The 144179-nt window shown below is 38.7% G+C and overlaps 1 protein-coding gene across 2 annotated transcripts; it reads left to right on the top strand.

Annotated features, from left to right (window-relative positions):
- The first annotated feature begins 37797 nt into the window (after positions 1-37797).
- Positions 37798-116964, top strand: Snx7 (sorting nexin 7). 2 transcript variants are annotated; one of them, XM_041653155.1, is made up of 9 exons: positions 37798-38008; positions 58500-58682; positions 64729-64839; positions 65420-65584; positions 66526-66724; positions 70548-70747; positions 74548-74634; positions 98289-98441; positions 116363-116962. In XM_041653155.1, the coding sequence occupies exons 1-9, from the start codon at positions 37847-37849 to the stop codon at positions 116438-116440; spliced, it is 1338 nt and encodes a 445-aa protein (XP_041509089.1). In that variant the 5' UTR covers positions 37798-37846; the 3' UTR covers positions 116441-116962. The 2 variants fall into 2 exon arrangements, with proteins under 2 accessions (XP_041509089.1, XP_041509098.1); XM_041653164.1 differs by lacking the exon at positions 98289-98441 and having other exon boundaries at positions 116363-116964.
- The last annotated feature ends 27215 nt before the right edge of the window (positions 116965-144179 follow it).

Raw genomic sequence — 144179 nt, forward strand, 5'->3', positions numbered from 1 at the left:
ATCTATCTATCCATCTACCTATCCATCTATCTATCTATCCACGTTTGTGTAAATCTATATTTGTATATGCATTGTGTCATTTTTATTCCTTTAGAGAATTCTGATTAATATGTCATCATATTTCAAAATGTTTTAGTACATCAAAAAGATAAATGGAAAAATTAAATGTCTGCAATGTATAGGTGAATAAACACCAAATAAAAGGCACTCAATTTGAAGAAAAAATTATTTCCAGTTACAAAAGGTTATTAATTGCTCAGTATATTTTCTTCTGATTCCAAGTATGAATTTTTTTCATCAGTAATGCTTCTGCTTAATTTTCTGTCTCTGTCTACTAAACTTCTTGGGAATTGTGTATACTTAATGTATCCTTTTCAGACGTCAAATCTAGTTGATTCTATTTCTCAGACTACTCACTATTCATCCCCTCCCCACTGATGTGACTACTCTCACACTGTTCTTTGAGTTTCTCAGAAATTTCTAGGAGAAACATGTGATTGCTAGCATGAAGTATTCTTATGTGGAAGGTGCAGTTTTTCTCCATCCATATATCTCCCTTCTAGTTTTGGTAATTTCCACATTTCCGAGCTAGCACTCCATCCTTAGGAAATAAGACAATTGGGGTATTAATAAAGCAGTGGAATTCCAAATATCTGCAATTAAATTCTCATTTATGTAGTTTGTGGCCTAGCACATTGACTTGCATTGATTTATTTAATTACAATAATAATCCAATGGGAGATGTACTATTCCAATTCTTCCTTTACAAAAGAGCGACGTACCATTCAAAGAAATTCACAAGCTTACACATAACAGTTGCTGTTAAAGCTGGACAGAATTCCTGCTTTAAAATTCAAAGCAAGATGATAATCAATAAGGTCCTTACGAAAAGTGAAATCAGATTAATGGAGGTAATTTTACACAGGCCATGTTCAGAGGTGATGAATACCTGCTGTCTACAGCAGAAACCGTATTCATTTTCCTTTCAGTTTTGTTCATCTTCCCAGGTTACTCTGGTTGTTCAGTTACTATTCTTTAGATGCCAGTGTTTTGCCCTCTAGTTTATCTTTTCTATATTCCACGTCTGTTAACATTTTCTTCAGCAATCTTTGAAAAGATCAATTGAGCTACAAGTTTTATGATGAAAATTTTGTGCCCATGTTTTCCCTATTTTAGTATGTTTATGTTTAATTTTTATAAGAAATTTAAATTAACACATAAATACAATAGTAAAATATTTGAAACAACTCAAAGGAGGTCAAGGAGTCCCTACTTGGTATCCATGATGATATAAAAGATACAACTGTGAAATAATGAAATAAGAAAAGAACTTGACAGGAGGGTAGACACGGAAGTCTGTGAAACAGCGGGGAGCCTGGACATGAACCTGAATATCCTGTCAGCTGACCCTTGTGAAGCAATGGAAAGACAATTTAGGTGGAGAAAGCAGCCTTTGCAAAAGTTGGTGGAACAAGCAAATGACCTCACATGAAAAAGTGAGTCTGACCAATGGATCAATTGCAATTATTAACTCAAAATAAAATCATAGTGTATGAACAAATATTTAAGTTCCCAAACAACAAAAACAAAAATAAAACTTTGATCTTCAGTTTTAGAAAGCAGTTTTAGAACTGATACTATGAAAATAGTCTTTAAAAGAACAGATATTATCGACGTTAAAATGTTGGGTAGGTTCTGATAAAAGGGCCATATAAAAAGCTAACAGTACTCTTTCATTACCATAAGGAACTGAATTATTTTATTCACACAAAAATGTATATGAGCTTGATTATAGAGACTATTTTCATATTCACTATCATTCAGTTTGGAGACTGCCCAAATTGACTTCCAATGAATAAAATAACAACTATAATATCATCTTTATGTAACTGAACTTAGACACGTGATTGGGTGAGGGTGAGCCTGAAATGTGTGGAACGTTACAAAAGAATGAGGTAACCCCAACCCCACTGAAAATAAATAAGTGGAAAAAAACAATGGAAATAAAACAATGGAGGCTAGTCAAGCAAAAGGAACTCCTTCCTAATGGCCTTGAGCATTTGAGTCACATCATTAATAAAATGCTATTAGATTATTACAGAAAAATAACAAAACTTAATAACATGGTATGGGATTATAACTTGAAATTTAAAATTAACCCAAGAATTTACATTAAAATAGTAAAAAGTATAAGTGACATGTATTTTTAAATGTACAATAAACATTCCCAACACTGCCCCAGACAATATTTGCTATCCATGCTTTGAGAGAAATCACATGTTTTATGAAATTTATCTATGTTTTTTGACACAGGCTCTTAGTATGTAGCCTATGCCAACTCCAAACTCATGATCTTGCCTCAGCCTCCTGAGTGCTGCGATTACACAAACAGCATTACTTACAAGTTATTCCATTCTCGACTAAATAATAATTTTCACTCTTAAGTAAATACACACGTGGTCAGAAACTCATAAATTGTTTGAATTGTGGATTTTCTCTAACCATGGAAATCATGTGGTGTTTAATTCTCCAAGAATGGCAAACAGAAGAAAAGGATGGAGGCAGGGAAGAAAGGAACACACTACAGTTTCTTTAATTGCTTTGAAAAATTTCGTACAGAACTCCTATTTTCCATTCAATATTTGGTAGACTTTGCTAGAAAAGTCAATTGGATCTGAACTTTCCTTTGTGGGATGATAACTAATAAATCATTTTCTTTGAAAGGAGGCTCTTATTCAGTTTATTTGTATTGCTCAGTATCTATTAAGGAATTTTCACTTCATCTAGGGTGTTAATTTGCTTAGCATAGTTTCATAAAGTTTGCTTCTAATTCATGTAGTACCTAGAGAAACTGTAATTCATATTAGGCTACTTCTCACATTTCTATTGCTGACAATTTGTATCCTTTCTGTTCTTTTCTTGTTCAGTCTGAACCCTTATTAACTGCCTTATTCAATTCCTTCATGGTCTGACTTTCATTTTCCTTTCTAATTTTCAAGGCAAGAGTTATTTTTTTTGCTAATATAAATGTGTGATGTCCTTTTCTCCTAAGCACTGCATTTACCTCATCCCCTAACTTTGCATAACATCTCATTTATTACTTTGTAGTCAGATACAAAATTAAACCTAATTTCTCTTACAATTTTGTGGCTGGGTGGTAAGTCATTTAGATGTGTGTCATGTAGTTTGTATGATGGCTACCTTTCTATGTTTGCTTGGGCACTTTCGTCAGGCACTGTCTGGACAAACACTGGTGTACGTGTGACTAGAATGTTGTTTTTCAGATACAACTGACATGAAAGAAAACAAATCTTTCTCAAATAGGAATGGACATTTCCTGCTCCAGTGAAATCTCTTGAAGAACTCTGTCTCCAGATTTCAGAGAATGATTCTGGGGAAACTGCCCCCTTCACTTTCAAAACTGATATCCTCTATCTAGACTCCCTCTATCTCACACTGATTCTTTCCCTCTGTGGAATCTTGACTAAACCATCTTCAGAGGCTGGAAAGATGGGCATGACAATGCACACCTCTAATCCCAGAGATTGGTGGGCAGACATAAATGGATTTCCAGGGCTCACTGCTTAGCCATACAAGCCTTCTCAGAGCTCCAGAATAATGAGATTCAGTCCTAGAAAATAAGATGGACAGTTCTTTAGAAAAGATACCTGGAGTTTGACTTCCACACACAAGTGCATGCATGTGTGCATGCCCCCCTCCATATAGTAACAACCTACATATACAATAATAAATAAATAAAAACTAAAAAGTTATCAATATTTGGAGATATTTAAAGTATCTTGCTATTGTGTGATATAATTAATTTAGTGTGTTCAAGCAACATATTTTATTTAATTTGATTCCTTTTAAATTTACTGAGCATTATTTAATTGCCAAGATTGATTCATTGGAGTAAATGTTAAATGTGCATTTTAAAATAGTGTATTCTACTATTTGGGGATAGAATGTTCCAGAAATGCAATTTAGGTCAGTTGTTTGAAGTGTGTGATTCAAATTTACTTATTTAGTATTCCTTTGGTAAGTGCTGGGATTGCAGCCATGGCTCTGAACATGCCAGGCAGACCCTACACTGAGCTACATGTCAAGCAAAGTGTATAAAATATTAACCTTATTACCTTCTATTTTGAAAGAGGAATTTGGACATGTAATACTACAGTTATGAATTTGCTTGTTTATTTTTACAGGTTTATAAATGTTTGTTTCATTATTTCACTTTGCTATGGAGAAATAAAATGCTGAGGGATGTGATGTCAGGATTTGACTTGCTCTTTTGCAGCTGAAGAACAACCTGCTTTTCCCATGATAATGTTTTTGTTGGTCAAAGATCTACATTTTTCAAATAAAAATAGCCCCTCCTGCGTCCCTCGGATTAATATAGTGTGAGCTTTCTCTTTATTCCCTCTGTTCTCACTATTTCTCTTATTAGCCATTTCTCCATTTTTTATGCTTTATGTATTTTTCATTCCACTCAGTGTATGATAGCATATTATCTAAGACCAGTCAGTGTGTATGTGTGTGCATTCCTGTGCATGTGTATGTGTGTGTGTGCATGTGTGTGATGTCTTGTGTGGATGCATAGGTACTTGTGAGAGTACATCCACAATTGTATACTTCCATGTGGAGGCCACAGGACAACGTTGGGCGGGATTTCTCCAGTTCTATCAACATTATTTATTTATCTATTTATTGAGATACAACCTCAAATTGGCCACTTTACCAGTTAGGCTAGGATAGATAGCCAGTGAGGCAGAGGGACTTCCCCACTTTTACCTTCCCAGTCCTGCGATTCCAAGCACTCAACATTAAGACTCAGGGATCAGATTCACCATCTATCTACTGACTGAGCGAACACCTCAGCCCCTTGGTGTTTGGTGGTTGCTAATTTGAATGGTTCATTGAACACTGATGGAATATATTTGTTTATCACAGTTCTATTTTGGTAATAGTAAACCCATCATAGCTGGAACATGTGTTTCTTACATCAGTTTCCTTTCATTTTCTTCTTTCAGCATTTGTATTGGCCAAAGTTTACCACTGCACTCCCTGTCCTAAGCTCCCACACACAAAGAATTCATGTCCTCAATAGTCTGTGTTTATATTGGAGCAGAGTTTTATGGCAAGATACTGTATTTATGGACAAACTGACTTGGTTTTTGTTTGTTTTGGTTTGGGTTTTTATCACTTTTAGATAGGAAAAGATGACCTTTCCCTACCTATACCTAAATAAACCTCCAATGAGACAAACTGAGGTTTCTAATGCTTTCTGAAAATTACCATCCACTTGAATATAACTGTTAGTTTAACAGCTACTAGGATGTGATATGTTTTGACAAACTCTGGCTGAGAGGTTAGCTGAGAGGTATCCTTTTTATCTTGGAATGATACTAATCTATACTCATATTTACTTATAGTGACCTTGTACTTTATTTGATATTTTTTGTATTACCACTAATAATTAGTAGATGATCATTATGAGCATGCAGTCTTTGTCATTTAATAATAAAAGTCTACATTGGGGAGTATTTAACATGTCACCTCTTTTGCATATTAATACAATCCACTTGATGGCTATGGAAATCATGGGTGCGCCAGAACCTCTTGGTTCAGACACTTGATAAATTCATTCACATCCTCTGAAAAATGGATATAACCATTGGCAAGTAAAAGGCATATTTAAAGTGATGAATCATTGGAATCATTAATTATTATATGAAAAGACAATAAAATACATGAGTAAGTGAATAAATCATTCCAGTAGCTAAATAAATTGAAATGTAACCTAATGGCATATGCTGCATACTGGAGGCAATTCTAGCAACAAAAAAAAGCAGCTCATTGTAGAAGACCATAAAATTTCATTGAAAGATGTACAATATGACCCGAATAAACATTGAAATGCCTCATTGTGGGCTGTTATGAGAGCCGATATCCTTTGAGTATCAGTCTTTTACAAATTTGCATATTTCTTTACACACTGATAAAGATAATGGAATCAAATTACATGGGATATATTTTGTGAGATAATTGTTTAATTGCACAAAACCATATAAACTACACAGGAAAGAATGACATATGACAGTTTTTAAGGAGTTGGATTATACAGAAGGATTAAATAGATCTAGATAATAACTTGGAAAGACAAACAAGATGTATCTGACTGAGTACTTTATATTCACACCTATATATTCATATACCAATAATAGCATATTCCTCATTGAAAATGGATATGCATTTGGCTGCATCTGTTTATACTAGAAAAAACTTGGAAAGGTTATAGATCAAATTGTCTTCAGCAATGATGATCTATATGGCAAGACTTAGTGAGATATTTAAATCACTACTTTATTAAATCCTTGGAAACATTTGCTGGCGTTGCAGTGAGTGGCTGTCCCTATGGTCTAGGTTCAACTTGTGCCATAAAGGATGAAATAGCAAGCAAAGATATATTCAGATAACTGTTTTCCTTATTTGCTGTTCTTGAAAACTGTGAAGGGAAAATGTAGCCCAAACTCACACTCCTTGTAATTCCATATGCGCCATTTCCTCACACACAGACTGTTCCTTCAGTCCCCCTTCTTTGAACCTCCGCCAAACCGAAGTCCAAATGCACAAATCTTGGCCTTTTACTCATCCTGACTTCTCACACTATCCTATATCACTGAACCAACACCCCAAAAGTGGATTAACCAAATATAGTACATGTGAGCCCATTTTCCCACTCAACAGTTTCATAGTATGGAAATAATGTCTCTCCCTGATTAAAATTATGCTTCTCAAGAGACACGTTATGACCAGTGAAAATGTCCCTTCAAACACATCCCATGATTCAAAGGCATTGCAAAAGAGAGGCAGTTTTAAAATGTAATAAGCCGCTAACGACTAGGTTATAAAACTGCTTTGGAGATTGAAGTGATGGCCACTTGCCCAGGAATGACACCACTCACCATAGGTGAGACCTTCCCACCTCAATCATTAATAGAGAATATGCCCCACAGATGTGCCCACAGACCTGTGTAATGGAGGCAATTCCTCAAATGGGAACTCTTCTTCCCAGGTGACTCTAGTTACTGTCAAGATAGCAAAAAATTAACTAGTACAGGACATTTCTCAGTAAATGAAAAATATCAGTTGTTTAAATATTTTTAAGTTGCTTTCTTACTTACAAAGAAATACAAAACAAAAATAGTGCTGCCACTGCGCCTATTACTTCAGGGAATGAAAATAATAAGGTGTTTTAAAAACCACATTGCTTAAAAATAGTTGTACTCCACCATTGCTAGGGGGACTGTCAATTGACATAATATTTTGAGAACAATTTCATTATAAAATTCTCTATTTTTAATGTTTGTGTATTTTTGTCAGTCACAATTAGGCATGATAGGGACAGAGACGTAGACATAGGGCCAAACCCCATGCTGCTTCCAGCAGCAGTCTGAAGCATTCTCCACGGGGGCATCTACAACAGTGACGTCAGGATTTGAATTTCAGGATGACCCAGTGTAAGTGGATTTGTACTTTTTAACAAAAGACTTTCATACAAGTTTAAGTATGACAGTTGGGAGAAAGAGAAGCAATGAGGTGTGGACTTCTCTAGAGAGAGACACAGTCAGATACCATAACAATAGACAAGCATGATTTTTGTGGTTTCTCAAGTTATATACCAAAGGGTCACTAAGAAATAGGATCGAAGGGGAAGGGAGAGGCAGGGACGGAAAGAAAATTGTAGAGCTCAATAAAAAAAGTAAAAAAAAAATAAAAAAGAAAAAAGAAAGAAATAAGGTTTTTAAAACCACCACCCCTTTTTAGAAAAAAAAAGAAATGAGTGATTCATGAGATGCCCCAGATAGAATTACAATCTGAGAAGTTAAAGCTTTCAGTCATAAAAATTACACAAGGGAATTAAAATATGGCTTTTGCTATAAATAGTTAAGACATGACTTCACTCTTACTATGAGATTCCTAGAGATTGCAAGTTTCTAGCCCAGAAAGCACAAGGGCCATGCACCTACTCCTTGAGACTTAAAAGTCTAAATTTTAGATATTCTTTACCTTTTTCTTACTACATTTTCAGCTTTTCTTCTAAATCTGTGTCTTTCTGCTCCGTGTTTCAAAGTGTCACCTTCTCTTTACTATTCCAGTGGTCTGTCAGTTTTAAATGTTCACTCAGGATCAACTGTGGGTTTGTTTAGACTGCTCACTTTTTCATATTGTTTTCAATTAGCAAGAATTTTAATATTATAGGGATTTTATTCTGGAATTATTTTAGTATCATAGAATGTTTAAACATATTGAAGGTAATAAGAGGTCAAGGATGACATCAACTTCTCCCAGAGATTTACACTTGTTCATCTGCCAGTCCACTTGGGAGGAAGTTCTCTTTCCTCTCCTTTGGAAACATGTTTTCAGTTTGGGGGAGCAACCACCAGCTTTCTATTTATTCTTATTCCTGAATAAGTTGAATATCTGGGTGAAACTTCAAAGTCCTTAATCTTAGTTTCACTCCCACAATAAGGTTGAAGGATGTTCTGCCAGGTTCCTCAGACCCTCAGTTGATGCTTTTCCTGTGACTTCTCCCTAGCTGCTGAGCTTCCTAACAAAAATGTGCAAAGCGATCAGTGAAGCCACATACACAACTAACACTAGGGCATTTTGTGTCTCTCAGAGTCCTTAGACATTCACCTCCTTAATGTTTTGTTAGTCCCTAATGTTTGTTGACAGATTTGTTGTGAGGAGGCCGCTTGTTGGTTCCCCGCTGCTCAGACCCGAAATCATCACACAGAAACTATTTTATTTAAAGTACTGGTTGGCCCATTAGCTCTAGCTTCTTATTGGCTAGCTTTTTAATTTAACCAATTTCTATTAGTCTGTGTAGCATAACATGGCTGTGACTTACTGGTTAAAGTTCGGCATCTATCTCCAGTGGGGTTACATGTCTCCTCTCTCACTCTACCTCCTTTCTCCCAGCATTCAGTTTAGTTTTCCCCACATACCTAAGTTCTGCCCTATGAACAGATCAAGGCAGTTTCTTTATTAACCAATAGTATAAACAGCATACAGAGGAAAATCCCACATCACCTCCACTTTTCTGTTTAAATAAAAAGGAAGGTTTTAATTTTAACATAGTAAAATTACATATACAAAGCAGTTATCAAGCAAGAATTATAGTTACAATATTATATTTGTTTTATCTTTTAGTGTATCTAAGGAAAACTATAACTATAAATTCTTTAACTCCATCAAAGACTCCAGAAGGATATAATATTACCTAAGTAAACAGGAAGTACATTGTAAGCAACTTCCACAACTCTAGAATGGACAGAGACAACTCACTGCCTAGACAGACACCCAAAGTTCTTCTGTACCATTGGGACCTCTATCTTCAGCCTACAGGCACATAGTATCCAGCAGACTTTTCCATGAAGCAGGAAATCTAAAAGACAGTTCCACCAATATTGGCAGTTGTCAGTCACTTTCTGCTGTGTCATGCAGAATGTCTAGCAGACTCTTTCTATTATTTCATGAAGCAGGAACTCCAAAGGGCTGTCTCACCCTTAGGCAAGTTCAGCAGTCATTTCTCTGTGGGTCCTGCATGTCCAGTTCATCAAGCAGTCTAGGCAAGAGCAGTTTCTTGTTCAAATGACTACCAAAATCCATAAGGAGCCTCTTTGGTGCCTATAATCCTCTTAAAGTAGCTTGGTGCTTCTGGGAGCAGATGTGTCTCACTGTCATAAAAGTCTTTTAAGTTCTTAAAACATTTTAAATGCCATAATCTGAAGGTCTCTGAAAGATTTTAAGAATACCTATCTAATTGAAACATATCTAGAAAACATAACTAACATGACTACAAGCTTTACTATTATAGATGATTATCTATTAACCTACATTTCTTAATTATATATTACATTTTTAATGAGATGCATACACAATACCTCAATCAAGATCAGAAAAACATATACACAGAATAGCAAAATTGACCTTAATTTTGTATCAATAAACTAAGATCTATATCCATGCAAATCTCTATAGCATATACCCCTTTAAATACAAACAAACATTTATAAACAATATTTGGGAATATGGGCATAGTTCTCTCCATACCTCTTCTTGCTTTTTATAGAGCGAAGTAAGTTTTGGGGTGTTCATGGTGACCTTTCACAGGTTCTTGGTGCATCAAACCATATTAGCCTGGAAGCAATCCACAGGTTCTCATCCTCTGTGGAAACAAAAGAAGAACCTCTTTACCAAAGCAACATATCCTTAGACCCAAATTCTAAAGTCAAGATATTTTTATAAAATACATGCTGGCTTATCTTATCACTCCATACAATGAAATGTCTCTCTGTACTTAGCACCTTCACAGTAAAAAAATTCAAAGAAAACACAATAATGTATATAATCCAAACTCTGTGAATTTTCCATCTTTACATGGCTTATGACTGCCTGAACTCTGTCTCTTTAAAGACTTTACCTTTTTAAAAAAAATTTACTTCTTTTTATAACTGTCTATATTCTTTTTCTTCTCTCTCTCTAGCCTATGTACATTTATCCAACACAGATATGGATCAATTACAGGTTTATATCTGTCTGAATCACACAGATATAGACAGATATATCTGTCTGAATCTGTCTTTTTTTTCTGACCAGAATAGCTTCTTAAAATGCTAAACACTTCTTAAAAACTTAAGCTGCACCATTGCTTGGGGAAATACAGCACTGCCTTCTTGCTCTGCCTAGTCGAACATGGTGGAAGTCCATTCACTTCTGCGAGCTGTGCATATTGCCCCAGTTCCCTGTATACAGCAGGTCTATGCTGTGCCATTAAGCAGTTTGTAACATGCTGCTTTTGAACCCCATTTAAATTCTTGGCCTCCTGAAAGAGCCAGGTTGTGCTGGCAGGAAGGTCCAGAAAGCTTTCATTTCAAAATTGTGTGGCTTTTTTTTTTTTGCCACTGCTGAGTCAGGAAAACCTCTCTTAATGGAGCTGTGGCATGCCACCAGCATACAGCAAGAAGTTGTGTTAAACTCTGTAATATTGTGTCTAGAATTTCTTTTCAAGCTCTCTCGGGTTTTAAAGTAGTTTTAGTTGGCCAGGTTGATGCCAATCTGTTGCAAGGGGTCCACTTGTTCGTTCCCAGCTGCTTAGCCCAGAAAAAAAATCACACAGAAATTATATTATTTAAAACACTGCTTGGCCCATTGGCCCTAGCTTCTTATTGACTAACTCTTGCATATTAACTTAACCCATTTCTATTAATCTGTGTATTGTGTTGTGGCTGTGGTTTACTGGCTAAAATTCAGGTGTCTGTCTCTTGTGGGACTACATGGCATCTCTCTTACTCTGCCTCCTTTCTCTTAGATTTCAGTTTAGTTTTCTCAGCCTCCCTAAGTTCTGTCCTGTCAACAGGCCAAGGCAGGTTTTAATTAACCAATGGTATTTACAGCATACAGAGGGAATCCCACACTTCAATTTTAATGTTTTCTTCTATGAATCCTTTTCAGTTGTTTATTTTAGAAATAAGTTGCAAACATATTTGGTTCCTTATAGCCCAAATTGAAAAATCTCAAATAACTAAGAAATAACTAAGATCTCAAATTTTTTATTTCTCTTTTCAATATATATATTGTTTTGAGTCATGGTATCATGTGGTCCAGGCTGGTCTCACGATAGAACTAAAGATGACCTCAAATTCCTTATAGACATGTACCACCACGTTTAGTTTCTGTGGTAAGAAGGACTGAATCTGGTGTCTCTTTTACACTAGACAAGTACTGTACCAATTTTGCCACATCTTCAGTCCTCAAAGTACATATTTCCTAGGTACATGTTTTTACACTTATCCTCAGATAATAAAAATAAATTCAGTTTCCTGCTTACATGTGCTATAAAATTCATCTAACAGTTTGATATCAAAGGAATACATTTTCAGAGAAATGACAAGGATTACAAAGAAAATAAAAGCCAAAATATAGAGAAATAAAAATCAGGAGACAAATGTTATTTAAGAATATAGATTGAAAAATACAGATGAGACTGACTGGTTGACAGATTGTGAGATATTATGTAAGGGAAAGAAGCTTACAGTCAATGATGACTATAGTTATGGAAATGATTAATTATTGAGCCATTTATATTGCAAGTGTTACAGCAGTGTGAAATTTGTAAGATACATAAACAGAAAGCCATACTTAGACACATAATCTATACAACTACAAGTTTCATTGTTTTATTATAAACGAGGTAGCATGATTCATCGGAGAAATGAATTAAATAATTTAATTAAAAAATGACCATTATTTAGTTAATTAAATGTCACTGCAACTTCTTTCTCCAGCTTCTGAAAACTCTCTGAAATTTCAGGAACCAGGTGGTCCCTCCAATAGTGATTAGTGGTTCAGTACCACTGAGGAAGATGGTTGATAAAAGCATCGCTAAAAGAATAGCAAATACAAGACTCTGTCCTGGGAAAGAAAAGTGATAGCAATTTTTAGTCTTCATAGACCATAAGAGAATAATGAAAGTGCAAAGGTAGCACTGATAACACAGTATTGATAGCACAAGTTTGCATAATTCTTTTTTTGTTTAAATTTATTTATTTATTAAGGATTTCTGCCTCCTCCCCGCCACTGCCTCCCATTTCCCTCCCCCTCCCCCATATACATCTTCCCAAATGTAGAGCAATTTATTCGAAGTTTTCCAGATCATTTTTTTTATATTTGCGCTAATGCACAGCTCAGTTGTAAGAGGTGAAGCGAATCCATTTTCCAAACACAGGCCAATTTGTTTAATAAATGTTTAATGACTTTACATACATTCAAATTTCAAATAGGTATAAGTATTAGCTAAACACTGAAAAAAGAGGGGTAGGGTGACTCAGGGAACAGAAAGGGAAGAGTGGATGAGAAAGGGTTCACCTGAGGTGTGCATTGCATGAGGGCTAGGTCTTAAGATGAGAACGGCACCCAGAACTCACAAGATATTCCAGCTCAGGCATCCAAGTGCATCCCAATTACGCTTCCATTTAGGAGATGAAACGGTTGTTTTATCTCTAATGAAAACCCTGCGGCCATCTTTGTAAGTGGACAATCCAAACCAAATTGCTTTTCCGCAGGCTGCAGTTATGCTTCCTTTGTTTTGTCTATTGCCCTCTAATAATACTTGCAGGTAAAAATCAAACATTCAAACTCTGAGACCTGAAGTGCTCAGCGGTGTCTCCTCGGGAACAGTTTCAGGAGTTTGTGAATCTATTAAGAGAGGGGAATTTAGAAGTCCTTGTTACTTTTTATGCTGATATTATTTCATTAGGAAAACTTTTAAATTTATCTTCCCAATTTATGTTAGACTTTTAGACTAAATATGCTAATATTAGTGTATATACAGTCCATCAAATGTACATCGAAAATATTGAGTACACTTTATTTATATTTAGCCTTTCTGCTTTTAAAATTGAAGCAGGTGCTCAGTATATGTGGGTTTTTTTCACTTATGTACCTAAATGCTGTAGGAAGTCTTATAGCTAGTGGTAACCCGCCCACTGGGGCGTGGCCTCTTATACTATATATGCGGATGCAGAGCATGCGTCCAGCCTCTTTTCCAGCCTCTCTTTCCATTCCGGTTGCAGTTTTTGGTTTCTGATCTTCTTTCCAGCAGAGGATTCTGATTTGTGAGTTTACCCCTAAATAAGTAAGCATCTATTTCTCAATTCTGAGCTAGTGTGGTATTTCTTTTAAGTGAACATCTTCACCTAAAGACATGTTTCCCCTACTTATTCCGTCTTTATATATCTCACCATTTTCGCACAATGTTAGATTATCCACAGATGCAAATTCATGGGTTATTGTTGGAAGATATCCCCCAAATTTCATGTCTTCAAAACTTAGCCTCAACATCATTTTACTGGCATTGGATGTGAAGGGTCTGGGTGGTAACTAGAGGAGGGTATACATGATAGAGTTAAAAAGTTTTACCTAACATTCTAGCTAATGCTGACATAAGGTGAAGAAAATTAATGTAAAAATATCGTCATACATTCAGGGTTTGGAATTTAATGTTCATTATACCTTAATATTAACAATTTAACATATTATTTTATTTCCCAATCATCTGATTAAATAAATGCTGAGTTTTCTATTATGTGGAACTGAATATGTGCTATTTTTGAGCTATTTTCTCCTAGATAGCAACATGAATAAATCCTAATGCAATATATGTAGGTCTTGAATTTGTTTTTTTACTGAGAGAAATATGAAGGTTCTAATCAATACTCAAACTTCAATTTGAGGAAAATTTAGCAATATAACATCACAATTTAATCAAGAATTAAACTACGTATTAGAATTAAAATTAAAAATCCAAATTCTCTCATGAATGCACATGAAACCATATGAGTGGAAACACAAAACTTCTGGCTATTCTACTCAAGACATAGAATTCAAAACATTGGGTAGATTCTGCTTTTCATTCACTAATGTAAAAACAATATAATAGCAGGGGTTTGGTTTGTTTATGTTTTTGGTGTTTTAGTTCCTGTGTGACTACTTAGCTCCAAGCAAACAATTTATAACATCCTTTCCACAGGCTCAGGAGACATTATGAAAAGAGGTCAGATTGAATCAAAAGCCAGACTACAGAGAAAAGGGCAATTAAAGGATGCCTTCTGGGCATTGCAGAGCCAAAGAAATCAAGAACTCTTGACAACCATAGGTGACTAGACTACATGAGGTCTGCACAAGAATGGTCCTTTCTGCAGTCAAGGATTGATGAAAGGGGGCCTAAGGATGCTACCTCTCACCAGTGTGCTGTTGAATACTTGAAAGACTATGGCAGATTAAGGGCAGTTTCCTTTAGTTGTGTACCTTCTGGTGAAATAACAGGTTCCACGAACACACAGATAGCTCCAACTAAACTCTGTTTGGGGAAAAAAACTTGTAGGACGAACATAGAACTGATGCAGGGGATAAATATAGACTAGGGTTGAAAGTGATAGTAGACAGTATGTACTCTGTATATGTGAGTGAGGGAGTGTGTGTGTGTGTGTGTGTATAAATGTCAATGAAAAATTAATTAATAAAAAGTTGCTTAAATCGTTAGCTGCACTCACTTATCCCATAGACATGTATTTCACACCCCTAATTTACAAGGCTCTGTATTAGGTACAGCAATAATGAGATGTGATGATTTTTCCTGTAGAGCCCTCTCTAGATTCAGGGATGGACCACAGTAAGTTAGTGTATACTATTGCTAAACAAACGCACAACTGTGATAAGAGCTAAGAAGAAAACAAGCAACTCAGATAAGATGTTGAGGGCTGTTTTCACTCAAAGCAGCACCAGGAACTCAAAAACAATGTGGGTAGAGCAGACTGGCAAAGTAGGAGGTCAAGTGAGATAATGTGAAAAGATTGCCAGGTTTTAATGTCTCAGGGATTCACTGAGTAGGCCCAGGGAAATAAGCATGCCCCCAAAGCAGTATCATCAGTCCCTTCCCCCGGTCCTCCTTAGTTCAAACCCTCCCCCTTACTGTTTTGTCCTGGATCTATTCTGCTCACAGCCATCAAAGCAGATTTAAATTTCTATATTTGAAAACCCCAGACTGGTTTAGAATTCATGATCCTCCTGCCTCTGCCTCTTTCAGGAAATTCTACAAGCATGTGCCACCACAAACAAAAGCACAAACATGAGCCAGGAGATAGTGGCCATCCTTTTAATCCCAGCACTCAGGAGACAGAGGTAGGTGGATTTCTGTGAGTTTGAGGCCAGCCTGGTCTACAAGAGCTAGATCCAGAATAGCCAGAGCTGTTATACAGAGAAACCCTGTTTCAAAAACCCAAAAGAAAAAAACAAAAGACAAATATGATCAGAATCTTGCTCAAGTCGTCATCAGAGAAAGTTCTTCCTGAAGTAGATGAGAACAACACCTAGTTCGACCTGGGATGTCTCCACTAAACTTTTCCCCTCTGGGCTCAGGGAATGTGGCTAAGACCTTCCCAGCTCAACACAATTGGCAAATGAAGTCACAAAGACTATGGCAGCATGCACAGGGCCTGCACAGGCCATGCCAGATGAGGTCCCAATATTGACAGGGGAAAAGCAGACACAACCCCGCATCCCTAACCAAGAAGCTGTCTCCAATTGACAACCATTGGCAAAGGAAAAACAACTCCCAGGGTAGACTCCCTGCAATAGCTATCTAACTCAAAATGAATTCTGTTTAGGTGGAAGTTCTACTTCAGCCACAACTCTCTCTTTTAGACCCTGCCCCTGAGAAAGCCCAACAAGCAGTGGCTCCTCCACCGGAGATGCTCAAGACCACACCTACAAGGTATTTAAGAACAGGCCCAGATACTTGCCCTTTGATTTATCTCCTGTTTTCTTCTGGGAATCACTCAGGAGTTGCTTTGCTCAGATTAAACCTGGTCTTACCAATTCATCTGTATTTGACTTACTGCATCAGTGGAGCAACCCACAACTGGGGATTTTTTTTTTCAAAATATTTACTAAATTCAATGGTATTGGTTGACTCATCTTGCTTTGTCGGTCATTTTCTTTAGACATGACTGGTATTTTGCTATATATTATGGTTTTAGATTTTGTGTTCTTAGGGATCATCTTTGTGTGTTTGAATGTGTATATGTTTCTGATTTCTCTTTGTTTTTATTTTTCTCTCTTTTGTTCTATTCTAGTTCATTTTTTTGTTTGCCTGTTTGTTTATTAAAGAGAGACAGAAAGAAGACATGGAGATGAAAGTATGGGCAAGTAGGGGGAAGGATCTGGGAGGGAATGAGGGAGGGGATGTGGTGATATTGCATGTGGGAAAAATCCATTTTAAAAAATAAACGAATAGCATTTTTTTAAAAATTAGAGAGCATAAAACTTGAAATACACATAGTAGATCAGAGGTTTTAAAGCGGATATGACTATTTACTTTTTATTTTGTGTATAAAAATAAAAAAAAATAATGAAGCTTATGGACAGCCAGCCCTAGAGGAGCTCATGCAGCCGTCCTGTCCCTCTGGCACTCCATCCCACTGACTAGCCTCTCCATACCCACAGTAAGTAGGAAGAATTTCAGTCTTTTCACTTCACGCATTTCTCTTACAGATTTTAGTTATTTCTAATGTGTACGAGTCTTTGTCTGTCTTTATTTTTGTGTATGTACCTGGTGTCTGTAGAGGTCAGAAGAGGGAGTTGGAACCCCAAGAAGTGAAATTAGAGATCATTGTGAGTTACCATGTGGGTGCTGGCCAATAGACGGTCTTCTCCAAGAAAAACTGCCTTAACTACTGATCCAGCTCTGGAGCTCTGAGATTTCAGGTATTTTAACTTTTAATGATAAACTGATACTATGGTTGAGATAAATATAAACTATTATAATAAATGATTTCATTTTTTTTCTGTTACATCAGAAAGCCTACCTATTACAGATGGATATGACAGTACCTTACTTAGCATGACACTAAGAAACATGTACCTTCCTTTCCTTGTATCTCCATTCAATTTCAAATATCAATTTTGATACCCACATTTGTGGTTCAATGCATGTGGACAATTGTGACATATTGCCCTGCCTTCTCTTCCTGTGGCAATGATATCTTAGAACAGCTCAAAATACATATTTGTCATAATTTATATTCTGCTATTATTTCACTGAAGGGTTGGAATGAGATAATTATGCTTAAATTTGCATTTGATGTACTAGATTAGGGAAAGAGGGGACTAGCATGCTGCAAGGCCATTTGCTAGAATCTGGAAGCAGGAATGAAATCCTAATTCAGGGTAATTAATCTTGATTGTCAACATGACCAGATTGAGCATCACTCAAGAGACAACGTGAGTATGTTTCTGTAAGGGTATTCTTAGAGAGTTTTAACTGAGGTAAGAATGCTCACCCTGAATATGAGGGGTCCCATTTCAAAGAGGTTCCAGATCAATTGGAAGGTAGAAAGTAAGCTAAGTATTCTTCTCTCTCTTTTTCCAGACTGCAGACACATTTGGCTCCTGTTCTGTGACTTCCAGCCATGCAAATATGAAACCAAACAAACTCTCCATCTTTGAGCTGCCTCTGACAGGTATTCTATCTTAGCACTGAGAAAGAAAAACAGAGACACAGGGAGGTAAACAACCAACTATCAGCTGGATAATTATTCTGATAAGATGCAAAATGTTTGTCTTCTAGGCAGGTTATTAGATGGTAGGAATCAAAGCATGCTTTATAAAAGAAGAAAAAAGCTGACAAATTTTCTGTCATATTTTAGCAAGGAAAAATTCTAGTTTTGTGTCAGTATTTGATGCTAAAGTGTCCTTTAAAACCCCTATAAATGAACATCAAATCCTAGCTTTGACTATAAGAAATAAATTCATTTTCTCTAAGCCTTATACAAGTTTTTCTATTTATTTAGTTTAGTACCATAGTCCCTCTTTCTTCTTCTGGAACACCTATCATTTTACTTTGGACAAAATCAATCTTGTTCTGTAACAGAGAGACAATCCATATACCTTGTATAAATAATTTAGCATGAATCTAAGATTTGAGGTTATCAAAAGACTGGAAACTTTTTCTAAGCTGACACTGTATCCACACAGCATAATAATGGCTGCAGTAAAATTTTGGCAGGATAAGTTCACCTTCAGTTTCTGAGAACACTGAAAATATCCAAGGTTCAAAGGACCACAGGAGATAAATGTGGGCATGAGAAGAGGGAGATCTCATGTTAGCTGGATTGGAGACTATCATTTTCCTAAAAAGGTCACTGAAGTTTTGAATTGTCTTTGATAAAGTTTATGTGTTTAAAAACATTTTTACATTCATTTATTATTTATTTACTTATTTTTATTTCTCTGCATATGACTTCAGGGGAAGGTGCAATGTATATAGCAGACAGAGAGGTCAACTTGCAGGAGCTGGGTTTTCTCCTCCTGCCATGTAGGCTGCATGGATAAAACTTAAGGGATCAGTCATTGAGGCAAATATACTTACCCATAGACCCATTGCACCATCCCAGCTTTGTATCTATTTTTTTAAAAGAAGTTAAGCTGCATTGGTGATGTGTTGGGTCATGTTAAATGAGGCCAATATAGAAGAAAGGGATAGAATGTTACAGAGTAGGGATACCCATGGGATAATATAGTCATGACTGACAGTTAAGGGAGCTCTGATGGTCAAACTTTGAGTCTCAGGGAGCTCATGAAATTCCCATAATTCCTATATAAGAAGAATATAGAAAATATTCATAAAGAAAGAAAAATTATATTGTCATAAATAATAAAATATGCACACTACAATTGCAAAATGTCCCCAGACTAGATTAAAGTATGCATGACTCATCACAATAGATCTTGATTTATCCAATCTGTGAAAGGCCTGTGGGTGTAAGAAACCAATATGAATTCCATGATAAGGAGACCAGGTTCAGGGACAACTAGTAGGCCACCCAAATCACAGTACTGATAATCTCAAAAAAAATCAGGATTTAGTAAAGCAAAGAGTTTATTTCAAACGATCATTGCAATGATATGGTGGGAGATGAAGACTACAGCAATAATGAGAAGAGACAACTGGATAGGAAGAACATCAAAACAGTATATCCTCTGCACACAAATCCTTTTTATTTATTTCCTAAATTTATCAGAGAAATTACTGTGGAATAATCCTTCTGTATACTGTGAATACGTATTACTCTCACTGGTTAATAAAGAATATGATTGACCTATAGTGAGCCATGATATAGTTAGGCATGACAATCAAACTGAGGACACTAGGATAAAGAAGGGTGGAAAGGAGGATTTGCCAGGAGCCACAGAGGGAACAGGATATGCTGGAGGACACATAAGGCCATGAGTCACATGGCAGAATGTAGATTGGCAGACATGAGTTAATTTAACAAGAGCTAGTTAGCAATAAGCCTGAACTATTGGCCGAGAATTTATATGTAACATAAGCCTCTGTGTCAGTTATTTGGCAACAGGTAGTCAGGACGGGAAAACCCCATCCTACAAGAAATACAATCCCTTAAAACACATAGAAAGGATAAAAACATGTACTCATCTAGAAATCAACCACAAAAAAAGTTTAAATTGCACAAATGGCAAAATTTCAACTGATTTATAGTCTAAGTCAAATTTAGTGATTTTAAGATATATATATGACAAATGGTACCAATAACTATTTTGACTGAGGAGCATATTTTTATCATGATTTGGGCTGTGGATATACAGCTACATATAATTGTCAAAACTCATCAGAATGTACATTTAAAAATTATAGAATATATTGAATATGAGTAATAAACCATAAAGGCTGATTTAATCATAAAAAACTATAACAGCATCTATTTTCAGTAGTACTAGATTAGCTATACAAAATTGACTTCACCAGAAAAATGAAGATAAATTAGGTACTCAAAATATATAAGAAAAATACATAAAATGTACATTTGCACTGAAATCACATGGCAACCAAAATACATAATGTTAGCCTATAGAAATAGGCAAAAATAATGAATGTATTAGTTAATATTAGGGGCTACTGTCAGAACACTGGTAATTTACTATAATAAACTGGGCTTCCAAATGGCTATACATCTGTCATACGTGTATTAGAAAATGGTTTACCAGGATAGCTAATTTGAAATACCCATAAATTTAGCATATTTCAGAATGTAGGGAGTTTGGAGTGTAAAAATAGCAAGGAAAAGTAGAAATAACTTAAGATATGGACCGTTTGTTTCTTCTATACAACTATAGCCTTTCTGTTTATGGATGCTTTTAGGCATGTTTGATTAAGTTAAACCACTTAGTACCATCACTCTTGCTCCATATAGTTTCTCTTTTTGTCCACTAACTTCATAATGTCAACTCTTTTCAGAATATCTTCCTACAGACTCAAATTGAATTTAATGGCTTAGATGACATTTCTAGAGTGGGCAACTTTTTGATCTTTATGCCACTTCAGAGAAGGCAGAGACTTACATATAGGAAGATATGAGTCAACCTGTGTGCTTGGAAGTTAGTGCATTACTTTCTTTAGAAAATACTAGATAATATAGTTAATTGATAGCAAAAGAGAACTTAGTCAATCAAAGCTAAGAAGATATTTTCAGTTGGCTATCATGGTAAGTAATAATCAGAGGTGGACAAAGAAATAGAATGGAATGAACATCATCAGTGAGGAAGTGAGGGAACTGAGTCCCTATAAAGTTATACTCACAACCTTTTTTCAGGTATAGTGATTTAATTTGTCCAGGAGCTCAGAGCACCTCAGGATGAATACTGAGAAAATGAATGGTTTCTCGGGTTGGAGGAAATAGAGGGATGTGTAGAAGATAGGGGATAATGATAGAGTATTAAAATTTCCATAATGAAGAAATAAAGCATAAAAGTTGCATGGTGATATATTAGGCAGAAATGAATAGAGCCACATCCTTGTGGCCCAGTGAGTAACAGAATGAGCTCAGAAGGAATATTGGTGAGAATAAAACAGAACAGGACTGGAGATTTAGCTCACTGGTACAGTGCTTTTCTCAAGGATAAGGCCCTTAGTTTAAGACCCAGTATCAAAAAGAAAGAAGTTAGGGGCTAGAGAGATAGCCCAGTAATTAAGAGCTCTAGTTGTTCTTTCAGAGGACCTGTGTTCATTTCCTAGGCCCATATGGCAGCTCACAACTGTCTGCAACTCCAGTTCCTAGGGATCTAACATCTTCACACCAATGCACATAAAATAAATTTAAATAAATTATAAAAAGTAAACACCTCGAAAAAAAAGAAGCAAGAATAATAGAAAACTGTGCTTAGAAAGCAATGATTGAATTAGGTGACAACATAAACTTTTCAAAATTTAAAATTCTAAGCTTTTAATATTGAAAATAGATTCTTCACTTATGCAATACAAACCACCCACCATAGTCCACCACTCCCACTCATCCTAGTTCCCTCCCCACCTTCCCTCTTCCCCAGATTCTCTTCCTATCCATTTCACTTCAGAAACTATCAGGTATCCAGGAGAGAGCAACCAAACTAGACAAAACAAGATGCAATCAGACAAGTCAATAGCGCTCATACTGAGGTTGGACAAGGCAACGCAATAAGGGAAAAGAGTCCCAAGGACAGGCTACAGGCAAAAACATACCAGCTTTCACTGTTAGGAGCCCCATAAAAACACCAGGCTAATAACCATGACTATATAGAGAAGAGCCAGTGCAGACCCTTGCAGGCCCTGTGTTGGCAGCTTCAGTCTCTGTGAGCCCATAAGAACACTTCGTGTGGGATTCCCCTCTGTGTGCTGTAAATACCACTGGTGAATAAGGAAGCTGCTTTGGGCCTATTTCAGCTCAGAATAGGGAAAGGCGAGAATTCCAAACATATAGAGGAGGAGAGAGTAGGTGCAGTCAAAGAGAAGCCATGTAGCCGGGCGGTGGTGGCACACACCTTTAATCCCAGCACTCAGGAGGCAGAGGCAGGCGGATCTCTGTGAGTTTGAAGCCAGCCTAGTCTATAAGAGCTAGTTCCAGGACAGGAATCAAAAAAGCTACAGAGAAACCCTGTCTCGAAAATCCAAAAAAAAAAAAAAATAGAGAGAGAGAGAGAGAGAGAGAGAGAGAGAGAGAGAGAGAGAGAGAAGCCATGTAGCTGCCTCAGGAGACAATGCCGGATGCTGGACTATGGGTAGGACACAATCATGTGGCGATACACAGATTAATAGAAATGGGTTAATTTAAAATATAAGCGCTAACTAGCAATACACTTAAGTGATTTTCCAAATAGGGTTTTAATTAATATAGTTTATGTATCATTATTTCTGGACTGGGCAACCAGTAGCAAACAAGCAGTCTCCTCCGCCAAGCCAACAAGCACTGCTTAGATGATTCAGTGGGCTATGTTCTCCTGATGTCCTCCATCCCCTCTGACTCCTCCAATCTTTTGTCCTCCTTTTCCTTTGGTCCTGGGGGGGGGGGAATAATTTTATAAATCAAAGCATGAATGAGTTCTCCTCTACGTTTTATGAAAAATTCAAAACTATTTGATGTATTTGAGAAAAAGCTAAAGTTGTCTTTGGATATGCACAGCACCTTTCTCTTCTTTTCCTTTGCAAATCACAGGAGTTTGATGTCTATTTCATGTTATGTGTGTATGTGTGTACGTATTTGTATGCAGATGTACTTTTGGTATATATTTGCTGTTTTTCATGGACATTCTTTCACAAACCCAACTTTCACATGTTTTACTAATAATCACATCTGATTCTTGTTGCTGAATCTACCAGCTGTTCACTTCTTTAACCAACTGGATCATTTCATTATAAGACTACGTAGATGATTTTGTCACCGAATTATTCATTTTGTCATTGAAGAAAATGATACATTTATGCATCAGTGGTGATTTGCTTTATCAATCAAGGTTGATTCAGTCTAAGAAATAAATAACTATATGTACTGTAATCATGCAAATAATATAGAATTTGGGCTTAAAGTTACTGATAAGTCTTAAAAGATATCCATTGGGCTCTTCAGGAGTGACTCTTGAAATAATAAAAAATTGACCAGTTAAAACATATAATGTGTAGAAATTAAAACAAAACAGCAACAACACAAAACCTCCCACTTACCACTTAATGTATAGTAATGGGGGATGGATCCAGGGAGACCGCTGCTGTAGAAAACATTCAAGCAGCAAAATTGCACATTTCTACTAGTTTGCTCAAGATGAGAGGAGGGCTGGGGAGATGATTCTATATATTACAGCAGAGGACCCAGATTCAATTCCCAGCCCCTACATGGAGCTTCATAACTATCTACAGCAGTTCACCTGGGAGTCCAATGTCCTCTTCTGACATCTATGAGTACCACAGATGTGAGTGGGGGCACACAAATACATGCAGGCAGAAACATCAGCATATGAAAAAATAAAAGTAAATAATCTTTAAAATAGATAGATAAACATGTTGAAGGAGACTATGCCCCATTTCTGCCTTCAAAATCTAAACGAATGTATCATATTAACACTAATTTGTTTCAGAACTAGCTGCAACAGTCTCCAGCTTTACTTCCTAACTTTCAGAAAAAAGGATAAAATGATATTTCATTGAACCAATCTACCACTGCCTTATCAAAAATCTCTGATGCTCATTTAAGTTATTTACAGTTCTTTCCAGTTGCACAAATGTGATAGGGACATTACTCTATGTATCCATCTGTTCATTTTGTGTTCCAAAAAAGTTTTATTAAATTACTCTATGTTAAAAGGATTTTGAAAGAGCAAGTTCGCTATTTCTTTTTTGGGTTAATGTATTAAAAGTATAAACAAAAATTTAAACTTACTTTTAAAATTCCATCCATATTTTGTATGTTTTTGAGAATTTGTACATATTTAAAAAATCAATCCATACTTTTGTGATTTAAAAAAATAATGTCTGAATTGTAATAAAATACACAATCCAGAGCTAGAGATAATGAATTTAGAGGTCATCACTATGCTTCGATTAATTAAAAATAAAATCTGTCAGATTTGAATCTGGAAGAAAGACACAACTGTGGAGTTGAGGATATAGGTCACTAAGAGGACCCCTGCCATCTGCTATTTTGGAAAAGAAAGAAGGAAGGAAGGAAGGAAGGAAGGAAGGAGGGAAGGAAGGAAGGAGGAAGGGATGGAGGGAGGGATGAAGGGAATGAGGCAGAGACGGAGGAAAGGGGGGAAGAGAGGGAGGGAAGAGAGGGAGGGAGAAGAGAGAAAGGAAAGGAAGGAAAGAATGAAGGATAGGAAAGAAGGAGTGAAGAAGAGATGAAGAGAAGGGGAAGGGAAGGAAAATAGACTGGAAGAAAGTGAAGATCATAAACTTCATCATGCCAATGGTCAATATTAAGAATAATACGGCACCAAGAGAAGGAACCAAGTAGATCACCAAGAACAAGCAATGTGTGCTACCTCTGCATGGCATTGCCACTTTGGGATGTGGATATGTGTGCTTACTTACACAGCTCATAAATATTCTGTGGGATTTTGTGAAAGGCTGTGGTGTATCTTGATTTTATCAGAATGAGATTTTTTTTATATGTTTTGATGAGTAAATTGAGGTTTTCTCAGATTTTCCTACGTGGATTAAAATTATCATGGAGTCTTTGTCATCACAGTGCAGAACTATCAATGACTGAATCAATCATCAGGTTCATCACTGTTATGCAATTTTTGATACAGTTATTCAAAAAAGAGACAAAACTTTATTGTTGTCTGTTACAAAAAAAAACATAAAAGTTCTTGAAAGATCAAATTGTTCCATGAAAGTCTGTATCAATGTTTATTTCAATGATGATAACTGCCATTTTCCCAAAAGAGTAAGTTAAAGTTAAGATTAAAATCTTTGTTGATTATTTATGAATATTCAACATTGTTGTGTCTGCTCTCAAAATATATTATCATTCACCGAACATGCTTTTGCCCCCCACAAGATTCTAAAACATAGGACTTTTCATGACTTTTGTTGTTGTTGTTTTTATTTATTCATCTTTGATGATATTTGTTTTATTGAGTGATGAGAAGAAAGTTTGAAGAAAAAATCTTATCGATGTCTGTAGAATGTATCATTTTATACAGTTGATTAGTGAGCATCAAACGGGATAAAACATTTTCATGTGTTACCCAAAAAGAGAGATCATCCCACAGACATCATTGACAAATTTCCTGGTCACCAATTTTCTAGTCATGTTCCTGCTAAGTCCACGGACAAGTCAGATGAAACAACCTCACATGACACGTGAGAAACTGTATAAATCATACCTGGTGTTTTCCCCTTCCTACACAAGTGAACACCATAGTACTGCTTCTGTTTTATTCTGACCTTTAATAGATCAAATTAGGTATATCTAACTGGCAGAGGAGGAAATCAACAATTTGCTTTACTGAGAGTATCAACCACAAATATTTAAGGACCAGCAAGTTTGTCATAAAATATTAACAAGCACTAGTGTGCAATTACCTGTCTGAGATCTCCAATAATGTTGATAAAATTTAGAGAACTTTGCTCTTGGTTTATCAGACTGAGATTTTTGTTAAATGCTTTTCATCATGAATAAATTGGGATTTTCTCAGATTTTCCAATATGCTTTAAAATGATTATGTGGTCTTTGCCCTCATCATGTAGAACTAGTCAGTGAGTGAGCAGCATGAGAATGATGTAATCCCTTGTATGCCTGGTCAGCTAGATGACCTATCAAATCATCCAGCTATAGAACCTGGGCAAAGATCACAGAATGAACCTTCATGTCTAAAACCTCATAGCTTTGCCAGGCGGTGGTGGCGCACGCCTTTAATCCCAGCACTCGGGAGGCAGAGGCAGGCGGATCTCCGTGAGTTCGAGACCAGCCTGGTCTACAAGAGCTAGTTCCAGGACAGGCTCTAAAACCACAGAGAAACCCTGTCTCGAAAAACCAAAATAAATAAATAAATAAATAAATAATAAAACCTCATAGCTTTAAATATAAGTTGTTTACTTCTATCACAAATAGAATACAGCAGTTTAGAAAAAGTGTTGGATTTTTTTAAAAAGAGCTGTCCTTAGTGATTCAATAGCAAGATGTTGCTTCTTGTGCTCATATCTGCTTTGCTGGAAGAAGTTACAGAGGGAAGAACGTTTCCATTGAGGAACCCAACAATGACTCCATTGAATGAGAATCAAGATTGCTACACGACTGCCTTGAACCAGCAGGAAAAGGGAGAAGTTACTGTGCTGACAGCCGTGACTGGTTCCAATGAACACATCAGTAAACAATTAGAGAATAATAGTTGAGAAGAACAGAGGACTGAAGTGGAGATACCTAGGCCAAATAAACTGTGTGCAAATACGAAGAGGTTACACGCAAAGGAGACTTCTAAAGATAAAAATGAAGAGGAGTGCTTCCAACACATTGAAACAACGATCTTTGGGCACAACCATATTATTACAGCAGTGCTACTAGACAGAGGTTGAACAGAGTTTCCAAGCATGTCTTGGTCAAGTACTTTCTGTAGGTGGCTGTGCTCACCACTAACTTCTGTGCACACTGGTAGCTCTGGCCATCTTTTATGACAGTTGCTGTCGTGTAGCCAGAATCTCCTGGGACTCATTTCTTTTGATATTTAGGTACTTATTTATTTTTTAGATTGACACAAATGATTCAGTTTTGATTTTACTGACTTTCATATTATCAATCAAGAGGAAATTAGACTTGTTCACAATGAGAGTAAGGAGTAGAAAAAAATTACATCTACAAGAGAAAGAACTCCTTGGGGTATATATTGCTAATATACATTAAAGATGATTAAAGTCAATTATTATGAAGCATTAATGGATAATTACAGCTCAGTGCTCATAAGACTGCTAATGATCTAGGCCACTCTGGAGTGAAGACTTGGGTTGCCTACTGAGGAAAAGTGACACAGCCAGCTGAGGTCCTCGCTTAAGGCAAAGAGAAGACAGAATAGAAAGTGACAGAAGTGTCAGAGGGTAATTATAAATATGAGCTGTGACTACAGAATAGTGCCAGAAGTGTGGAATAAAAAATAAAAACAGAAATGTGGATAATTTTCATGAGTATTGATTCTATTGTTATAAATATATTACTGTTTGTGTCAAAAGAAAATATCTAGGTCTTCTTTCCTTTCTTATTCTTTTATTGTGAGACATATTGATCTTTATTATAGTATGTGAGAATTAGTGATTTTTATACCATATGTACCCATGGATTTTTGTGTGGCTTGAGTATGTGTCTCCCCAAGGAAGCATATGTTATAGCCCTAGTCACCAAAATGTCATGATGTTCTGACTTTCCAGAAGCAGAACCAGAGGTTAAAGACTCTAAAACCTTGAAAGAAAATAGACCTTGCCTTTTCATAAGCTGATTAACTCTGGTATTTTATCATGGTGGTGCATCACTGCCTAACACAGTAAGCAAAGAGAAGAGTCATCATCACTTCAGGATTGGTTGGGCCTTCCTTCCGGATGAAGTCATCAGTGCATTTCCAGCTCTCTCTGGGGTAGTTGCAGCACAGGAGGGAGAACCACAACCCTATTGTTTTCTACGTGTGGATGAAGCATGAGCTAAGGAGACACTTAAGACGCCGTGAAGGAGAACCTCTGATTTTCCACACTCGCAGCTCTTTACTTTGACAAAAACAACAACAACAGTATTTTTTACTGCACATCAATTCAGTTCAATTCTCCAGATGCTATCAAGTGGATATTCTACAATTAAATGTGACTGTGTTACCCAGAGTAGAGCAAGATTTCACAGGGTAAGGCTTCAGACCCACAATATTTCCCGTCTCTCAGACGCCATTGCAAGAAGTCAGATAAGTCAAAACATTTGCCCAGTTCAGCTGATAATTAGAAGTTCCCATGATTCTATCCTTGGTTTTGTTCATTTAATAGAATGTCTCATAGAAGTGAGGAAAACAGCCTATATATTATTGATTTTTACAAAAGATACAGCATAGAAACAGCTAGGTGGAAGAAGGGAAAGGCCAAGGTATGTCGGGAACACTGATCATCAGTGTTCCTCCAGGAATGTCATACTCACTGGCCCTCTCCACGTTCATCAATTCAAAGACTCCTGAATCTCATCCTTTGGGGATTTATACAGGATTCACTATAGACGCATAGTCAACTAGATCAGAGTGCACTTGTAATTAAGTGACTCTCTGGATCCTCTTTTCCTCCCTAGAGGCTGGGATGCATGGCTCAAAGCTCTAGCCCTGTAATCCAATCCAAATATGGTGCCGGGCAATGGTGGCGCATGCCTTTAATCCCAGCACTCGGGAGGCAGAGGCAGGCGGATCTCTGTGAGTTCGAGACCAGCCTGGTCTACAAGAGCTAGTTCCAGGACAGGCTCCAAAACCACAGAGAAACCCTGTCCAAAAAAAAAAAAAAAAAACTAATCCAAATACGGCAACCATATTTCATACATGCAAAAATTATCTTATAAACTTAGGTATGGTTGAAAGAAATTTGTTATATATGACAAAAGATCTTCTTTTCATCCGTACCACTCAAAACTTCCCTAGAAGATTAGAAGGAGTTCTAAAATTCTAGGCAGAAATCCTCAAGATTTATTATTAATATATATAATATTATACATATATATATATTTACACACTTTTTTAAAAAATCAGAATATCATAGGTGCCAAGCTGAAAAAATGGACTTTTAAATAGCTAGTTATGTTCATCGATATGACTAGGCCATGAAGTCTCTAGGTATCTGCCCAAACATTAGTCTAAGTATTTCAGTGAATGTCCCTTGATGAACTTGACATTGAAATTGGCCACCTGAGTAAAGCAGACCACCCTCTGAAATGGGGTGGAACTCATACAAGCTGCTGAAGGCCGGAATAGAGCCACAGTCCACTATGGACCATAACATTCCAATCCTGGAACCCTAAAATGCATGCTTTTCTTAATGAGAACTGCATTCTTTCTAAGTTGTTACTTCTGTCTGGTATCGATGTAAGAGTCTAAAGTCTAAAGTCTTGTCTAGCTCAGAGATGAGTGAGAATCAAGGTATGAGCCATTCTGAAACAAAGTCTTATTGAGTGCTGAACCTGTGAAATATAATACCTCCTGTGCTTCTAAACTACAGCACAAGTGCCACCATTTCAAACTGGAGAAATATGAAAGTGGAGAAATTTTCCACACAAGTAAACAACAGGGCCAGCAGGATGAACCCTAAAGTTGGATCAAATCCTTTGGCCTGATTTTCCAGTTCACACTCTCCTGGATCAGTTCTCAGTGCAGCCTTAGAGGTTACAGCCAAATGTTTGCTGTTCTCTCAAACCATAATCACAGGCCATTGCTTGTACTAATCTGAGGTCACGAAGTTGCTCCTTTTTAGATAGCCCCACTGAGTATTGTTCTACTTAGGCCTTCCTTACCAGTTTAGTTTTGGGTATCTTAATACACTGGTGGTTCTCTCCCTGTGTACTATGGTCCTCACTGACAACCTTGGCCATACAGGTATAATAGCCATGCCCTGCAGCTTACTTGGGTACAAGCACTGTCAACCTGCATCTTTTCTGCTAGAGCTGAACTACATTGAACACAAAGGGAAGCCACTCACTGTGCAGAGGGGGAACTTTTGCAACAAGATGGGTGGCAGCAGGGGCAATGACTTTCTCTAGAGTAAATCAGCCCCCAAGATCTTAACCTTGAGACTTATGAGTGGAAAACCGTTTCCTACAGTGGCCTTGGAAAGTCTTCTGCGTCATGTGATTTATCCAGGACAGAAGATCTTGTTTCTGTCCAGACTGTTGACTGATTTCTCTGTATCTGGATGAAAAGCGGCTGGCTTCGGTTGAGGTGTCTGACCCACAGGCATGTGTTCTAATTTGCAAGTGCTCTTTATATTTTATTTCTCTGTTTGATTTTTAACAGAAAAGCTGAACATTTCCTAAAATTTCAAGTTTTTCTTCTCTTTTGGGTTAACTATTCTAAGTCATCTTTCTTCCCACACTCAAGGATAAGCTATATACCCCTTCGATGGTTTCCTTAGAAGCTAGTTTTACGAAACATTGACGTTCATTGCTCATGGAGTTTACAAAGCACTAGAATCTTGACATAAGCCTGCCATGTTCTTTCTACTTTATGATAACCTGTCCTCTACTTTCGAATAACATTTTATCATTTCTAGATGAGGCCTTGTACCACGATGGTATTTATTGTCTTTATATTCCTCCTCTTCGGACTCCTCACAATCTAATCACTTGTAACAGTTTATTTACAGCAACCAACCTTTCTTAACTTGAACTTCAAGACTTTTCCAATGTCTGCCTGTTACTCAATTTTAAAGATATTTCACATTTTTATATATTTTTAATAGCAGCAATTCTCCTTATAAGTAACAATTTTCAGGTTACTATAACACAAATACCATGAACTGTGTGGTTAATAAACAACAGAAATTTACTTTTCACAGTTCTAGAGTTCAAATCAAGGTGTTGGCAGATGGAGTATCTAACAAAGGCCAACTTGTTAATTAATGGACTCCCAGGAGAGGGCCATTTTCAGAAATACAGACAGATGAGTCTGTGTCTCTACACAACACCAAAGTTTACTAAATGGTAATAAAAATGGTAATAAATTCACAAGCCTATCTTTTGTTGCCTTTAATTTATCAATTACTTTTGATTTATTGTGGTAAACATGACCACTGGCAGTCAGAGGCTCTTCTATTCCAATCTTAATTACTAACATTAACTTTCAGATTGCATGCTACAATTCAGGAGATATGTACACATGAGCACACACACATACACACCATGCATATGTGTTATAGAATGGCAGTGAAAGGATTAAAAATGTTTCAGGATTCAAAGAGCTTATACCAGGGCATAGAATCGACACAAATGCATAGAGAGTCAAGGGTATTGAATCTTGGAAACAGGATGGTGAATGACAGAAGTCAGTCACAAAAGACCACAATTTCCTTCATTCTTTTTATGTGAACAGTGCGAAGATCTAGAGATGTGTTCGTTAGTTTAGGAGTTCTAGGGCCTGAGCCTGGGGTACCTGCGAGTGAATGCTAGGGTGGGCAAATCTTTCCTCTGAGGGTGATTAAGATGTTCTACCGTTTACTTTGTTGATGACTGTATGACCAATGATTGTAAGACCCTGACTTAAGCATTTTAAATAGTTACATCACACAATGTACAGATTAAACCTCAAGAAAGATAATTTTTTTAAAAAAGAAGTGTTTTAAGAAATGGTCCTCCATATCTAAGAGAGCCTTCTTTCAAGGCTATCATCAAATGTAAAGCAACACCTTCCTCAGCAAAACATTTTGTAAGAATCATTTTTGCCAAGTTTAAGTAAAGAGAATATCTTCAGGGTCACTGCAGGTAGGTTGGGCTCTGAGTGGAATTCTGAGGTAACAGTGTTCGGACTAACACTTTTGTCTTTGGAAAGACAAGACCATAAGATGAGGAGGCTAGAAAACAATGGAAAACTTGTTTTTAGGTTTTTTTTTTAAAAAAAGACAAACTTTAGAAGAAAATTTGACAATATCAGGCTGTTATAAAACCAGTCCATAAAATTTATAGAAGTAATTGGGTAACATTTGTTGAACAATAACCAACTGTGTCTAGACGTCACCCTCCCTCTGTGTTTTCTGTCATGTCAAATAAGAAATTTGCTTCAAGTTCTGACCGATGATCATTTCTAGTCTCTGTATTTGGTGGCAGGGCTAAGACAGTAGCAGGCTACTTAGGTTATGAAATTACAAGCATAGTCCATACTTGTTGTGTTTTGCTAAGTTAAAGATGTTTAAAATCATACTTGTTTATTATTTCATAGTAATTTTATTTGTTCCAAAAAATGACAAAGCACTTGTAATTTCCAGTGTACTATAATACTAAGGAAAACATTTTTGAAAACATAAACATATATTTTAGTAAAAACTGAATCGCTTAGGACACTAAAAGCAATTATAGGGCAACTGTGGCAGCCTGATACTATTACTTAAGTCAGTAATGCCAGCAGTAAAAGTAATAAAACAATTAAGATTTAGATAGATACTTAGGTCTTGTATATTAGTTGCTTTGATCTTCATAACCTTTGAAGTATCTATTATTAACTACCCCGACTTTGCTGGTGAGAAAATTGAAGTTAATAATTTGAAATGTATGCCTGAGTTCTCAAAGCCAGTAAGAAATTCCATGTAAAGAACTGTGTACTTTCAGATAATTGGGTAATAATCACAGCCTTGAGGTCATAGCCCCTGTATTAGCTTGTCTTTGCCTCATGTTAAGCACCTAGAATTAACTGCTTAAAGGTTACAACTGTCATTTGTGCTATTAAAAACATTTTTGACTCACTGCCTACTGAACATATAGTGAGGCTGTACCTCATGGCCTTCTTTTGACTGAGTAGCATCATGGGGTGCTGGCCAGTGATTTGTGACCATACAACACAAATAATAGCAACAGCAATAGTAATGATATCGGGTTTCTCCTGAGCCAAAATAGAAAAAAACAAAACACATACATTAGTGTGTGATGAGGGATACTGTGAAAATGTCACTCCCACTCTCATTGGTCTGTCATGGGTCTATGTGTTCCATCCACATGAAGTCAGGTCAGCTTCCTGTATCCTTATGTAATGGTACATATTGAGTTTCTTAGAAACCTGCACAGCCCAGGACCACTCTTCACTAAGCCAGACCACATTTTGTTCTGTGTAATGTCCCGGCTATGGAATATATGATGAGCTGATTCCTTCGTTTGTGAGCCCATGATGACTTCTTATGCTGTTAAATGTGCTTCTTGGTCACATGCAAGGGTGTATGCAATGCTTATATTGAGGCTGCTTAAGAAGTTCTCTGTACTATTCATAGTGCTATCAGCAGAAATTTTAATGGCAAGGACAGCACTTTCATACCTGGAATGTGTACATTTTAGTGAGGATGAAACTCGACCCAGTCCTTAAGAACAGAAGTTCAATATGATCAGCCTGATGCCAGATTAAGGTGCTGGCTTATGTCTTATAATTGTGTCCCTGGCTTGGTAGCATGTTGCTACAAGGAGGGTGTTTTTGACAGAGGCTTCTGTCCTGCCCAGTTCCGCAGCCATTCAGTCCCAAAGAAACACACAGAGGCCTACATTAATTAAAAACTGGTTGGCCTATTAACTGAGGCTTTCTTATTAACTCTTACTGTTGTGCTTTCCTGTCCCTTTAAGGGACAAGCCACGCCCACTCCCATTGCCTCTGAACTGCCCACCGCCATCTTGGGCCCTTCCTTTTCTGCTTCCTTGACGTGCCTGCTTTTTATTATAAGGAAGACCTGGGAATGTTATGGTTTTGGTCCCTTTAAGAGACAAGCCACACCCATTCCCCTCCCCATCCGCTGAGGCAGGCCTGAGCTCACTCTCTTTTCCATTTTCCTCTCAGAGAGGCAGCTTTGCTTCTGCCTCTCTCCCCACTTCTCTGCTTTCCCCCCTTCTCTGTCTCTTTCTCCTCTTCTCTCTCTCTCTCTCTCTCTCTCTCTCTCCCTCTCTCTCTGTCCCCCCCTTCACCCTTCCTCCTCCATAATCCCCTGAATAAACATTCAACCTCACCCTGCATGTCGTGTCTATCCATGTTTCTGTCTTCTGCCCGCCTACCATGTGTCTCCCTGCCTGGAACCAGCCATTGCTCAGGGACCAGCAGCCGTCTCTGCCTGGGGCCCACTGCCTGCTGCCACATGGCCCACCACCACTGCTCTGGGACTAGCAGTTGTCTCTGCCTGGGACTGGCTGCTCCCAGGGCCCGCTGTCTGCTGCCACATGGCCCGCCACCACCACAGCTTGGGCCGCCACTCTGGGACCGGCAGCCATTTCTGCCTGGGACTGGCTGCTCCCAGGGCCCGCTGCCTGCCACCACATGGCCCACTACCACCATTTGGGACCTACAGCATTTCTGCTGCCTACTGCCGTGGGGATCTTGGAGCATTTTTTTAAAAAAAGAATAACACTTACATCTTACATTAACCTATAATTCTTGTCTGTGTTAGCCATGTGACTAGGTACCTTTTATTAGTGAGGCATTCTCATCATGTTTCCTTTGTGTTCCAGTGACGACTGCAGACTGAGTCTTTCCTCTTCCCAGAATTCTCCTGCTCTGGTCACCCAGCCTATACTTCCTGCTAGGCTATTGGCCAGTCAGCATTTTATTAAACCAATACAAGTGACAAATCTTTACGAGGCACAAGACCATTGCCCCACAGCGGGGTGTCATTATTGGTCTGTGTTTTTGGCAGATTAGATAGCAACAGTAGATTCAGGCAGGGGAACATTGGTGAAGGAACGCCTATATTAATGACCCGTGCATGAGCTCTGTCATAGGAGAGTTATCCTGGAAGGCATGATTCTGTCTGCCTCATGTGTGAGTCACCTTTGCAATATGCACTCCCGTGGGATGTTTCACATTCCAAAATATCTTAGACCATGGTCATTCTGAAAAGTCTATCTGTATGCTTCCTTCAGGTCTTTCGCCAAAGTGTCTTTCCATGCCTTGGCAATGCAACCCAAACATTTGCAACTAGCCATGAATTGACCTAGATTTGTATCTCTAGGTCTGTCTCTTTCTAGGCAGAGTCTACAACCAAATGTCATACTAGAAGCTTTGCCTCCTAGGAGGATTGGCCTTCATCAATGTCCTCAGATTTACCCCTACCTGGGACATCTATTCTTTTGTCCTCTTTCAAGTGGTATTAACCTATTATGAAGGATATCGATCACGCTAATAGTCCAGAAAACAAAAGGGCAAGACAGAGGCGGTGCCTTCATTACCGTACCATGTACTGAAAATTTTGGACCTTCTTAATTTAAAGGCCAAGTAAGAATCTTTCTATTAAAGAATCCTGCGTTAGTCATTTCTAATGGGAAGCAGAGTTTTCAGGAGTCAAATGTAGCAGATACAGAGTGATGTATGTAATGGACAGACTTCCGAGGCTTTCCTCATTTTCAGGGCTGGCAACTGTAGTCCTGGGTACCTGAGGTACAGCTGATTTGTATTTTGCATTAAGGTGGGGTTAAGTATAAGAAGAAAGGTGGTTTGGCTGTTGGATGATGAACTAGAGTAGAATTCTCTTATTTTCTTTTTCTGTCCTCCTCTTCATCCTTGATGATAAGGATTAATAGGATATTTCTAGGTTTAGAAAATTCTCTGCCTTGGGAAACTTCGTGATGCCTGGTGATTGGGCAAAGCAAGAGACATGAAGAGACAGAACTGTGGGGACATTTTTATGACAATTGTAGGGATGTTCTCCAAAATAGCACAGTGCTGATGTCAGGAACATCAGTGTCCATAGCAACAAGTGAAGGTGGTTTGGCATCTCAAAAATCAGGCAACAGCGAGAACACGGCATATTTTAGGCTGTGCTCTGAACTGTTTATCTGCTGATTGTTCTAAGTCACCTGAGCCTGTTTTCTGAGTTCTCTGGATAATTAGGTCACACACAGCACAGTATCATTAAGAGTTTCCTGGTTCAAGCTGGCCAGTGTTGGAACACGCCTTAATTCCTAGCTCTCTGGAGGCAGAGACTGCAGACCTGAGTTCAAGGCCATTTTGGTTTTAGGAGTGAATTCCTCCAGGACAGCCAAGGCTACACCAAGAAACCCTGTCACAAAAACAAACAAACAGAGTTTCCTTGTTCAAGCTTGCCAGTGTTGGAACCTTAATTCCCAGCACTCCCTAGGCGGAGATAGGAATTCAAGGCCATCCTGGCCTCAGTAGTGAAGGAAAGCTAACGCCAAACGCGAAGAAACCCTATCTCAAAAATAAACAAACAAATAGAGTTTCCTGGTTCAGAGTTTGCAAATTATAGACTTCAGTGTCCCTCCGTAGCCACAATGAGATTATAGAAGGAAACATAATTTTTTTAATAACTTGCATTCTTTGTGGAGTAAAGAGTCATTTCGAATCAGTGTGCCTGGTAATTGTGCTTTACTAATTATTTCATGATTCTCAAACTAAAATCTTAGCGTTCAGTTCCTAAGGGATACAAAACACGTGTGTGAAATACACACACAATCTGTATGAAAATACCAAGAAGAAATTGGTACCAGACAGGCACTTCCCAAGTCTTACTGAAATTGATGAGACCCTAGATATCTCTGGGGTAAAATAGAGTATCTGGGGGACAGAAACCATAAAGTCCAGAATCCAATTTGTGCATTTAAATGGTCTGAAAGATACTTGGGCATATCCTGAAACAAACAGGAGGTCCTTAAATAGTCAAAAGAGAATGCATTGAGGAATTATCTCATCATCAGAAATAGAAAGATATTTAAATTCCTTTTATCTATGTTGCCCCTTCCTATTTTTCTATTTGTATTTTCCAACCTGGGTTTCCCTGTGCTAAAATCAGCTGACCTCAAGCTGGAGGTCTTCTCGCCTCAGCCTACCCTTGCTAAAACCCCAGGCATACACCACCGTGTCCGGCTCTTAAATGAACCTTCATTCACTCACACATTTAAAGAAAGAAGAAAAAAAGGCTAGACTGAGAAGTACAAATTAAAAAAAAAAAATTAAAGCTAGTTCTAGTGTATATCAATTTGCATTCAACTTTTTCATTCAGTTTGGATCTATAAAAATAAGTAATGAAAAGCAATGAACAAAAAGCTAGTTTCAGCTTTGCACGGACTGTTAGGAAAAGCATGCAAGATGGTTTCTCCGTGCAATACCCAGGCCTGCTGGCAGGCAGTCCTTGGCTCTGGGAAACATTCTTGCACATTAACTTCAGGAAGACTTCTAGGAGAAAGCTACATTTGAAAGTAACTCAAAATAATTTTTCAGTCTCAGTTTCCTTGACTTGACAGTAAAATAACCACAAGGTCCAACCACTGGGTCAAAAAAAAAAAATCAATCAAAACCCAGGGGGTTCTAGTGTCTTTAATTTTTGCATTAGTCTCTATAAAGACAGACTCTGAAGGGGAAAAAAAATCACAACCCAGGAAAAAGGCACTTTTAGGTACTGGAAATAAACCTGGGTCAGTTCGTTGTGCGTCCAGATCCTGCCACCTCACTCACAAATCTGGTGGCCCTTAGCTGTATCAGAGCGAGAACGCAACCTCCTGTCCTCGGGACTGCAATGCCCAATCCGGTGGGGCTTCCTAGATTTGGAATCTCAAGCCTGGGAGCGACCTGGGGCCAGGTCGGTTAAGCGGCTGCCCGCCCTGGCTTTGCGCCACGGTCTCCCGCAGTTCCGCGTCTGCGCACGGCCGAGGGGCAGGAGCTGGGCCGGCCGGGGAGGTGCAGGGCGCCACGGGAGCCAATGGGCGCGCAGGGGGGGGGAGCCGGGCTGGCTGCGGCGGCCGGCGGGGCTCGCACTGCCGGGATGGACGGCGAGCGCCTGGCGTCGGGTTCCTCGGAGCTGGCGGTCGGTGAGAGCCCGCGGGGCGGCGCCCCGATCCCGGGTGGCAGCGGGTCCTGCAGCCTGCTGCAGGCCGACGTGCTGGATCTGGACGAGGATGAGGACGACTTGGAGGTGTTCAGTAAGGTGAGGGCAGGGGACGTAGCCGCTGCTGTGGCGGGAGCGGCGCGTCCAGGGAAAGTTCCAGGGTGACTCAACTCCGTGTCGGATCCGGAGCTGGAGATAGTAGTACACCCAGCCTCAACCAGCCACTCCCTTCTCCGCACTTTGACCTTCTCAGAGGCTTGGCAAAGGCTTGTGGAGTCTCAAAAGTTCTGATTTTTTTTACCCCCTTACTCTTCCCAGTTTTCCTTCCTCGACAGAGGCATCCCATATCATGCATGGGCGTGTGGCCCGAAACTGCTCCTCCTCCAGGCTTCTTGATAATCCTGGAGTCTGGGAGAGCATTTCTTTACTGAAGGAAAGTGATTTTTGGTTTGCTGTTGTTACGCAGGAATGGGAAAGTAGGGTCACACCCTAAGAGAGTCTGGAATCCTGTGATCATTAGGTGTGGAAATCCTTTCACAGGAGAAAGCCTGGCCTTCACTACAGTAGGCGGAGCTGAAGAATTTTATTGAGGGTGGAGGAGTGGTGCAGTTAACTCTGGTCCAAACCCCAGATGCAGTCTGCATATTTCCTTCCCATTTGCTTGGAAATCTAGCCTCAGAGGCGCTTTCTGGGTAGTGTTATAATTGGACAAAAAGGAACTTATGGGCATTAGTGGTTGATTTGGGTGCCTGCGGCCTGAAACTTGCACTTTCTGAAAGTTCCAAACAAAAATACCTTTCCTGTGGCGCAATCCAGTATCGCAGCAGTTTCTCAGAGGTGCCATGAAGGGGGAAGACTTGAACTCAATAGGAATATCGTTATCAGTGACTGCGGCGTCTGCGACAGAGTTACAGGTTACCTTGAGATGTTAAAACGGCCCACCTGCTTAACAACCGGCAAACAGAAGTTAGCTCATAACCAGTGTACTTGGACTCCAGTGCTGAACTCACAGACTTTATTTTGCACCCTTTAAAGCCTACAGAGTGGTTCACCCAGTTGTCTTCTCCGTGGGCGTCGTATCACGGTTCTTTGTACGCGGCTTTTCTTTTTATTTAACTATAAAAGTAGAATTGATTCATGGTTAGTTTCAATACTGCTTTAAAATTTTATTTTATTTTTTATTTATTTGTGTGTGCACGCGTGCGTGCTTGTGCGTGCGTGTGTGTGTTTTAGTGTGTGTGTGCTTGTGCCCTGGTGCACAGGTGATGATCAGAGCATTGCCTGCATTCTGCCCTCTCCTTCTATCATGTGTGCTCTGGGGGATTGAACCCAGGTCCCCAGGCCCTGCAGCAAGCAACTCTCTCTACTGAGCCATTCAGTGACTCAATACTTCCTCTCCCCATTACCCACATACTTCATGTTCAGATTAGTGTGGAACTTACAGAATTGAGGGAGAAGTGTTGGGATTGGAGGTTATATATCAAAATCTGGGATTGCTGTAAACTTTCCAGGTAGCCTCTTCTCTTAAATTCTGTCCCTTAGGCCTCCCTGGAGAACCCATGTCTCAGTGAATTCCTGGGGTCCAAGATGACTCTGAGATGGTCTGAGATCGAGGAGCTGTTCAATTGCTTGGGTCTGTGGAATGTTTGGGATTGCTGGAGTCATAGATGTTCCTGGTGAGAAGGAAATGCCAGGTTGCCTATGAATGGGCCTTAAGCAGTTTCAGAACAAGGCCACCCCTCAAGATTCTAGTCATTTGCCAGATTTCGTTGTAGAGGTTATTGCTGGGAGTCATACACTCCTCTCCTCGTAATACTGTCCTTCTGGTTTTGTATTCTTTTAAAAAGATGAGTTTCCAAAGTTTCCAAAGGTGGTGGCACATGCCTTTAATCCCAGCTCTCAGGAAGCATTCATGAAATCTCTGCCAGCCTTGTCTACTAGAGCTAGTTCTAGGACAGGCTCCAAAGCTACGGAGAAACCCTGTCTTGAAAAACCAAGAAGAAGAATTGTTTCAGACTTGTACATGTGTACCAAGCTCTACTTGCTGCTTCGTAACTTCATGTACTTGCTGCTTAGAGAAAGGTAAGAACTATGCCTTAGAAGGTGAAAAGTGTGTAATACTGGTTAAAGTCTAAAGAAATTACCATGCTGAAAAAGCATTTAGTCACTCTACTCCCATGCTTATTCCAAGGGGTTAAAACTTTCAACCATTAACCACAATTGGACAAGAATAATCATGAAAGATTCCACTGGACCCATTCTTGGCAATGTTCCTCAACAGCCTTTCTCTCTGGAGCTCTGCTACTGTTTAGCCTATTCCACTATGGGGTCTGCCCAGTACTTATGAAGCCAACTCTCAGTGCCCCTTACTACTGTAAGACTGGCGACATTCACAATTAGAGTCACCTTTTCTCCTTAGATTGTTTGTGAATATATGCCCCTTCTAGAGTCAACCCAAAGAATAAGAACTTTAACTGACTAAAACATTTTCTCCCAGAAAAAGCATGTTTTTTTTCTCTTCAACATTCAATATCTGTTTCTTTCCCTTACAGTCTTGAAGCCTAGATGGCAAGATAGGAAAAACACTAAGTGGCAACATAAACCAGGAGGAACAGTAAAAAAAAAAAAAAAAATCAAAGTGGGGCCTATTGAGTTTTCAAGAACTCACCAAGGAGTAATTGATCCCCTGTTAGAAAAAAAACAAAACAAAACAAAACAAAAAAAAAAAAAACATGGGAAATGCAGCAAGTATTGATTTTAAAAAGTAACTACTATTTTTTTTTTTTTTTGGAAAAGAGATCAGAGAACATAAACAACAGCACAAGGAAATAAAGGAGAAGGGAAAAAGGATGCAAATGACAGCAATCATGTAAAAATTGCCTTAGAACCTGCCCACAAGGAGATGAAAGAGAAATATTAACAACAAGAAAAGAGGCCAATTCTCTTTCCTTTGCATAGATAGACCTGTGTTATATGTGTGTGTTGTCTGTCCATTCATGTTCATATGTGTATGTGTACATGGGGACCTGAGGTTGACATCAGATGTATTTCTTCTTCATGTTCCACCATGTGAGTTGAAACATGGTCACTTACAGAGCCCAGAACTGGCATCTGGATACTCAGCTTCCTTCAGTGAGTACCTTTCTCTGTCTCCCATGTTGGAGTTAACAGGCAGGCCATTGCCCATTCAACCCTGCCCCTTTGGTTCTGGGGATCAGAATTCTAGTTGCTCATGGAGTGTAGCAAGCACTTTACTGTAAATGCCAGTTTGAATTCTCCACTTTTATGGGGGAAATTCACCCCTAAAAAGTTTCTGAAAATTATAATACACATAAACTGCTCATATCTTTATTATACACTATCACATCTAGTTATTTTTGAGAAGTGTAACTTGTAGCTCCAAATGCAATTAATTAAAAATGTTTTTTAAAAAATAATAGTCCAGAGCCAAAGAGTGGTTAAGAGTGCTTGGTGCTCTTGCAGAGGACCTAAGGTCAGTTCCTAGCACCCATGTGGGGCAGCTCACAGCCACCTGTAACTCCTGGAAATCCTGGCTTCCTGCACACTTTTGCATCTAAACATGCACAGACACACCTGTATTCATATGGATTAAAAATAAATTAAGTCTTTAAAGATGGACCATAAAGTGATTCTGAAAGATAAGGATCGGGAGAAGACTTGTTTTCAATCTTTAGCAAGGTCGTGGAATGGATCATTTTGTGTTTTGTTTATAAATTTTGGAAAGAGATGATTAGTAGAAGAAGTCAATATATCTCATGTAAATATGGAAATCTTAAGATTATTTATGATGAAACAGAAGTTTAGTAACAGACATGTTTATTTTTAAGTTTGAGTTTGAAGGAATGCACATTCTTCTAGAAGTTATTTCTGAAAGATGATAGGTTATACATTTAGATAGTCAACCTTTTCATTACGATTATAGAATTTTTAAAGCTAAATCACTTTATGAATAAGAGTTTCCCTGCCACAGGATGCTAGAGGCTGAGGGCCATGCTTTGGTTATCAGCTCAGCTGTGGAGAAGGCCTCCTGTGAATGGCATCATATGGATGAATTATAGCGGAAAGAGGGAACTATCACATTATCAGACAGGAAGCCAGAGGGACCAGGAGAGGCCCCAGTCTTGTTTTCTGTTTAAGACCCTCTTGAAAGAACCGAGTCAAGGTCCCATGAGTACTCCTTTAAACCTAAGGCTCTTCCAGTAGATCCAACCTTCTATGGGTTCTGTGAAAGCACACACTGAAGAAAGTTCCTCAGACCATATTAAAACCACAGCAGTGACAGAAGGACGTGCTATACTAGCCAGCATGTCTATCAAATATTTAGAAGATACTTGAAATACCTACCTACCTACATACATACATATATATGGAAATCTATATATTTTATGTTTCTTTCCCAGTCTTTGTTTTGTGTTAGATGATCTATCAGTCATTACCCTGATAAAAATTAGAATTTTCTTTAATACTTTAAGTGCAATATTAATGCAGGAATTATTTATAGAACTTATCGTTTATATTAAGTAACAAGCAAAGTCCAATGAAGCACTTAAAATCGATAGCATCAAAAAGCCATTAGCATTGTTCTGCTCGGAAGGAATGAGGTATAGAAACTGTTGAAGGCTGGAGTTGTGTAGGAAGTGCCAGATGAACTTACAAAGCAACACAGCTCATGCCAGCAGGGTTGTAGCACGGACGGAGACCACATGGAGCATGCTTTCTTAGTTTCCCTGTACCTTCCCTGGAGAGCATGCTTAAGGGTCCCCAAGGGAAGCTGCCAAGGCGACATCATGGTAGGGTCAAGTTTTCTAACATACACTCATCATAGATGGAGCCTGAGGTGGAAAACGAAGGATGGCTTGGTTCGACTGTACACAGTACCAAAGGTAGAGAGTAGCTTCAGATGAAGAAAACCACTCTGTATCTCCCTTTTCACGTGTTCCTTTATGGTGCGACCTACCACCCATCTGTCAGGCTATGGGATCTATGCCTCTTTCATGGAACCTGGAGGTGGGGTATGTGACCATCTTGATGAATACGGTATGATGGAAATGATGCTGCCCTGGCCAGTTCATAGAGGGAACCACTGAGTCCTCTTCGTCCAGTGGGGCACTGTCTGCTTTTCAATGCTATCTTGTCAGAAACACGGGATAAGGCCTCCAATTGGAGAGATTACACTGAGGTCATTATAAGTGAAAATACAGCCCAAGGCATAATCTTACTGGTTAGGACCAGAGGCAACCTCCATTTGCCTGTATTTGACATCCTGGCTCCACTAATCAGAAAATTAGAAAATTGTTTCATGGAGAAAGCCATTTGATGGCAATGACCCAGATGAGGAGAAACAGTAAATATGAGGATTTAATAAATGTCTCTGCTCCTCTTTTCCTAAGGCCTGCTTCTGTATTGTGGCTCAGAGAGATGCCAGCAGAGGGGAGGAGAGAGGGAAGGAGGGAGGGAGGGAGGGAGGGAGGGAGGAAAGGGGAGAGAATGAGTGACTATAGAACCAATCTAAGACTATTTATAGTCCACCCACTGGAAGTCCCACTTGATGCTATCACAGCTCTCTTTTATGTGAAGTGCTCTTGTATAGTCTTCTCTAAGTGAAGGATGGAAAGAGAAGGGTGCAACCCCAGGTTCTCTGTTTGAGTGAGCACATGTTATCACTTATAATATCAAAGGAAGAAACTTCAGACTAAGTTGCAAGAGAACATTTTATTAGACTGTTTTATGGGTACACATTGCATATGGGTTTTGGTACCTGGAAGATCAATACACACAAATGCCACAGTGCTGCATCTAAACAATTGTTGCTTCTCCAAGGTAGCCAGGAGTATTGACAGTGCTATAACCTGAACTGTCTGTGCCTTGTCTGAGGATGTTCCACCCCCCTTCTTTGACAGGGCTGTTGGGTGGTGTTGAAAGACTGCCAGGAATGGCAGAGAAATGCTTTCTCATTCCTAAATGCGGATGTTGTAGCCATTCTATAGGAAGTTGTATTAAGGGAGAGATTAAGAAGCGGTTGAGAGTAAGTTGGAAATCAATATCATCACCTTCTGTTGACACTGGAGCTGACAAGTTTTGTCATATAGTTTTGTCTCTCTCTCTCTCTCTCTCTCTCTCTCTCTCTCTCTGTGTGTGTGTGTGTGTGTGTGTGTGTGTGTCCATCCTGCTGAGGTTGCGTTTGGGTGGCCATGGCTGTAAAGAAAATCTTCAGACAAAGCAAAGCAAAGTGCTCTAGCTCAGGAAGACCTGGGTTCATTCTTTACTCTTTCTGAAGAATCACTAAGGGCTGGGCGGGTTACATGGTTGCAGTTTGAGGGGCACAACCAGGACCATAGGGCCTGAAATCAATGAAGTTTCACTCAATTCAAAGTTGAGTTTTCTCATTGTAATTTCTGAAGTGAGAAGGATTACATGGTGTCAGCCTGAGTCCTGTCACTGAAAATGTTAGCGCAAGCCAGGTGACTAATGGCACCAGAGGAAAGCAGGGTGTGATGGTTGAAATGTCCTTCTCACCAGAAGGAGGGGTTACAATGGAGTTTTATCATGCTAAATCATCTGGAAGGGCATTGGAGAAAAAAAAATCGTAAATTGATGGTCCTTCCCAATCCTTCAATTTAATGCCCATATAGAATAATATCCCTCCATGCACTAATTCTCAATGTGTCTCTTTCCAATCCGAAGGAGGATTTGTTTTGGCTCATAGTTTAGCATGGACACAGTCTGTTGGGGTGGGAAGACATAATGGTGGGAGCATGAGGTGGCTGCTCTCATTTCTTTCTGCAATCAGGAAGTGCAGACCAAACGTTGTCTTTTCTATTTAATTTCCTGCCCTTTGTGTCGTTGTTGCTGAGGAATCTAGGACACAATGCCCTGTATTTACTTTGCATTTACGCACTAATCACTTACCATATCTTTCCATATATATGAAATGGTTCTGTCAGCTCTATCCTTTCCCTTCCATTTTTCATGCCTGTGTGTATACATGTTTTTTGCATGTGTATAAGTATGCACATGTTGTGTGTGTGTGTGTGTGTGTGTGTGTGTGTGTGTGTGTGTGTAAGCCCGAGGTTGATTCTGGGAACAATCCTTGATTGCTCTTCCACCTTATTCCTTGAGATAGGGGCTCTCAATCAAACGTCTACTCTTGCTCACCAGTTCACTTTGGGAACTAACCTATCTCTGTTGAGGTTACAGTTGGGCTTCCATGCCCACCCTGTATTTATGTGGGTTCTGGGATCTGAATTCCAGTCCTCTCACTTAATCCCTGAGCCAAGCATGCCTCAAGCCTGGTTTTGTCTTTCTGCTTTTAGAATTAGTGCTGCTTTGGGCTCTCTCTGCCCCATCTGACTGGTTACTTACACGTTAACCTCTAAGAATGATTGATAGAGCCTGAGGGTGTTTATTGTCCTCATCTTCTCCTGTCTTCTGTCAGTGTGCTTGCATACCTACGTGTGCAGTGAGCTTTCTGGTCAAGGTTCTTGGTGATCAGGACACGCATTAGTTTTGCTGTCTTCTCTTTCCCTTTAACTCAGTGTCCTGAGGATGAGTTCCATATCTTTGGAGCTGTCTGAAATGCAGCATTTTAGAACCTCTTCCAGAAAGGATGATTCAGAAACTACTGGAACAGGATTCTCTAATGGTGATCTAGGTCCATTTCCTTGCCACTCATGAGCTGACTCTCGTTTTTACTTACTTATAATTATTATTGGAGTAAACAAAACAGTTTCCTTCTTGCTATTTACTGTGAACCTTACAAGTACATCCTCCAAGAGTTACTCTTCTTTCCATACGTACATACATGCAGTTAATTTTCTTCTGCTCTATGCTCTCTGTGACACTGTCGTGAATGGTCAAATATCAATAAATTTTGCCATATAATTTTTCTTCTATGTAAAACTTCTATTGCTTGCCTGTTTCCAATAAGCTAAGGTTGCAGGCAGGAGAATAAGACAATTAAATATAGAATGTTTGATATTTGGTATGCATTTGTATTAGCAAATGATATGGGCCTTGACATTTTTAAATTTATAAACCCAATTATTAACAATAATTTGCTAATGATCTGGATTTCAGGCAAGGCTGTTTGCGTTATATTATTCTTTCCAATCCAGATACTAAACTAATTGTATCTAATTGTATTGAAAAACAAATTAGTCTTAATCAGTGTTGAGTAATCATTGCCAGATGACAGAGAGCTGGGTTGTGCCTAGATCCTGGATAAAAATCCCCTCTTGGACTGTACTGGCATTGGGGGAGTCTAGGCAGTTTGGATGCTCACCTTACTAGACCTGGATGGAGGTGGGTGGTCCTTGGACTTCCCACAGGTCAGGGAACCCTGATAGCTCTTCCAGCTGGTGAGGGAGGGGGACTTGATCGCGGGAGGGGGAGGGAAATGGGAGACGGTGATGGGGAGGAGGCAAAAATCTTTAATAAATAAATAAATAAATAAATTTAAAAAAAAGAAAAAAGAAAAAAAAAATCCCCTCTTGGTGGTGTATGAGAAGAGACGAAGGCAAGGTGTATAAATGGCAGGAGAATCATCAACACACTCTCTGTTCTTGAGAAAGTAAGTCACTAGCACCTGACTCAGATGGTTAGAAGGCTGGAAGGCAACTCTTAAAGGCAAGGAGTGAAAGGGTAAGGGATGGATAGGATGCAGAGCAAATCTGAAGGCTGGGAAAGCAGGCGCGGAAAAGGGCAGAGACTCCACAGGGACGCTTCCTTAGTGAGACACAAGGGTTTGTTTGTTTCTAACTTCTTGCTCCACAACAATGGAGATTATTACATATATTTTGATAAGCTGTCAACAACATTGTTTAGACTCCAAAGTCTAAAAAGAATATCTTATTTTCTGTAGTTTTCTGTTTTTATCCTTGAGGGACTTAATGATGTCCCCTGGCACATCTCTGAAGTGACAACCTGTTACATTGTTTCCAAGTGGCTAGAGTGATTATGAGTGTTGTAGTAATAAGAGCGACGGGCTGCATCCCTGGCACCCGGCTGCCCCCACGGCTAGCTTTACCCGAAATAATTACACGGAAACTGTATTCTTTTAAACACCGCTTGGCCCATTTCTATCTAGCCTCTTCTAGGCTAGCTCTCGCACCTGGACTAGCCCATTTCTAATAATCTGCTGTAGCCCACCAGCTGGCTTACCAGGAATGATCTTAATGTGCGGTTGCCTGGAGTGGGAGAATCATGGCGACTCTCTCACTCAGCTTCTTTCTCCCAGCCTTCTGTTCTGTTTACTCCACCCACCTAAGGGTGGGCCTATCAAATGGGCCTAGCAGTTTCTTTATTGCTTAACCAATGAAATCAACAGATTGATATATGACACTCCCCCATCATATGAGGAAAATCAGAATTCCATGTGTCTGTTTGTACTATGTTCTTTCCAAAGAAAATGCACAAGTAAACATTAAGCATTGACATAATCACCTGAGAGATATACTTTAAGGCTTCCCTATAAGTTGGTGAAGAATCATGTCATGAAAATAAGTTGCCTGTTTTAAACAGAATATTTGATTAACTCTAGTAGTATATATATATATATATATATATATATATATATATATATATTAACCGTGATGGACAACACAATGTTCCCTGTAGTGTAGATAATAAATGAAAGTAAGGCTATTAGCAGATTCACTAAAACACAGTAAGGTCAGAAAATTAAGCCAGTAGTATTTAACATTAAAAATAATATTTTAATACATTTTTTATTTTAAGTTTATTTATTTATTATTGTGTGTGTGTGTGTGCGTGTGCGCGCACGTGGTGTAGATGCCCTGGTGACCAGAAGAGGGCATCAGATCCAATGGGCTCTAGTAAACTTTGAATGTGGGCACTTTGAACTGATTTCGGAGCCTCTGCCTGAGCAGTCCATGCTCTTAACTGTTGAGCCATTCTCTCGCTCCTCTATTTTCAATGTTTACTTTGGGAAGTGCTAATACTTGATATGTTACCTCTTTCCCATTAAAGGCCACATTTATTGAGGTATAATTTACATATACTAAAATTCACTCATTGTTGTGAGGGGGTTAATTTCTTAAGTCAGTTAATGGAGTGGTAAAGTCAATGTCAACTGTTCAGTACATTTTTGTGTCCCCCATAAAACTTATCATATCATCCAGCCAATTCCATCTACTAATTTACTATTATTTTTCTTCAGAGACTAATTCTTAAGATTATTTCTTATGCATAGAGCCATACCCTATATGGAATTTTATATCTGACTTCCTTTATGTGGTATGTTTGTTTTGTTGGTTGAGATTTGTTTGATTGAGACAGGGTCTTTCATGCTCCTCAGCCTGGCCTTAGACTCTCAGTTCTCAGTGTTGAGATTGCAGGCCTTGATACCATGGCTAACAGAATCTATTTCTGAAGTGATTTTTTTTCTATTTTTATTCATAATTTAAAATTATTTATTTTAAAGCCAGGTGGTGGTGGCGCACGCCTTTAATCCCAGCACTCGGGAGGCAGAGGCAGGCGGATCTCTGTGAGTTCGATACCAGCCTGGTCTACAAGAGCTAGTTCCAGGACAGGCTCCAAAACCACAGAGAAACCCTGTCTCGAAAAAACAAAAACAAACAAAAAAATTATTTATTTTACTATCAATTTAAATTTTTTGTTAGATTTTGCTTTGTTTGAGGCAAGGTCTTATGTAACCCAACTTGACCTTGAAGTCAGAATTCTCTTTTCTCCTCAGTGCTATGCTGTAGGAAGGCTGCTTGTTCATTTCCCGGCCACCCAGACTCCCAAAATAATCACACAGAAACTTTATTATTTAAATCACTGCTTGGCCCATTAGCTCTAGCTTCTTATTTGCTAACTCTTACATCTTAATTTAACCCATCTCCATTAATCTGTGCATCACCACGAGGTCATGGCCTACCAGCAAAGTTTCAGCACATCTGTCTCCAGCATGGATTCCATGGCCCCTCTCTGACTCTACCTCCTTTCTCCCAGCATTCAGCTTAGTTTTCCCCACCTAAGTTCTATCTTGCTATAGGCCAAGCCAGTTTCTTTCTTCATTAATGGTTATCAAAGCATACAGAGGGGAATCCACATCAGGGCTAGAATCACAGTCCTGTGCCGTCATTCCCAGCCACATAGGTATTTTTTATTGTTGTGATATAAATGATACTCATTTGTGTGTGAGTGTGTGTGTGTGTTTATTGATTTTTATTGAGCTCTACATTTTTCTCTGCTCCCCTCCCTGGCTCCCCCCTCGCCTTCAACCCTCTCCTAAGGTCCCCATGCTCTCAATTTACTCAGGAGATCTTGTCTTTTTCTACTGCCCATGTAGATTAGATCTATGTATATCTTTCTTACGGTCCTCATTGTTTAGATTCTCTGGAATTGTGATTTGTGGGCTGGTTTTCTTTCCTTTATGTTTAAAAACCAGCTATGAGTGAATACATGTGATAATTGTTTTTCTGGGTCTGGGTTATCTCAAGGAAAACAGCTTCATTTGTTTAAAATGAAATCTGAACAATATAAAGTGTGTTTCAAATTAAAATGGAAACCTTGCTGTTTGTGAGCTGAAAGCATATCAGATTCTTGGCTGATGGGCTGATGGGTCTTTAGAATCAGAAAAAGAAACAAGGAACCCTGCTTGTTTTTCTTGTCAGAGACTGAGCCAGTCAAATGTGGACCCCAGTTTTAAATCCTTGAGCATTTTCTGTTTTCACTAGGGCGTACCATAGCTCGGCACAAGTCTCAGGGGTTTTCTTACAATAAACACTTATTTCTTGCTTGTGGCCCTGTCTGTCAAGGCTGAACTGGTCTTCCAATAGGCTTTGAGTGTGCCCCATAACGCCTCTTCATTTTCCGTCCATGTTATGACAGTGACTGATAACTGGAACACGCTGTCCTTGAGTCAGAGGGAAAAGAACACGAACACTGATGGAAACGGGCCATGGTTCTGCAATCTTTTGTTCAGATGCATCCCCTAGCCCAAAGCAAGTCTCTGCTCAGGCTCCTTGGTTGATCTTCCACAAAAAGGAATTACAGATTGCCTAGTGTTTAACAAGTGCATACTCCTCTCACAGGATGAAGCCAGCAACCTCTAACTGTGGTCCTGTAGAAAACTGTTAGGCAGTTAATACACAGGGTCTTTCTGAAGAAATAAACCCAAATCTGTAATCAAGTGTTAAGTATTTTTAAAAAGGAAAATTTCCCATTAGGTAACACATCACGGAAGTGTAATTGAGGTTAAGTGTAACCGCACTGGTTTCATGATTAACTGCATCCGATTGGCTAAGGTCCATTTACAGTCCCGGTAAGACCACACCTAAGACACAGCTCCTCAGCAGGGTCCAGCTATGGAACTGCCAGCCACCTTGCTGTTGGATTTCAAGGACACCGTTCATTCTGGAGTTCTCCCCTCACCCGCAAAGAACGACACCACAAAAATGTGGCTATCTGAGAGTCTAACCCAGAAAAACCCATTATCCACCCATCCAATCTGCTCCTTCAGTGTTTACATTATTTATTTATTTATTTATTTACTTACTTACTTATTGCCTTGGCCTTAATGATCTCTTACAGTACTTCTCCTGCCTCAGTGTTGAACACAGTAACTCTTCAGAGAGCCTCCTTAAGTCCCTCCTTCTCAAGGACAGCTTTTCAGCATCCTTCCTTCCTTCTCCTTCACCGCTTTCCCCAGAGAGGCTACCCCTTTCACTAGACCCTACTCCTTTCTTTGTTGACATTTACTCCCGTTTTTTTGTTTGTTTTGTTTTCGGGTATGTATAGACAGGGCATCACTAAGTACCTCAGGTGTGTTTCAAAATCAGTCTGATCCTTCCAAGGGCTGGGATTACAGGTGTATGCAACCATAGCTAGTTTAAAACACAAAATAAAAGTCAACATAGCTTATTCCCTGCATCACAGGGGAATGGTCTTGTTTTTCTAGGGATCATTAGTTTTCTCTTTATAAATATATTGATTAATTCCTTCACACTCAAGCAGGTATTATACAAACTTCTTGAGAGCAGAAGTCCCCCCAGTCTTGGCCACTGTTGCTTCTTCAACACAGTACCAGACACAAAATGGGTACTTGGTGAACATTTGGTAAATGAAATAAAACCATGATGAGTAGGTGCCCCCCACCCACTTTCTAAAGTAGTGATAATGGTCAAATCTAACTAGTTCTGTAAATTTTAGTATTACAATACAACATAACATTTGGATGGCATTCAGATCACATTTACCTATATTGGGTTGTCAGAGAGTTAAGGAAAATAACACACACAATTACTGCTCGTACCTAGGTGGCTTGGTGTTCACCATTGTGCTTCAGATTGATGCTTTTCAGTGGTATAATCATGTACTTTAAATTTGTAGTGAGATCTTCTGAGGGTCCTACAAGCATATTTCTATCTCTTTGCAGCTTATGTTCTTTGAAGAGTGTATATTGTGGTGATGTATTGATAGTCTCGGTGGAGATAGGAATGTGACTACTTTATTCATTATGGGATATAGCAACATTTTCCATGTAGTCAGAGGAGGTCCTGTGGTGATAAAATTTAGGACGTAGGATACTTTTAATTTGAAATAAGTAGAACATGTATTTCTCATTCTTATTGAGAAAGATACCAAAAAGTCTGTGAATGTTTCCTAAATGCTGTACCTCATGCATAATTCCATTTTTTTGAATGAATCATTGTGTGTAGCTTGTACCAGTTTATTTAGAATGACTCAGAAATGAAAATATTGAGTGTGTCCGTTTATCTGTTGGTTTTCCTAATATATATATATATATATATATATATATATATATATGCATATACTAAGTCTTCCCTGAAATGATCTATAAATGTGATATCTAGGTCCTTTCCTTGGAAAATGTCTGTCAAGGCCACATTTCTGTTTAGGGGACTGTTCATAGTTTATCACGTCGTAAGTCCATTTTGCCCATGGCTGTTATGAGCACAGCCCACACTGTGCTAGGAACCGTCCTCCCTACACATTCTAGTTGAATGTACAGCATTGTACAGCATTGTGCCTGTAAGAGCCTTACCGTCAACCTCTTTAGAAGTTCTGCTTAGAGAATTTTTCCTGGCTTATTCTGTTTCCAGTTAGTCATCGCTGAATTCACAATTGGAAAGTTGGCTGATGTTTCGTGTGTGCATCCAATACCCAAGCCTGGCTTTCAAAAGGCTGTTTCAGGAGGCCTGTTATCATGTGCAGACTTAGCATTCCTAATGTAAGTAGCTTTGAAATGATAGAACAGTATCTGTTACTGAGGCACACATGTGGATGCCAATCATTAAAAAGAAAAAGACAAAACAAAACCTAATCTGTATTTATAAATTCTATGAAAAAAACTGCAAAGAAAACTGGCAGACATTTTGTTCATTAACCAGGAGTGTATCTTTATCATACTTAAATACTATATTTCAGGATGAATTTTGTGCTGAGAGTGTAGCTAAGTGACTGATAACTTGCCTTGTATAAATAATGCCAGGGGTTCAATCTCATCACTGCAAAAATAAAAAATAAATATGAATCTAACAGAATATTCCATTGCATTTAAGATAAAGTTTACATATCAGATAGCTATCTATATAATGTCTATAACATAAAGAAGGGTAGATATATTTGGATTCATTTTTGTAAACAATTATTAGAACACAGACTCACACATTCATTTATATGTTGTCTATAGCCAGTTTCATATTGTAGTGGTCAAGTTAAAAAAAATAACAGAAAACAGGTAGCCTAAGAATCCCCAAATGTTTACTGTTTGGTCGGTTGGTGACAAAGACAATGGATATAACACCTTCAAACACACATTGCACAATTACATTTATTAGTTATTTATTATCTTCTCCCCACTGACCCTCCATGATTCACAATGAAATATGACTTTCCTGAGAGTTTGCAACTAAAAAGTTGAAGGTCAGAAAAGCCTAGTAACTTGACCAGATTCACAATTATGCTCTAAGCTTGAACTGAGGTTAGCTCTGCCCAGCTGTGCAGGGTTTTCTTTTTCATGTATTATGTCAAATTCTTTTGTGTTGCTATGATATCATACCTGCAGTTGATCGATTTATAAAGAAAAAACGGATGGACTTGGAGCCTGGCTATTCTGAGATCAGAAAGCCACATCTAGCGAGGGGTCTTGCTGTTTTAGTTTATGACAGATATAGCAGAGCAGGTTGGCATGTGGCTGCAGATTGTAGGCGGCAAAGCTGCCATCACCCGACTTTGCAGAGAACTCATGCAGCCCCGCGAGAACTACAGAAATCTATTGATACAGCACTGCGTGGGTTGGTGTGATGGCTCAGCAAATTAAAAGACTTTGCTGTTAGAGTCTGATGACGGAGTTCAATCCCCAGAGCTCACAGTGGACAGAGAGAACCAGCCCCTAAAAGTTGTTCCTTGGCCTCCACACATGGACTGCAGTGTGGGGCCCCACCCCACAATAAATACAACATTTTTAAAGAGTAAGTGTGTTCGTGGTCTCCCTACTGTGGGACCCCAGGTGATAGGTGACCTATCTAATAGACTGCAAATGAGAAATTAAACTTCAGAAAAGTCAGGATGTCATTGCCCTTCCATATTACCACATTGGTAATTAAATCTCCTCATGAGCTTGGATAGAGACAAAGCACACTGGATTTATATAGCATGTTTTGTTTTCTCCGGAAGAGAAAATATGTCTAGTAAAATTATGAACAGTTGGGTCAAGTAAAATTATGTCTTTGTTCAGAATTTGCTGTAGTACACGAAGCCCCAGGGAATACAACCATATCTGAGGCAGCACCGTTAAGACATTAAAAGATAAGAGAAACTGAGGAATGAATAAATGAATTGTGGTATATGTTTGCAAGGATGTATACACTACTGCGAAATGGAAATTATGTCAAACAAGATTAGAGTGTTGTGTGCTCTGTTATAGAAAACGGCAGTGGTAGTGTTCCCTCCAATCACATCTTCAGCACTCTTCCTGGGCCCGTCTCCTTTATTTTTATTATTATTATTATAAGTAGGCAGATTGGAAGGATTTGTAAATCAAAACACAGCTGGCAAGCCTAAATTTAGGCCTATCAAGATGAGTGTCCCTCTTTAGAACAGCTTCTCAAACTCCTTCCACTTGACGTCGCTTTTTTTTTTTTAACCAGATGTCTCTTGGTGTGCGTGTTTCTCGTGCCTCAGCAATTTTATTCGCATGGCCTTTTCATGCCAGTATTCTGATTTATCACACTTCTCACACTGATTTCTCTTCCCTCTCTGCTTGTTAAAAAGAAAATCGTAGTTTGTGCACAGATGGTGGATGCGATTTAGCATTATCAGAGCAATTCATGTTATATTCATGAGCGATCCTGAGTGGCTTGTTAGTGGGGGATATTAGAAAGGGACACATCGCCGAGAGGTCATGGCTCACCTTTGAACGTAATTCTTTTGGTGTTTATCTTCTGAGCATTCAATTTTTGACAAGGCTTCCTGGATTTTAAATTTCAGATGTGGATTTCTGTTATTTCAGTTGTAGAGTTTGCAAACTAGGAGAGAGTCAGCAGCCTTCTCTGGGAATCGTTACTGGATTTGGCTATTAACCTACAAAGCAGGAAAAGGATAGGTGGTGGATGGCACCTTCTCATTGTGCCTTCTTTCCACCCTCCCTTCCATCCCCAGGCTTTCACTGTGTACAAAGTTAGGTGTAGAAACACTGTATCAGTTTGCCAGTGCTGCTATAACAAATTTTCAACAGATTGGACATGTCAACAACAGAAAATGGTGCATTCCCAGGTCTGAAGGCCACTAATGCAAGAGTAAGGTTTCCTTCTTGGGCTGTGAGGAAAGGACTTATCCCATGCCCCTCACTTGGGCTTATTTGTAGTTGTCTTTGTATTTCTTCATCTTTTTCTCCACCATATATGTTTCCCCATTTTATTGAATACAGTTTACAGAAATACCAATTATATTGGGTGTCACATTAATGAACTTATTATACTTATAAAAATTCATTTTTACTATCTTTAATTTGTGTGTAGGGTGTTGTGTGTTTAAGGGGGTTGGTGGATGGAGGTGATGGTGTGGGTTCCCATGGAAATCAGAGGTGTTAAATTCTCCTGAAGCTGGAGTTCCAGGCAGTTCTGAGCCACCTAATATGGGTACTAGTGTCTGAACTCACATCTGCAGGATCAGTGCAGGTACTCTAGGCCGAATGAACTTATTTCAACATAATTAGTTCTATAAAGACCTTGTCAGGGGTAGAGAGATAGCTCAATTGTTCTATCTTAGTTTGATTCCCCAAAGCCCATTTTTACCAAAGAGAGAGAAAAAGAAAGAAAGAAAGAAAGAAAGAAAGAAAGAAAGAGAGGGGGAGGGAGGGAGGCAGGGAGGCAGGGAGGCAAAGAGACAGGGAAACCAGAAGAAAAGGCTAGGTCTGTTTACATGCATAGAACCATAGAGCTAGGGGGATAAAGACAGGTCTATACCTAGGTCCTGATGCTCCCAGGTCAGTGAGCCTAGCCTCCCTGGAGAGGTCTGAGACAAAGAGAGATGTTGTCTAAAAAAAAGTAACTAGCTCCCGCGGAATGATACCTATTGTCCTCCATTACTTACACCTTCAAACACGTTTGTACCCCACGCAAATGCGTCCCCACGTACATGAGCATGCACAAGCACACAAAGACCGTCTAACCAAATAATGTCGCATTCAAAGGTACTAGGTGTAGGTCTTCAAACTATGAGTCTAGAGGATTTGCAGTGGAGGGGGTGGGACATGATTGAAATGGAACAGAAACAGTGAAAGAACCAAGAATAACAACAGCGAAACCTGCATTAAGTCTGTGGATGATTTGGCCATTCCATAACATCGATTCAGAAGTTGCTCCAGTGTTCTCTCTGAAAATGAGTGGACTGTTGCTTTGGAGTAAAGACAGAATGCAAGAGATTTTAGCAATGTGCTAAGCTTTCTTCTTTATTATATATTCACGTCTTGGTTTTCTTGGTTTTGTGTGTGTGTGTGTGTGTGTGTGTGTTCATTGACTTGGCAATGGAGAGGGTATTAAATATAATTCAAGAAGAGATTTGTCATGAAGATCATGTCCCTTCTGCTGGCATGTCTGGGGGAAAAATTTTAAAAAAAGTAAAAAGCTCTTTTCCAATGCTTAAAAGACTGTAAGATAATGCTCATGTTTCAAAGTTGAGAGAGAAGGAAGGAAAAGGGGAAAGAACTGGTGGAGGTTGAATCCTTTGTTAGAGCATGTGTTAACCATCCATTCCCCAAACTCACCAACCACAGGAGGTTAAATGGAGTAATTGCTTCTGCGTATCTTTTCAAACACTTATTTTCCTCAGTTATTTATGTCAAGGGTCATCTTTTAAGTCATGTCAGCATATTTTGTTTTCATTTTTTTTTGTGGGGGAGAACAAATCTAAAACACGTTGGTTTTATTGAAGTTTTGAGAATGTTTTTGAGGGATTCGTAGTAATTTAAATCCTTCTACTGAAAATCTTGTATGTTGCTGAATTCTCAGCCTGTAATTTTCTTCCTGTGCTGGATATGGAAGCATGTTTTTATGACACCACACTGTATTCAGCGGAATTATGAGCCTTCGTAAGCCAACCCAGCTCCTTCCCACTCTACAAAAGGCTGCATTTTCAGCAGAGGAAATAGAACACAAAATTACGAAGTAGGTAAAAGAAGTGGGTGGTGGTGAGCAGCGTGGGTGGACACAAAGAAAGCGGGAGCATGGGGCTGCATGCAGTGTCAGGGAAATTTAAAGGACATTTGCCTACCAAATTAAAAGTTGTCAGTTTAGAAAACTACTATTTGTATTGGAAGGTTTGTGAGGGAGATTTTTTTTTTTTTATATACATACTGGAGGAGTACTTATTTGGGAGCTCTAAGTTCTCTTCATGACTTCTTAGGATTCTGTTATGTAGCATTTCTTATTTCATTTTAGACAATTATCCTTTTTGTTGCAATACTTTAACATTTCTCTTTAGCCATAGAAACCTTTTGTTTTGGGGGATTTCTTGTTTTGAACTTTTTGTGCAACTAGTCAGGAGATTCTCCCTATATACTTGGTTCAAATCTGCCCGAACTGTTTATCCTTCACAAGTCTTTTTTGTGATTACAACAGCCTGCACCTTCTTATTACTGAGAGCCATTGTTATCCTTTTCTTGGCAATGATTGGGACCACATGACACCTCGTCTGCTGTTTCAGTCAAGCATTTCTTCTTGCTGGACATTTGCAGATGGATGCTCCACCTTTCTGGCTTGGATATGAGTGCTATGGGTTCAAATCCCAGTTCTTACATTTGCCTGGAGAGTTCTTTATCAACTGGGCCAACTCCCAGACCCTAACTTTTGTTTGATTTAAATTTAAACGCTTCTCTGGATTTTAGCTCAACTCCCACCTCTGTGTTCAACTTCTGGTGCTTCCAATTCTAGAACCATTTTGGAACAAAAATCAATTCCTCTTAGTTCTGTAAGGTCAAAGTGTTGATGGGTTTGGTGTCTTGGACTAACTACTCTGCTTCTACAGTGGTGTGTTACTTTATTTTGTCTTTTCTCTGTCCTCTCATGTAGAAAGAAGAAAGTAAAGTGGCTAGTTAGTCATCCCCTGTGCCAGCCTCATTCTGAGGTTACCAAAGCTTACCAAAGTAAATTCTGTCTCTTAACACTATTGAGTTATTGTATTTTCGAGATAATGCGAACATTCAAAGCAGTGAAATCTTGAAAATTTACAGCTTCTTCTTCTCTCATCATTTTTAGGTAGAATTTATGAGCAAGCATAGATTAAATGTTTCATGAATGAATAAATGAAATTCATGCCCTAGCAATGCTGAAACACGCATGGACACCCCTTATATGGCGGTTCTGTTGAAATTGTCTATATTCAGCTTCATGACCTATGTTGATGAGGATGACTAACCAGGTGTCTTACTGAAGAGGGGACCAGATCTCATTACAAATGGTTATGAGCCATCATGTGGTTGCTGAGAATTGAACTCAGGACCTTTGGAAGAGTAGCAGTGCTCTTAACCGCTGAGCTATGACTGTTTCATAGCCACATAAAAATAAGTACTTAGCATACATATTCAACTATGATACCAGGAGTCCTTTTTGCTTTTGCTATATATTAGTGATATTGATAGTATCTCAGAAATTGAAAATTGTTACTGTTTATTTTGAAGTCAGTTTTTGTATGAGTGTGTGTGTTATATGTATTGTCTGTACATACATGTACACATATGTGTGAATTAGTGTGCATTGTGTGTGTATATTCATATGGAGATCAGAAGTCAGCATTGGGTGATTGAATGTATTCCTTGATAGATCTCTTATTTTTCTGAGTTGGTCTCTCTCACTGAACCTGGAATTAATCTATTCAGCTAGGATGGCTGGCCAAGGAGCCCCAGGGAATCACCTTTGTCTTTCTTCCTGGTCCTGGGATTATAGATGGGCACCATGGCACCTAGCTTTTATGTGGGTCCTGGGGATCTGAACTCGGGTCCTCACGCTTGTGTACAGGCCCTTTTCAACGGAGCCTTATCACCAGTGCCTGGTGTTAACTTCATAAATGCTTTATTCCTTAGGATGCCTCACTAATGGACATGAACTCCTTCAGCCCTATGATGCCAACTTCCCCTTTGTCGATGATAAACCAAGTCAAGTTTGAAGATGAACCAGATCTAAAGGATCTCTTCATTACAGTTGATGCCCCTGAAAGCCATGTCACTACAATTGAAACTTTCATCACTTACAGGATCATAACCAAGGTAAATGCTGAGGGACCATTTTTTTCGAGCTTCTGAAAATGTGTAGTGTTAAAGAATCACGTGCATTGACTTTTCTTATGAAAGCTATTTCGGTAAGATAATTGCATCTTAGCTGCCCTTTATTTGGCTCTTATGAAATCTGATATTTGAATTGACTTTATTAAGTGGCGTTTTTTTGGTTGTTCTGCCAAGAATAAGATTTTGGTTTTTTTATCATACAAAATGATAACTAGCCTGGTGTGGTTGAGCATGCTTGGAATCCCAGCACTTGGAGGCTAAGTCAGGCGAAGCTCGAGTTTGAGGCCAACTTGGCAATGTATAGAGTTCAAGGACAGCCTGGACTTCATGAGACATACCCTAAATAAATAAAAGATAGATAGATAGATAGATAGATAGATAGATAGATAGATAGATAGATGATAGATAGATAATAAATAGATGATAGATAGATAGATAGATAGATAGATAGATAGATAGATACCATTGGAAAAAGAAGAGTTCGGTTTCTGTTAAAGACAGGAAATCATTAAAAATAGGACACATAACATTTTGTAATTTTTCTGAGAATTACAAAGTATAATACTCTTTGCTTCTCGGAGAGGATCAAACCACAACCATTGCTTGCATATGAAATGCTCGTTCAATAATACAAGAGAAATCGATTCAGAAAGCAAGTCTGCCATCCTTTACACAAAGAAAGCTAATGTCAGACAAAATGAAGCAAAATGTAATCGGTTTCAGTAAGTACTTTTAAGACTAATTTCTAATTTCTCTTTGCAAGTTAAGTATCTATTTTAGAAAGGCTCACCCATCACCAGCGTGGTTCTCAAGTGCTGAAGAACATCTCCTCTAGTTGAGAAGATTCTGGACAGTGTCCTCTTACCATCTTTCAGCACAGACTCCACCCTGTGGTCCATTGCGGTTCCTGAAAGTGTATATATTGAACCTCTTTCCTTGGCCCCTCATTTCCCTCAGTGCAAAGTGCACCCCACCCAGCTACATCATATAAGCTCACCGCATCTTCCTCCCAAGCCCTGCTTTGCTCAGGCAGAGTGGCTTCTATGCTGTCACTATTCTACGTGCCCCTTGGTCTCATGAATATGAATATGCTTTTCCATCTGTCTGATATCTCCATCTCCTTAGATGGAAAGGGTAATATTTATTTTTCAAGATATCAGCTGCCTAAGAAGGTTTCTCTAGCTGCCCAGTGCCTCCCAGCTTTCCCCTGTTCTTCCATACTATTCCAAGGGAACCCTTGAAGAATGTAAAGTATCCAGTTACAGAAAAGCAGCTAAAAATGCATCCTCAATCTTTCTAAGTCTCATGGTTCTTAAAGCTAAAATCTCGAGATTTCGGCAAATGCTAGTTCTGTAATAGAACCTGGTGTTTCTCTGAGAATCGACTTAGGTGAAACAATCAATGTAAAACACTTAGCCCTATGCGGTAAGTGGTTAGTAACTGGCATCTCCCCTTTAGTAAGTAGAAAAGTGTGTGAGGATTTGTGTTTATTTCCAGGGAGTCTGAGCTTCTCAAGGAAGGTTTTAGTAATTCCAAACAGGAGTGACTTACTTGATAATTTACTATTTTGTTGAATTAATGAGTAAAGTCCTCATATTTTATGCTATCAAGATGGGTTTTAGCAAGCTAGCAAAAAGCTGAATCTAGATTTCTCTCATTTGCTTTATGTCTTGGGCATGTCAATCAACCTCTTTTTATCAGTTTCTTCTTTTGTAAATAGGATAATGGCACTAACTTTGGAGACTTTTGTAGAAATCTGAATACATGAATACAGGCATACTGCTCAGAGTGGACCTGAGGTTCTGTGCTCTCGCTATCCTAACTGTGCACCTACCTTCTTGTCCTTGTCACCTCCAAGAAGAGGATCTGTGAAACAACTCTCTCCCCATCATTTGACTTTCTCAGATGTCCCTTATGAAGCACCCGGGAGATCTGGTTCTGGGTAGTGACACACATGAACTGTCCTTGTTTGTACGACATTTTTAACTGACTTCATTTAAATTAATTTAGTGTGCAAGGGAAAGTGGGTATGTGCAAGGGAAAGTGGGTATGTGCAAGAGTGCACATGACACTACCCAAGTGCTAGAGGACACCTTGAGGGAGATGGGAGTCCCTGAGCTTGAACTCAGATGGTCTGGGTTGGTGGCAGGTGTCTTGACCTGCTGAGCCATCTTATTGTCTTTTCCCATCATATTTAAATGGGCTGCTTCTATAAAAGTAATAATAAAAATGACATTAGAACATATGAACCAGTTGCCATCAATGGTGACTACATTGAGCAAGCAATGCTTTAAACACTTTCTACATAACTGAAAGCAATTAAGGAAATTAGATACTATTATTTGCCCTCATTTCCTTCCATTTGGGAACTGAAATTCAACTTTACACGAGTTCTACAGCATAATAATTGGCAGAGTTCTATTTAAACATAAACCATTTACTTTAATATATCTTTTCCCACTACATTTGTGTGTATGTAGAACTGGCAAACTGACTTTTCACATTACTATAAACTAAGTGCCCTTTTCTACTTTTTGACTACACTTATATGCAATAAATATACGTTACATATATAAATATATGAACATCTGTTAGATGTGAATTTTGTTATTAAAATAACTTTTTATTTGATTATTCTCATTCATGCAATATTGTACACAATTTTCTTTAAATGCTAGTGTTGTTCAGAGTATTTCTTTTATCTGTTACGAATCTATCTCTGGTCAGGCGACCCATGTTGGACAGAGATTTCTGCTTTAAAATTTTGGTGTGAATTGATTTACTGTTAATTTAATTTTAAGTCTTATGAAGGAAAACACAAAGTTGCTACAAACCTTGGACATTTATGGATGGCTTCTCTGAGAAAACTCCTTGCCCAAGCTGCCCCTGAAATCACTAGATGGCTAGGGTGACTTAAAGTTATGACTCGCTTGCCTACACCTCCTGTGTGCTGAGATTACTTGTGAGCCAACCACCTGGCCTAGCCAGTGCTGAGTGTCATACCTCATGCAAGATAAGCAAGCTCTTACAAACTGAAATACACCCCCAACTTCAGTTTTAGTTTTATAATATTGCAGTTCATGCATTCAAAGGTCTGTAAGAATATACACATATACATAATCACTTGTAAACTCTGATAGCCTCATGCTTAGGATCATTTAAGAATTATTCAGCTGTATGAGCGTGAGTGCCAGCACTCTCATGTTCAAGGCTTCTGTCTCAAGAGGAAAGGCTTTTGTTCTTGAGATGGACTGAGATGGACATCCTGAGGTGGCTACTTGGATGAAGTACTTTGTCTTTTGGACATGTAGAAATTAGTTTCTAAGAGTCTTAGAAAGACTCTTAGAAAGACTCTTTTTCTGTGGTCTTTTCTCCTATATTATTATCACGACGACAAACATGTTAATGTCTGATCGTGTGCAGGCAGTAGCTGATGCCCTTTATTCATGAAATGAGTATTCAGACTCATCTATTTCCAAAGCAGTTTTGTAAATCTTCTGTATTGTCTTCTTTTCTAGTTGCTGCTGCCTGGTAAGCCACGGCTATCCTTGCCAGCAGCTTCAACTCTGCCGCTACCAACAGCGATTCTGCCACAAGAGCCTCAGCTTGAGGAAATTATGTTCCCTCAAGCACCAATTCTTTCAAAGCTACAAAAGAACTTATCTAAATCTCTGTCCCTCCCAAGAACTCAAAATTCAAAGGTTGAGGTAGGATTCTGTTCCCCAGAGAGGCTGAATGACAAGCAGCTCAACCAGCTCACCCTCTCCCAAGTTGTTCTCTGTGCTGCTCCTTGCCCCTCCTTAAAAAGCCTTCTCCACCTGGCTCCCCTCGCTACATCTGGTCAGCTAGTGGCTGACGCTGCCTTCTGTCTGCAGGTGAATTTTATTTAATCAAGCACATCTTTGCTGATCCAGAGCACAAACAAAAGTAACACGCCCTAAAATAATATTCCACAACACTTGTGATCTTAGAATACCTGGATCAAAGGTCAGCGTTTGTTGAGCTAATCAGTACATTTAGGGTGTGTTTCACATGGACCCATTGGTGCTCAAAGTCAAGTTTCTTAGCTCTTGTGGTCGCAGATGGAAATGTAACCACTGTTTGTAGTATTGGTCCAATGGAAACCTGCGTTCAAGTTGGAAGCAATATTGTCACCAGAAGCACACCCTGTAGAATATATATTCTTTCTAAGTTGAAGATCTGTCTTCAAACCCAGTTAGTCCTATAGCTGGGATGCTTCTGCTTTAGATGGGATGGTGACTCTATACTCTACAGAAATCAGTCAATTTCTAAACTCAGATAGCTATAGCTTCTTTCCTTGCGGTATCCCATTCAGGCGGAGTATAAGATCCTGTAGTAGAAAGAAATATTCTGCTGAGACCTGGCCACATTTTCTGTTCTCTTCAATTGTTATATGTTAGGAAATTCTTTTAAGTCAGCGATAGAGTGATAAGGACAGACTTGAGTGATTCTTTGGTATGATTTGTCATCTTCATGCTGGAGTTTATAACAAATTGTTTTCTGTTTACTAAAGAATTGGCAGTGACTGGGGACATAGACAGCTGAAAGACATTTTCTTTAACCGTTACTTGAATGCATTCATTGTTATTAATAGTCACATCAGTTTATTGTTCTGGAAGTTGTTCACGAACCTGTTTGTAGTGCCTGGTGTTCAGTCGGAGGAGAGTGACTAATTCATTCGTGTGTGTGTGTATGTATGTATGCAGGCATGTATACATACATCCACATGTCAGTCAGCGGGTATGTATTGTTAAACATGTTTTTACTGGATTTAGATTTTCTGTTTTTACTGTTTCTATATCCTGTGTCATTTTGCAAAATAATTACATTTTTGAAGTGTTTTGTGAACATTTAGATTCTTAGGCTACTGCATCTGATGTATACCAACTTTTTTCCAACTGCAAAGAGAACATTTACTAAGATATACTGTGTTATATTATAAACATAGACTTCTAAGGATTTGTACAGTTTCATGAGCTTATTAATGATTTCTTAATGGTCAAAACGATACCCAATGACTTAAACTGCTTAATTTTAAAACTAATTCACCACTTTGGATAGTTGTTATTTTTCTGTGAGAGGGTGATATGTTTGCAATATTTTATTCTATCTTTAGTGCTGCAGGAAAACCTCAACCTAAATATTACTATATGTATTTTATATGCAAAAATTCAGCTATGTGAGACATTGGTATAAGTGGTTATTTTCTCGTGAGAGGTAAGTATGAATTAGAGAAATACTACTTTTATTTTGGCCTGAGATGCAGGCAGGAGATATGAGGTTGATACTGAGCCCATGTCCTTGTCACATGAGCTGGCAGTGATTTTTCATTTACTGGGAACAGACAGCGTAATGTATTTGCTAAAATTTTGGAGTTTAAGCATGTAGCTCAAAATAAAACCCCTTGAGAAATTATAGAGAGAAATATCTTTTCACATTAAATATCCATTAATTACATTCTTTTTGAAAAAGTGGCAAAATCACTCTGCAAAATGTTAGAATTTTTACATACCAACAGCGAATTTTAGTGGAAGCAGTTCATTTGAATCACGTCCAAGAGAGCAGTCTTCTCAGTTATATTCAGGTTATTTTCCAGATTTTAAAAATAGAACTTTCCTCAAATTCTGAATGTTAATCACGTTAAGAAAAGAAGAATGTTTGAAACCTACATTCCGAGCCCACTTTCCAAACGAGAAAATCACGCCAGAGTACTAGTAGTTAAAACAGCCAGATGGTTGTTGGAAGGCAAAGTTTTCAGTTTGGACTTCAAATTTAAGGGTGGTGTTTGCTTTCTTTCTGGAAAAACCGGAAAGTTCGCTTCATTTCATCTGCTGCATGAATAGATGACAAAAAAAAAATGCATGCAGACTGACAAACACTGCATAATTAGGATGCAAGCTTTCTTGGAGACCAGTTTCCCCTCTCCTCCGTAATATCTGAAATAGAATTAAGTGAATGTCTCCCGTCGTATACTTTATGGGCTGTTATGTTTTCCTGCTTCCTTCAGACATCTCGTGGGGAATTTGATTCCAGTGAATTTGAAGTTAGGCGACGTTATCAAGATTTCCTCTGGTTGAAGGGTAGACTGGAAGAAGCACATCCCACGCTCATTATTCCAGTAAGTTTTAAGGGTTTGTGGTTGTGGTTGTTTATATTGTAGCCCCTGTACTAGCATGAGTATTTTAGAATGTCTAAACCACAATTCCTTTAAACATACTAAGATTCATTTATCTTAAGAACATTTACTTCTAATCCCTTTAACCTACCTATAGATTTTTTAAACTATTGTAATATGAACTGATGTTTTATTTTTTATGCATATGTATATAGAGGTCTCAGAACTACACGGGATGCTGGGCACAGGGGGTGGGTGGAGGGAGATTCTCCGTCTACTATGTGGATCACAGGAGATTGAGCTCAGGTAGTCAGCCTGGTCTTCCACCATGTGAATCCTGGGAATGAAACTCAGGTTGTCAGACTTGACAGCAAGTGCCTTTCCCCACTAGACCATCTTACTAACCCTCAAATGGATTTTTTTTAAATACATATTTTCTTTTTTTATATATATTGGCATGTAAACTTAGTTTTGACTGTTCCCCCCACCCACCCATGTAGCCTGTCTCCATCTCCACCCCCAATTATTCCACTGTCAAACCCATGTTTTCTCAGATAGTTATTGTTTTTATTTTTGGTCTCAGCCGTTGCCAGAAAAGTTTATCGTGAAAGGGATGGTGGAACGTTTCAACGATGACTTCATCGAAACCCGCAGGAAGGCATTGCATAAGTTTCTGAACAGGATCGCTGATCATCCAACTTTAACATTTAATGAAGATTTCAAGGTTTTCCTCACTGCACAGGCCTGCGTAAGTGGTTCTATTTTATATTCATAAGACTCCCTTAGTGTTCACATGTGCAAAAGCCTGTATCCTCCCTCTTTCTTGCCTTTACACATTAGTTAAAGGTGTCCTTGAAGTGTGTTTGTCAATTGTGCTTTTTTTTGAAAAAAAAAAAAAGACCCTTGAGAAACTTCTTCAGGAATAACTGTAATGGTCTGCCCTGTCCCTTTAAGAGACAAGCTCTGCCCACTCCCCCCTCTGCTAAAGCAAGCAGGTCTTCCTTCAGCTTGCAGCCAGTATTTCTCAAGGGATGATTTTTTGAGCTCTCAATAAATAATCTGCTATTATACTTGAAAAATTTATCAAGCTTTCCACTCTTTTCACTATTAACGTGGGCCCTAAGAAATCATCTTGAGGTCATTTTATATGGCATACCTGCTCTAAATTTAGGTTGGGGACTGGAGAGATAATATTTAAGAGTGCTTGTTCCTCTTGCAGAGGATCTGAGTTCAGTTTACAACTGTCTGTAACTTCAGTTTCAGGGGATTTGACACCCTCTTTTGGCTTTTAAGGGCACTGCATGAATGTGAGACATATATACATTCAGGCAAACACACCCACATGAATGTAACATAAACGTAAATCGAAAAGAAAGAAATATATATTTCCTATCACATCATGGACTTCTTGGGTATCTTGTTGATCCCTGATCCCAGGGTTGTTGTTTTAAAGATGTATGCTTTGAGAAAAGACTGCCCACCTGATTTACACAAGTGCTTTGAAATGGACTATTTATCCAGTAGACTGGAGTGTGGGAGGATGTTACCAAAAATAAATTTAGATGCCTCAAATGCATGTGTTTTAAAAGACACACAGAGCAATGTGTTGCTGTCTCTGTCTCACTCTATGCTGCTCTGTGGGATGCTGCTGATTGACACACCACACTCCTTTCTCTTTTTTGTTTCTAGGAACTGTCTTCTTATAAGAAGCAAGGGCCTAGCTTGCTGAGCAGGATGGGGCAGACAGTCAGAGCTGTGGCTTCCTCCATGAGAGGAGTGAGGAACCGGCCGGATGAGTTCACGGAAATGAACAACTTCATCGAGACGTTTAACCAGAAAATCAATTTGATAGATAAAATATCTCAGAGAATTTACAAGGAAGAAAGGGGTGCGTAGGGTCACCTAAGACTGGTCATACAGATGTTCGACCTCTTCTGGACCTTCACTTTGGCGGCTGTGGTGTGGGATGTGCTGTGGCTGACTCTCTTACAATTTTACTTGCCAATATGACTCAGGCTGTGCCATTCGTTGAAAAATTTTCACAAACTGGAGAGGTGGCTCAGTCTATAAAGTGCTTAGCATACATTCACAGATGAGGACTTGAGTTCCATTTCCAGCAGCAATATAAAAACCTGTGTGTATGAGCATAAAAACCTGGGGGTAGTAGCATAAGCATAGAACCCTGGTGATGGAGAGACAGAGGCAAGTAGATCTCTGGGGATCATCGTCCAGTAGGTCTGTTTGAGTCAGTAATCCTAATGTCCCACTCAAGGACCCTTCTCATGAAACAAAGTAATTACTTCCTAAGGAACAGCACCCAAGGTTAACTTCTGACACCCCCACCACATTCATACCTGCACACTCATGCATGAGCACCAGTTCACACAAACACACACACATACACTTACACACATATACACCCTGCACACACATACACACATTTCCTAAGTGTTTTTAGGTAGTTGTGGCCACTTTTCATTTGGTTCTGTGGAGCTCTAGCTGTTCTGGCTTCTGTGTGTAGACCATGACAGCAACTCTAGCTCTGAGCTTGAGATTTTGAAGTTAGTTCTACCATGGTAGTATCAAGATTCAACATGAACTTGACCCAGAAGTGAAAGAATGACATTTTAGGAGTTGCAGTTTTCATATTCTCTAGTGGTGTTGGGAGCAGAATGATGTGTTAACACCTTCAATGCATGTCGTAAAGACTTTCCTATTAACTGCCTCTTACAGATCAGGCTAATCTTTAGTTTTCAGTAGTTCTATTCCTATTCCTAAATGATTTTTATTTTCTAATTTTTTTTTTTTTGGCTTTTCGAGACAGGGCTTCTCTGTGGCTTTGGAGCCTGTCCTGGAACTAGCTCTTGTAGACCAGGCTGGTCTCGAACTCCCAGAGATCCGCCTGCCTCTGCCTCCCAAGTGCTGGGATTAAAGGCGTGCGCCACCACCGCCCGGCTTTATTTTCTAATTTTAATGCTACAAGAGACAGCTGAATCAGCAAACATGTTTTCTAATATAGGTTGGTAGTGGAGACGAAGGGTCACATACAAATAGAAGTTATTGTACCGATGGCTTATTTGTTAATTTCTTGATTGTCTACCTCTGTCATTAAACTGTAAGGCCCTTGCAGATAGGCAGAGGGAAATTTGATCTTATTTCTGGTCTGTACTATGTCGATAGCTGCCGTGTGGGCAAAGGAGAGATCTACTTCTTCAAGTTGTCCTCTGACCTCCATGGGCGCCCCGTGGCACATGTGCTATACCGCCCCCCAGATAAATAAATATGTAACGGAGAAAAGGAGTTTGGAAGTAGGAGATGGCTCAGTGGTTGAAGCACTTTGCTGCGGGAGTGTGGGAAACTGAGTTTCTATCTTCCGAAACCGTGTAAACCTGGGCACAAAGGCTCACCATCTGTAGCTCTGTAGCCGCAGAGCTGAGGAGGAGAGACAGGTGGATCCTAGAGGCGCCCTGCCTAGTCAGCCTAGCCAAAGGCAGGGGAGCTCTAGATTCGCCGTGAGATCCTGCCTACCTGAAAATAAAAGGCGAAAGTCATGGAGGAAGGCACCAAACATAAACCACTAGTCTCCATATGCAGACACATGGATGAGCACACTCACATACATATATACATACCGAAACATACAGAGAATTAACAAAGAAATAATTTTTTAAAAAACGCAATTATTTTCCTAGAAGATGTGCAGTCTTCATTATGTAGTGACTGGATGCAGTTTAATCATTGGGTTTTATCCTCTTTATGTTTTCATTTCTTCTTCCTTCCTTTCTTTCTTTCTGCCTCTCCATTTCTTCTTCCTTTCCTTTCTTCCTTTCTTTCTTTCTGTCTCTCCATTTCTTCTTTCCTTTCTTCCTTCCTTTCTTTTCTTTCTTTCCTCTTTGCATGGGATCTCAAAATGTATTCTGTCTAGCTAACCTCATGCTAAGAGTCAGTTATGCAGCCCTATACCGGGTTTACTGTTTTTATTATTCTCCGGAAGTTAATGATTTTAGCTAGGTTCTGTGATTGCAGAACTCTGAAGCAGGTTCTGGATACACAGTTAGGCTGGGTATGCAACTCAAAGCATTCTGTGGACATTATTGACACGTAAGAGTGATAAGGGTGTCAACAAGCTTTGAAATTACTGGCAAAGAGGATGTTTAGTAGACTTTCCTCTTTGTGAAGGAACCTTGATCCTGACAGACATTGTCATGTCAAGTTCTTGTTGTTGGAGTGATTGCTTCCAGCCTGTCCTGGAGAATTCTCATTATTTAAGGCCAGGAGGGATTTGGGGAAGGGAAAACATGATCAAACTATATTATATGAGAAACATTGATTTAAAAAAATGAAAAAAAGAGATAAAGCCCACTTAACAGACCTGGAGGACTAGATTCCACTCATATTAATGGAGAGTCCTTCGGGAATTTTGGAGTCTTCACCTGTGCAGGTCATTCATTCATATCCACATTAGGGAATATTTGAAGACAATTTCTCTTTTGAGGTTTTTCATTCTCCACTAAAAAATATGCTTGGCTTTCTTTTCTTTTCTGCTCCCCAGTTTATTTGGCAGAATGCTGTTGAGCACATGTTGCATTGCTTCTCTGTGCTGTGGACTAAAGAAGAGGTTGCAACTGTGCCTGCCTAGCAGACTGCACAGTGTACTTGATACATATATTATGACTTGAATTCCAGGGGAATTAATAAATGTTGGCATATTGGTGTGAGTTGAATGCTGTGTAATTTAAAGAAGGCTCTTTGATAAAAATAGCTACCTAACAATAACCATCAATGAGCACACACCCTGAGGACAGAACTGTTAAAGGTCTTGTTTTCTGGTTTAGTGTTAACACTCTTGACCAAAGATGAACCTAGACTCAGAAGAGTGAAGTTAAGACTGACACCTTTATCGTCATGAGATCACTCATGTCTTTATTATTTTGAAACTTGTTGAGTTCACTTGATCATGAAAAAATAAATTGTGCTAGTAGTAGCTTCACTTGGAAGAATAGATCTTGGTGTACCACATAGACAGAAGATTAAATGTAAAGAGTATCATTGTGTTTATGGTGATTCTTTGAGAGTATTGGGAGGAGCCTTGTAGATTTGCTTAGTCAATGGGCCATGGTTACTATTGGAGAGTGTATATAGTTAAAAGAAAAGGAGAAAGACAGATTTTGTTTAGGACATCCTTAGGCGCTGATATACTCAGGTATATGATAGGTGGAAGTTTATAATAGCTATGATGGTTGTATGGTATATTTTTCCAAGCCTGGACAGTGAAAAGGACATCCAATTTTGTTTATACCTAGAGAAAGGAACTTCAAAAACTAACTTGTACAACCTGGGATAGCTGGTTAGTTAATATGATGGTATTATATTAACTAATGATAATATAAGCATTTGCCTATATCCAAGTGTGAAGACTTGTATAGAGTGAAACAATGTCCTGTCATATTGTCTATGATACAGGAATTTTGAAGAAAAAACATTTTTAGGGACTGCAGAGATGGCTCAGCATTTCAGTGTGCTTACTGCTCTCCCAGAGGATGTTGGCTCACTACTGCTTGCAAATCTATCCATCCCCAAGGGTCCCAGCACCCTCTTCTGGTCTCAGTGGATACACGAACACATGTAGTGCACAGTTCTACAACCAACCAAATAAATACAAATAAAAATATGTATTAAAATGTAAATTGGCTGTCACTTCTTTGTTTTAGATTATTTGGATGAAATGAAAGAATATGGCCCCATTCATACTGTGTGGTCAGCATCAGAAGAAGACCTAGTTGACACATTGAAAGGCATCGCCAGCTGCATCGACCAGTGCTGTAAGGCCACTGAGAAGCGGATGTCCGGGCTGTCAGAGGTCTTGCTCCCTGTCGTCCATGAGTACGTGCTCTACAGTGAGATGCTAATGGTAAGCCACTCTAGCAAGAGTCTCACTGCTCTTCCCTGCTTGATCCTATCTGTGTGTTTCTACCACTCTTTCCTCTCCTCGTGGGATGTTTTACATGTAGATGCCCGAGGGATATCTGTTGATTCCCAGCATCCATGAATCAATGACTGGAAAACCATGTAGGAGAGGATTAAATACTCAATAGCAGCACCAATGATTTATCTGATTGTTGTCAATCCAAAGCATCCTCAATTAAGATTTACTTCAGGACCAGTCTTCTAGCACTTAAATGTTTTATTTTAAAATATTTCTTTTGTATGTCTTATAGATTTATTTCCCTGAGAGTTACTCTCCTGTATCATTTATGATTTTAGAACATACTTAATATGTATTATGTATATTTTATGTAGAGAGTGATTGAATAGAGGCTTGATATCTGCTTTGCCTTCGGGCTGTTTCTGAAATGAAATTTTTCAAGTTAAAATGTTCTCTTTGACCATTTGAAAACCTTTTGTTTTTTATATCTACATTTTACATTTTTCTTCCTCAGTTCAACTTAAGATTCCCAGATTCTTGCATTTGGTAGTGCTGTCTGTAGTGCCAATTTTATTTCCTGTATCGCCCTTTGCTCTCAGTATGTTGTACAGAAAAGTGGCTCCTTCTGGTGTCTAATGTTTTAGGGAGATGGTAGAGGATAGCCACAAGGGAGTATAATCATATACTCCAATATAGCCCCTTCTGTTTATAGTTGGAACCATGATTGATTTCTGATGTTATACACCCCTGATTTGTAGGAATCTTTTTTCAAAAATTGTTTCTATTTAGGTAAGGTAGTATAGCCTTTTAAACATGAGGTCCTTCTCTTGTTTACGCGTTTGTCATGTTTAGGCTTTCTCTGAGAGAGTCATTAGATCTTGCGTGAACTTTTCAGACTTTGTTCTTATCTGTATTCTGGGGAGTCTTCCATAAACAAACACTGCTTGTTTATCACAGTCCTAGGTTTCACATCTCCTTGGCTGAACTCTTAGTTTTCTCTCATTATTATCTCTTTATGATTCTTCAGGGAAATCTGGTTTGTCGGTTTTCTTTCATCAATCAGATGGTATTTATCCATCCCTGTGCTAAGTCAAGATAGGAATCAGTAAAGCAAATTCTTGTGTAATTAAAGTCCTGGAAAATCATAATATCTACTAGAAAGCATTCTTATTTACCTACTCAATGGTTGAATTATCTTATAGTCACCAATGATGTAAACAACACTTTTTTTGTTTTTTTTATATTTATTTATTTATTATGTATACAGCATTCCTTCCATGTATGATTGAAGGCCAGAAGAGGGCACCAGACCCCATTACAGATGGTTGTGAGCCACCATGTGGTTGCTAGGAATTGAACTCAGGACCTTTGGAAGAACAGTCAGTGCTCTTAACCTCTGAGCCATCTCTCCAGCTCCTAAACAGTACTTTTTATATTACTGTTTTGCTTCTTTTTATATTGGGATCTTGTAATCTGAGTTAAAATAATCAGTAGCGATATCTTGATAAAAATAATAATTAAAATTGTGTAATCGTATGAAGTATATATTTATATTCAAAATATATTTATTAATGTGAAGTACAGTACAGACGTATACCCCAAGTATGTGGAATTTAATTATAGTAGGAGTCATGTCGATTAGAGGAAAAATAGGGTGTGTTAGTTAGGGTTTCTGTGGCTGTGGGCAGACTGCATGACTAGGGCAGTGCTTATAAAGGAAAACGTTGAATTGGGTATGGCTTACAGTTTCAGAGCGTTAGTTCATTATCATCATAGCAGGACATAGCAGCTGGCAGGCATTCATGATGCTGTCGAAGGAGCTGTGAGTTTTACATCTTGATTCACGGACAGCAGAAGGTTTTTGTGTCCTACTGACCAGACTTGAGCATGTAAGAGCTCACAGCTGCCTCCACCATGATGTACTCCCTCCAACAAGGCCATACCTACTCTAGGGCACACCTCCTTAGAGTGTCACTCCCTATAGGCAGAGCATTCAAATACGTGGGTCTATGGTGGACCATACCTACTCAAACCACTAAAGAGGAATCTTGACATTAAGCAAAGTTAATGTTATAAAGAAATTTCTCCCAGCACTCGGGAGGCAGAGGCAGGCGGATCTCTGTGAGTTTGAGGCCAGCCTGGTCTACAAGAGCTAGTTCCAGGACAGGAACCAAAAGCTACGGAGAAACCCTGTCTCGAAAAAAATCAAAAAAAAAAAAAAGAAAGAAATTTGTGATAATTCGTGGAATTTTCTGTGGTTTTTGTCGATATTAGGAAAAATTTTAATCTACTTTGTTTCTTATATAGCATATCTTTGTGCATAATCGCCTTCATTATGCCATCTTTATACATGCATATATTTTCATCATATTTACAACCTCATTTCTCCAGATGATACTTTTCTTTTCAACTTCCACTTTCATGCTTTTTTTACTGGTTGGTTGATTGCTTGATTGATTGGCTTTATTGCTTGCTTGCTTGCTTGCTTGCTTGCTTGAGTCATTGATTTGAACCACTAAATTTTATTGGGTTGCTTATAAGAACAAAGAAGATGGTTATAGGAACATGAACAACTTATTAGTGGTAATACCACTGAAGAAAATGTCTCTCCTTTACCTAGCAAGTATTAACAGCCTATAGATTTCTCATAGCCTCATGAGGCCCTTAGCTCTAGCAGCTCTTAACTACCTGTAAATTACCAGAGAAAGGCAATTCTGCAAGGAGAGAAACTTGACTCAATATGTCTCTGGACACATTTTTAACCCAGTGCCCCCTAGTTTTCATTGAAATGCTTTATAAGTATTTATTTCATTAAATACTTTAATCATGTGTTCTTTGACTTCCATGCACCTTACCAAGTCTAGATGCTTCTCTCTGTAAAACATCTCTTCATGTACTATACCTCTTCTGTTACTGGTGGAGTTGGAGTTGTTGGCCTACCCAGAGTCAGATTTAATGTCCCCTTAATTAACATTGTTAAGCCCAGGGAAAGATGACCACAAGGGAAAAGTCCTCGTGCCTATGATGTTGAAGTTTAAATCTTGTTAGAAAGTTGAGTTGCCTAAGGAAAGGTAATCTGAAAGACAGGGAAAATATAGTAAAGGTGTGCATGGGTCCTGCAAAGTAAAGGTGTGCATGGGTCCTGCATTTCCATTGATTCACAAGGGTGTCTTAAGTTTAAGTACACTGAGACATGAAGTTACAGTTATACAAGAAGACAAGCTTGGGCTATCAGTTAACCAAAGAAGCCATGATTTCTCATCAAAGCTTGGCTAGTGGATGAATATTTGCACGCTTTGAGCTACAGTAAAATTCTTAAGATGTAAATGCATGTTTCAGCTTTCTGGTTTGTACTGTAGTTGGTAGTTTGATTAACTGTCCTTTTGGGGTCAAATGAGATGCTCCAATGATTATAGATATTTCCAGGTTAGTGACCCAGGTCTCCCTCAGATTCACCAGTGGATGAGAGAATTTTTTGCTTATTTGTTCTGATTCTGGTCTCTTTGAAGACTTTGCCATCAGCATACATGTAGTGCTTAAACTGATAAAATGTGCTTTGGGAAGCATAATAAAACATTTATAAAAATTATTTTTAAATATTGATAACAGTTGAGATTTTAAAAAGTAAAGAAAGCTAAACTATAAAAAATATTATTACCCCAAATGATTGATTACATCAGAACTATATTCCCCATGATTATTAATATTCAAAAATAAAAATAGTTGTTATGGGAGAATATCAGCAAATCCCAGCTTGATTTATCCTTTTTTATTTTGATATGAAGGGCGTTATGAAAAGAAGAGATCAAATACAAACAGAACTGGACTCCAAAGTTGAAGCTCTGACCTACAAAAAAGCCGATGCTGATCTGGTATGTCTTTAAATTTGTTGATAAAATCATTTAGAAAGCACTGTCTAAAAACTGAATTAAGGATGTAGAGCTTTGTTGTGTGGTTGCTTCTTAGTATTCAACAAAGAATACTCAAAGTTCTTCTAAAAAACCTCTAACATACTGTCCTGTAAGTCTTCAAGTTTAGCGCTTGTGTTTCTCTATCTTTGTGGCTTTCATTGACTTGGGCTGTAAGGAAATATGGAACTATATTTCAAAAGGACACACTGTGTTAGAAGTGGATGTAAAAAGTACTTAACATCATTTCAGATCAGTACTCAGTGGGAAAAAAATGCACACTTTGCAAGTGTCTTGGCAAATAAACTCCTTTTTAAATTTAATCCCTTCCTTTATAACATGGGAAATTTCACTCATGAAATTGTATATTATAATTCATTCTTATGCTTTATCATCATGGGGAAACGTCATCATCAATTCTCAGTTTCAACCAACATTTTTTCATAGCACCCGTCCAGTTTATGTATTTGTTATTTTCTTGCTGGATACTCTAGCGTAACTAAATTTCTGATGTTATGTCATTGTGTTCACAGCATTTTAGTATTGATATTTTGGTGAATTTGTATATATTTTCCACTCAACATTAGCAGTAGAATTCCAATTTGTATCTTTATGATTGAGGATGGCGTGGCAGGGTGAGTTTGCCTAAGTTGTGCTATTGCAACACAGTAGTGTTGGAGCCGATGCTGTTGTCTGTCACAGTCCCCTCTCCTTCACTGTGAAAACTTAGGGAAATCCACTCATCCCCATTAACTTGTATTGAATGTTCTATGAAGAATGCTCTTTTAGTTTAAACAAATATGCAGATTGGCATTGACTAGGTATTGAGTACACTTGGTCAAATCGGTGGTCAGGGAATCCTTGAAACCCCTGTGAAACTGTTATATTGTAGCCTACCCAGCTGGACCTAGTTGTGGGTTTTTATCCCTTCTCCCAACTTCAACCATTTTATAATATAGAATTTTATTTTCAAATTCCTTCAAAGCCTCCTGTGTCCTCCAACGCTCCCCTCTTTGCCTCCTCTCCCTGTCTATAATGAAAACACTTTAAGGGCAGGAATTGGTGATTTGGTCACCGAGTATTCCTAGCTGTATGAGGTGGACTGTGCCAGTCACTCAGTAGATATTTAGTGAAAGAATAAACATCTCAATAACTGCTCTGGTTCATGAGAACTTACCAAAGTCTAAAATCAAGAGATCTCCACAAACCCAACTTGTGAAAAACACTGACACTTCATTAAAATCTGACTGGGAACTTCCCTCTTCTTTCTTGATTCTGTGTATTTTCCAAACTGAAATTCTGTGACCAGAGCTGGGGAAACGAATCCACAAAGGAGGATAATGGGGAATATATATATATAGAGAGAGAGGAGCTTAGTGATCAAAGGAAGATTTGTATTTTCCTTTACATTGTGATGAAGAGGAAAAAAAAGAAATGGAAAATTAGCATTTTCCCTACAGGCTTGTATTTGTGTTGTTCTCTTAGAGTCTACAGGAAGGAAAAAAAAGAGTAGACACATATACAGAAATCTTAATTAAATCACTTGAACATCAGTATTTATTTTCTATTTGTTAAATTATTTTAATAATCCTTAAGACTAGTGCTTAGTCAAAATTTTCTATGCAACTTTAACATTTCCAGAGAATAATAACATAATTTACAAAGGCAGCATTTGTTCTGGGGGGCCCTCCCTCCTACATTAAGTTATTTTTTAAATTTAAAATTAATTAATATATTCATTTGTGTGTATGTGTGTGTGTGGTATGTGTGTGTGTGTGGTGTGTGTGTGGTATGTGTGTGTGTTTGGTGCCCACTATATTTAATTCCCTCATAGTTGTTATAAAATTGGGGAATTTTTAAAATTTAATTATTCTACTATATCCTGAAATGAAGGTTTGAAGCAGTCACATTTAAGGGAAGCATTGTAAGTTTTTTAAATTGATGTATATTCATTGACAGGTTTTAAAATTTTACTTTATTACTCATCAAAACAGATCTGTCTAGTTTAATGATTTGTAAAATTCTGCATGTACATTTTTAAATCCTGTGTTTATATGTCCTTTCACTCATCACATAGCTATGCCCACCACAGTCTTGTGTTTTATACAGACTAAAATCCCCATGTGCCATGATGCATTGTTAGCAACCTTCTGGAATCACCCACAAATGAATCTGCCATGATTGGCCACTGGACATCCAAAAAAATATTGCTTGGAAATATGCAGGATGGGTGTCACCATGGAAACCTGCCCTTGTGAGGTCCTTCTAAGGAGCAGGCCTTCACAGTCACCATGGCGACCCTGGCAGCGAACTGAATATAGCAATCTGCCTAGTTGTTTACCATGGCAACTGAGACAGGGCCACTTTGGAGACAGCCTTGGGGCCATTTCTATAGAGTTCTCCTGAGGCTGTCTTTGGAGGCTTTATCAAGCCCAGTTCAGGGCGGGATGCCGCGTGCAACGCCAATAAGCAACAATAAACTTGTAATGAGAAGCTAGGTGAAATGAAGCTGCTACCGAGTATTCGAAAGTTAGGAGGATAATAATGTCTGCTTATAAAGACAGCAGCAGAGTATCACTGTAGACGTCATGCTGAATACACCAGGTGACTTTTAACTGGGTTGAGTAGTAAGTAATACAAGGCTCTAATCTTTTTTACATTTCTTGTTACTGTATATGGGAGCTAGCTAATAATGGCACTATGGCCACTTTTTCCCCTCACATAGATATATCCACCACTGACATGTTTATATATATCTAAAACTGTGTTTGACAGTGAATTTTTGGACTTACTACCCAGCTTATTGTAAAATGTGTGCTTGTTAGAGTTTGTGGTCTGAACTTCTTATCTCAAAACAACCAATGAGTAGTTTCAAAATGACGTCTGCTTCCTAAAAGCAGAATGCTTATTTCAAAGTCAAATCAGCTGCTCATTGAAAGGTTTGTTATTTATGCTTTGGAATTAGATAGACTTGCAAACAACTCTTGTAGGACAAATTTTTTTAGTAATTTTAGCCTCTCTTTACATCATGTTTTTAAATAGAAATTATTAGTATCTTTCTAGTACACTTGTTTAAAGATTGAATGTTACAGTGCTAGTAAATTGCTTCCATTATAGCATACACACACAGTAGTTGTTAGCCATTATTATTTTGATGCCGTGGGGAAGTGATGTTTGTGTTAGGTCCTGTAAATGGCAAATTCATTGACATGTAGGGAGAATGTGGAAAATAGATATTATTAAAGGTGGTATAAGTTCAAAACACTTGCCAAATTGGGGGAATCTAGATGGATGTGTGGGCTGAAGGGACCAGAGAACTGAGGGGATGTAACTACCAGAAGGATGGACGCAGTTGGGCTGGGAGCCTTTCTCATCAGCTAAAGGAAAGGAAACTCTATATTTTGTGCGGATCTAGGGAGATCTTGAACTGAAGAGGTAATGGTGGGTTGCAGAGAAGGGTTAATTGGAGACAGACAGGTAGAGAACAGACTCACTCCTTGTTATCTTGTGGACAGGCGGCTGAACTAACTTTGTCATTTCTAGCTGATGAGAGGCAAATGATGGTTCTCAATACCGAGAAATAAAGTAAGTAAAGAAGAAGAAGCTTAGAAATCTGCCACTTCAGATCACAATAAAGTGACATTTTGAGAAGAGATATTCAATAAAATTCCATTAGAATTTTGTTGAGTAGCTGCTGTGGGAGTGTCTGTTCTAGGCAGGAGAAGGACAAGGAGGAAGGTCAAGAAGACTGGTCCTCAGGAATCGTACACGTTAGATGGTGAGGAAAAACATCCAAGTAATTACTCACTTAAGACTGTTCTTGGTGGTGTGAAAAAGGGGTGGAGTGGTCACACCTGGAGTACCTTTGAGAGGAAGAGCTCTTTGTTGCTGGGTTGTTTACAGTGCGATTAGGGAAGTTAGAAAGATTCTGCACTTTGAGGACTGAGTAAATGGAAGGAACTATTTAACATTAGTTAGGAAGGGGAAGGCACTGGGAAGAATGAAGTTAAGGAGGAATATGAGGAACTCAGACTTGGGCATGTAAAACTGATGTGTCTACTGGTATCAAAGTAGATACATATAGTAGTGAATTATAAAGAGACACAGAAGTCCCTTGAAGGTTTAGGAGGGCCTCAGAGGTAGTATTGAGCTAGTATTTAAAAATTGATAGCAAAATGGCGGCATTAGAAACTCTAGGATTAGCTGAGTTGACAATAGGGAAAGAAATCCTGGCCTTGGCTTTGACTTATTCCAGCATTAAGAGGTCAATGATAGTGGGACAATCAAAGAATAAACAGTTAGTGAGAAGGGAGAGAGGAAATTTATATAGCTTGACTTCCGGTAGGTAATTCAGTGGGTGAGTGAAAGAAACTAATCTAATTAGGGCCATTCAGCATTTAACCAGCTTTCCAGCTAGGAGACAGCTATTCAAACAGTTGGAGAGAGAATAATGAAGGTGGAACATTGAGTGATGGCCTGGGATGTGCTGTGTGCTCTATTAGAGGTCTTCGCTAGGTCTTCAATGAGACAGAGACTGCACATTGATGGTAAAGGAAGGAGAGGGTGAGAATGACTGATATGCTGAGGAGAAACGAAGATGTGTGGGAGCTAGTGTACTTTGCAGTTTGGTTAAGTTTTCAGTCAGAGCTTCTGTTTGAAAATGCTTATTCACTTCCCCACCTAACTGTAAAATAAATAAAGTTCATCTGTGGTGCTAAATATGGCTGCATATCCTTTTATTTTTATTTTTATTTTGGAATGAATGATTTATAGTTTTTCACTCAATGCAGCATTCGGATATAAATGAATATGAATACATTTGACATTTAGCAATATGTGCATAGACTGAAATTTGGATCTAGGTATAATGCCATAGCTGTTTAGTACTATATTTGTGTGAGCAAAAAAAATACATTTTCATAAGATCATTATAATATGAATTTGCATATAGCCATTTTCAGTAGCTCCAAGCAGATACCAAATTAATTCAGGCTGCTACTTGCTCTGTGTGACTTGCTATTTTTGAAACAATGTTTTACTCTCATCCTCAAATGGTGGTTATTAATTTCCAAATGTTCTTAGTGGTGTGCTAAATCTGCATAGAGAACGATTGCCTGCTCTCTGATTCTAGGAAGCCAAGGAGATAAGAATATTAATGTAGTAAGCTGTCACCATGACAGGAGGAAGGAAAGCTGCACCTTTTTGGATAATTGCTGTCTCGCCTCTGTTCCCTGGCCATTCAATTGTTACTTCATTCTTTATACCTTATTCCTAATATGATGTGCACATATGTTTTCTTCTCTCTTTGTGTGTGTCTCTATATAGTATGTATGTTTTGTATGCATGTCTGTATGTTCCCATATGTGTAGGTACATGCATGTAACGAGAGGACCTTGATGGTGGATGTCTTTTTTTGATTAATCTTTACCTCCTATCTTAAGACAGGGTCTCTTACTGAACCTATAACTTGCTGGTCTAGCTAACCAGCTTGATTTGGGGATCACCCATCTTTGTCTCCCTGCTGCTGTCATTACTGGTAGACTGTCATTGTGTTCTATCCCCTGGCGTTCATGGAGATCGTGGATTCTGAATTCTGGTCCTCACACTTGGGTGGCAAATACTTTATACACCGAGTCATATTTTCAGCCATGTTTCCTCTTTTTGTGTGTTCTTGTAGTGGTGTGTGTTTCAGCAGCTCCGCATGCAACATGTCCAAATGCGAACATGATCACAAAACACTTGTCCACTGGGAGGGAAGATTTCCTCCTTGTATATTTACTTTTATCAATTTCTCCTAAATGGCATCCCACAAACTTTCCTTCATGATTTGTGATCAGTATTATAAAAAGACACTATGTGATCAACCACCGAATGGGACTGTTACTTCCAGAAATGATTTATTCCAGCTACCATACATTCCATGGCTCGGAGACTTGAAAAGCAAGAACAGGATAGTGTAAATTCTGGATCAGAATAAGAACTGCTAAGTGTAACTGCTCCCATGCAAATATGTAGCAACATCTGGATTCACATATACATAGCTAAGAGGGGCTGTGGGATGGGTGAGAATGTTGCTGTAACCAAGAGCCAGAATGTACCCGAGGATGCCATGAATTTCTTTTGTTTCAATATTCTTTTGCTAGACTCCCATTCAAGGATTCATTGGCTTGACTTGTAGTAATTTATATGTCGTATTTATAGAAACTTATGAAAAACAGTTTTAGAGGAAACGCTAGTGAATATCTGGTGAGAGGTAGTGAAAGTTGTCCGCAGACAGGAGGCTGTTAAGTCTGGAATTGTTCAACATGGGTGTTTTCTTCTTAGTCATTTGTTTCTGTGGCTCTAGCACCTCTAATACAGCATCCCGGAAAAGAATTTTAAGATAGGTGCTTATTCTAGTCTCAGGATTGCATATGCTGTTGAGAACACAGTGTTTCCTGGCAGAGGTCATGAACTGACTTTGGAGCTTGGGGCTGGGAGTGAGGAGTACCTTCCTATAGTATTCTCAAGTCACTTATTAAAACGTTGACGTGTAAATTTTAAAACATATTAGAAGAACTCTTTTGGTGAGTACATCGTGCTTAACATTCTTCTGGATCAAAATGTGGAGAGTGGTAGCTGCATGTTTGCTTGTTAGACTTTCATAGTGTTCCAAAAAAGAAAAAAATCGAGGACAGGGCCCGAGGGCTAGCTCAGTGGTACAAAACTCCTCCAGCATCAATGTTGTAATAGATTTATTTTTAAGGAAAGGAGGCAGAATTCAAAATATAAAGTGTATCTCCTCATTTCCCTGGGAGGCACTCCAGTCAGTGGGATGATTCTGTGATGAATATTTTAATGCATTTTAGTTTATACAGACTGTTCCTAAGTTGTGCTGGTGGACTTTATTTTAGCTAAGCTACTCTTGGTCCTATGTCAGCGATGTACAATAAAGACCGCTTGAAGGTGCAGCATGATCTACTTCAGCTTAGCATGGGCAGCACTGAGCATTTCACCGGTTTCCTTTCTGAAGACCCAGGAGAAAGTTTCATTTCCTCAGGGCAGCAGCCATTGTGTCCGGTCTTTTGAGTAGTGTTTTCAGTTTTCTCTCATCTTGACTTTACCATGTGATCCCAACTTTCTTCTCAGCTCCATTGTTATATCCGTTGCCATGATGTTGATCAATCCGTTCTGATCTGCTGTCTGGTACATGTTTCCTTTGTGGGGGAGATGGCCACAGAGTCGGTTAATTTAGCCACTCTTAATTTCCATGCTTAATTTCTTTTGCGCTGCTGCCCTTTTGAGAAAGATTTTCATTTGTGTATGTGTGGGTAGGTGCTTCAGAGGCCAGAAGTCAGCATTATATCCCTGGAGCTAGAGTTGCTCATGGCTGTGAGCCACCTCATGTGGATGCTGGGAACTGAACTTGGGTCCACTGCAAGAGCAGCAAATGCTCCTAATGGCTGAGCTGTCTCTCCAGCTCCTGTATTTCTGTCTTTCTCCTCGGGCTATTTCAAAACCAGTAGAGTACAATTTCAGGAATCTTGCTAAATCCTAACATGGAGCATGTGAAAAAAACAAAGGAACTAGAGGTAAAACTCCAAATTATCTACAAGACCAGCCACTTTTATACAGCATATTCATGACCAGGTTTTTATTTTTGAAGGTATTTCTTTTGGAATATACAGACATTGGCATTTCTTTTGCAAATAAAAACTTAAACCCTAAATGGCTCCTGCCATTTTGGCCTAAAAAGAACTCATTAGCAGATCCTAGAGGTTTAAAAAAGTAGTATTTCTAAAATATTGCCAGTGGGAAATTATGTATGGAAGTAACTGTTTATTACTCTGGGGTGAGGGTGGGGGATCCTGGTAGTGTTGACAGTAGCCTCAGTATCTCTGTGTTTGTGTTGGAAGAGGGCAGGAGGAGGGTGAAGGCCAGCGTAGATTACAGATGTCTGTTATTCCTCCTTTTCCAATGGAGGATTTCAACCTCCGCCTTTCTCCAGAACCCTTTTCGTCCCTGTCTTCACTGTAATCGGAAAAGTAACAGATGGATAAGTAAAAAGAGTAGTTTAAAATTCTAGCCTCGTATTTTTTTTTGTTCAGTATTTAAAACAACCTTCTATATCTGGTATTTGGATTTGTGATTTTCTTTGTGGAATCCTCCTGCCACAAGTATAATAGCTTAAACATCTGTCCTATGCAGACACTCAACAGAGATTCAATTTCTTTTTAATTTAAACATTTTGTTAATAAAAAATGTGCCCTGAGGGTCTGTCTTACATATCTCTTTCACTTGCAGCTCTGCTTGGACACTCAATAAATATTTGATTATGCTTAGAGCAATAACACACAGGGAGCCAGGAGCCTGCAGAGGGCTTTGATTCGCTTGTCCTTAACTTGTAACCTTAATTAGACATTAGTCATTCTTTATCTGTGAACACACAGAAATAATGTTTCCTTTTAAAAAAAGTTTATTTAAAAAAACTTACTTTTAAATATAGAACTTTGAGTAAAAAACTTTGCTAAGTTACAGTACAAATGTGTGAAATATTAGATAATAATATCCTCAAACATATCTCATAAAGTATGAACAACTTTATTATTTATTAGTATTGAATTTTTCTTAAAAAGGAAGCCAAGTTGACATGGTAGTCTATGCCTGTAGGCAGCTCTGGTGAGGCTGGGACAGTGAGCACAAGTTCAAGGTCAGATGGGGTTTCCTGTGGTGAGCTCTTACCTCAAAGGAAGAAAAATTGCAGGTAGCTTTCTTTCTATTTATTTATTTATTTATTTATTTATTTATTTATTTTTTGCAGGTAGCTTTCGTTTGTTTCTTAGATAATTATCTTTCTAGTAAGTACATTTTGATTTGTTGTGAATCTTCAGGCTTCGGGTAGTAGGCCTTTGTTTCTACTGAATCTTTTGTTAACTGGAAAGTCAAATGGGGAGAAATTTGTGAGCACATCACCATTCAAGTTTTAAAATACTTACCAGAGGGCCAAAGCGATTGCTCACCAGTCAAGACTGCTTGTTACTCTTGCAAAGACACTGGTTCAATTCCCCGCTTCCAGACAGTTGTGAGATGCCAAGTGGATGCGGGCATACATGTGGTGCACATGCACGTACTTATCCCAGTACACATGCAATAAAAGTAAAACAAGTTTTTATTAAAAAAAATATAGACTATATTCTAGGCCCGAACTGGTACTTTCCTTCTGTCAGCATGTTCAATATTTTTTTGGTTGCATATTTTATGCCAACATGGTATTAATTGTTTGCAGTGGATAATTCTATGAGGTAGATAGTCATTGAATGCACATTCTATTTTTTAAGATTATGTGTATATGAGAGCCCATGTGCTGCTCTGTGCCCATGGATGTACATGCATTCAGAGAGCAGAAGAGGGAGTTGGATCTCCTGGAACTGGAGGTACAGGTGGTTTTGTCCTTCCTGATTTTGGTGCTGGGAACCAAACTTCAGTCCTGAAGAGTAGAAAGTGCTGTTCACTGCTGAGCCATCTCTCTTGCCGCTAATCCCATTCTTGTATAGGAAAACAAGGTCTAGAAAGTCAATCAATAGATATAGTTACTGATAAATATATTTTAAAATAAATAGGGCACATCAGTAGTGATTAGTTCTTTTAATGCTCAGGCATCAGGAGGAAGATAATCCACAGCAAATAAGATTGAGAATGTCTCTGTCTCTAAGGAACTTATAATCTACCAGAAAGAGCTTGAAAACAAGTAGAACAAGATACTAAATGTCTGCAATGATTTTAGATAGACATTTGTGCTGTTTATGCTATGAAGAAAATAAAGCAGTATGATAGGGAACTCTATATAGAGAGATGAGAAAAGGACATGTGTGTGGGGTGCCTAGCTAGACAGCATTGAGAAGAGATAAGTTAATGGCAGGAGACCTTTGGCTCAATTTCTGGAACATAGCATTCAATATATATAAAAAAAAAAAGTCGGATCCATGATTCTGAGAAGGGAATAGGCTTGGCAGGTTTTAGGGGTTTGACTAAATCATTTGAAGCTAGAGAATAAACAGAGAGCTGCTGGCTGCAGACGGAAGAATGAAGGGATGCAGCATGTTCTGCCCACCTTGGAGTTTGCCCAGGGTCCAGTGGAGCACTTTTGCATGGGTTAGGACAGGAAGATAAGTGCCTTTATTTCAATTTTGTATCTCAAAATTACTGATGTCAGAACATTTTTAAATATTACCACTTGGACCATTGAGGAGTAAGCTGCAAACCTTATAGCCATGACATCAGAACAGTTATGTCTTTATGAACATGGCCATTCTCCTCCATAGCCATGTGATACCTGCCAAGATCAGTAGCTTCCACCTGATCCATTTCCAGCATCTAATGTTCAGACGTCATGCAAGGTTTCATAGAGTTTAACACTGCTCTCAACAGCATCTCAAGGCTTCCTCCTTCTGGAATAATTCCTTCTTCTCTTCCCCTTCATGATCATCATGCCTTCAAAGGCCATGGAGCAGCTGTTTTGCAGAAGGCTCCAGTATTAACGTTGGATATTTCTTAAGGATTATACTATAGTTATTAGCACCTGAGATTTCACTCAAGTGATTCTGTGACTCTCTCATCAATTCCCATTAGGCAGTATGTGGTCTTTCTGTGTCTTAGCAGTGGTGATGCCCTCCTTAGTCTTTTGTGAAGGTATTCGCCAGGCTTCTCTGTAGAGCACGGCTTTCCCTCTTTGTTATTCAGAAATATTCGTGGGATACATCTTTAAAATGAAATTTTCTCAGATTGTTACAGCCATGCAATCAACCATTATTAATCAATAATTAGGCCTTCATTTTCCTGAAAAATTACTCTTAAAATGCAAACATTAGCTCCGAACACTGCTACTCATTTACATAACTTTAGAATGAACAACATCTTATTTTTCTCTTAAGGTATGTTCCTAATTTCTAATTCAAGTAATTGGCATGCTTTAAACATATATTTGTGTGGCTCAAAATTAATTAATATTAAAATGTATTTAGTGACAACCTTTCTTCCCCTCCGCACATCCCATCTTCTCACTGAATATGTCATAAGCACACAGTCTAGTTAGTTTCTTCTGTAGATGTTTTCTTTTTGATACGCAAAAATACATCTTTTGATATTACTTTACTATGTACATAACAATATAAAGAGTTTACCTTCATTTTTTGTATTAATAGCAGATTTTTCTCTCATACAACACATTCCAACCACAATTTCTCCTCCCTCTACTTCTTCTAGCTCCCCTCCCCACCTCCCCTCTCCTCCAAATCCACTCTCCCTCCTTTTCCTCTTTTGAAAAGAACAAGAAAAAACAGCCAAACAGGGCAAAATGACATATAGTAAGACAAGGGGAAAGCCCTCATATCGAGACTGGACAAGACAACCCGGTAAAGGGTTTTGCCTTCTTTATACTATATGTCTCACAGATACCCATATCAGTTGACCTTTTATAACTGCATTATACTTTATTGTGTGCATATATCAGAATTTATTTAACCATACCTTACTGCTGAATGTTTGTTATTTCTCCTCTTGTAAACAATGCCTGGGTGAAGAACCTTCTATTTATACTTTCTGTGAATGTGCCGGTAATTCTGTAAAATAAATGCCTGGACAAATGGACAGAACTAGAAAAAAAACATGCTAAATGAGGTAACCCAGACTCAGAAAAACAAACATTTTGTGTACTCACTCCTAAGTGGATATTAGACATAAAGCAAAGGATAACCAACCCAGAGTCCACAAACCCAGAGAAGCCAGGAAATAAGGAGGACCCTAAGAGATTCATGCATGGATCCCCCCCCCCCCCAGGAAGGGTAAATAGACAAGATCTCCCGAGTAGATTGTGAGCATGGGGGAAGGCTGCAGGGTGGAAGGAGAATGGAGCGGGAAGAAAGAGGAGTGGGAAAGAGAACATGAAGGACTGGGAAAGTCGAGTTGTGTAAAGGTCAGAGAGGGAGAACTAGGAAAGAGATATCTTGATAGAGGGAGCCATTATGGGTTTAGTAAGAAACCTGGTACTAGGGAAATTGCCAAGAATTCACAACAATGACCCCAGCTAAGACCTTAAGCAATAGTAGAGAGGATGCCTTAGCTGCCCTTCCCCTATAATCAGATTGATGACTACTTTTTTTTTTTCTTTTAAACACTGCCTGACCCATTAGTTTTAGTTTCTTATTGGCTAGCTTTTACATATTGATCTAACCCATTTCTATTAATCTGTGTAGCCCACGAGCTGGCTTACCAGGAATGATCTTAACCTGCGTCTGTCTGGAGTGGGAGAATCATGGCGACTCCCTGACTCAGCTTCTTTCTCCCAGCATTCCGTTCTGTTTACTCCGCCTACCTAAGGGTTGGCCTATCAAATGGGTCTAGGCAGTTTCTTTATTAATAAGAAATCACTCCCACATCATTTCCCCTTTTTCTGTTTAAACAAAAAAGAAAGGCTTTAACTTTAACATAGTAAAATTACACATAGCAAAACAGTTATCAAGCAAGAATTACAGTTACAATATTTATATCTATTTTATCTTTTATCATAACTAAGGAAAACTATAATTATCTATTCATTCTTTAACTCCATCAAAGACTCCAGAAGGATATAATACTACCTAAGTAAACAAGAAATAAGAAAACTCTAGAAATGACAGAGACATCTTGCTGCCTGGACAGTCACCCAAAGTTCTTTTGTACCTTTGGGGCATCCATCTTCAGCCTTTAGGCCCAAAGTATCCAGCAGATATTTAATTGTCATCAATTAACCAGTAACCTATGGAAGCAGATGCAGAGATCCACAGCTAAGCACTGGACAAAGCTCCTGGAGTCCAGCAGTAAAGAGGGAGGAGCAATAATATGAGCAAAGGGGTCAAGACCATGATGGGGAAAGACACAGAAACAGCTGACCCAAGTTAGTTGAGCTCACTGACTTTGGACTAACATCTGGGGAACCTGCATTGGACCCAACTAGGCCTTTAGAATGTGGGTGACAGTTGTGTGGCTTGGGCAGTTTGTGGGGCCACTGGCAGTGGAACCAGTATTTATCTCTAGAGCATGAACTGGCTTTTTGGAGCCCATTCCCTATGGAGGGATACCTTGCTCAGCCTAGATATGGGGCGGGGTGGGGGCCTTGATCCTGCCTCAAATTGACTATCCATGGGAGGCCTCACCCTCTCTGAGAAGAGAGTGGGGTGAGGGGAAGTGGGGGGAGTGGAATGATGGGAGGGAGAACTGGAATTGGTATGTAAAATAAAGATTGTTTTTTTTTTAAAAAATAAATTTTAAAAAATAAATAAATGTCTGGAAGTGACTGTGAGATCTTGGACACCTTCACTAATATCTGTTTTTTTAAGTTGTGGACAGGAGATAACAGTAGTACCTACTTCATTGGGCTAACTGCACTAACTCATGCTTGATAATACCCAACACAAGGGAATGGCTAGAACGTTTATCTATTATTAATAAATTATTCTCCAAAGGAGAGCCATTTATATCTTTAGAATCCAACAAATGTCTGGACCCCAGCCTTGTCAGAGGCACCAAACTGTAGGTATACTGCTCTCCAAAAAGAAAAAAAAAATAGCATCCAGATAGATTAGTTTGTCTTGTCTTTATGAAGAATGCATTTTTGTTTTCATGTTTTTTTTTCTGTTGTGATTATGGTTTTGCTCATTAGGTCCTGTCCTAGTTTCATAACCTGTTGTGATAAAATACTCTGGCAAGGGGAACTTACGGTGAAAACAATTGGATTTTAGCTTATAGCGCCAGGTGATGCATGGTCCATCAGCGTTCAGAAGCCAAAGAGGTAGGTAGTTGAAAGAGCAAATTACATGCACAGTCAGGAGCAGAAAGAGAATAAATGCATCCACTCTACACGTCTACAGTTCAGGATTCCAGTCTGCGAAATGGTGCCTCTCCCAAGCAGTCTCATGGAGTAGCCTTAAGTTAAATTAGGTATCAGCTGGTTACTCCTACAAGCGTTGTGCCACCATGTCCCTAGTATATTTTGTAGGCAGGACACCACCGTAGCTCTGAGCATTTGTTGCTGTGTTGGTGATTGTGGTTTTTCTTTGGTAGTTTGCAGAGTACCTTTCTGTACAAAAGATACTAGCATGTAGGGGTGAAGGCTCATGTAGGCACTGGCTTAACTTCTCTGTGTTCAGTGAGATGTGTAGGTGTTGGCTTCAGTTTGTGGAGAGCAAACTATAATCTCATCAACAGCCTGGGTTTCAAGGGGGTTACTACAGGATGGCAAACTACTCACTTAAATGTAGACTATTTGCTGCACTGAAAAGTTTACTTTGGTGAGAGGAGGTACCCCGTTGGGGCTAAGTCTACCTGGTTATTTTGGTGATTTCATTTAGGTCGCCTTCCTCTGTGTATCTATTTCAGGAAGTGTCTACTCTATTAGCTTCCCATACTACACCTCAAATTGCTCTTAATGTTAGTTATCTCTCCCCATATTCCCTACCTCATTCCCTCTTCCCTCTGCCTATCTACTTGAATAAGGGACTTGGGGGCACAGATAGACCTTGCTAGGACATGGGCATAGAATAGTTATGGATAGATGTGTGGTGTTCCGGGAGGTCCTCCCACTCCTCCAACCTATAGCCGCTGAGATACCAGCCCATTGGGGCGTGGTCTCTCTCCCTTTAAAAAAGCGGCCACTTCCCTCTCCTCTCTCTCTCTCTCTTCACTTCCTGCTCTGCGGGCCACTAGACTCCCTTCCTGGTTGCGCAGAGGGCTGTAGTCTGGGACGGTGACTTGTAAGTTTTTTCCCCTTTAAATAAATACCACCCTATTAATCATAATTTCAAACTGGTGTGGCATTGTTTGTGATTTACGCCTTCAGTGTGGGGTTAGGTGGAACTATCTATCTATTCGATGTCCCTTTCCTAAGAGATCCATCTATACTACCTAGTTCCGTATGCTATAACTATTCTCTGTTGTTCTATGGAGAGTAATTTGGTTTCCATTGACTTAACAGACAACATCCACATATAAACAAATGCATACCATATTTGTTCTTCTGGTTCTGGACACCTAACTCAGAATGCTTTCTTTTTCTAGTTTCATCCATTACTTGCAGGTTTCATTCTTTTTAATGGTTGACCAGTATCCAGTTGCATAAGTTGTAGCACATTTTCCTTATCCTTTTGTTTTTAAATCCATCTGGTTTGTTCCCAATTTCTGGCTATTATGAATAGAACAACAGTGAGCATGATTGAACAAGTGTTTCTGTGGTACGATGTAGGATCCTTTGGCTATATGCCCCAGAGTGGATCTTGAGGTAGTTTGATCCCCATCTTCCTGAGATATTGCCACGCTGATTTTTTGTTGTTGTTGTTAAGGTTACTTTTTAAGATGGAATATTCGAGCTACTTAGAATTACTTTGTCTAAAATTTGTAGGTTTTGATTAAATATCTGCCTATATGTTTAGCTGTCTATCAATTCCTCAATCAATTGCCTCTTTCGATTTTTAGATGACCATCCAGATTTGCCAAAGCAGTCTGTGGCCAAATAATATTTTCCCTAGTGATTAGTGACGCTGCCTAGGGAATATATCTGAGTTTTGTTTTATATTCAACTCGTGTGTGTGTTGTGTGTATTCATGTACGAGTGCATGTGTATGAGTGTAGAGACCAGATAAACTTCAGATTTTATCTTTCAGAAGTCATAATCCTAGTTTGAGAGGTTCTCTCATTGGTCCCCCACGCTTCCTGATTTGACTAGGCTGCCTGACCATTGAGCTTCAGGGATATATTAACCCAATGCATCACAAAAGTACACCACCATGCCTGGGTTTTTTTTCCCCCCCTAGCAAGCACTTTACTGACCAAGCTGGTTTCTCGGCTGCCTGCCTTACATGCATCTCCGTTAAGGCCTTCATCTCTGAGCTGCTCTAGTGGTAAACAGCAAGGTACCTAATTCTGTGAATGACCTCATAATTCAAGTGTTTGAATATAGACTCCTGTACATACCTGACGATACCCTGACTAGAGTTTGATTTTGATTAATGTCTCTTCCAAAATGTTATGTCCTCATCCAGACTGAGGTTCTTGAGATACCTGATAATGGAAGAGGCTTCTGAGGAAGCAAACAGAAGCAATTCTCTCTAATGACTCTTGGGAGGGAATCCCATCTAATGGACCCTAACACATAAACTATTAAATAGAGCTCTACTATCCAAAATGGTATACAAGAATCAGGTGGCATTTACATCAAATTTGAGTGAATTAAAATGACATCCAGAACTTAGATTCCTCACTTTCAGCATCTGTGTTGCAGTCATATATGTCTATTGCTAGCATACGGGGTAGTTCGGAGTAGAGCACTGCTCCCTATAGAGTAGCAGTTCTCAACCTAGGGGTCGCGAACCCTTTCGCAGGGGTCACACATCAGATATCCTGCATACCAGATATTGCGTATCAGATTCATAATAGTATCAAATCACAGTTATGAAGCAGCAACGAAAATAATTTTGTGGTTGGGCGTCACCACAACATGAGGAATTGTGCTAAAGGCTCGCAGCGTTAGGAATGTTGAGAACCACCGCTGTGGGGTGTCCTATGGGCTCGCTCCATTTTGGGGTGTGCTGTAATTTTAATAGCTGTTTTCAATCAAAGAGGAGAAGTCATTTCTCATGGAACATTAGCTCTGATAGTGATTCAAATAGAGGTGATGAAAGAAACTTTAGGAAGTATGAGATATCATGGTAATCACCAAATTCTTTTTTTTTTTTTTTTTTGGATCCCATGCTGCATTGGTTTCCTGTTACTATGACAAAATACCTGAAATAACTAATGTCTAAGAAAGAAAGGTTTGTTTTGAGGGGAAAGGTAACAATTGTAGAGCTTTTAGTCAAGGTCAAAAGGCCTTGTTATTTTATTTTAGAGGCTTTGGTGAGTCAGTACATCATGGCGGTAACATGCGGAAGAGCATGCTGCTTGCCTCAGGTGGCAGGGAAGTAGAACAAAGAAGAAATGAGCATCCCATAGTTCACTTTTGGCCATATCTCCAATTAGACCCCTCCCACCTCATCCCTTAAGGATTCTACTGATTTTCTATAGTGGAGACTAAGCATTCAAAGTGTAGGTTTTGGGCAACATATTCAGACCTGTCATATATGCTCTTACCACCTAAATATCTTTTACTATACCACCCAATGCATGCACATTTTAAACATATGCTTATTTACCTATATGTCTCTGTTTGTGTATGCAATCTCTTTCATAAATAAGGAATGTAATGATACTAAAAATTCTAATCAAGTTAAATGGAAATGGAAATTCCTTCACACAGTACCATGAGATACACCCTCAAGTTCATCTCCCTCATTCTGGAACTTTCTGATTAGAGAGAAGTTTAGATCCGAGGTTAGAGAACCTGGGGTCTAGGCAGAAGCCAATTCCTGTTAAAGGCCTTTAAAAGTGGACTACTGAGCCTTAGACAGGAATGAGTTCTCCTTATTCCCGTGCATATTTGCTGTGTTTGCCAGTGAAGAAGATTTAAAGGGGAACCTCTTGATTTCCTAGAATGGTGCTATTTAAATAATTGGCTTTCTGCACCTACAGTGTACTGAGAAGCCATAATTACTATTTGAAGGATGCTAGTGCCGTTGGAGGCGCTGGCTTCAACCGTGATTCATCAACAGCATTCGTGGGTGTTTCCAGTCTCAAGTTGTCATTTTAGAGAAGCCATTGTGTACTACTGAACAAGTTACATTTGGGTAATAAAACTGTGATGGGTTTTCGAGGAGAGAGGTTTGTACTTCTCGAGAAACGTGTGAGTCCTAAAGCATGCTAAGAAAGGTACCACTTAGCAGTCACGTGTGCCCCTGAGCAGCATTGTATAATCAGGCATTTAATTTCTTCAGACGCATCTTACCTCTCTCGTGAATCGGAAAATAATACAATTTTATTGTTAAGAGCCCTCTTCTCCCTCCCCTGCAATTTAATTAGTGCTCGTTAAGGAGAGGGAGCTGTCAGATTAGAATTCAACTTTTGAGTTTTCTATTGTCTTCTGATAGAGTGGCAATCCAAATCTTTTTATTTAGGTATGTTATTTTCAAGAACTTTTCCAAATGATGGTTTCCTCAGCTTGTCTTGCAGTGAAGAGAAAGTTTTTTTTTTACATTTGAATAAATTGAATGGCTGCACTTTTGCTTTCCATAAAAGGAAATAATAGAGAAGTCATTTAAAAAGGAAGGCACAGATATTATGATTAAGAATAATGATTCTCAAATTATATTATTTCACTTAAAATTTTGATGATATGTGCCTTTATGGATAGGGTCATTCACAATTTAAGTGTTTATTGTAATTTTCAGGGTTAGGAAAAAATCCTTACATATATAATAGGAAGCACATATTTCCTAAGATTATTCCTTTAATCTACAGAGTCCCAAAAAGTCCTTAAATTCTGACATGACATAAGGGGGACAGTGGAGGTAAAAAGGTGACAGATCCTGAGCTTGGAGACAGGGAAAGCAAACTGAAGCTCAATAGTTCTCTCCCCAGCAAAGGACTGTCTCGTGATGAAGTTTACATAGCTTTGAGGTTTTGTGTCATGCTTGTCCTTGAATTGCAAAATGATCACAGCCGTGGTGAGAGAAGCTGGCTGCTTTTACTCTTATTTTCCCCCAAACTGTAAATAAGTCCGTTTTCCTTTACTGTTTGTGTTCCAGTTCCTCTGTGAATGCTGGGACACTGTGCTCGAAGGAGATGCCTTCACAGGACTGAAGGTTGTGGTTGGAAGCTAGGTGGTCTCATGGCAGAGTTTACATTCAGATAGGAAGGTACAAGAAAACTAAAGGAATTGCTGGCTTGATTGAATGTTAAGTGTTGCAGGGCGTAGGCTGAAGCTAGAATAGTTCATCCAAGACCAGTTATAGTAGAAAAAGAGATTTACTCAGTTACCTGTAGGGGACAGTGGTCAGGGCTAAAACAGAAGAACCTCCTGAGATAATACAGTGGACCATGGTGCTTTTTATTTGGAAGCTGTCCTCCTTTCTGTCTGAGTTTCTGTTGTTCAATTCCAGGCATGCAAATTAGGGTAATTCTGATAAGTATCTAGACTCCCCTGCTTTTGCCTTCCAGAATTCAGTCTCCACCTTATCCTGGTATCACTGAAATCTTGTTTGGTAAGCTATTTTAGGAACTCGTCCATTAAAATGCAAACACCTGCTGGACTCTTACTTCAGAGCCAACCCACCTGCCCATCCGCCTCTCTCTCCTGCTCCTATTCTAGGTCCCAGCAGTCAAGACCCGCCATTAGTTCTTCCGAAACTCCAAAACAAGCATGCTTCTTAATTTTCTTTGCCATTCACCTCACGGGAAATGTTCCTCACATTTTCTTTAACCGGTTGCTTTGTGTTTCTCCTGTCAGCAGGAGTTCATGAGGACCACTTCTACTCCCCAGTTTTGAGTACCTGATGTAGACTAGATGGGCACTGAGTGGATACCACAGGGCAAGTGAGAACAAGCCACATCTTCCTTGTTCTTTTTCTTGATAATTTCCTGAGCCCTAATTCAAATCTATTGTTTGCCTGTCTTCTCTCTTCCATCCTGTTTTTTTTTAGTTACCCCTGCCATGCTCAGTCTCATCTACTCAAAACAGCCCTCCCTGTTCTGGATAAAGCCTCCAGTGTTGACTGCTGAAGTCTCCATTTCTCAGTCATCATTTCTGCCTCCCAGGCTGTGGTCTTCTTTCCTCGCTGCCTTGTTTGCTCTTGTTCTTGTCCACTCCAAATTCTACCATCTCTCCCTTCTTTGTCTCCCTATAGCATAATGTCCGTGCTCATGCTGTAGCCTCACCTAGGTGTGAGGCCCCGTGAATGAGTGGTCAAAATAGTGCCTGCCCCACCCACAGAATTAACCTACTATCCTGCATCTCTGTATTCATTTGAACACTTTCTTCCTTAATGATAGATGCATTATGTTCTGGCTTTTGCTTTATTTTGCATTTTTTGTATCTTCATAGATGGCAATCTTGAGAATCAGAGCTGAATGAGCTAACCCTTGAAGGTCATGGGCAGGCTAGACCAATACCTGCGTGGTCATAATCTGTTGGCATAGAGAGAACACCATGCATGGCAGATTTTGATTTGAAATTGTGTTATGTCACAAGTCACTGTTGTCTTTGTTAGTCCTTTCTCCTAGGTTCCCAATTTCTAACAGAAAGAAAAGAAAACCTAATTTATAATATCTTTATGTAGATTAAATGTAATAATAAATGTGAGTATATAACTTAAAGCAATAGCAGCTGGCAGAAATATATTAATTATTCATTGTTGCACTGCTATAGGTATGTACTATTTGAAGACAATCTTGATTCATCTTCTAGTAGTAATGAGTTTCATTTAACTGTTTGGCTAATTTCTGACTGAATTAAACAGAAGCTAGAAGTTACCTATTAGCTTTACTATTAAATAGAAACCTTTTCTCATTACCTTCCATTATTCTATTAGTAATTTTTTTTTTTTGGTCTTAGAACATATTTCTGGTAATTGCTTGCTTTTTCGAGTTTCACCTGACAGAGATCCAATTGCTGCAAGTGTTTTTTAAAAAAAGAAAAATTAGAAAAATGATCAGTCCTCTTTACCCAGTCCTTTTACACACTATTTTGCAATCCAGAATATGAATTGAATCCCAAGTGGTTATAGTTAGCAGAGCCTGCCATTTGTTAGAGCCCGAGACACTAGAACACTGGAGGCACTGTCTTGGCCTGGCAGGTTCCTAACACATTCTGTTTCCACACATTTGTTAATTCTTATTGAATGTCTAATGTTCTGTCAGAACCCAGACAGATAGCTGACTCAAAAGTACCTGATTTTCGTAACAGAGCAAGCAATAAGAGGCTAGATTATAGCTCGGTTGATGAAGTGCTTGCCTCGAATGCACCAAGTCTTGCGTTAGAACCTCAGAACTGTATAAACCAGGTATGAGCATGCAGGAAGAAAGTGAAGGCGGCAGGAGGACCAGGTTTAAGGTCACCCTCTGCTTTGTATTGAGTTTGAGGGTAGCATAGATGACATAAAGACCCAGTTCCAAAGAAGAAGTGAGAAAATTGAAGTTCACTGAGAACTTATGAGAATAGCATCTAGTTAAGTTCTGCTTTCATGGATTAGAACGATACAACGCAGACCATTCTTTGGATCGGGTATCATGTGCTTCTTTGGTGTCTTTGAAATAACATCTCCAGAAGATGATTCACTGTGCAGAAATGTTCTCAGTTTTCTTTTTCCAACCAAAATAATGAACTCATCCACACCAACAAAAATGCAGCAACAAAAGCATCAAGAATTGGCCATAGTTCTTTGAAGTTTATATGTGATCCTTCACATGGAGAGAGACAACGTTAGAAACCGCAGTAGTGATCCAAGTAAGGCCCAGATGTCGACAGAAGAATGACACATTGCCAGAGACCAAAGGAGCAGAGGAGGAAAGGGTGTCTGTTGTAAGAGCTAACGCTGATGGGCTGATGGTATGATTCTCTTGATCATGATGGTCAAGGACAGCCATCTAGTAGGCAAATTGTCAGACACTATGTAATTCGATATTTTGCATTTTATGTATTTAAACAAAATTTCTATGGAATGAATGCTAATATTTTTATTTATTTTTATGTTTGTTTCGTGGATGGAGGAGCTAGGACTTCAACAAATAGCCTTACATTATCTACACAGGAGAGAAAGAGAGAGGGAGAGAGAGGTGTGCATATATATAAAATCTTTCTTGGGATCATAAAATGTAAAATTTCAAACATACAAGGAAAATTTAATATCAAATGAAAATTTATTTAATTATCAGTAAGAAATATTTTTATTGACTTTAAGACATTTCCACATTGTAATTTTTTTTAGAAATAAGAAATGCTTCTTAAATGGTGGCCCTTTATAAATTCAACCAACTATGAATGATGGCTGCCTATAGTGTCCCTTTTAAAGCATGGTGGTGTCATTAACAGGAGAGGGACCATTTCTGCTCGTATCTCCCACTGTGTCATGGTTCTGTAAACTCCTGAGCCTTTCCATGGACTGTGGTGCTATTAGATCTTCCTGCTGCTGCCTTTCCCTCCTCTTGGAGGATTTCATCCAATTTGTTCTGTCTACTAGAGCATGTTGTTTGGGTTGGCCAGCCATGTGTTCATCCCCTGGTCCATGTTTTACCCATGTCCTCTACTAAGAGAGCTTTGCCCAAGATGACCCCACGTTTCACTCTCAAACATCAGCTCTCAATTCTAATGGTATTTTCTTTCTGAGGTTTCCTTTGGTCACCTTGTCTAAAATTTCAGTGGCCTCCTATTTTCTCTCTAGCGTTAGGCTTTATTTTCCATTTCAGCCTTTATACTAGTTAATGGTTCATATTTTATTTATTTTGCTTATAGCTTGTCTCTCCCCAGGAGAGAATAAACTCTAGGAAAAGTGAAAATGTTCGCCTCATATCTTCACTGCTAAATCTTCCAGTCCCAGAGGCATGCCTGGCACAGACGGGGCACTTAATAAATTATTCTGAGTTTATTAACAAACACATACATTTGTGAAATATGTCTCAATGTGCTAAATCTAAAGACTGAACCAATGACATCATGCTCCAAGTTTGGTAGGGAAGAGGAAGAAAAATCTAAGTATCACAGTAAGCCTGTCTAATAGAGGATGGACTGTATGTCCGATATCTTGAGCCTGTGAACTTGCTTGTGTGTCCAGTGTGCTGGATATTTTTATGTCAGCTTAACGCATGCTAAAGTTACCTGAGAGGAGGAAACTCAATTGGTAAAATTTATCCATAAAATCCAGTTGTAGGACATTAGTGATTGATGGTGGAGGACTCAACCCATTATCAGTGGTACCATCCCTGATCTGGTGGCCATGATTTCTGTGAGAAAGCAAGATGAACAAGCCATGGGAAGCCAACCAGTAAGCAGCACCCCTCTGGCTCTGCATCAGCTATTGCCTCCAGCTTCCTGTCCTGTTTGAGTTCCTGTCCTGACTTCCTTCAGTGACAGACTACAGTGTTTGGAAGCATAAGCCAAATAAGTCCCTTTGCTCCCCCAGTTTTCTTTTTGGTCACCATGTTTCATTACAGAAACAGCAACCCCAAACTAAGACATCCAGTTACCCAAACAAGATGGTGTAAATTAATCCCCTAAATCTGCGTATTTGAAAACATAGTCCCTGCACATGTAGTTAATTTAGCTTATGGTTATAAATAATTAAAAATGAGGAACCAGAACTTAAAAGCTGAAGTGAAGGAAGGCTCATGTCTTTTAACATAAATGCGAATGTTAGCAATCACAAGAGTTATTATTATAATTTTTTTCCAGATATGTGCTTTTCCATTTTTCTTGTTTTATAAATAATGAAATTGAAGCACCGGGTTTGAGATGTTATCCAAGCTGACATGGTCTTATGGCAGACCATAGGACTTTATCCAACAGCTACTGAACACCGTGCCTTTTCCATTTTAACTGCTGTGCCTGGTCACTTCTGATTGCCTTCCTCACCCCAAACTCGAGCTATTTTTAACTTTCTTACCACAATGGTCTACATGGACTCAGTGAATTCTCCACATGCTGAGACCACACAGCTCGACTTACCTTTCTCTGTGGCGTGCTTCAGCTTACAGAAGAAATCGGGAAACTTGAAGATAAAGTGGAGTGCGCTAACAATGCGCTGAAAGCCGACTGGGAGCGGTGGAAGCAGAACATGCAGAACGATCTCAAGTCGGCCTTTACTGACACAGCCGAGGAGAACATCCGCTACTACGAACAGGTAAGCCCTGGTTCTCGAAAGCCCTTCTTTGTTAAGCCGTGTGCTCTTGACTGTCTATCTGCACTGTTCAAAGACTCCCCAGGGAAGAGCCAGCTGTCCCCATCCAAGGCAGCCTTGGTGACTTCCTGCTGGGTTGTTCCCTTTCCCCACCCCACCTGCACCCTATTGGTGATTCCGGAAGGAATTTCATTGCTCCTCGCTAAGGTGGAATGTTTTCCCCCTTAAAAAAGCTTTGTTTGCTTTCCCCTTTTCTGTGTCTGTCTCCTAAAGAATTTACAAAGGAAGAGGAGCAGATGTTTGGAAAAGTCAAATCAATCCCAGCTGTCCCTGATCTTTGTGTTTCTGCTCTCCCATAACTAACGCAGCCGCATGGAAAACGCAACTGATCTATGTCTCTGTCCACACAAGAGTAACTCATATTTGGGGAATGGCACAATGTGTAGTTAGGATTTCTTTTTTCTTTTTGGACAATTATTTTCAATGTTGCAACTAAATGTTCCTCAAAGAAGTTACTTTCTTAAGAGAAGTTCGTCATTCTAATCACTGTTCCATCTAACATAGTCTAAACATTCTTTCCTGGAAGAATATTTAAAATTCAGGTCTCTCACATTACTTCTGACAAAAATAGCAAATATATGAAATTGTTAGGTTAAGGAATTTATACTCTGTACCTACAATAATTATCATTATACAAATACTTTAAATTCAATAGTCATCTCTTTTGAAAGACTAACTAATATGGACATTTTCATAAAATGAGCACAACCAAACATCCCGCAGCAACCGTGAAGAGCAAGCATAGCATGTACGACAGTCCTGTCCTCCTGGAGTTAGAGCTAGTATAGGAAACAGTTGAAACCAGGAATCTAAAATTTGCAATGCATGTTCTAATATAGAAAGTCATTGCAGGGAGACCTAACCTCATATCAGGATGGGATGATCCACAGAGAGTAGGTTGAAGCTGGGATCTGAATGTTGAACAAGATACCTCCACATGACAAGGTGAGAAATCAAAGTCCAGAAACCAAAAAACCCATGGACAAAACATAGACGTGAGAGAAATATTGAAATAATTTAACTGCATTGGAGGAAGTGGACGTACTGCTGAGTTAAAGACAAGAATGTTCTAAGTTCAGTGTCATCATTCCTTGTAAGGAGGCCACTGAGTTTTTATCTGAAGATACATGTCACCTCCAATCTCCTTCCTTATTGTTGATCTGGCATGCATACCCTTTAAGCAATTCAAGTATCTGAAAATGTCAGGAAAACTCAGGTTTGAATGATCTAAAATATTTCTCCTTAATAAAATCCTTTCATCCACATAAGGCATCAGTATCACAATGGTCCCACCTGGGCATGTTTACGTCATGGACTCCCAGGGACAATCTGCTGAGATGATGCCTCTGAGATGCCATGTGGAGTTAACAGCTGCTCAGCAGTTAGGGGCATGCCCTTTCTTTCCAAGAACCTGAGTGCGGCCCCAGTGCCCATATCAGGCCACTCACAGCTGCCTGTAGTCCACCTCCCAGAGGTCCGCTGCCCTCTTCTGGCTTCATGAGTGTGTGTGTGTGTGTGTGTGTGTGTGTGTGTGTGTGTTTTATTAACAAAAAATGACATGAAAATGAGAATATGTCGTGTACCTGGTTACTATCATGAAGCATAAATACATGAAGATATTCAATATGGCAAATGCCACTAAGTGTTTAAAGGTAAAGTCTGCTGATTTTTCCAAGTTTGGGCTTTTTTGTTTGGTTGCATTTTCTTTTGCATGTTTGTTTCTGTTTTGAGACAGGGTCTCACTATGCCACGTTATTTAGGAGGATGATTGGTTTCCGCTAGTATAACTTACAAAGGCCCTGCTCAGGGCATTTGTTTTTCCCATGGTGGTAACTTCTCATGTATCCGTCACATCAGTCCACCAAGGCAAGATAAGGAAACTGGTGTCCTTAAGTAATCAAGAAGGCTTAATCAGTCGAAAAGCTGTGAAGGCCTAAAGAGCAGCAGTGTGTGGTCGTCTGTTAATTCGGGCTGTCTCAGATAGATGGAGGCATGAAGTGTTCGTGATCTTTCCATCCCGTTTCATTTTATCACATCATCACAGAAATACCTCCGTTTTCTTCAACATTCACATAGAAAATCCCCAAAGGGTCTGTTTCTTTTGCAGACGATAAAATAGCCCCCACACATCTGTCTATGGATTGACTGAGAACATTGTGAAGTGTGTTTACGTACACTGAGACCCCAGGGACATCACTAGGAGATGGATTACTGTGGAATACCCTCATTTGGGGGCTCCATCCTTGACTGAAGCAATGTGAAACAGGGCACGATTGTACAACAGCATCCAAAGGAAATCTTGCTAATGTGGTCATGTGCCAGGGATGTTGAAATAGTACGATATGACATGAGGAATGAAGGGAGTAGATGTTTTCCACTGCTCTCCTCCAGCTAAAAAGAAACTAGTTTTGGGTTCTCAATGCTTATTATAAAGTTGGAGGAAACTTAGATAATGTTGTTCCTTGAAAGAAACAATGGATTAGAAGATTGCATTCTTATGAAAGCTTTATTTTAGTATAATTGAATCTACTTAGCTATCCTACCTCCTCCTTCGCATGAGTGTTGCATATGTCGTTGGACCTTGTGGAAGTAGTTAGTTTCAAAGTAGCTTTGGAATGACTCTGGTTTTGGCCCAAACTAGAAAAGAGAACAATGACCTTTAGGGTGAGAATGTGGTCCAGCGACATCAATGTTGTTGCTAAGGAGTTTACAAGGAGCCCTGGTCTCCTTTCTGGTTCTCTTGAAGATGCTTTTGTCATCCGAATGTGTTTGCTTTCTTTGTCTCTCATACATCAAGGGTGCCTGGCAGTAATAAAAAGAATAGGGAATTCACCAGAGGTACCTGAAAGTTGTGGCGAGGAGCGGAGTTAATAGAGGGACCTGAATTCCAGAACATCTGCAGCTCACAACCTTCTTAATCAATACTAGGCTCTCCACAGCTGAGAGCGTTTATGGTCAGCCTTGCTCTAAGTGTGACATGAACCATCTCCTTTGCCTTTCTCCTTAACGCCACCTCTACACCATCCCTCCCAAGCTCCCAGCAATAGAAACTTCCGATGGTGATTTTTGTCAAACTAAACAGATGATAATTAAGTGATAATGAACAAATAAACTCTATTTCTTTGCAAAGTTTATTTTAGTATTACTAGTAGGTATATAAAATCGAAAAGTACATACTACTGAAAACAAACACATAAAAATTAAATAGTTATCATAATGTAAAGAAGAAATAAAGGTTTGTATCCCCACTTCCTACAGAAAAATAGATTCATATATAATTACAGAAAAATAATTGCTAACATAAGATTATCATACTTATTAAAGTGTTTACATGCCCCTTTCTGAAAGTGCCCACATGAAATACATAACTTATTTATTTTAGGCCTTGATAATTAAAATAAATATATTTGGTTTTTAGTATTTTTCAGTTTTACATAATTTTCTTTTGGCGGAGGCTTTTTGTTCATTCCCGGCTGCCCAGACTTGAAATAACCACACAGAAACTATATTAATTGCAATACTGTTTCACCAAATAGCTTAAGTGTATTTCTGGGTAACTCTTATATTTTAAATTAACCAATTTCCACTATTTTGTATTTTACCACGAGGCTCGTGGTTTACCGGCAAGGTACCTGCATATCTATCTCCAACAGCGGCTACTTGGCATCCACTGATTCTACCTTCTTTCTCCTAGCATTCAGTTTAGGTTTCCTGCCTAGCTCTACTCAGCCCTACCATAGGCCAAAGCAGCTTCTTTATTCATTAAACAATAGAAGCAACACATATACAAAAGGACTTCTCACATCAATTTTTAATGTAGTTATAATTTTCATATTTATAAATCATAATGGGAGTAGATTATTCTTTATATTTAAAATTTGAATAACTATTAAGCTAGTTATACTAACATATTTATGTGAGGCAACGGTCAAGGAATAGGTATTTTTGAACAGGGCTGAGAGAGCCTGGATGCCAGCATGGACTTGGATATAATGATACCTACCATGGATACATATCAGTGGAGAGCCAGAGGCAAGGGAACGTGTTTCACAATTTCCTGAAGAATACTATCTTTTATCTCACAGCCAGAAATCCTTCTATAGTCCAGCATGAATTGAGCCTAGACTCAATATTGGACCAAGTCTGTGGGCCTGCCCTTTTTGAAAGAAATGGTGTCCCCTTTGGACCTGACAACATACACCTGCAGTCAAAGCTGTTTGCAAAACAGGGACAGAAATATTTTAACACTTTTTACATCATCATCATCATCTCTTAAGATAATTATGAATATTAGTTGTTTAAATTTGAGTAGTATGAATTTTAAATGCTCAGAGCACTGGTTACTGCATCCCAAATGCAGGCAGGAAACCTGAGACAGAGCAGTAGGGGATGTGTGCAAATGAGAAGTACATACAATGGAAACGAAGATGTACAAAGAGAATGCTATAAAGAAACCCACCGTTTTATATACTACCTTTAAAATAAAAAAGAAATGATTTGCTATAATCAGTGATTATTATTCTACATTTGTAATCACTATATTATTATATCTTATTTTAGAATGTCATTTTCCTCATGTAAAAAGATGATTTATTTAAGATTCCATTATTGCCCATGTGCTGGCAAACACCTTTAAGTTCAAAGTCAGGGATTATCTGAGTGAACTAAGGGACCAGCCAGAGCAGGGCAGGGGACATATGGTGAGCATTTGTGGAGAGGGGACAGAATAGAACAAAGTACAATGACACATATATACAAGAATGTTATAATGAAACCCAGTACTTTGTATACTGCCTTCGAAATTAATAACAAAAAAGATCTATTATCAAAGCCATGTGGTAAGCACTGTGGTAGATCTAATTTTAAGCTCTGATTTTGCTCATACAGTTAACGTTTGTTGTCGAAGAATAATATACATATTCATTTGCTTGATACAGCTTTACAGTTGGGTTTTTGAGACAGTGTCTTGCTATGTAGTCCAGGTTGACTTAGAACTCACTGTAGCCTATGTTGTCCTCAGAATTATGGCAATCCTCCTGCCTCAACCCTCTGAGTTATGGAATCACAGGCAGGCACCACTGCTGTGTGTGCTAATATGTTTAATGGGAGTTTATTTAAATTTGTTCTGTTCAGATGAACTCTAATGGACAGACGTGAAGAAGGATTCTGGTATCAGTGGGCACCACAGATATTTGGGTCCACGTGGACATCCAGGAAGTGGGAAATCATTTATGGGAGGTGAATGAATATAGAAGAAAATGTCTTGACAAAAGCTTATCAATATCCAAATGAACACTACTGCTGAAGCTTCTCTAATGTCCAACCTAGTTTTTTGTGAGTCATTTAAAAATTACCCAAAACAGTTTAAATTGGATTTTATAGTGAGCCTACAAAATTAAGCAATTGACAAATGGGCTGCAAGGATCCCGAATCTTCGAGCATGGTTTCCTTTTCCATTTTCACTTCTAGAATGCATACCTTCTTACATTTGGAAAATGGGAAATGCCGAAGGGTTCCTTTAGCTTCAGTGTTACACTATGGATTGGACACATTTTTCTGATGTGGGGAAAAAATGCTGAAAAACACTCTGGTCCAAGTTAAGATAGCTCCCCAAAATTTTGATCATACGGGGTAAAAATATGTTGATTATAATTATAAAATTGCTGCCTAGGAAAGACTCTGATCTAGATTTCTGTCATATTTCATTCTTTTGGAAGCTGAAAAATCAGAAAAATTACTTTAGTGAAAGGAGCAATGAGAATAGTCTCGCAAAATTTATTTTTAACTAGCAAAGGAGGACTGTTATCTGCCGTTAACCTAAGGATAAAGTGCTTTTTCAATCCAGAAGGAGAAAGCAAAGGAGGGAAACTCTAGCCATTTCCATATTCCCTAGAATTTAGTAAAATGGCTTGAAAAACTAGGAAAAAGTTAGTCACACTTTCAAAGTCAAAGACTTTGAAAGCGACTGTGACTTAAGAGAGGGGGCAGTTTTAAAGTGTGAGGTGTAGATCATAGAGAGAATTGGATGTGATTGCACTGTGGACTGTGGACCTTGAAAAGGGAGATAAAAGCAGAATACATTTAAGGATGAGTCCAGAAGAGAATGGGAAGTATCAGGGGTCGCACTTCAAGAGAGAGCGAGAGTTGAGGAGGGGGAGTTGAGAAATGTCCCAGTCATACCAGAGTGCAGTGTGTGGAGCCTCCTTGGACGACAGAAAATGAAGATCTAATAAGGTAATAAAATGATTACAAGGAATCTCTAATGGAGATTGTCATAAAAAGAGGAAATGGCTGCCTGGCTTCTGTTCTGATTCTGCTCTTTCCATCATGGAGGAGAAAAATGAAATAGAATGGATTTGCTCATCAGCAAACAAAACAAAATATAATGGCATATTTGAGAAGATGAAATAAAATCTGTCCATTTTACAGAAAGGGAAGGCTGGGTACATTATTTTCTTCCCGAATATTATGAAAGCCCTTTACCAGCTGGAAAGCAGAGTGAGAAGAGCCACAGCTTCAGTTGTGGTGGAAGATTGGTGGGTCTTCCCCTACCCACCCGTTCTTTCCTTCCTAGAGGGCTGTGAATGTTAACTCCAGACACTGCCACCACTGCCACCCATTCCCAGTTAATGTCCTCTGTGATTTGGATGAGTGTCACACATGGTCACCCAGTGCTGCTCAGTTCTCTGTACGAATCACCTTGGGAAGGCAAGAGTGTACATGGCAGAAACTTTACTCGAGTAGAGATTTTTTTTTTCCTGTGGTTTTTAAGCCTCAGGAATGCAGGCAGTGTTTTGAATTTTCTTTTAAAAATCTTGGGACAGAGATCTTGTAGATGGCTTATGCTGGGCTGTTACATTTCAGTATCAGGCTAGATTTGAGTAAAGAAGCACCTTCATTATAATCCACCTTCCTGTTTTACTGTAAAAATGAAGCCAAGCTATAAGGGGTGTAGGAAGCCATGAGTGAGTGAGTCCTGAGAGAATGTGTACTGCAGACATGGGTGTGTCCCTGTTGAGGAGTCCAAGGCCTCAGTCTCCTAGGAGTGCCAAAACCTTCTCCAGGTGAAACTCATGGGATGGCAAGGCTTACCTAGTGATGGAGCAAGTGGCCAGTGTGTACAAAAACTAGCAACTGCTGCTTCCTCCCCAGATGATTGTGATTGCAACCTTTGCTGCCTACAGAGCCCTCCTACTGAGACTAATTAACCCTTTCCCCTCTGCTGCACATAATAAACACGCAAAGGTTCCAAGTTGCTATGGTAGTAGATGCCACTCCATCAGAGAGCCCACACCTCACCTGATGCCAGCTTTTCTATATGTGTGTCTCTGGGTCGGTCCTTTCTTCATTCCCTCACTTCCCCTAGTCAGGGTTTCAAGACCAACTGCAGAGCTGCAGCATAGCTGAGCTAGAAGGTTCTAGAATGGTCTAGAACTGGGAATTTGGAATCCATATCAGAGTGGCTTTTCCGTTTGGTTTGGTTGTTCTTTTTTGTTTGCTTGGTTTGGTTTGGTTTTTGTACTCTTTTGTTTGTTTTTGCTAACATAACTCCTAGTAGTTACTCATATCTGATATATATATACACCCTTAGAGCCACAGAACGGAGACAAATATCTTAATAGTATCAAAAAAAGTTTCCCAAGAAAATAATTCTCAGTGTCTTAGTCACTGGAAAGACTGTCTCACAATTTCATTATGCACCGTAGGATCGAACAGTGCTCTGGTGTGTGCGTGTGTGTGTGTCAGTGATGGGAGGATGTGTGTGTGTGTGTGTGTGTGTGTGTGTGTGTGTGTGTGTTTGCCAGGGGTGTGAGAGTACTGTAAAGCCAACATACCTACTTAGGAAGCTCAGAACCTTAGAAATTCACTGAAACGAGCCATTAAATGTTTTAATCCATTGGGTCCCGTACCCTCATTATTTTTTTCTTAGCCACTGGAAGATACCTACTAGAAGCCAAAACATCTGGATTGGGAAATGCAGACTCAATCTAGTGTTTTCCTATGGACCATCTAATTTGCTTAGGTGTGGTCATCTTCATCAGCTAGGAAACAGCTACTTCTTGCCATCCCAGTGCCATGTGATGGCCGTCTATTGACCATCTAAGAGATTTCCATTTCTTTTAGAAAGATCAACATTATTCAGTTTTTAATAAATTAGCTGTGCCATCCCTGTCATTTTTATACTATCTACATTATGGAAAATTATTTTTGAGGTGAGCAATAAGTTCCTATTTCAAATAAAACCAGGAGGTGTAAAATAGGAATGAATAAAACAAGAGAATGTGAAATAAAATGACGTTTTTTTGGCCTTAGGATGCTAAAAATTCTGTTTTCACTGTCTGAGAAGAGGCTTCATAATTGCCTATACATCCTAATGTTCAGTGGATGATTTATTTTTATTTTTAATTATTCTGGGTTGCTCACTGGAGACAGTTGTAATAATATACTCTCCATACACCATAAAGAATATGATAGAGGGATATTCTGGAACAAAGCTTCCATAGATACCAGGAAACTGCCTTATCAGGTGGAAGATGGTCACTAGAAATTTTGAATAAGCAAAGAAGCAAGAATTATAAACAGAACTCAAAGAAATCTATGTGTAATATTAAAGGACAGTGCTGTGTGAGGCTGAAGCAGAGTGTGATTCTAGGTTAGGCTGAGCTATAAAGTGAAATTTTGTCTAAAAATTAACAAAAAAGCAAATGATGAAAATTTCTATCCAAATTAGACATTGAAAGGTCATCACTAGCCATTGTTCTACTTGATTATGCCATTTTTTATTCTGTCACATAGTAAACATTGTTGGTATTTTGGAGGTTTCTGCTGTTCCCAAACATCTATTGAAATTATCTCATCACTACCTTATGACCTGTACTATAATTATTTCTCAATTATCCACCCTGAAAAATGAGTTTATGTGTGCAATGGAGGGAAAGCATGGCTATCTGCCTCTTCCCAGAATTTAAACTAGGGATGGTTTCTGCAGCTAAGTTATTTAGAAATTTAATAGGAAATGATTATAAAGGGATAAATGCTTTAAAACACACATAACATATATACAAGAATATAATATTTTAAAAACGAGAGTTAACTAATGAAAACTATAGAATTGTGTGTCAGCAGCATGTTGTAAGGAGACAAAGAGAAATGTGTGCACTGTAATTATCTGTAGAGTCAATAGATGGTTAAAACAAGAGATTGAAAAAGTGAGCTTGAAATCCCATATTTAAGCTGATGAGCCCCATCAGTTGGCTGGTCATATCAAAGGAAACGATCGAATGTAGTGAACACACGAGTGGAAATAATATGAATTCAAGTTCAAGCCATTGGATTAGTTTATTCCACAAAGATTATTAACATGTTAGACCTCTTGCCACCCCTGTGTGAAAGTAATAGAAATGGAATAAATGATACCGGAGACGCCTGCTGTCTTTATCAGATTTTGAGTTAGAAAGCCACAGACTACTATGGAATAATAAATAAGTGGGCCACAAGATGGCGTCTGTAGCTAATGAGTCTTTTTACTTTAACCCTTGCAGTGGTTAAGCTAAACACACAGCTTACATTGTATTTTTAGAAAAGTAGTATGCACATCCTGTTATGTTAAATTTTAGAGCTACTTCTAAAATTGAAACTTGGCAGATAATTCCTAGAATCTGGATTCAGACTTCTGCAGAAGTGAGCTTCCCCCTCCCCTCTCCTTTTCTTATCTTCCTTTCTTTTTTCTTTTTTTGGCAATACTGGGCAGTAAAGCCAGAGCCTTTCATATGCTACGCCAGTGTTCTGTCACTGAGAAACATATTCTGAATTTTTGCCTATTTTTATTTTGAAGCAGAGGCTCACTGGCTTGCCCAGCTTGGCCTGATCTCACTCTGTAGTCCATACTTGCTATGAAGTTGCAATCTCCCTGCCTCAGACTCCCAACTAGATGATATTATGGTCTTCTACCACCAGGCCTGACTAGCCTATCTCCCAAACTACTAATTTTACTTGAATCTGAATCTTCAGTATAGACAACCGGCTTCAAAGCTGTTAAAGGAGCTCATGAAAAGCCCCAGACTCAATGCCCATTTGGCAGTGAGCATGTACCACATGTAGGCTAACAGAACTACAGCAGCCACAGTGAAGACGGCAAAGATTCCTCATGTGCCTGTGGATCTTACTTTAGGAAACTCTACGATGGTAATTATCTTTCAAATACCAAATACTTGAGGGAAATGTTTAAATTTTTATGATCACTATATCTCATAATGAATGGCTCTGGGCAAGCAGACCAAGACGAAATTGTAAATCATATGCATTTTCACTTGCCAACTTCTTGTCAGCTCCAGTCAGCCTCTGGAACCTACCATTTTAATGGAAACCCATTTATTTTATGTGTAGATGAATAAGCCCAACAAAGCAGAGAGTCACGGTAGACCTCCTCACGTCCCACAAGGTGACACAATATTAATACCGGCTCCTAAATATGAGCACTACCACGGAAAGCTGCTGTGTCTGTGGGAACAGTGCTGTCACCACTGATTCTTTTGAAACCATGATCACATCTGTTTGTGGGATTACTATGCACTTGGGAACAAAGGAGACATTTGCCTGTTCTGGTAGTGAAATGTCATCACCATCTCTGCTGAAGCAGCAAGAGATTTCCTTTCAAAACTAAGAGTTACCTTTGGAATTGGAGATTAGTTTTCCTAGCATCTCATCCTCTTTAGAAAGGCTTGAAGCGAGTATGTCAAAAGGGGGTGTGTTCTCTGCAGCGTGCATCCACAGGTCTGGCTCCTTTGCCCAATTACCTTCTCTCCAAGTTCTCTGCTCTCAGAAAACTTGTTTATCCTTTGGCTACAGAACAGAGCGACCTGGGGAGAATACTTGCTGGATTTTCAGTTACAGATTTATGGTGAACCTCCTTTTCAGTTCTGCCCCTCCTGGCTAACACACATGCACTACCTTACTTAGGGTTCCATGGTCTAGAGCATTCACTGTGTTCTTATGAGGAGAGACAGAATAGTCCTGCAAATTAGTTTTGGAGTGAGGATTGCTTTTTGTTTTGTTTTGTTTTGCTGGTTTTTTGAGACAGGGATTCTCTGTGTTTTGCTCTGACTGTCCTGGAACATTCTCTGTAGACTAGGCTCACAGACGTCGGCCTACCTTTGTCCCTGAGTGCTGGGATTAAAGGCATGTGCCACCACTGCCCAGCTGGTTTTTTTTAAAAAAATATTTATTGTTGTATATATGTGAAGGCGTGCATGTACCATGGCATGCCTGGGGATGTTAGAAGACAACATGGTGGAGCTGGTTCTCTCCTTCCACTGTTGGTTCTGGGAATCCAAAGCAGGTCATCTGGTTTGCATGGCAAGTGCCTTAACTCTCTGAGCCACGTAGCACCCAAATTCATTCTCTTAATTAAAACAGGATTATCTGATTCCATCAGAAGATGACTGTATAAAATAAAATGTGGAAAATTATGACACAGTATTCAAAGGAAAGTACAACCCCGTGGTTGGAGTACCACGGTAGCATAAGAAGCTAAATTTGATTAGGCTAGCTACAAAGACTGGGCCAGTGAGGATGTCTTTCATTAATATCATCTTTGAATTTATTTTTGGCCGTCATTCTGATTTGTGCTAATATTAATTAACTTCATTGATAGTAGTGAATTTTTTTTAAAGAAAATAAAGCGTAAATGCTTAATTTCAATTCAAGACCAAATAGATGGAAACACTTGATTTAAGGAACTTACTTCAGAGCCACTTATGAGTAAGTACATTTGATATTTGTCTTTCTGGGTCTGGGTTACCTCACTCAGTATGATATTTCCTAGATCCATCCATTTGCCCACATATTTCAAGATGTCTTTTTTTCTGCTGTGTAGTACTCCATTGAGTAAATGCATCTTCTTTATCCATTTTTTGGTTGAGGAGCATTTAGGTTGTTTCCAGGTTCTGGCTATGACAAACAATGCTTCTATGAACATAGGTGAGCACATGTCCTTGTGATACGCTTGAGCATCCTTTGGATATATATGAGTCTTGAGGTAGGTTGTTTCCTAATTTTCTGAGAAATCACCATACTGATTTCCAAAGTGACTATACCAGTTTGCACTCCCACCAGCAATGGAGGAACGCTCCCTTTACTCCCACATCTTCTCCAGCATAATCCAGCATAAGCTGTCGTCAGTATTTTTTATCTTGGTCATTCTTATAGGTGTAAGATGGAATCTCAGAGTTATTTTGATTTTCATTTCTCCAATGACTAAGGATGTTGAAAATTTCCTTAAGTGTCTTTCAGCCATTTTAGATTCGTCTGTTGAGAGTTCTCTGTTTATGTATGTATCCCATTTTTTATTGGATTATTTGTTCTTTTAATGACTAATTTATTGAGTTCTTTGTATAGTTTGGAGATCAGCCCTCTGTCCAGTGTGTGGTTGGTAAAGCACTTTTCCCGTTCTGTAGGTTGCCATTTTTTATCTTATTGACTGTGTTTTTTGCTTTACAGAAGCTTTTCAGTTTCAGGAGGTCCCATTTATTAATTGTTTCTCTCAGCGTCTGTGCTACTGGGGTTATATTTAGGAAGTGGTCTTCTGTGCCAGTGCATTCAAGTATACTTCCCACGTTTTCTTCTATGAGGTTCAGTGTGGTTGGTTCTATGTTGAGGTCTTTGATCCATTTGGAGTTTTGTTCATGGCAATAGATATGGATCTATTTTTATTCTTCTACATGTTGATATCCAGTTGTGCCAGCACTATTTGTTGAATATTCTTTTTTCCATTTTATAATTTTTGCTTTTTTTGTCAAAAATCAGGTATTCTCACTCATAAGTGGCTTTTAGACATAAATCAAGGAAAAACCAGTCTACAATTCACAACCAGAGAACCTAGACAACAAAGAGGACCTTAAGAAAGAAAGACATACATGAATCTAATCGACATGGGAAGTTGAAAAAGACAAGATCTCCTAAGTAAATTGGGAGTGTGGGGATCATGTGAGAGGGCAGAAGGGGAGGGGGGAGAAAGGGAGGGTGGCAAGGCAAAAATATAGCTCAATATAGACAAGTTTAAAAAGTTCACTTCAAAGTCAGTATCACTAGGTTCTGAGATTTTGTTATCTTTATCCTTAATATTTTTCAGCCGTCACAATGCTAAGTGCAGTAGATGCTCGCCACTCTAAACTGATTAACTGTGCAGTGTGAACTGTCCATTGCTTGAAGTCTAACGCAGGTTCTCTAGTTTAAAGCAAAGCAGGAAAGAATTACAAGAAATGAAGTATGTTAGACATCAAGGTTTTTAGTTTTTATTACATTTGTTTGTTTAGCGTTTGAATGTATGCATGTGTCTGGGCACATGCTATGACATGCATGTGGAGGTCAGTGGACAACCTGTAAGAGTGGATCGTTTCCTTCTGCTATTTGGATCCAGGGCAGCTGTTCTCAATCTGTAGGCCATGACCCTTTTGACAGCCCTCTGTCTCCAAAATATTTACATTACGATCCATAAAAATGGCAAAATTGCCGTTATGAAGTAGCAATGAAAACAGTTTTATGGTTGTGGGGTCATCACAACATGAGAAACTTATTAAAGGGTCACAGCATTAGGAAGGTTGAGAACCACTGCTCTAGGAAATGAACTCAGGTTGGCAGGCTAAGCAGCAAGCACCTTTACCAACTGAGCCGTCTTGTCCCTTTTATTGCTTTTAAAAATGGATTTGTAGATTGGCATGATATATGTGCCAGTTAGCAGATAACTCAAGTGAATATTAGCCCCAGGTGAGTGGGAAAGAACAGTTACCAAATATACTCATTTAAAGTAGAACATCTTACACTAAAATTCCAAAAGAGCAATAGCAGCATGGCTCAGCACAAACAAACACTTGCCACCATGGCAGGATCCATATGGTATAAAGAAAGAACCAATTCCCACAGAGATTGTAGAGAATCAGCTTCCACATCCACAGATTTTATACATATTCTTTTTTGTTTGTTTGTTTTGTTTGTTTGTTTTTTTTGATTTTCGAGAAAGGGTTTCTCCGTAGCTTTTGGTTCCTGTCCTGGAACTACATATTCTTTTTTTTAAAAAAATTGATCACCCTGATATCCCCTATTTTTGTGCCCACCTCTTCTCCCACAATAGTCCTTCCATTGTGTAAAAGAGAGACATCTTCATGTTCGCTAAGGACATATTAAATGTAGCCAGTGGTGATGTAGGAGATCTGTCATTCTCCAAGTGTTGAAAAATAAACATTAACTATTGTCCCCGGGATATTTGCAGTGCTTTAAGTGTATCTAAGTTATTTGAGGCTCAGCTCTCTTACTTGTAAAATAGAGCTTGTGATAGTAATTGTTCACTGAAAAAAACATGATGTATAAAAGAACCATTGTGATGCCTGTTGTGTATTCATAGCAATGTATCCAATGGTGATTATATGTGTTATTCTATAAAGGTTGTTCTGTGATTTCCATTTTTTCTCCTTCCAGTTGGAGAATGGTAAAGAAGTTACTTAGTAATGTACATCTCTTTTCCCTGTTTCAATAGTCTCAGTGCTTACTTTATAAATGAATGTTGGTCCACTGCACTACTGACATGACGGCAGCTAGCATGTCATCATAGCCTTTATTAAACTGACTTAGTTGAAGCACAGTATGGCAGTGAAAGAAGAGTGTGTTTGTGGACCAGCATCATTCTTGGTACTATTCAGAGTCTTTATTTGTCATGACTTCCCAACAAAGAAAGCTGTTTGGAATTTCACTTTGACTTTCACCTGGGGGATGGTCAGTATTTAAGTGGTAGTTTTCCTGAGTTGTCAAAAAGATACACTGTTTTTCCGAAAGCAGTAAATGCCGCTGGTTCTGGGTGACCTCTCAGATGAGGGGCAAGAGCTCACCCGAAGGGTTTGCGGGGAAAATGGCTCTCCCAGACTGTGTGTTAGATTGGGGGTTGGTTTTCTCACTATGCTCTTCTGTCGTTTTTAATGTTTATATTTGGGGAAGGAGACCTGAAACCATGTCTAAATTGGGAAGAAAAACAAATTCGTAAACAACCAATCCTTATTGCATATCTGCATAGGAGGTAAGCTATAGGGTTTTGTTTTTACAGATTTTCTTTCTCAGTATATAAAATTTCTCTTCTCTTGCTGAGACTTTTTGTCTTACTCAGGAATAGATGACTTTGAAATTTGCCAAATGCTCTCTAGTATCTGTTGAGAAATTCTGTCTTTAATGTGGTCTTAGGAATGTTGAGAGTTAATCAAACCTTGCATTTCATGAATAAGACCATTTGCATATTACATATAATTTTTGAAGAGATTACTGACTTTTCTTTGCTATTTTTTATAGAATTTTTGCATCTTTCTGATTAAAATCAGTCTCCAATTTTCTTCTGCAGTGTCTGTGATTCGGGTTAGCTAGAAAGTGCTCCTGTGTCTTCAGTTCCATGTGTGTGTGTACAGGATGGTTATGATTTCTTTAAATGTTTTATGGTATTCACCACTGAATTATTTGCAAAATGAAAATGACCCCCTCAGTTTAAATTCATCTGGGTTACCTCTTTTCTATGCAGTTGTTTTTGTGATTTTCTCCTTTTGAGTAATTGGCCATTGTTCCATTTCGTCTGGAGGTCAGGGGGATCTGAGCTAACACTATCCTTTTATTCTTCACTCTTGATTCCTCTCTTCTTTGTCATTGTTACAACATGAGGGATCAAACCTGGGACCTCGTGCATGCGAGGCAAGTGTTGTACCACTATCACCCCATCACCCTGTACCATTTTCCTTTTTTATGATCAGTAAGGCACTTTCACAATATTACTAATCTTCTTAAAGATTAAACATTTAGTGCTATTATTTTTCCTCTAAATTTTTTCTATTGTCTTTTATTGATTCATACTCTGGTTTGCCCACACAAACATATACATACATGCGCATCCTGCGGCTTACTCTGGGTAGTAATATGTTTGTTGTTGGCTGTTTTGCTCTTGCTCTTTTGCTTTTTAAAGTAGAGGAATAAATTCATTGATTGGAGAACTTTTCTCTTCTCTAATGTAGGCAGTTAGACTTTCTCTGTTCACTCCCTTGGCGGTGTTTAGTAGTATGTATAAGTTTTTGATATATTGTAATTTCTTTTTCATTCAGTCAAAAGACTTCATTATTTTACTTTTGGTTTTCTCTGTGGTCCGGATATTTAAGATTCTCCTATTTAGATTAAAAATACTTAGGGGCTTTCATGGGCATTTCTCTTACTGGTTTCCAACCTAGTTTCACAGAATTCAGAGACCATAATTCATGTGGCTTGTATGTACAAATATTTTTTGAAACAGGATCTCATTCAGTAGCCTAGACTGGCCTGAGACTCACTATGCAACCTAGACAATGATCCTAACAAAGAGCCTCAGTCTTCTGCGTGTTGGAATTACAGGTGTGTGCCGTCACTCCTGACTGTTCAGGCATCTCATGTGCTCTGGAAAATGGTGTATAAAAGATGTGCTCTCTGGTTCTGTTTTTTAGATGTGCATTAGGCCAGCATGATGGATCGCGTGCTTCAAATTTGTATCCCTGTTTCTCTGCCTGCATGGTAAACATGAGAGGACCTCAAAACCAATTATAAATATTCTTGCCCTTCTCCTTGTATGGCTGCCTTTGTTTAATGTGTCCTAAATTTCCAGATGTACTGCTATAAGAGATCATTCTTATCGTGATAAGGATCTTGTTTCCTGAAGTCTTTAATACTAATGTAGTGTTATTATTCAATCTTTTCTTTGAATCTATCAATCACATGTCGTTTTCCATTTTGTCATTATTTTTAAATACTCATAAGAAATTTAATCACAGTGCAGGTGGGCCTTCATTTTCTGTTCACAATTTATCCCTTTTGAGATGTGTTCTCTGTAGACATTCAAATTGACTATTGACAGGATTAAGTTTGAGTGTGTTGTCTTGCTGTTATTTTTTTTTTATTCACCTCATTATTTCGGTTTTCTTTCTGGCTTTGGGGGATTAATAGACACTTATATGATTTATTTCCCCCTGTTGTTGGTTTACTGTGTGTATTTCTTTGTTCCATAATTTTAATGATGCTTTAGCCACTAAATGTTGAGTTTTACCGCCCGCTCCCAGCACATAATAAAATTACAGATAGCTTTCTCAGAACCCTTGTGCAAGGCAGTGTGTATGAAGTGTGTGCAGAGGGGCAAACATGTGTGCTTTACACCCAATGTAGTGAGATCCTGAGGCACCTAAGCCGGTTTGCATCATGACCAGGTTTAAATGCCAATGTGCACCATTTCACGTCCAAATGAGTAAATCTGAGCTCTCTTTTCTCTGCTGTCACTGGGATAAATATGGGCTGTTTTATATATTTTCCTCTTATTTGTCAATAGTACTCTCATTAAGAATTAGAATGCCAGGCCAGGAAGATGATTCAGTCAGTAAAGTTCTTGTTGTACCAGCTTGCACACCTAAGACAGCCCATGGAAAGTGCCTGGGGCCCAGGTACACACATCAGTCATCCAGTGCTAGGTGGGTGGTGTCTGAAGAATCCCTGGTGAGTGCTGGCCAGTCAAGCTGAATCGGGGAAGGTCACACTCAATGACAGATCCTGTCTCAAAACGCAATATAGAGAGCAAGTAAAGAAGACAGCCAATGGCCTCTGTGGACACACAATGAAAATATCTACACCCATACAAAACATGCCCACAAACACACATACACACACACACACACACACACACACACACACACTCACACATGGGAGGGTATTAAAATATCTAAAAAATGACAGAGACTCCCATTTGACAGGAGAAGTGGGGCGTACTGCTGTAGGAGCGTGTGATCATCAGCTACAGCTGACCCCCTCATGGTGTTTCTGTTCCACAGTGCCTTGCTACGTGGGAATCATTCCTCACATCACAGACTGACCTCCCCTTGGAAGACGACTCTGAAGATAAAATTTAATCCTGTTTGATCTTTGAGAGACAGCGTCTATCAACCAAAGTTGTTTTTTTCTCTGGATTGGCTATGCCCTTTCTGAAGTGGATGACAAATGATTTTGCACTGTCTGGAAAACCAACAACTTAAAAACTCAGGTATTCCAGGTCATCAACGTGAATTTGTGATATAAATATATCTATCTCGATATATAGGTCTACTATATGATGGATATTCTATAGATCTATAGATCTGCTATATGGATAGATATTTATCTATGTCTATGTGGTTAGAAAGAGATTTAGTGTAATTTTAATTTTGTTCTTAAATTTATGTGCCATTAATTATATATACAGGTTTTTTTCTTACATATTTTACTGTGGAACATTACATTTTTCAATATGTTGTAAAGACTTGGTTTTAATAAAATCTTTAATAAGAAACTGGTATCTATGATATGTTCTTTGTTTTAACATTTTTAACATTAATTCCATATGTATTGTCAAGGATATTATAGATGTACCTTAATGCCATCATAATTTACTTTGATATTAAGAACTTGAAATAAATATTAAAAATGATTTAATATTCATAACAATTTCTTAAACTTTTATTAAAAATTAAGTAGTTGTTTTCTACAATGTAAAAATTTTCCAAAAGGCTCAAATTATTATTTGTCATATTATTTAGAAATCCTCGTATAACCTCATTCACAATACCTAATGGATTCTCTTTTATGGTAATTTTTTTCATATCTTTACAATTCACAACCAGCTTTTATTTGTTTAAGGTATTCAGCATCTTGAGTCTGCCTATTACTATGCTGTGGGTGCTTGAGGTAGACAGTGATGAAGAATGTTTGAGAGTGTTTCACATTAGCACATGGCCACTTTATGACTTGAAAAGCACAGATTTCCTCTACTTTCCCAAAGCAATTAGCACAAAAAAAAGAGACCATGTTTAAATTTGAGTAGTACATGCCAATAACTATTACAGGGACTCAATGAAAATCAAACTATAATACTACAAAACATTCCTAACTTATATAATTGCTTGAAGGCAGGACATCTAGTTCTTTCTAAATAGTCCACTCCCTCTTTTCAGTTCAGTTTCCTGGAGAACATTAAAAGCATTTGACCTTACCCCACGAATCAATTATCAACAGAATCTCGCTATGTCATCCTGGCTGGCCTGGAAGTTGCTATGTAGGTTTGGCTGTCAGAATTCACAGAGATACACCTGTCTCTTCCTCCCGAGTACTGGCTTACTCCTTTGGTAGAATGCTCATCTTCCATTCAATTCACAAAGCCCTGGCTCAATCACTAGCCCCATATAAACTGGTGAAGTGGTACCTGCCTGCTCTCCTTGTTCTTAAGGTGGAGGCTGGGGAATCAAGACTTTCTTTGAAGAGACTCTTTGGCTACATAGCAAGTTTGAAACTAGTCTTTGCTACACGAGACACTGTTTCAAATATCACACACATACACATGTATGTATAATAAATCTACTTATCTGTGGGCGTGAAATTGTTGGGTGGGCCGGGGGCATGGTGGGAGACAAGGGTAGGGAGGAGAGCTGCAAGGTTTAACACCTGACTTGGAAGCACAGCTCAGTCTGTTCTCTTCACAGATGCAGTATCCCATGTTCATTGCTGATATTTCTTTTTCTCTTTTCCATTTATTCACTCTGGTTTCTAAGGCAAGGTTTCACTTTGCAGCTCAGAACTGACTGAAAAGGGAACATTAGTTGGTATGTGTCTCCACCAAAGGCCTTGGGAGCTACTGAGTTCCAGCCTCAGCACTCCTTCAGGGTTCAGAACAGACTTCTACGACAAGCAGGAACTGGCTTGGGAATGGGATCTGAGGGATACAACTAACTGACTGACTTGGGCACCGTTGTCTTGCAGGTTTCTTTGTTCTTTGGGGGAAGGTGAACCGAAGGTCCTAAGGGTTAAGGCATAAGGGTAAAAAAGGGGAGTGATCTTCACAAAGCTTTCAGACAAGTTAACAATACAAACAGCATACAGACAAGTTAACTATCCCATAGGCTGTAACAATAGTATCAAGTATGTATTTTCAGAGTCACAAGAAACCAGTGGATCTGGCAAGGAGGCGCTTTACATCTCAGAGAGGGTGTGGCTGGGCTCATGGTGTTGATAACTATACTAACCTGTGGGCTTGATTTGCATTAGCATCTAGCTGGTTGAGTTAAAAGGAATCTCTTCTGCAGACCCTGCTTTTGACTTCACGATACCCAGGTGAGAATTTTTCTCCCAAAATCTAGCGTTAGTGACTCAGGCCTTTTTCTATATAAACTATTAATTTCCTGGGCTATGATCCTATGTTAGTTGAAACCAAGGTAAATGGTAATGCAGAATATTAGTAGCTTGTTAAGTCGGAGGAGAAGACCAGTAGCTTACACCTTCCTGAGTCTGCTGTTGGAGAAGACGTGTTTATCTCCTATTTGAGGCTCCTTTTATCAGTGGCTTCTGTAAAGAAAGTTTGTGGGTGAGTATTTTTATGTAGATTTTGGCTGTGAGAACAAGGACTTGACTGAATCCTTTTCACACCATGGCTTCATGGTGTGGGATGTATCTGGTTGTCCTACAGGAAAAGTCAGGTTTATACACTGCTGGGATGCTATAGAAGGGGGAAATGCCATAATTTCACAACATTTCACAGAATTGATAATCACTGATCCAAAGGACAGATGTCTCCATAGCTCTGCACAAACAGGTTACTCCAAGTAGAATGTACATACACACTTCCCATGGATAGTCCAATAGAATTGTCAGCTGTATATTTACTGTATAATACTTGTTGGCTCACCACTCAAAAGCAGATGAGCACAAAGATATATCCCAATGTATCCCCACACAAACACATTTTAAACAGAAAATCATGATTTGTATATATTCCCAAGAATGAACATATGCACATACAAATGGGCCTTCTTACATCAACAAAGACTACCTTGGATAAATTTATGTTGCTCTGAAGCCTGTAATCTGCTTAGGATGTCACATATGTGATAAATGACTTAATTCAAAAATTCCTTTATCCAAATCCACTATTGCTTATTTTGAAAATTGTGTAACTTTTCATATGTCATAGATAAATCTATGCTTCACTCATAACCTGTTGATTGATTAGTTTTTATTGCCTTTTGGGCTTATTTTCCCAAATCTTTCTCTTAATTTTGTGCTTTTGTTTGTTTGGTTTGGTTTTTGGAGATAGTGTTCCTATGTGTAACCCTGACTGTCTAGAAACTCATTCTGTTGACCAGGCAGGCCTTGAACTCAGAGATGCCCTTGCCTCTGCCTCCTGAGTGCTGAGAATAATGGCATGTGCCACCACTGCCTGGCTTTTGCTTTCAATTCTTATTACATTTGACAAAATAACAAATCAAATTAAAAAAGGGAGAAGATTGATCCATTCATGTACCCAAAAGGAACTGGACAAAACTGGTTCTGAGCATTCCTATTTTACCTGTCTCCTTACACCTCTGATATTGCTTGGCACCATTGCTTCACCTATCCACGAGGCTCTATCTGGGATTCTCAACTGGTAACCAGTTTGATCCTCAGAGGACATCCAGCAAAGCACAGATGCATTTTTGGTGGTCACACTGTGGGGAGGAGGGTGCTCTTAGCAACAAATAGACTGAGATCAGAGATGTTGCTCAATGTCCTGGAATACACAGGATTGCCTGTGATAATAAAGTCAGCTCACAGAAAATGTGAGTGGAGCTGAGATTCAGAACCTTGGCTTAAAGTGGAGCATTAGCTCATTGCTCATTGGTTTCCACTTTGTACAGAGAAAGACATTGTCCCTTCCGGTTTGAAGGCAACTGAAAATCCCCAGGGAAAATGGTTTGGGGAAAATAACCTGCCCCATTGTCATCTCCACCATTCAGGCCTGCAACAGGTCATTCCTTGTGCATAGGAACCAAAGTTAGTGCATCCTTCTAACCAAATACAGCAGATAGGAATGTTATGGCCAGATGAAAAATGGACAGAGTACATGACAAATGTTCATCATCCAAAAGAAGGGACATCGATGCCCACAAGAAAGAAGAATCTTGGTCCTGGATCAAAGGCTCAGCACTTGCTGCACTTGCTGAGGATTAGAGCTGGGTTCCCAGCTCAACAACCTGTGGTTCCAGTTCCAAGGGACCTGCCACCTTCTTCTGGTCACTGAGGGCACTAGAAGCATGTCTGGTACACACGCATAAACTTGGACAAATACTCATACATTTAAAAGTAGAGAAACAAAAGGGTAAAATAATCACATCACATGTCCATAATGCAATTTTAAATGAACATGATCCATGTAGAATTGTGTTACATTTACTTAATTAGCACTGTTCTTATGCCTGAAGTTCTTCAGCAAGCAAGGACTAATGTAAAAATGGCTCTTCAGAGAACATAGATGAGAAATTACAAGTGTAAATAAGCCATTAGTGCAGTGCCTATAATTACATAGAAAGTCAGTCATAATTTTATTGGCTAAGGAATAGCACAAGAGTATGAAATTAGAGCTGTTAGTCTGCTCGTCTATATTAAGAATAACCTTTACATTAGATTTGATTGAACATGAGTTTAGTATGCAAAATGCATTCCTATCCTAACTACTGAAATGAGATTCCATTGAGACACATCCCTGTGGAGAAGATAATGAATGATAAGGCTGTGATCTTCTCTTTAACAAGGAGGTTGAGCTGTGATTATGTTACCATGAAAGGAACAAAGAGGCACGGCTACATTCACCATTCCCTGAAGTTCAAGTTCAAGCTACTGTTTACAGAAAGTTCAAAGTCATGGAAGTTTCTGTGGTTAGAGATTTCTTTTTCTGTTTTATTTTTTTAAAGCCAGGTTGGTGCCTAACAGTTTAATGGCACTTGCACACCTCAGTTAAGTGTCCACACAACTGTAACATGAATCCCTTAGTGTGTCAGTCAATTGCTGAACCCCATCATCATAGTGATATTTTGACCAGACCTCCCTTTTATAATGCACCTCTTCATTCAGGTGATATGAGACAGAGAGGGCTCTGTTTTGGAAGCAACTGGTTTGATACACCCGAAATGAAACCTTTATCAGTACAATATTACAGAGAAACACATTCATGGATCAAGCAATAATGTAGTCATTTATATCCTTCTATGTGATGATTTGCAAAGGACTTACTGTGGCATTTCTTTCGCATTATTTTTAAGTAGTATTCATCTTATTTCTTTTTCTTCTGAGGATAAAAGGGACAACCAAGGATCTCTAACAACTGGACAGTCACAAACACCATAGTGGTATGACCTCCAAAATATCTGTCCATGGTCCATCCCTCAGCTGGACTTAAGAGCTGAGCTCAGGGAGAGCTACTTGAATTTTGCCTTTCCACTGATATGCTTAGTTGCCTTATCCTAGGATCCTGGTGTTTAGGAGCCAGGACCTCATATTATGTCTATCAACCTTTAGTAGATTACAAAAACGTCATGGTTAAGTAACCCCTGCCTGTCTCTCTCATCTCACACCTTGAACATACTCCAGCATGGCCAGTGTGGAGGTCTGTCTTTCTCACACTCCTTCGAAGACCTTCTGACATTGACTACTGGTCATCCAGCCACAAATGTTCTGACTCATTTCATCCAGGCAGAGTTTGCCATGGTCCGCCAGACAGGGAGAAAAATGAAGGATCATGTACTGTGCTATTCATAGAGCCAAGCATAACTGTATTTGAGTTGTTTTGAATTTTTCCCTTTAAACTCCTTAGGCACAGTGATTCTAGAATATACTAAGAGCCGTTGTACTATCTTTACCTGGAAAAACAAAAAGTAAGTGTTCAGAGGGCCCCTTTAACAAGACCATAGGGTACTCAAGTATGTGGTCAATTGTTTCTATGAGGTTGTGTGCAAGGGAGTTTAACACTGGTGCTTGAAGTGACAGTGGTAAAACAGATTGCTCTCCCTAATTTATGTGGGCCTCATCAAATCTGCCAAAGACCAAATAAACAGCAACACATGAGTACAAAGTCCTTCCATCCACCCATTAGTGAATGGATGTGTTGACTTTTTCCCCCTGTCTTTGAACTTGAACTATTAGCTTTTGAAGGTCCCATATAATTGTCTACTTTCCTGGGAGCTGATTTCATATAAGTCACTTTCTCTTCTCATATCTTCTCATGTTTTCCTTTTATTGCTTTCTCTTTCTTTGTTCTTTCTTTTCTTTTCTTTTTTTTCCTTTTTCTTTTTTTTTTTTTTGGTTGGTTGGTTGGTTTTTGGGTTTTGGGTCTTTTTTTTTTTTTTTTTTTTTGCATTTAACAAGGAAGATTTTATTATGTTCAAGGCTCAGCTGGAACGCAGTCTGCTTCCCAGTCTCCTGAACTCAGTAACTGTGGGGCATGGTTCTATGCCTGACAATGACATTTATTTCAAATTGAAACTCTCATCTTCCCTTCACTATTAGTCCTTAAACTTGGACATGTACCAAAGTTACCTGAGCATCTTATTAGTGTTTGGATTTGGATTTAGTCCTTCTAAGTAAAATATTTGTAACAACCGTCCATAGGATACTGGTGCTTCCTGTCCAAAGAAAAACATTGAATAGTAATATGACATCCCTAAGAATTCTTAAAGGCTGTACATGAAATCTGTTTTGAAACATGCTTTAGAGTTGTGTTTTTGTTTATAATCTGGTATTTTATTTATATTTCTGTGACCATATGAATGTAACAAATTTCCTGCTTTTTGTCATGATGTTGTTTTCTTTAGAGGTGGGGCCACACATAGCCCAGGATGAGCTTGAACTCACCATGTAGCATAGGTTTACTTTAAATTCCTGATCGTCCTGCCTCTATTTTTCAGGTTCTGAGATTTTATAGAGTACTGAGGATTTAACTCAGAGCTCCAAGCATACTGGGCAAGCACTCTATCAACTGAGCTACATTCATGTTCATTTTCCATTATCTATGCTATAAAAAATGACCACTAGCAAATAGGCATTGCTTTGTATAAAACATGTAAAAGTCTATGCATAGAAACACACAGTTTAAACATTTTAAAAATAGGATAATGCAAAGGTATAGTTCATTCTTAGGAAAACCTACTTTATATGATATGGGCATCTTCTAAAATAGGGAAATCAAGTAGATGGTTTCATTTCCCGAAATGGAAACATTACTCCTGGGTACTGATGCACTCTCTCAGTACAAAACTCATCTGTGAAGGTGGCACTTGCATGATCTGAATTTGAATCCCTAATACTCACTTTAACACTGTGTTGGGCATGATTTTTATTGTGTAGGTGGTATGCTGTGGGTGTGCATGTACCGTGGACAGTATATAGAGGTCAGAGGACAACTTTTAAGAATCAGTTCTCTCCTTACTTTCAACATGAGCCTCAAGGATCATACTCATGTTAAACTTTCATGACAACTGCTTCTACCTACTGAACCACGTCAGTTCAGAGGCAGCTACTTACTTTGACTTGCAAAAACTAGTATTAAGTTCTACATCAACTTCTCCTTGTTAGCTACTAAATATTTCCATCCCATCAATGAATTGACTCTGAAATAAGACAGACAAATGGTCATCTCTATCAAGGTATATTGTAGTAAAAAACAAAAACAACAATAACAAAAAGTTTAAAATCATACTATGATCTCAGCGTTTCAAAGACAGAGGCAGAAGAATCGTGTATCTCTGATGAGTCTGAGCTATGGAATGAGACTCCATTTCAGTAAACAAACTAATAAAAGTCCCAAATGTGACACACTTCTGTGTATCCATGTATGGATGATATAATACATACATATCTACATATATGCTATGGGAGGTCCTTCTGTCTATGTGTTGCTTTTGTTGGTTAATGAATAAAGAAACTGGCTTGGCCAATAGCAAGGTACAACTTAGTTATGTGGGGAACACTAAGCTTAATGCTAGTGAAAAGGAGGTGGAGTCAGAGAGAAGTCATGGAGCAGCCGCTGAAGACAGACATGCCAGAACCTTGCTGGAAAGCCACGAGCCTTGTGGTAAAATATAAAATACTGAAAATGGGTTAATACTAGATGTAAGAGCTAGCTAGTAATACACTTAAGTTATTGGCCAAGTAGTGATTTAAATAATATAGTTTCTGTGTTATTATTTTGGGAGTCTGGTTGGCCAGGAAAACAAACAATTGGCTTTCTACGACACATATACACACACAAAAGTATTTATTTAAGTTCACATATATGTTCATGGGTATGTAGCCTATGTACATATATGGTATGTAAGTGTGCATGGTAATTGGTGGGAAACGCTGAGGTAAAATTTAGGAAAGCAACAAGACAACTGCATTCTTATTTCCTGTTTTATTTAATTTCTCATTGCTGTGGTAAAAATGCACAACTAAATTAACTTAAGGGAAAAAGAATTTATTTTATCTAACAATCCCTGTCATAACAGAATTCCCAACTGAAATAACAAGTTATGCTATATCACAGTGAAGAGCAGGGACTACTAAATTAATCTTTGTATGAGTAGTTAGCTCAGTTTGTCTACTCTAATGAAGTTCAGGATCCCTTGCCTAGGGAATTGTGCCTCCCATAGTTGGCGGATCTTCCCTGCTCAATAAATATAATAAATATAATATAGTTCCCCACAGATGTGTCCATAGTCCAACCTGTTCTAGATAATGAGACTCTTTCCAGGTGATTCTATGGTGTGTCAAATTAACAATTAAAGCTAATCATCCACTCTTATTTTCGCACGGATCACAATTCCCCAGGCTTCAAAGTGTAGTTAAGTTATTCTTCATATGCTTATCAGTTAGTATGCTCTGTTAAGATGAACAACTATTTATGTTTGCCTACTTATGTAATTATATAAGGATATAATTCAATATGCTCGAAAGAACATTTGGTCTACCCACAGTTCTAATTTCTATTCTCTTAATGTCATTCATGGAGGGTGAAGTGATTGTACTTTTTAAACTCTAAAACATGACAGTGAAATCTTTCCAAAAGTTCAAGAGAGCAATGGTTTCCTACTTTTAGGAGAAGGATACCAAAATATACAATTTAATAACCAATCAGAGATGGTTCAGTAAGACATTTGATAATTATGCACCAAGATTTTCTTCTCTTGCTGGAAGTATTGTGGTGACTGGTTTTAAGATTAAAGTGTCATTTGTCTTAGGAGATTTATTTGAACAACCTGGAATTCCAAATCTTCTAAAGCACTTCACATTAAAATATCACCATTCATGCATCCAATCATTCAATAATTCATTAGTTCCACAAATATCCCTCCACTAACAGGTTCTAGAAATTATCATCAGTGCTGCTGGAGACAATAATGGTTAATGAAGCAGCCATGCACAGCCTCGGCAAAGCCAAAAATCTAATGAGGAACAGACATCTAGCAATATATAATGAATGCAACTCAATTAATATGTTAATTAGTCCCTATGGTTGCCTTTTAAAGTATCAAGAATGGACTGGCTTAAGACAACAATCACATAGCAGCTGGAGTGTGGGAGTGCAGAAGCTTGAGATCAAAGCTCCTGCAGGGTTAAGCCCAGCTAATGACTCTGAAGGGGGTCCCCTGTCTTCCTCTCCATTCTAGGACTTCATCTGTGATGCCCATCACTCTATGGTTTAGAGGTGCATCTCTCCAACACATGACCTATGTGTCTTCACACCATTCTTCTTCTCTAAGCCTCTCTGTTTCTAAATTTCCCTATAACCAGAGCACTGGTATTCCTGGAAGAGAGCCTGCCTTTAAGGACCACAGCCAACTTGCTCACTTGCTGAAATAAACCCATCCCAAGGCATTAGATGTTAGGACTTCAGCATATCTTTGTTTAGAGGGACACAATTTGCCCTGTAACAGGGCAACACAACTACATTACCAGGTGTACATTGGGGCTCAGTATGGCCACTAAAGGTAACATGGAACATCTATTTAAAACTAACTAGATCGGAAAGGACTATGCAAGAGCCACCGAGTAAGAGCCAAGGGACCGGGGGGAAAGGAATAGGCTGAAAAAGACTGAAGCATTGCATGCAAAACCCTTCTAGTGGGGGAAATATTGATGTGCAGAAAAGAGAAAAACTAGGGCAGGGCCAGGGTAAAGAATTAGAAAGTGGGAGCCCAAAATGAAGTGTTAGGTTTTGCTAGACTTCGTGTAGTAATTGTGGGCACTTAGCAAAAATCAGCTAAAAATAATATGTTTACAAAGGACTTGATAAGTATAGGTTTGATTACTGCGTAAAAGCAAGTAAAATAAGCATGGCATAGGGCAGTGCTTCTCAACCTGTGGGTCACAACCCCTTTGGGGAGTCAAATGACCCTTTCACAGGGGTCAAATAAGACTATCAGAAAATACATATATTTACAGTACAGTTCACAACAGTAGCAGAATTAGAGTTATGAAGTAGCAATGAGAATAATTTTATGGGGGGGGGGTCACCAGAACACGAGCAGCTGCATTAAAGGGTCACTGCTTTAGGAAAGTTGAGAACTACTGGCATAGAGGGACATAAGTAATCATGAAGGACAGCAGAGAGAGAAAGTCTAGAGTATAAATGTGAATACCAAAAGAATCGCAGGCAACTCAGGGGATAATAACCTGTCTTCATATTTGCAATGGATTGTCCTAGAACAGCCAAACGTATCATTAAAGTATCTAATTACTTCAATAGTGGTTGGTGGGTAGGCACTGCCATAGGCCCCTAAAGCCCTCCTGGCATCTTCCTGAGAAGGAACAATAATTACTCTCTAATTCTTGGGCTCATTGTCTCAACTTCAAGCTGTGCTAGTTCACAGGTACTACAGTGTGGAGACCCAAAAATTTGAGCTTATCTCCACCTTGACCGAAGGTCAGAGTTAGAACTTACCTCTGTTCCTTCAAGGTTATTGTGATTCTACCTCACACAAAAGTCCCACCTAGATTTAGAGCAGAGAGTTCTGCTCTCTCAAGGTTATTTTCAATAGGTGTGGCTAATAGCTAGACCTTGTATTTTAAGAATAATGAAGTAGATATCTTTCTACCTCAAACAAAAGTTTATGGATCCAACTAAGTTCCAGTTCCCTTAAGAAGATAACTTGGGATTCCACATAGGGAGTGGTTTGCCTACAGACCATTTTAGTTGACAGTGGGAGAGTGACTTGTTTTGTTCTAGCCACAGACTTTCTATGGACATAGACCGTGATCTTCAACTGGTCTGTTCATTTCCTTGTGTCATGCTAATGCAGTTTTTTTTTTTTTTGTCTTACTCCTACCCTTTAGGGTCAGGGGTATTTTCAGCAATTGGAAATTAAACACAGGTGATTTCAGTATTCCCTGGAACTCCCTCCCTGTACTATTCTATCTGTTTCTGTTTTATTATTTTTAAATGTGTCCTCGTATTTTTTACTATATTTCTAAATCCCAACACTTTTACCCTGGCAAGAGGTACTTTTGTCAAGGCTGGTCCCCGAAACTGGAGGGAATAAGTGACCAGTCAGTGTGTAACAAACTAAACATAGGCATTGGATGAGAGACTGGGAGATCCATTAGGGATTTGTTGCTGAAACCCACCCCGGAGATGACTGAAATCTTAACTAATGGCCAACAGTGGATAATAAAAGAGACTTGATAAAGTATGATAGAAACAAGCAGGTTATACAATATTAGGAAAGCAGGCAGAATTTTGATTAGAAAATGAAGAAATATCTGGGAAGATAGCTCTGCAAAGCCCTGATTGGTCTTCCAGAGGACCTGGATTTGATTTCCAGCACCCACATGGTGGCTCAAAACCACCTGCAACTCCAGTTCCAGGGAGTCCAGCATCCTCTTGTGGTCTCTTTGGGCACTATACACATGTGGTATACTCACATATATGAAGGCAGGATACCCACACACATAAAATAATTTTAAAAAGAAAATGAAGAAAAAAGAAAAGGTCATGGTGGATATATACAAAGTCAACCACTGCAGAGAGAACACACAATAGGCTTGGGGAACTTGGCGATTAGAAAAGGAGCTTCAGTACATGGCTTTGTTTGCAACTTTATAGCCAGGATGTACCACACTTCCACAATTACTCTATACCACATTCAGGGGTGAGTGGAGAACTAGACATTGGTTTGTACACACAACTTCCAACTGGAACTCAGGAAGAGTAGTTTAGATATGGGATGGCTGTGTGTCAGTTTAAATACAAGATGGATGATTGGCAGTGTGTCAGACTCTAAGATGGAGAATCCAGAGATGCCACAGCTGAGGGCTGACTATTATGGTATGTCTATATGCCTGTGCCAGACTTCATACTTAGCTCAACTTGCCAGTAGAGAGACCTATGGCTTCTTTACCCCATTTCTCAGGTTATTAGAGTTGTCATTGAAGCCACTTAGTTTTCCTTTCATAATGGTTTAAAATAAACAGACTACAAAGTGACAGACAGAAGAAAAACACTTCATCTTTCCTCCTTCTTTCTCTTAATTTCCCTGTTTTTGTGTGTGTTTTTCTCTTGCTGTTGAATGTGCATATGTATTTCTGTCCTCTTACAAAACATCCTCCCTAAATGAAGCCAAATTCCAACATGACAAGAAAGGGTAAATCATGTGAAAAAGTAGTGGGTTTTTTTTTTGAGGGTGAACTTTTTGTTTAATTATTATATCACAAAAAAACATAAAGAACTCAAGATGGCTTGATGGCATAATTTGCATCCTTTGGTGAACTGTAAAGTGCTAAAATAGAAAATGCAAGGAAAGAACTGTAATTATCCACTTCCAAACTTTTAGATTGAACTTAATAGCTGTATTTTCTTTTTTCCCAGAAGGTTTTGCTCAGATTCATTTTCTAGCAGGTGAGATTCGCTGCAATTTCCTTCAGAAATATGTGATGACAACCACCACATGCTCCACTTAGAAGGCAGGATTTTTCTCCTCTCAGGCAAAGCCGTTTCAAATACTAGAAGATCACTTGGTGAGTAAATCGGTTTTAGAGAGTAAAAAAATAAAATAAAATAAAATTCTCTTAAAACAAGTGAATGTTGTAATCCTTTCCATCCGAGAAACCTGTGGTGTTAGTCTTAACACTGAATGCTAAGCGCTGCAGGGAGCAAGGGAGAAAAGCAAATTTAGGGCCTGAATTTTCAAAGAACTTGTGTGCAGGGTCCCAGTCGAGCTTCCTTGCCGATGCCCTGTGGACTAGCACGGCATCCTGTACTCTTCATTTCTCAGACGTTGCTTGAGACGCTTTGCTGTCACTATCTTGGAAGGCCAAATGAGTTTTCCACAAAAGGCCTCAAGTTTTCATTTCAACACAAGTCTCACAGACTATCTACTACCTCTTGGTCTCAGGTATTTGAAAGCAAAGTTAGAATTAGAAATACTCATATCCTCGTTCTATCCTTCATCTCCTCAGCTAAATAGGGTTTTAAGTAAATCATCTTTCTCATTTTGAAAGCTTCTTAACATATCGTGTATGACCTGACACCTCTCCTGACAGCACATAGGCATTGGAGTCACCTTCCTTCTTTACCTCAAAGATGGACAGCTAGACACCATGCCCAGAGTTCTCTGGTACACAGAAGAGAAGCCATGCCCCTGTTCCTCAGTACAATTCCATGCAAAATGTCATTATAGAGATTAAAATTAAGGAGAGTTACTTGACAGGACACAGGAACATGGCTGCAACACAAAAGTTATTATTCCTTCATATTTTTAAAATAAATTTTGACTTGTTGTTTTGAACTACATACACAGGTAGAGGGCCAATCTCTAATTAGTGTCAAATCTTCAGTTTATAGGAAGATCTATATACATCTGAACATGTTATAGAGTAATTTACAAAAGGATATATTTGTTCATTAATGTTTTTATGATATGAATATTTCCTTCCTAGGATTGGAAAATGGCTCAGGGTACAAACATTAGAACCTGATCTCAAGTACCCAAAATCCCCATACAAATCTAGGCATAATCACACACAGGCTTGTAACTCCAGCACTGCTGGGAGAGAGAAGAGCATTCCTGAGGCCTGGTAGTCAGCAGCCTATCTTCTGGTTCAGCGAGACATTCGTTCAAGGGAATGAGACAGAGAATGAGAGAGCAGTACACCAACATTCTTCTCTGGCCTAACCCCACTTCCACGTACATACAGGTATTTCAATGTCTCTCCTTTTTATAAAATTTTCTAAAAAGAATTCTCAGAATATTATTATTTAAACAATAATTCCCCCTTGAGACTTGCAAGATGCTTCAACAGTTATTGTGAACATGAACTGCTCTTGCAGAAGATTCAGTATGAATCCCAGCACCCACTTGGCATGACTCAGTTACCTGTAGCATTGTTTTAGGGAATCCGTTGCCCTTTTCTCCTCTCCAAAGACACTTAATGGACATGCATATATCCACATACAGACACATATATATGCACAATTAAAAAAATCTTTAAAAACATCAGCAGCATTGCCCATGTTTTTCTTCCCTTTAAAGAATGGCAACTTTCGCCTACAGCTAGGCATCTCCTAGATGTTAAAGTTAGATGATCACTGAGAAAACTGATTGACAAAGTGATTACCAATGATTGAACACCTGGAGTGCATGGATGATCAAAAAGTGCAGAAGACCTTAAGGTCTGGTTTTGTACATGCAACACCCAGGCACTCTGTTAACAAGTGTTTAAGAATGAAGCTGAGATGTGGACTTTTAAAAAATCATATCTGTGAACTTGGGCAGCTTTATTAACTTCTTTTAATATTAGATTTTAAAATATCATTTTGCTTTTTGTGAAAATATTGCATTAGTCTTCCATGGGTTCCATAACAAAATATAAAAGTCTTCATGGCAGAAACTCAAGATCAAGGTGACAGTGTATTTGGAGTCTTTTAGACCTCACAACTTGGCCTTCAGGAAGACTGTCCTCTCAATGTGAACTCACATGACAATCTGGTTTAACGAAATAATATGCAAAAACTCAGTGACAGTACCTTTCAGTGCCTGGTCAGCCATCTCCAGGAGGCTATAACATATACCTTGAGTTACTGTCGATTGAAGATGTCATTTCTCCCATGAGCCCAAAGCTCAATGGGGTTGTAAACAGGAGTAGTGACTCCCCTTCTTCCTATCCCTGTCTCCTTATTTCTGGCTAGCATAAAAGTTGCAGTTTCAAATCAGGAAGTGTTCGACTGGACATATTACAATGGTTCCATTGAACCAGAGGTGGGAACTGATACCCATACACTGGGGGTTCCTTTCATTACATTTCTGAACCCATCCACAGAGAAGGAGTTACTGTACTTGTGGAGATGACTAATTCAGTATCCAGGAGAGATTGAGTTTGTTTGTTTGTTTGTTTGTTTTGTCTCACATTAGCTGGAAAAAAGAGTGTGCCTAAAATATATTGGCTTCTAAGAGCATTTCTTGTTCTCTCTATGTCCAGTAACCAAGCTCAACATAGAACTCTCGAAATCAATGCAAGAAGGACTCCTACTGACCCAGGACCATCAAGAATAGCCATTTGTGTTGCACCGCCAAGGACAGAACATTATCAGCTTCCCGATGCTTCCTGAAGGCACGAGGAATACAGAACACTAGCAGCAGCCACATGATCAGTTACAGAAATAAGGGCTGAAAGTTCTGTGAATACTTCCATTATGCTTCTAGCAACACATCTCCATGTTTATGTATTCATACACCATCTATAAGACATATCGTAGCTAGGGCTGGAAAGGTGGCTCAATGGGTAAAGGTATATATGGGCTAGCTTTTTGTCTGCTTAACATGGACTAATCTGGGAAGAAGAAACCTCAAGTGACAAATGACAACAGATTCACCTGTAGGCAAAGTTTGGGGGCATTTTTTCTGGATTAATAATTGATGTCAGAAGTCCTAGTTCCATTCCTGGGCTGGTGATCCTGAGTTGTGTAAAAAAGCAGGTTGAGCAAGTCATGGAGAGCAAGTCAGTAGGCAGTCCTCTCCATAGTGTCTGCTTCACTGTCTGCCTCCAGGTTCCTGCCTTGAATTCCTACCCTGACTTCCCTTCATGATAGACTTTAAGCTGTAGGATTAACTAAATCTTTCCTCACCAAGTTGTTTTGTTTTTTGTTTTTGTTTTTCTGTTTTGTTTTGTTTTTTATTTTTGGTCATTGTGTTTACCACAGCTATAGGGAGCAAGTGGAGACAAGGTTCTTGCTGCCAAGCTAGACAATTTGAATTCAATACCTACGACTCACATGGTAGAAGGGGAGAACAGATTCTTACAAGGTACCCTTAACCTCCACACATGTAGTCAACACATGTAAGTACATAGATAAATGTAATATATTTTATTAAGTTTTTCTTTCTTCTAACAATCTTATGCCACACAAGGTATATTGACTTCATATAATAATATTTATGTATTATTAGCTGCATTCATAGTATATAGGTGACAAGGTACCAAGATGTTTATAGAGATGAGCCTCATTCATGATCTGAAGGATGACTATGTGACACAGAGGAGTATATGCATGAATAGTGATCTGACACTGGAATGGACACAGTCAATGAAAATGCTCTGAAAAAAACCTCTGTCTTATGTTTTTAAGGAACAATGAAGTGGGCCAGAATGGCTGAAGGGCAGTGGTAGAGGGAAGGAAGAGAGCTGATGTTGGGGTTGGTGTCAGAGTGGTCACTAGTGTTAGATCAAATAATATGTCCCTGGCTTCTTATAAAACTTATACCAAATGAATATATATCTTAAAATATGGAAGTAAAGATGTTTTTAAAGTCTATTTTCCTTTCCAAAATGACCATGAAAAATGCATTTCATATGCTTACAACTTTTGAAACATACAACGTATAGTGAAGTACCTTGGTATATTAAGTCGACTCAAAAAATGGAGCTATTGATTTGTTTATGATGTATTCCTCTATGTTCTACAGCTTTATGTTGATGTACTATTATTTTCAATAATAGACAAAGAAGTTTTGAGTTTGTGTTCCTGTCAGCCACTCTCATTAGTGCAAGTGTTAAAACCAGAAAAGGAGAACATTTTTGTTCTCAAGAATTCAATTCACTGACATACACATTTCTCCTATGCATAGAGCAAAGAAATAAGAACACTAAAACAACACTTGGAAGAAAATAGGTGCCAGAGACTTACAGCATACCTGGGCATTTCAAATAAAAAGGCAACTACATGAATTTGCATTCCTGACTAGTATTTACATTATGTTTCAGAAATTTTATTCTAATAGGTATTATTTGATTTTAGACAACTATTATATTACTGAATCTAGAACAATGGATGTATAGTGTCTGACATATAACAGACAACGTCCTTCACTTAAGGTGATGCAAATACTTTTGTTCATGTTGGAAATTATTGTATAAATCATGACAATATTAACAATTGTGGATAGACAAAAGCCTTATTGTAGTTCATGTATTCTCTTTAGCATTCAAAAAATCTCCCATGAAAGTAGATAACAAAGAGTCTAATGTATAATCTTGTTGTGAGTGGGAGGTTATACATCGGGAGCTCTGACACCCAGTTGTTAGAGGATCAGGAAAAGGCAAAGCTCACTGAAAGGCTAATTGTATTTCGTGTCACATGTGGTACAGCAGTAGAAGATATGCCCACTGTGTGGAGAGCACTCCTTCTGGAACTGAGAGCTATGCATTTGGCAGTATAGCCAGACAAATGTTACAGGAAAGAACTAACTTCTGTCCATCTTCCTCACCTTCATTCTTTCGTGGAACAAACTATTCATCAAAAGACCTTGAAGAGTAAGTTAGAGGGAAATAAATTTGGATACATATATTGCCTTTGGTTTTACCCCCTCCCAAAAAGACACTTCAAAACATTTTCTTATTTGTGGTGTGTGTGTGTGTGTGTGTGTGTGTGTGTGTACAGGGACCTCTAGAAGCCAGAAGATGGGCCCATAGCTGCAGCTAGAGTTCCATGTAGTTGTAAGTCACTCATTGCCATTCTCTGCAAGAGCAGCAAGGGCTCTAAACTGTTGAACTGTCTCTGCAACACACAAGGACACATCTGACACCGAGGTGATGGGGTGACCCTCAGAGTTTCCTCTTTTAGCGCTTCATTTCCTCCATTCAACTGCTACATTGAGTTTTCATAAAACAGAATCTCACCCAGTTGTAGATATCACTGGGTCACCGTCACCCCCACTCCGCTGACATGGACATTCCCATGTCACGATTTTCAAGCCCATAATCCTTTAGGAAACCAGTGACCGTAAATAAATCTGAAAGAAACTTGGTAACGATAGAGTATTGATTGTTGTACGACACATATAATGCTTCACACTTGATGTGTGACAACTTCTTCCATGGTTGCCTCAATAAATCTGTACACAACAAGAAGCGTCATTTCTACCCCAGAGGCTAGCCACTGGCAACTGCACATGAAGAAACAAAGGCTCTTTCAATCCATCTTGATTCTTACAGTAACAATGTTTTTTTTGACAGATTCTGTGTCAAACTGTTTGGGATCAATCCTTATTGTATATTATAAGTCAGGACAATCATGTTTTCCAAGATAAGTAAGTCTTAGACTTAAAAATGGCTTGTATGATTTCCCCCATCCATGTGATTCATTCCTAAGGTCATACTCAAAACTTCTACCTTGGCCTGCCTTCCATGATCTAGGTATTCAAGAGTTATTATTTCATTTTAACAAACATAAATAACTTTGCATTTTCCTGAATTGTCAGACCCACCGTGGTGAGTAGCTGTGGAGTGTTCCAGCAACATCCCTGGATAAAGTGTTAACTCCTCATTGTCAAGACGGGGGAAGCCACACCTACTGTCCCCACAGACTGTACATCTCACAGTAGAAACCATGTATTGATGCAGCAAGCAGGGTGAGTGTTATCATAGTTGGTGACCAATCATGACAGACTTTCAGAACTATTGATGGTAAGTTACTGGAGTAGGGGAGACAAAATGATCTCTCTGAAATCAGTTTATTTTGTGAGATATTTACAAAAGTAGGGCATGGAATAACTATGAAGTATTTCCTAACTTCACAATGACATAGATACATGAACTATTGAGATTGGAACTGACTTTCACTTACACCAAAGCCTACTACTTACATCATGCTGTTTTCTTTCTGACACTCAGTCCAACCTGTGTTATTTCTTTCTTAGCAGAACTACAATTAGGAAATATATGGGAGTAGTGAATGCATATCCTCAATGCAACTTTAAATCACAAGGTGTTGAAAAAACATTCTCAAAACAGTTTAGTTTCATTCTCAACCTTTGTCAAGGTTCTTAAAACTACTACAAGCAAATTCTTGCTATAGGCACATTATCACTGCAGGGCATTTCAAGGGCACTAAGGGCCAAGGTGTGTTTTATAAACCCAGAAAGGGGATATGCTCTAGTTTAATTCCCACTGCTCTGATAAAGCAGGCACCTACAACAATGAAGGAGTGGGAAAGGTTTGTTGGTCACACATTTTCAGGCTACATATTGAATGAATCATGTATTGCTTCCCACTATGATGGATTGTAATACCCTAAGTCATTCCAATCAGCCTCCCTGTCTTTGTCATCATTGCTGTCAATTTTAATTAAGAATCAGGTATGTGTCCCATTGAGGCTCAGCTCTGTGGCTCATAGAAGAAAGCCTACTCACTTTTGGTAATGACTCCACAATAAACATTTCCTTGGACAGTCATTCTTTAATACTATAGACGTTTAAGCCATGTACCCAGTGAGCCTGGAGGCCAGCATGTACCTTGATGTGCTAACAGGACCTTTGTCCTAGGTTTCCATTGGACCTGACAATAATACCAATATATAGAATTATATACCTTCTGTTTTCACTTTATATTAAAAAAACTTTGGTTAAATGTTGATTTTGAAGCCTCTCATGAATTTGATCTCTTGATATGTCATAAATGTCTATTAAGCTCTGGCATTAGACATTTACATAGTTTTAAATACTTCACTGCTATAAATAATTACTGTGGTAAATTCAGGTAAGAATCTTCTCTTCTCAAAGTTCGTCTATGTTAAAAATATTTACTCTAGCGTACTCTAGCGTGTCTGTAACTGATAAAATTTTTTTCTTTCTGATTTGAGGCATTAATATAATCTGCTGATCCATTAAGATACAGTAGAGCAGAAAATAGAGCACTCAAGGCACTCTTATATTCTACAGAGGATCAAAGGAGGGAGGAATGGCAGTAAAAGTTCCAGGATGGAAGATTTACATTTACATTGGGAATTATCTCTACAATGTTTTTAAAATACTAATTATGATGCTGAGAGTAGATGGGGCAGCTTTCTGCTCATGGGACAAAATTCCTGACAATCAGTTGAAAAAGAGAAAAGAGATTCTCTCCTATAGTGACCAGGGGCATTGTTTGGCCATTGTGGTGTAAAGTTCATAGAACCAGAAAGCAGAGAGAGAGGACAGTGGGAGGTGTTATGAGTTCATTAACTCCTTCAAGCCCACACGTTGTTGGTCTAAGACTTTCCATGTGTTGCAGTCTGGGTATCAATATTTATCCCATGTACCTTTGAGGAATACGTATGCAATCTGTATCTGGTAGAAGGATGGAGTAGAGTCTTGTTGAATGAATTACACTGTAGCCCTCTTAATGAGCTTGTGGTTCCTGTCTCCTTCCTTTATTTCATACTGACCAGTTGGACCAAAACCACATGTTTATAAGCAAAATAATAGTGATGTATTGGTGTGGCATAGGAAGAAGTTTCCTAATGGCCATTTTGTTGATTTTAATGATATTTGCTGAAGTGAGACCCTGTTGGCAATTTTAGTCCTTTAATGTGAGTATTCAGAGACTGTTTTATGAGTGTAGTGGCATACGCCTTTAATCTCAGTACTCAGGACACAGACGCTACTGGATCTCTGATTTGGAGGCATGCCTGGTAGAACCAGTAAGTTCCTATCCAGATAGGGATACAGGGTGAGGGTCTGCCTCAAAAAAATATTTTTTTTTATTTATCAGCAAAGTATATTTTAAAATAAAGAGGGATTATACATGTATAGACAAAATTGTAAGATTTTATTGAAAATGTACTGTTAGAAATATTTGGAAAGATATCCATGTTAATAAGCACAGAAGTAGAAATCCTGAAGAAAAAATAAAGGGGAGAATAAAAAAGTTTTCAAAGGCACCGAAACCCTTGGCTAAAGAGCATATATCATTGGCAATAGTGCTATATTGATTTCAACACAAAGACAAAGTATATTTATACTGGGCCTTCTTTGGTCAGTGTTATGAAATGTTTAAATGTGCATAGTGAATCATTTACTTTGATAACTCACATACAATAATTCATCATCTAGAGAAGTGTTTGGTGAAATAAAGATGTTGTTGCTCATTCTGGAGTGTGGTAAAAGCTTGGCACCACCTTGACAGTAAGACTCTAAGAACACTTTTTCCCACCATACTTCATATAATATATATATATATATATATATATATATATCCAATATCAACAGTCTTTTAACTTTTTAGTATGACAGCTGGACATGAGAAGTAATAAGGCTTCATTCTTAATCATTGTTGCTGATAGATCTGTAGTGAAATAGACATAAAATAATGCATGTTAACATATGCTGTTGGGGCTTGAGAACTAGCCTAGTCATTACAGTGTTTGATCTTCAAGCAGGAAGACCTGAATTTTGATCTGCAGCTCCCATTTAAAAAAATTGTGCAGTGATATGCATCTGTAATGCCAGAACTAGAGAGGAAACAGGTATATCCCTCCCATAACCTCACCAACAAGGCAGCCTACTCTACCTGGTCAGCTCTAGGCTTAGTTATACCAGATCTCAATATAAATAAATAATGACAATGATGATGATGATGATGATGATGATGATGATGATGATGATGATAATGATGACGATAATGGGGGGAACTATTGAGGAAGATACCCAACATTGACCTCTCCTCAATACACAGATGTGCATATATAGTGACACATACGTATTGAAAATGTACACAAATACACCACACTACAAACACACATGCCCCCACACAAAACTAAAATAAAATGTGCACTCTTAATATAGGGGTAGGCATTATTGTAGGCTGAAAGGATCAGCCAAAATATATACCCTGACCCTGAAACCAGAGCCAGTAAAAGAAACACACTTTGACCCTGAAATCAGAGCCAGTGACAGAAACAGGCCCTGGCCCAGAAACCAGAACCAAAGGGTTTTAAAAGGCTAGTGAAAAAAAAAAAAAAAAAAAAAAAACAACAACACTTTGGCCTTGAACCCAGAGCCAAAGAAACACACTCTGCCCTGGACCAGCAGGGCATGAAACTAACTAATCCCTGAGCAGGAAAACCAATCAATCCCTGAACATGAAATCCAGTCAACCTCTGAGTTTGTCTAAACTCAGGAATTGAAATTAGACCAATTCCCACCAAGAAAATCTTCACCCTAGACAAACTCCACCCCGAGAAGCCCATCTAAGCGCTGTGCCTGTGCAGTTGGGAGCTGCCCTTCTCCACCTTGGCGGAGGCAGCCAGGTTCATGGATTCCTCCCTCCCAATAAATCACTTGAATGAGTTTTGGGTGAGGACCTTCTTTGACTTGAGCAGAGCAGAGAAGAAACAGACATCTCCGCTGGGAAACTCCCTTAGTGGAGTGGAGCAGAGAAGTAACAACTTCACCAGAGAAGCAGACTGCTACATTTCTGCAGGGATTTCCGGCTTAGCCCAGTGAAGCAAGGAAGTAACAATTTTCACCAGAGCAGAGAAGCGACAGACATCTCTGCTGGGAAATTCTTTTAGCAGAGTGTAGTGGAGCTGAGCTGTAAGGGATCTCTCAGAGAGGAGAAGGATTGCTACATCTTGAGCTTCAACTTTTCCCCATCAGAAAACAGCTATAGGCATAGCCTGACTCCCTAAGAATCAGGATACCTTTCTCTTTTGTGCTTTATGTATCCACGGTACCTTCCTTTCACAGCTATAGGAATGGCTTGATTGTCGACAGTCAGAATGTCTTTCCCTTTAGAGCTGTAATAATTGCAGTTACTATACATGAAAGAATGATTTGTTTACCTATAGTTTAAGTTATGATGTATATACTAGCAGACTTTTACACACAACCTAGAAGAAGTTGGGCTTTTTGTTACAGTCACATCTGTCATAATCATTATTCTACATCATCTTTCATGTTAAAATTACATCAATATGACCTAGACTTGCCTCTGTATTTTTGCAATAAAATAGCCTCAAATTACTTCTGATAAATAAAATAAAGTTCACCCCTGCTTTATATGCAAAAAAATTATAAATGCATTAGTTAACTAATAAAATTTGTTAATAAAACTGTGCTACTAATGTTTCCTAAATTTCTAAATCCAAACTGTGCACTGTGGCCCCTGATTCAAAAAACCTGCTTAGTCACTGAACTTTGTTCAGCTTTGCCCAGGGATACTGCAGTTGTGAGAGATCAGACTACACTTGCCTTTGTGTGGGAAATTTAAAGGAAACTGCAAGACCCAAGCCACACTCAGATCTTAGAGTAAGTAGACTACTATCTTATGAAGTCTCAGTAACATCGCCCAATCTCTATCTGAAAAGGTGCAACGAAAGCTGTTGTTAAACCTACTCCGAGTGATGCTGAAGACCTCCCTGTGTCAGTGAACAACCAGAAACAGTGACAGCCCCCTTGAGTCCTTTCACTGCGCCAATCAGATAATTCCCAAATGGGTGCTTTGTATCTTCAGATAAAGTACGCTCCTACAACACAAATTGGTCTATTCGAAATATGGACTATTTATGAGTATACTGAACCAAGATTCACAAATTTTTGTGGGATCTTTGCTGTGGTTGTTTTAACTTTTACTCAAGCATATAATAAATCAGTAACTTTTTTATTCAAATAGTAGATACACTATTGGAGATGTCCTTGACTTTGCACGGGATGGAAACAGAGGTGGCTTCTCACATGTAATAAAAACAGCCATCAAGTAGATGAGCTCCTTCCTCCTTTCTCTTGCCTCCAAGGATTCCCATTATTAAGATTGAAGCTCGTAGTCATAAAATGGAATGGGAACATCAAGAGAGTACATTGGCAGAGTTCCATGCCAAGTCAGCTAGAGCTGAAACAGGATGAATATGAAATTTGCATAAACTCCACAAGAAGCAGGCAAGCCAACTTCCTATGAGGATCAAGTTAATGATTCGTACAGTGAACAATACTTAGACAATCAGTTCAAATTCAGCACTAATCAAGGACTCACAAAGGCCTATTGAACTACTTGGTCACCAAGTCTTTGAAATATCCACTACTAAAAACTTTGCATTTCAATACTCACTATGGAACAAAAAAATTAATACAGATGATGAGAAAATATCTGTGGAATGACAGTCATAAATTTGAAAAAAATCATTATTTATAGTCAATGTTTGATCTGTTAAATCCATGTTCCTGAAAGAAGATAAAGACTCCAAGAGATATGTTTCCAAAGTTTAATGAAACACTTGTGCACTTCCAATCAGCTTCATCCAATTCCTTTCTTCAAAGAAATGCTAAGATGGATTTGTATTAGCTTTTCCTTTACTGTTTTAATATAAGCTATCCTACATATATTATTTGGGAAGTGATTGGAAGATTTGCTGTCTTTATTTAGTATCTTTAGAGAAATTTCTAGTACTTGAGAAATCCACTTTAGTAGGGAAATTATTGGGTTTAAATGTCTTAAACAAGAGAGTTGTTATATATGAAAGCAGCTCTTCCTTTATACCAAATGATAGCAACCAAAACCCCGTGATAGACAACCTAAAGCCTGAGTCTTCCGGAAATGAGGGCAGAAAAAAAAAAACTGCCTTTGAGCTGTGTTGAATACCTGGAACACATATCAGTTGAAGGTTGAAGCTGAGTTAGCTACCGAACTTCTTCAGTGATAGATAATATTGTAAGGTGCCAGCAATTTCTTCAAGATCTCAGATCAAGAGTTGTTCACCATCATAAAGACCTTAACCTTTCTTCTTAGTTCTGATTTTCTTTATTCTATTTTTTTCTTTTTTATACAGGAAAATCCATGGAACACTTATCTGTAGGCAACTTGGATAAAAGTTTATGCTTTAACAAAAATCCATTGTAATTACTGGGTTTGTATGCATAACGCAGAGGTAGGGATGAATTGAAAAATATGCCCAATGATACTTTACATATCTGTGATGATTCAAATCATGTAATATAGCTTAGTTTACTTGTGACTTTTCCTAGAAGTTCCCAGGGTATTTCTCTTAATCAAAGTTCAAAGTGATTAATACAAAAGTCTACCTATTGATATAGAAGAAAATAAGTAACATTCCACCTACAGATCTAATGGGCTCCAGAAACACATTCTTGGTGTTAGTGGAATGTAATTTAGCATACTTTAAAGGTAAGGTGAAAACACAACTCTGACCCTGTTGAGAAGTCGCTATGTGCCAAGTCTGTCTCCTGGACAGACAAAACTTATGAACAAGAAGTTATTATCTTACAAAAGATATGGGTGATGGACATGTTATTTCTCTGAAAACACAAATATCAAGAGCCTAGAATATGCCCAATCTTGTTGAACTAGAATTACAATCCAAACCATTTAGAAACCCCTTTTTTGTGTTCGTCACTATCTCAGGTGAGGCCAATAGCTCAGCATAAGTTCCAGCTGCATAACATTTTTCAGTCACTGAGAATGTGAATTTTATATAGTTTAGTCTGAGGGTTTTCATCTAAAGTAATGATATTCTTCATAAGAATTCATAGAAGTTAGACTCCTAAATTATCTAATAATGTTGCAGTTGACCACAGATGGCTCACCAATCAAACTACAAGCATCATTCCGTTACTGAGATGCAAAAACTTGAAAGAGTGGTAAGACCCTATCATTTGCTCTCTGTGTTTGTCCATCTCTTTAAGATTCCAGAGCCAAGTCTTTACATAATAACCTTCTGAGCAATACATTTTGTTTTTAAGAATTTAGTATTCTACTTACTCTACTCCAAGGGTGGCCTTTCAGTGTACAGATGTGTTGAGACAGCAATGCCTCAGCAAATTTGTACTAGTAGGAGACATGAATATTTCAAGATCATATTCAGATTGTCTTGGGGGGAAATTGTAATCTGGATCTCACAGCTGTTGCTAAGTGAACCAGTGGAGTTGTTTTTCCTCTGGCTAAACCGGTAGGGGGTTCCCAAAGCCTGTCTCTACTCCAAGATACTCTCTGTATTTTTATTACTCACTATAACTTCAACAACTGTGTTTGCAAATGCATGAATTTTCAAATCCACTTATAAATTATTTATTTCTTCATCAACTGGGAATCATGCTCATTCACAGGTTATGTGGGAGAAAAGAAAAGTGTATTTTGGATGAAACTAAATTTTTAAAATAGTTTTTAAAAATAGTTTTCAAGGGATGTTGTTAAATAGACTGACTTTTCTAAATAGTATGGGAGGGTTTGGGTTGTTTCATAAAATCCAGTCTGCAAATGTGCTCCTGAGTGTTAGAACAGGATCCCTGTTTTTACCTGCCTGGCTTGTTAGAATAGGATCCCTGTTTTTACCTGCCTGGCTTGTAAGAACAGGATCCCTGTTTTTACCCTGCCTGGCTTGTTTTGCATGGCGCTCCTTCAACACTTGACTCTAGACCTCAAGGCTGGCAGGCCCTGTGGCAGTCAGGTGTTCTGAGTTATGGAAGGCAGAACTCGTCACATTTTAAGGGAGAGAATTTTCTAAAATTAGATAGGCAATAAGGGCAAATATTTGGTGCCAAATCAGCACTATGCACCTGTTAACAAAACGGTGATTTGCATACAGTAGAATCTCAGCAAATATTTGCCAGTCTCTTAGAATTTCTGGTCTTCGTTTTGAGGAATTCAAGAGACTTATTTGATTATTATGCTTTTGGACCACGAAAATACATAAAAGTATGGTATCAATACATAGTAAATATATTACAAATATACCAGTCTCTGAAAAGACTTATTGTTTTAATTTTCACAGGGCTTACTTTAGGAAGAAATAGACATATCAACTTTGCTCTAATGATCATATAACTTTAATCTGAGATGAAGCATTTGATCCTTCAGCCACACTCTTCTTATTTTTATATAGTTGATAAAGTTAATGCCTGTTTTATCACATGTATGTGTGTTTTATGTATGTGTGTTTGAGTGTGTATGAAGTACGTAAGTGTGTCCACATGTGGGTAGAGACCAAAGGTCAATATCATATATATATATATATATATATATATATATATATATATATATTCATAAACTCACTGATTGGTTAAAGTAACTGCCAACTAAATCTCAGGGATCTTTCTGTCTCTACCTTTCCAGTGATGGGATTACAAGAGCATGCCATGATGCTTGGTCTTCTACATGGGCTCTGAGGGTTTGAACTGAGGTTCTGATGCTTATACCACAGCACTTTATCAAGCGAGCCTTCTCCCTAGTTCTGAGTTCTTATCTGCAAAGTGCACATTGCCTCAGCTTTCTGTTGAATAATGGCACAAGAAGGAATTTATGGTTAAAAATTACCTGTGATCTAGAAGGTTGGGTTCTATGGATTCAAGTACACAGACTGGAGCTGATAGGGACAATGAAGCATTTATTTCGGAAGCAATTACCCTTTCTTTGCCAAGCTTTGATTGGGTTTTCTGAAGAGGATGTTGAAGAGGAGCTGGGGGAGAGTATGGCAGTCATTATACAATCTATAAAAGCTACTGTGGACATAAGCTGCCGTATCCCCAACATTTCTTGTGTTTTAATTCAGATTAGACTGGTTCTTATCAGGTTAAT

Source organism: Microtus oregoni, unplaced genomic scaffold, assembly GCF_018167655.1.
Source record: "Microtus oregoni isolate MIOR12 unplaced genomic scaffold, Mior012 000000F_ref0000247, whole genome shotgun sequence".
NCBI classification, from domain to species: Eukaryota; Metazoa; Chordata; class Mammalia; order Rodentia; family Cricetidae; genus Microtus; species Microtus oregoni.

Excerpts from the sequence above, each read along its gene's own strand:
- Snx7 (XM_041653155.1), top strand. The coding sequence starts at position 37,847 with ATGGACGGCGAGCGCCTGGCGTCGGGTTCCTCGGAGCTGGCGGTCGGT. Across the intron at positions 38,009-58,499 it reads ACTTGGAGGTGTTCAGTAAG|GATGCCTCACTAATGGACAT; the intron begins GTGAGGGCAGGG and ends TTTATTCCTTAG. Across the intron at positions 64,840-65,419 it reads ATCCCACGCTCATTATTCCA|CCGTTGCCAGAAAAGTTTAT; the intron begins GTAAGTTTTAAG and ends TTTTGGTCTCAG.